This window comes from Hemiscyllium ocellatum, chromosome 13, assembly GCF_020745735.1.
Source record: "Hemiscyllium ocellatum isolate sHemOce1 chromosome 13, sHemOce1.pat.X.cur, whole genome shotgun sequence".
In the NCBI taxonomy this organism is placed as follows: Eukaryota; Metazoa; Chordata; class Chondrichthyes; order Orectolobiformes; family Hemiscylliidae; genus Hemiscyllium; species Hemiscyllium ocellatum.
Window position 1 is genome coordinate 5691773 of NC_083413.1, and position 121896 is coordinate 5813668.

Here is a 121896-nt window from a genome sequence, read left to right on the forward strand (position 1 = left end):
TACTGTAAGCGTTCTGTGATTTGTCCTGCTCCTTCACTATTCACACCCATCCTGATCTATGCCAATAGACTCTTTATTAAACACAGAGATAGGGGTGGTTAGTTATCCACAGGACACTTACCAAACGCACAAATATCTAATTTATTCACATTAATTTTTAACAGTATTTCAAGTCTTAACTATTATGAATCTATCTCTCTGGCACTAAAATTGTGATTTATAAATGTGGAGTGAAATCCTTCTTAATTTAATTATAGTTGGAAATTTTTTGAAAAGAAAACCATTTTAACCTGACATTTCTGTCTCTTTTAGTCCTAATATTTTCCTCATTTTATTTTTTGTGCACATTCCTTGGGGGGGGGGGGAGGGGGGGGATGGTGGTGGTGGTTAGACGCTGCAGGGAGAATTCCCTGGTACCACAGAGATGGAGCTGGTCACAGGAAACGCTGATTGGTTGATGTAACATGCTGTCACTCTCCCCGTTTCCACAAGCCCCAGGTCCTTGCAAATGATTCCACACCAAACTTATTCTTTATTCATTAATGGGATGTGGGCATCCCTGGCCAAGATTTATTACCCTTCCCTAATTGCCCTTGAGAAGGTATTGATGAACTGGTTTCTTGAACCACTGCAATTCATGTGGTCTGGTACCCCCTCAGTGCTGTTAATGAGGGATATCAGGATTTTGACCCAGTGACAGTGAAGGAACAGTGACATAGATGACTTGTAATTTGGTGAGGAACTTTCAAATGATGGTGTCTCCAGGCACCATTGAACCTCTTCCATTTAAGAGGTTGTAGGTTTGGACAATGGTACCAAAGAAACTTTTGCTGAGCCACGGCAGTGCCCCTTGGATACAGTACACCCTGCTGTTCCTGTGCATCATTAGATAGAGTAACAGTAAAAGGTGGTGGAAAGACATCCAGTGAGATATTCCACTGGATGATGTTGAGCATTTTGGGTATTGTTGGATCAACACTGATCCAGGCAAGTGGACAGAATTTCATCACTTTGTTAATGTGGTTGAACACATTAAGTTTCTTGGAGATATCCCTCCAGTTTCCCCTGGTTTCAATTTTGCTCGAGTTGCTTGTTGCCACACTCTGTCAAACATTGCTTTGATGCCAGCAGTGTTCACTGTCACCTTTTTGTCCATACTGGGGCCAAGGCTGTAATGTGGTACAGAGCTGAGTGGCCCTGGCAGAGATTAACCTGAATATCAGTGAGCAGGTATTGCTGATTAACTGCCCCATGGTAACATGCTGAGTGACAGTTTCCCTCATTTTTCTGATGGGTCAGTAATTAGTTAGATTGGATTTGCCTTGCTCTTTCCTGCAGTTTCAGTTGGATGTGTGATGGACCAGGCCAGACCCCCTCAAAACATTTCAAGAAAGTAGCCCAGACTCTAACTTTGATAGTTGTTTTAAGCAGGTGTAAAGTGGATACTCTCGGAGTGATGCAGTTGGTCCAACCACGTTGTGTTAAACAAAACAGAATTTATTTACAAGTTTACCGAATGAAACACAACAAAACAGAACAGAATAAGAATAACTTAACTATCCAAAAATCCAACAGATTACCCCAGCTTAATGATGTTATTCCAAATACTACAACAATCCCCATAAACACACCTTCTCAAAAGAAGTAAAATCAAACCCAGGTTCTTACAGGGGAGAAGTCAGCGAGGGGGAGGGTCAGCATGAACCTGCTTCTTTGCATCCAACAGCTTCACAACTGATTGCTCACTAAAATCAAACCAAACCAGAAAAAAACTGAGCTGGGAGAACTGGCCACTCCCCTTTCATTGTAAAAGTGTTTGTTTTAAACTTGAAAGCTTTTTGCCTGAGGCAGTATCTGTTAGCTATAATCAAACTGGCCCTAAAACCCATCCAAGCCAGACCTTTCGGAATCGCTGCTTTTACAACCTTCTTGAACAAAAAAAAGCATCCAAGGACAGCAAAACCTTAAGATTCAATTAGATTAGATTACCTACAGTGTGAAAACAGGCCATTTGGCCCAACAAGTCTGCACTGACCCTCCAAAGAGTAACCCACCCAGATCCATTCCCCTACCCTATTACTCTACATTTACTCCTGACTAATGCCCCTAGCTTACACATCCCTGAACACTATGGGCACGGACAATCTGCCTAACCTAACCATCGTTGGATTGTGGGAGGAAACAGGACCATCCGGAGGAAACCCACGCAGACACAGGGAGAATGTGCAAACTCCACACAGACAGTCGCTCAAGGTGGGAATCGAACCCGGGTCCCTGGTGCTGTGAGGCAGCAGTGCTAACCACTGAACCACTGTTAAAGGAGCAGCACAAATGCCAGTGGTACTGTAACAATCTGTCCAAGGCATGTGTAGTTCAAGATAACAAACACATAGTACTCTTTCTGGGGTGTTGTCACGAGTCATAACCTTTGAGGGCCTGTGCTTTCAACTGTGCCCTGGGATCACATGCAGTAAATCAAATTCAATGAAAGATGGTTTGCTATGGACCCTCAGAGGAGGCTGAGATGGATGGTCCACTCCACATTACTGGCTAAAGATAATAAGTATTGGTCACCTTGGTCCCAGTCTCTCATGAGAGAGTGACAACTGGTGGTGAGTTTAACCTGAGGGTCACCATGCCTCAGGTGAAGAGCAAGATCAAGAAGATGGGCTTTTCATGGTGACCTCAGCCAGTCAGGAAGTGCATCCACCCTGTTGGCAATACTCTATATCGCAAACCAGCCATCCAGCCAACTGAGCTAACTGACCTCCAGGCTAGTGACAGTACCAAATGCATATTGGTTCAGTAGGTTAGTACCTAATTTTTAGTTAGGCTTGGTGCTCTGGGTTTCTCTTTTTGAATCCCCTGGTTTGATGATAGTTGTAGATTGAGGGATGTGCCAGCTCATTGAGTTTGGGATTGAGTATAGCTTTACTGGAACGATATGTTGTATCGGCCCACAACACATCATGGATGCTGCTAGATCTATCTTATTCAGCATGGTGACATGATGGATCTTATACCTAGTATGAAGATTTATTTATCTTGTTTATTTATTCATTTTGTGGGATGTGGGTGTCATTGGCTGGGCCCAGCATTGATTGCCTGACCCTAGTTGCCCCTTGAGAAAGTGGGGGTGAGCTGCCTTCTTGAACCGCTGCAGTCCATCTGCTATGGGTTGACCCATAATGCCATTAGGGAGGAACTTTGTCTCCACTAGGAGAGTGCTATGTGGTCTGACCAAGTCTGATCAATACGATCTTCGACGGCTGTAATGTGTAGGAGCTGATGTTGGACTGAGTTGGGCGAAGTTAAAAATCACACAACACCAGGTTAGAGTCCAACAGGTTTATTTGGAAGCACTACCATTTGAAGCACTGCTCTTTCATCCACCTGATGAAGGAGCGTTGCTCTGAAAGCTAGTGCTTCCAAATAAACCTGTTGGACTCTAACCCGGTGTTGTGTGATTTTTAACTTTGACAGGTGTGTCTGCAGTTGGTAAATGAAGTGCAAAATCAAGCAAGTTCCCCTCATTTCATTGGTTCTCATGCCACCTGAATGGCAGATATGACCTTCAGAGCTTGGCCAGCTTGGTCAATAATGGTGCCAGTCTTTGTGCCCTTGTTATCCTCAGTTTGTCTTCAGGGAGTCGTGATTCATCAGCTGAGAGTGGCTAGTAGTTTATAATCAGAAGGTTTCCTTACCCATGTTTAATATGATGCCACAAGACATTATGGAGTTTGGTGAGATACTGAGGACTTCTTGGACATTCCCTGCTAACCATGTATAATCGTGCTACCGCCTCTGTGATTGGAACCCGGGAATGGTGATGGAGGCTGTTGGGACATTGCCTGTACAATAATGACTCACTGATTATGGTAACGTCAAGGCTGTTGCTTTTTTTTTTAAAGATATTTTTATTAGAAATTTAATATTTTGACAGATTTACAAAAATAAACAGAACTTTCAAGCACAAACATTAATATAAAAATAGATCTTAAATATATAATCATCAAAATTCAAAGGAATGATACTAAAGAAGAAAGAAAAACAATGAAACTCAGTTAACTACTAATCTAATCCACAATTATCCAGAGTGTATAGTTGAGTCACTTACATCCTTCAAACAAGAGAAAATGTTCTCTAATACACTCATAACAGTATAATAAAAAGGAAACTATTTCCAAACAATAAGAACAAAAAAAAACATGTTTGAATGGAGATCCTCCCCCTTGTTCTCAGGGGGCCTTACTTCCTTTCTAAAGGTCCACCATATCCTCTCCCAAACAGTGTCCCACCCTTGACCCGGGCGCTCCTTAATAGGATTTAGATATAATACCGAGCGAGAGTTGACAGTGAGCGCCCCACCCCCACCCCTCCCCACCCATACCTGAGTATATCTGCTAGCATCAATGCCACGTACAAACACACATAACTATAAAATTACAACTCCAACAAATTACAGTTAAGTATAATAATATAAAATAGCAAGAGAAGACAACCCTGCTCCCAGAAGCAAAAGTAAAGTAGAGTAAAGTATCCATTTCTCCCCACGGAGTGTGGAAGAGGCAAGCCAACATAAATTGTCTCTTACGATTTATTTAAACGAGTCTAAAAGTTCCTTAGCCTCTTCTGGTGATCTAAAATTATACTCGGATCCTTCGTGGGTAAAGCATAACGTCGCTGGGTAGCGTAAGGTGTATTGAATATTTAAGTTCCTTAGACATTTCTTCACCTCATCAAACGCCTTCCTCCTTCGTGCCAGAGCCGGGGAGAAGTCCTGAAATAACATAATCTTGGATCCTTCATGGATCATAGCTTTAGGATCCTTTCCAAGATTTCTGGAGGCATCCAGGAGTATCTGCCTCTCCCTATAACTCTGCAGCCGGAACAGGACCGGGCGTGGGCGCTGGTTTGGGCCAGATCCGCGTACTGCGACCCGGTAGGCCCACTCCACCCTTACCCGGTCAGTTTCAGCCCCCAGGTTTAAAAGCTGGGGCAGCCATCGCTCCAGAAATACTGCTAACTGTCCCTTCTCTTCTTGTTCAGGGAGGCCCAGGAGACGGATATTCTTTCTCCGATTTCTATTATCCAGGTCATCCGTGTAGATTTCAAAGGCCCGGACTCTCTGCTCCAGAGCTCGCACCTGTTCTGCAGCTGTTTGTGCTGCAGCCTCGGAGGTCGTGGCCTTTAGCTCCGCCCCCTCCACTCGGCCCTGTAATTCCTGGAGAGCCTGGCTGTACTTTTGTAACTTTTCTTCGAATGCATTCCATCTCTGTCTGGATTCTGCGATGAAATTGACGAGTGTCGTTTCCAGCCTGGCAATCATCTCTTCAAGGCCTGTTTTTACATCAGCTGCAGCCGGAGGAGAGGAGGGTGGGGGAGGGGTCTTTGTTTTCTGAGAGCTGCGGGATCCCTTTGGTTTACTCATTATCCACTTAATATTAAACTGCTTAAATATAATAGTAAACAGCTAATTAAGGTTAGAAAATTTTTTTGGGTGGTTTGGTAAGTGTGGTGGAGGTGAGTAACTCACTTTACCCAGGTTTTGGGAAGAGCACTGTAAACTCAGACTTGCTGAGTCGCCGCCATCTTGGATCTCCCAAGGCTGTTGCTTAATGAGCTGGAGTATAAGCTGTCGCAGTTTTGGCTTTACAGGACTTTACAGGGTCACTGGACAGGTTGTACCTTGGTCATGTCTGGTCTCTGAATGGACTGTCTGGTTTTATCCTTCAACTTTACTGTTCTTGGTTTGGTACCAGCTAACTGTAGCTAATTGCTTCCATGGGGCATTTCTGAGTCAACCACATGGCTGTGGGCCTGGAGTCACATGCAGGTCGGATTAGACAAAGTCAGCAGATAATGTTCCCCCAAGGACATTAGTGAAACTGGCTGAAAGTTTTTTATAACAATCCAATAGTTTTGTGGTCAAAAATCACAAGACACTGGGTTATAGTCCAGCAGGTTTATTGAAATTGCACATTTTTCAAGCGTAGCCCCTTCGCCAGGTTTACACCCAGGAGCAGTGCTCCAAAACCTGTCGGACTATAACCCGATATCATGGAATTTGTGACTTTGTCCGCCCCAATCCAAGATCGACACCTCCACATAGTAGTTTCATGGTCATTGTTACTGAGATTCCAGATGAATAGAATAGAAAAGTAGCAGAGAATATCCATTATTGTCATGCGTACTCGATTGTAGAAGTAAGAACGAAAATCTTTTACAATGTCTGCCTCTTATGGCACCATCTTAGGTACAAGTAGCCAGGTACAAATCTTGGATACAAAAGAGGAATAAAAGGTAATCACATTACTTTACAAAGTTAAAAAAAAAAGTTAGAAATAAGACTTTGTTAAATGGTTGACAATAGTCAGGTAAAGAAATTTCAAATAAACATTACATTGTAGCAGCTAAGTGCAGGATATTTTTTAGGAATAGCTGTTGTTATAACCCAGTGCAGGATGAGGTTCCCAAATTGTTATAATTCCGACAGAATACCCCAAATTATTAACCTCCATGTAAGGAGATGGGAACTGACCCCCTTCAGTTATTCACCCACTCCCTTAGAAATAATTCCTTCCCTTATAGATAACTTTCCACCAGACCTAAATGAATTTATGTCTTAACAGGAACCAATATAACTAGACTTTCTAACATTAACAACAATTGCTAGTTTATTAATTGCTCAGTACAAGAACAAATAGCAATGAAACATATACATAAAGAGTATAAATAAGAAATGTGCCTGAAAAGAAAAAAAAAACAAAGACAGAAATGGATTGGTCTCTGAATTGTTTGTGGAAATCAGAGAAGGTGATGTTGCAGCTGTTTTCAGATGGCAGTAGTGTTGATATTGAGAGTTAATCAGTCCCAATATTGATATTTTAGCTTTGCAGATTGGCAGAAATTCTGTTCTGATTCCCTTCAAGCATTTCAAGTGAAAGATCTGTGTTTTGTTTTACCTACAGTGCAGAGGTATTTAAAATATGGTTCTAAAGGAGATTCATTTTTGGACACAAAATGTTAACTCTGGCTCAGTGGTTAACACTGCTGCCTCACAGCACCAATAACCCGGGTTCGATTCCAGCCTTAGGTGACTGTGTGGAATTTGCACATTCTCCCAGTATCCGCATGGGTTTCCACCAGGTGCTTCGGTTTCCTCCCACAGTCTAACAATGTACAGGTTAAGTGGATTGGCCAGGCTAAATTGTCCATGGATGTACAGATTAGGTGGGTTAGCCGTGGGAAATGCAGGGTAACAGGGATGGGGTGGGTCTGGGTAGGACGTGCTTTGGATGATCAGTATGGACTTGATGGTCCAAATGGCCTGCTTCTACGCTGCAGGGTTTCTATGGGTGCTCCCCCCATAGACCTGCTGGGTTTCTCCAGCATTCTCTGTTTATTTCGGATTTCCAGCATATGCGGTATTTTGCTTCACTGTTTAAAATGGCTGTTCCCAAAATCGGTGGACCCCACAGCACTCAGAATGCCTGGCCAATAATAAACACAGATCAGTGCAACAATTAGTTTTTAACCACTTCTTTTTTGTGTCTTCCTGGAAAGTAAAGCAAGAATACCTGCAAGGAATACCTTCCTGCTGAGAGAGGGAATAATCAACCCTCCCTGTTATCTTTTCTCTGTCTAAGTTTCTGTCTATTTGGAAATTCTCTGATCCATTCTAGGGGTAATATTCCAAGGGCTTCACACAGGACTTTGCCTGACTGTCTCTGCATTTCTATTTGGAGGTTTTTTTTTCCACTGTAGCAATCCTCTTTTTTAAAAAAATACACATTTTGAAATTAAAAGTTAAAAAAAGTCTGTAAAAGCATTGGAGTTCCGATCTATTATTGTAATATTGTGAAGAATGTTATAAGTACAGTCATTAGTACTCAGCAAATAACGTGGTCGATTCACTGCCATTCATGATACTTTAATTTCAAGATGGAAAATTACTGAAATTAGTTTAACTATTTTTGGAAAACAGCATTGATTTGATTCAATTTACCTCAGAAAATTCTCTTAATTCAATTTCAGCTTCTACATTTGTGCGTATGTAAATATCTCCGTTTCAACTACAAAACTGTAAACTTAAAATAATTGAAACATCCCTCATTAATAGCCGTTTAACATTAACAATCTGCAATGCTAATTTGTAGCTCATGTAAAATCTAAGAAATTTATAAAATGGTCTCTTAATTTAAAAGCTGGGAAATATAACACCGTAGTTATGTGGAAGTGTTTAAAACGAAAGGTGGTAATGGCTTCATAAATCCAAAAGTGAAGTTTAAGTGGTCTGTGCAATGATGGAACTACAGACATTGCAGTGCAGGAAGTAACTGTGATAAATGCAGCCTGGGTTGGTCTTCCAGAAAGCTATCCTCATTTTTTTTAGTAATTAGTAATATAGGGAGACCACAGAAATGCTATCTGCTGATCTCTGCAGTTAGGAATGACAATTGCATGGCTCATCCAATGTTGAGGGAAAGTAGGGGAGAGGAATAAAGATGTTGTATCATTATAGTTTGACCAAACTTGGAATATTGCATACTCTTCTGGTCTCTGCACTACCAGAAGGATATGGATGCTTTGGAGAAGGTACAGAAAAGGTTTACCAGCATGTTGCCTGGTATGGGGGATTTTAGCTGTGAAGAAAGCTGGATAGATTGGGTTTGTTTTCACTGGAACACAGGAATCTGAGGCATGACCTAATTGAGGTTTATAAGATTGTGAATGGCATGGGTAGAGTGGGACGGATGAAGCTAAATCCCAGGTTGGAGAGGTCAATTACCAGAGGACTCAGGTTCAAGGTGTGGGGAGGAAATGTTTAAAAGACTTGTGCAAGGCACGTTTTTCACACAAAGGGTGGTGAGTGCCTGGAACCTGTTACCAGAGGAGGTGGTGGATGCAGACACAGAATTACCTGGAGGAATACAGGAATACGAAGGGAATAGAGGAGTACTTATCCTGTAAGTGAAGACAGTTTTAGTGTGGAAGGGCAAAATGTGTTGGTGCTGGCTTGGACGGGCCGAAGGGGCTTTTCCTGTGCTGTATTATTCATGGTTCTAATAATGGCCATCATAACTGCTTTTTGTCCATGCTGGCAAGGCAAGATGATGAAGAATGATCAAATCATTGTAATGACAATAAAACCAGGAGGAATGACGCAGAGACATGAAAATAAAACAGCAAAAGAATACACACTAATGAAGCAAGTAGCCAGTGAGAACAGAGAAACATAGAAAAATGTTGTCATCTCCTACAGTGCCTCAGTGAGAGTATGTTCTTTTATTTCTGGCCTGTAGGCTTTGCTGGTGCAACTATTACTGTGAAGGAATTGTCTAGTAATGGTGAAAAATATTCAGCAAGGGTTTACACGCTGTTTCCATATGACAGCGCAATTGTAATCATGTCAGGAGAGAATGGGGCTAGGATAGCCCACATGGTTAAATAACTCACGAGTCACACAACATTTATGGGCGGCACGGTGGCACAGTGGTTAGCACTGCTACCTCACAGCGCCTGTAGACCCGGGTTCAATTCCCGACTCAGGCGACTGACTGTGTGGAGTTTGCACGTTCTCCCCGTGTCTGCGTGGGTTTGCTCCGGTTTCCTCCCACAGTCCAAAGATGTGCGGGTCAGGTGAATTGGCCAAGCTAAATTGCCCGTAGTGTTAGGTAAGGGGTAAATGTAGGGGTATGGGTGGGTTGCGCTTCGGCGGGTCGGTGTGGACTTGTTGGGCCGAAGGGCCTGTTTCCACACTGTAAGTCTAATCTAATCAGGTTAGGGTCCAAAAAGTTTATTTGAAATCACAAGCTTTCGAAGCACTGCCCCTTCATCAGGTGACGAAGGAGAAATGCTCCAAAGGCTTATGATTTCAAATAAACCTGTTGGACTATAACCTGGTGTCATGTGACTTTTGACTTTGTCCACCCCAGTTACAACACCGACACCTCCACACCATAAATAACTCATGACCACTGAATCTCAGAATTCATGCCAGAATGGTCGTTCAGACTGGGCCAGACAGATTACAGCCTGAAACTACCGTCTGGTGCAACTCAGAAGAGAGGGATAATGGCAGAAATCTACAGTAAAGTTGCAGAAAGAAAAACAGAGTTGAAAAAAAACAAACAAGATAGGAGAGAAAAGAGCAAAGTGCATAGAATAGTCTGAAGTTAAATATCACGAGTGAAAGAGAAATAAAGGAAACATTTATTGGAATCTGAATAAATACTGAGCATTGCAAAGGAAGTGTCAATACAATTTAATGTCTGCCCATTTTATTCTCGCAGTTTGTAATTATCTTGTGGGATGTGGGTGTCACTGATTGGGCCAGCATTTCTTGTCTGTCCCTAATTGCCCCTTGTGAAGGTGGTGTTGAGCTGTCTTCTTGAACCGCTGTAAATAGAAACTAGGCTAACCTTTGCTGCATCCAGCACTGATGATTTACGTTTACTCCTTCTATTGTAAATTGTATTCTGATTACAAAGTTTTGCTTTTAAGCCTAAATGCGAATTTTAAACAGATTCAGTTTCAGTTCTAAAAAGCATGATGCAGTCCCAATGCTATTACACTACTGTAGGGTAATCACAGCCTGAAAATGATTGGGCATTAGTGCAGGTCTTTCCAGGCACAATATTGATGCACTCTCACTGCACCTACATAATAAAGATTACATCTTGTATAAGACCATAAGACATAGGAGTGGAAGTAAGGCCATTCGGCCCATCGAGTCCACTCCCCCATTCAATCATGGCTGATGGGCATTTCAACTCCACTTACCCGCATTCTCCCTGTAGCCCTTAATTCCTTGTGACATCAAGAATTTATCAATCTCTGCCTTGAAGACATTTAGCATCCCAGCCTCCACTGCCCTCTGCGGCAATGAATTCCACAGGCCCACCACTCTCTGGCTGAAGAAATGTCTCCCCATTTCTGTTCTGAATTGACCCCCTCTAATTCTCAGGCTGTGTCCACGGGTCCTAGTCTCCTCACCTAATGGAAACAATTTCCTAGTGTCCACCCTTTCCAAGCCATGACACGGGCTTACCAAGTTGTCGTTAGACAAGCCACGCATTGAGTATAGGAGTTGGGAGGTCATGTTGCAGCCGTACGGAACATTGGTTAGGCCACTTTTAGAAACCTGCATTCAATTTTGGTCTCCCTGCTATAGGAAAGATGTTGCTAAACTGGAAAGGATTCAGAAAAAATTTGCAAGGATGTTGCCAGGGTTGGAGGGTTTGAGCTATAGGGAGAGGCAGAACAGGCTGGGGCTGTTTTCCCTGGAGTATCAGAGGCTGAGGGATGACCGCATAAAGCTTTATAAAATCATGAGGGACATGGTTAGGGTGAATAACCAAGGTCTGTTTCCCAGTGTAGAGAGTCCAAATCTAGAGGGCATAGGTTTAAGATGAGAGACGGAAGATTTAAAAGGGACCAAAGAGGCAACTTTTCACACAAAGAGTGGTACGTGTATGGAATGAGCTGCCAGAGGAAGTGGTGGAGGCTGGTACAATTACAGCGTTTAAAAGGCATCTGGATGGGTATATGAATAGGAAGGGTTTAGAGGATATGGGCCAAGTGTTGGCAAATGGAACTAAATTAATTTAGGATATCTGGTCAGTATGGACGAGTTGAACCGTGCTGTACATCTCTATGACTCTATGTTATTGGGAATGTGCAACAATTTCTTATCGATTTAATGGTCTAATTAAGCTTCGGCATTTCGCCATTAGGTTCTAAATGGACTTTACATTTCATGTTGTAGGCTGGAACTAATGGTTATATGGCTCCAGAGATACTGAAAGAGGAGAGCTACAAATACCCTGTGGATTGGTTCGCTTTGGGATGTAGCATTTACGAAATGATTGCTGGCCGAACACCTTTCAAGGATTATAAAGAAAAGGTCAGTAAAGACGAAGTAAAAAGAAGAACACTGGAAGATGAAGTGAACTATGAAAACCCCAAATTCACAGAGGAGGCGAGGGACATTTGCAGACTGTTTTTGGCAAAGGACTCAGAAGAACGTTTAGGCTGCAGGTAATTATTACATCAATAATTACTGTGTTACTACTAACAGCAAGGCACACATTTATTAACTGCTGCTAGGTAAGCAACAGTACTTTTTATTTGTTTATTCATGGAATGTTGATGTCATTGGCCATTTATTACCCATCCCTAATTGCTCAGAGGGCAGTTAGGAGTCAACCACGTTGCTGCAGGGCTGGAGTCACATGTAAAAAATGAGGTCTGCAGATGCTGGAGATCACAGCTGCAAATGTGTTGCTGGTCAAAGCACAGCAGGCCAGGCAGCATCTCAGGAATAGAGAATTCGACGTTTCGAGCATAAGCCCTTATGCTCGAAACGTCGAATTCTCTATTCCTGAGATGCTGCCTGGCCTGCTGTGCTTTGACCAGCAACACATTTGCAGCTGGAGTCACATGTAGGCCAGACCAGGTAAGGATGGCAGATTTCCTTCCTTAGACGCTTTAGTGGACCATATATGTGTCTTTTTTGACTATCAACAACAGTTTCAGGCCGTCATTAGTCTCTTAATTCCAGATTTTTATTGAATTCAAATTCTACCATCTGCCGTGGGAGGATTCGAACCCATTCATACTATGAAATTGTTGATACTTTTTAAAACAAATGTTAATTGTTTACTATTATAATATTGTTAGGGAGGTCAGAGAAAATGAACTGACATTGTTAAATTCAAATTTGATGTAAGATTCCTTTCCCCAAAGGGCATTCATGTACCCGATAGGTCTTTTTTAAAACAAATTATTGACATTGGGCTAGTTTTTATTAAATTCAAAGTTCAGAACCTAACATGGCAAGATCTGAACCGATGGTCCCAGAATACTAACCTAAAGTTATTGGATAACTAATCTAGGCATGTTACCATGACAGCACCACATCTCTGTTGCAGCTGGCTATAAAATTAGATAATGTTAATCCATTCAGTTAAAATACACCTTTGTGTTTCCAGAGTCACTTACATTTTGAAATAAAAACAAAAATCTCTGGAAATGGTCAGCAGGTCTGGCAGCATTTGGAAAGAGAATATCGGAGTTACCATTTCAGGTTTATGAGGGTGAAATAGTGACAGGTTGAGAGCAAGTGACAGGAGGGAAGGAGTGAGGCTGAACCAAAAGGGGGAAGGCCTGTCATCAGCGTGGAAGACAGAGACAATTAAATTATTTTTAAAAAGTTTCATGGTACGAGGCAGGAGGCATTAGTAACAAGATGAGTAAAGAAACAAATGATTAGAGGAACTATGAATGGTGGGATTGTGAACAGCTGCCATTCAAAAGAAGAAGATAAGAGTCAATAAAATAAGAAAAAGGAATCAAACCAACAAGGAAAATTAAATAAAATGGGGAGAAGAGGTTAAATTCGAAATTTGTCAAACACAATATTGTTGTATCTGAAAGTTGACCAGTTAAAGGAGGTCTCGGATCAGCACATTCATTCTGGAAGCAGATTCCAGGTATGATCTCTCTCTCTTTCTCTCCCCCTGTCTTCTTGTGCTCAACAAGATATTGCTGTTTCACACTCTCCTGGATGACCCTCCAGTCAATCACCCTTCATCCTCAAAAGATTGCTGTCAAACCCCCAGTCCTTTTGCACCCAGGGCATTCATAGAATCATTGAATCTCTGCAGTGTGAAAGCAGGCCATTCAGCCCATTGAGGAGAAATTAAGACTGTAGATGCAGGAGATCAGAGTTGAGAGTGTGGTGCTGGTCAGGCTGCTGTGCTTTTCCAGCATTCAGCCCATTGAGTTCACATCAAACCTCCAAAGATCATTGCACCAAGACCCACCTCTCTCCCCTATCCCTGGAACCCCGCATTTCCCATGGCCAATCCAGCTAACCAGCACATCCCTGGGCCTGGACACTATGGACAATACCCCATGGCCCATCCAGCTAACCTGCACATCCTTGGGCCTGGACACCATGGACAATACCCCATGGTCCATCCAGCTAACCTGCACATCCTTGGGCCTGGACACCATGGACAATACCCCATGGCCCATCCAGATAACCTGCACATCCTTGGGCCTGGACACCATGGACAATACCCCATGGCCCATCCAGATAACGTGCACATCCCTGGGCCTGGACACTATGGACAATACCCCATGGCCCATCCAGCTAACCTGCACATTCCTGGGCCTGGACACCATGGACAATACCCCATGGCCAATCCAGCTAACCTGCACATCCCTGGGCCTGGACACTATGGACAATACCCCATGGCCCATCCAGCTAACCTGCACATCCTTGGGCCTGGACACCATGGACAATACCCCATGGTCCATCCAGCTAACCTGCACATCCTTGGGCCTGGACACCATGGACAATACCCCATGGCCCATCCAGATAACCTGCACATCCTTGGGCCTGGACACCATGGACAATACCCCATGGCCCATCCAGCTAACCTGCACATCCCTGGGCCAGGACACCATGGACAATACCCCATGGTCCATCCAGTTAACCTGCACATTCCTGTGCCTGGATACCATGGACAATATCCCATGGCCCACCCAGATAACCTGCACATCCTTGGGCCTGGACACCATGGACAATACCCCATGGCCCATCCAGCTAACCTGCACATTCCTGGGCCTGGACACCATGGACAATATCCCATGGCCCATCCAGCTAACCTGCACATTCCTGGACCTGGACACCATGGACAAAACCCATGGCCCATCCAGCTAACCTGCACATCCCTGGGCCTGGACACTGTGGACAATATCCCATGGTCCATCCAGCTAACCTGCACATCCCTGGGCCTGGACACTATGGACAATATCCCATGGCCCATCCAGCTAACCTGCACATTCCTGGGCCTGGACACCATGGACAATATCCCATGGCCCATCCAGCTAACCTGCACATTCCTGGACCTGGACACCATGGACAAAACCCATGGCCCATCCAGCTAACCTGCACATCCCTGGGCCTGGACACCATGGACAATACCCCATGGCCCATCCAGCTAACCTGCACATCTTTCCCCTCCTTTGTTTGATACACTGTGACATGACACACCATTCCTGGGTGATATCACTGTTGTGATCTACCATCTCAAAACCTCAGTTTTCGGAGGCCTTTCATCTGTTCCACTGTGATGCTGGTGGAAGTGTGGGCAGAATTGTATCTTCATTCTGCATCAGTGTGGGGGTTTCACGAAGGTGTAACTTGTCGGGGTTTGGAGGGGTTAGCCCTTGTCTCTCAGCGGCCAGCCCTGTACCACCTGAGGACCTCAGTAGACTGCAGGAACCTGTGAACTCTCTTGAATATTTAAATCTGGCGAACACCTCGGATCTCTAGAGCACATCACCAGAATCTGGCGTCGGTGGCACAGCCAAAGGTTGGACATTGAAGGAGCAGGAGCCTTCTTGTGGTGATGAACTCGACTGGTTGGTGATAGGACACTGTCAAAGCAGTGTGGGTGCAGTTGATAGTGCTCTGCACCTGGGGGATGCCAGCGATGGTGGAGAACCCCAGTGCCAGCTGAGGAATTGGAGATATCACACAGGGTCTCACTTGCTTCTTGAAACAAACTATCAGCGTAATCGTTTGTGGGAGCTGTTACCATGATGGTCAACCAGTCGTTCAGAATGCACATCCAGCTCCAGCAGTTGCTGCTGTTCAGTGCTACCAGCCTGGGACATGCATAGCAAGCACTCACTGTGTGCATCTGAGAGCTGTGGAAAACAACAGCTGGTGAGGGCCTAGTGTCCTCCGTGTCCTTAGCGGGATGTCAACCTCTTGCTTTTCCTTCTGAAGGCTCTACAGCAGCTGTAGAGTTGTTGATGAAATAGTAATTTGCTACCTCCTTCCACGCTGTCTTCACCCGAAGCCTCAAAGACTCCAGCAACAACAACAATGTCTAACAGTAACCGTCACATCAATCCCGTCACATCAGTCCTAACAAAGTGCAGCATGGAGGCTTCACAAGGAGGTGGATGTTATATCTCAGTTAGGAGATCTAAGGACTATATCCTTCTCCAAATAGATTGCAGTGCCAGAGTGTTTATGCTACATCGCAGGGAGTGAAACTCTGGCCGTAAGCTACTGTGATAGGCTCCTCCCCCCCCGATCTAAAAGGTGTCACCCTCCAACATCACATTCTTGCCTACGTTTAGTTCAGTGTGTGAATGTGACAGCTCTGAAGCATCATCCATTCTGTTTGCCCTGAAATATAATTCAGAAATAGAGTCATAGAGCTGTACTTGTCCATGCCAACTTGTCCATGCCAACTAGACATTCTAAATTAATCTAGTCCCATTTGCCAGCATTTGGCCCATTACCCTTTAAACCCTTCCTATTCATGTAACCATCCAGATGCCTTTCAAATTGTACCAGCCTCCACCACTTCCTCCAGTAGCTCGTTCCATACACGTACCACCCTCTGCATGAAAAAGTTACCTTCTAGGTCCCTTCTAAATCCTTCCCCTCTCACCTTAAAGCCATGCCCTCGAGTCATAGCATAGAAACAGAATCTTCGGTCCAACTTGTCCATGCCAACCAGATATCCTAAATTAACCTAGTCCCATTTTCCAGCAGTTGGCCCATATCTCTCTAAACCCTTCCTATTAATATACTGATTCAGATGCCTTTTTAAATGTTGTAATTGTACCAGCCTCAACCACTTCCTCTGGCAGCTCATTCCATGCACACACCAACCTTTGCGTGAAAAAAAATTCCCCTTAGGTCTCTTTTATATCTTTCCCCTAAACCTATGCCCTCTAGTTTGAACTCCCCGACCCCAGGGAAAAGACTTTGTCTATTTATCGTATTCATGCTTCTCATGATTTTATAAACCGCAGCCTCCGACGCTTCAGGGAAAACAGCCCCAGCCTGGTCAGCCTCTCCCTATAGCTCAAATCCTCCAACCCTGGTGACATCCTTGTAAATCTTTTCTGAACCCTTTCAAGTTTCACAACATCCTTCCAATAAGAAGGAGACCAGAACTGTACACAGTGAAAGGCCATGTGACACTTGTTAGTGTTGATCATATTTGGTTTATTGACATGACAAGGAGACACTTAATGCAAAATATCTTAATGCTCACAATTTCTTGAAGTGATTATTTGGAAAATTCTGGGAAAAATGCTGATAAAATGCAATTTCACGCCCCAAGGGTCGTGTTAGTCAATCAGTGAATGCAAGGCTCTAAAGCAGGGTCACTGGACTCAAAACATTAACTCTGCTGTCTCTCCACAGATGCTGTCAGAGTTTCAGATTTCTCCAACAATTTCTGCTTTTGTTTGGACAATATACTTTCTTTAAGATTCTTTCTGCCAAATTGGATAATTTCACGCTTTTCCACATGTGCTCCATTTGCCAGATCTTTGCTCAATCACCGAACCTATCTCTAACCCTTTAGGAATACGAAACCCAGCAAAAGCCTGGATGAACCTTGACTCAGGAAAGTACAGTGTACTACATACAACTATCCTCTCCAAATCACTCCCTGTGTGTAAACTTGGTCCACTATTTATCGTCATTTATGTAAATGATTTGGATGTGAGCATAAGAGGTACAGTTAGCAAGTTTGCAGATGACACCAAAATTGGAGGTGTAGTGGACAGTGAAGAGGGTTACCTCAGATTACAACAGGATTTTGATCAGATAGGCCATAGGGCTGAGAAGTGGCAGATGGAGTTTAATTCAGATAAATGCGGGGTGCTGCATTTTGGGAAAGCAAATCTTAGCAGGACTTATACACTTAATAGTAAGGTCCTAGGGAGTGTTGCTGAACAAAGAGACCTTGGAGTGCAGGTTCATAGCTCCTTGAAAGTGGAGTCACAGGTAGATAGGATAGTGAAGAAGGCGTTTGGTATGCTTTCCCTTATTGGTCAGAGTATTGAGTACAGGAGTTGGGAGGTCATTTTGCAGCTGTACAGGACATTGGTTAGGCCACTGTTGGAATATTGCGTGCAATTCTGGTCTCCTTCCTATTGGAAAGATGTGAAACTTAAAATGGTTCAGAAAAGATTTATAAGGATGTAGCCAGGGTTGGAGGATTTGAGCTATAGGGAGAGGCTGAACAGGCTGGGGCTGTTTTCCCTGGAGCATCGGAGGCTGAGGGGTGACCTTATAGAGGCTTACAAAATTATGAGGGGCATGGATAGGGTAAATAAACAAAGTCTTTTCCCTGGGGTCAGGGAGTCCAGAACTAGAGGGCATAGGTTTAGAGTGAGAGGGAAAAGATATAAAAGAGACCTAAGGGGCAATTTTTTCACGCAGACAGTGGTATGTGTGTGGAATGAGCTGCCAGAGAAAGTGGTGGAGGCTGGTACAATTGCAACATTTAAAAGACATTTGGGTGGGTGTATGAATAGGAAGGGTTTGGAGGGATGTGGGCCAGGTGCTGGCAGGTGGGACTAGATTGGGTTGGGATATCTGGTCGGCGTGGATGGGTTGGACCGAAGGGTCTGTTTCCGTGCTGTACATCTCTATGACTCTATGACTGTGTTGTGTTAAAGTTAATCTTGTGGGGCTAAGTTCACCATACACATTTACAATATGATAGTTTTGCAAAAAATTACCATGGCCTTTATGCACTTTTTGGAATTCTGTCTTGGCGTATCTCATCAGAACAAAGGTAGGGCATTTAACTACTCAAGCCTGGTCAGCTATTCAATGAGAAAATGTCTAATCTGGGACCTAACTTAAAGAATCATAGAATCCCTACAATGTGGAAGCAAGCCACTGAGTCCACACCGTCCCTCCATAGGGCATCCTACCCAGACCCACTCCCATCCCTGTAACCATGCATTTCCCTCAGCCAACCCATCTAACCCATCTACAGGGCAGTTTAGCATGGCCAATCCACCCTAACCTGCACATCTTTTTGCTATGGGAGGAAACTGGCGCAGTCAGAGGAAACCCAGGCAGACACGGGGAGAATGTGCAAAACTCCACGCATACAGTTGCCCGAGGGTGGAATTGAACCTGGGTCTCTGGCGCTGTGAGGCAGCAGTGCTAACCACTGAGCCACCATGAACAAGAAGCAGGAGTAGGCCATTCAGCCCCTCAAGCCTATTCCACCATTCAATAAAATAATAAGACTGCCATAGTCCCACTCTCTCATTAGAGAGGGTTAGGTGTTGGTTTAAGCTGAGGGTCACCACACCTCAGGAGAGGGGAGAGGGGAGAAGGAGACTCTTTCATTGTAACCTCAGCTGGTGTGGAGATTGAATCCATGTCAGTGGTATTACTATTAATGTTTCAGGTCAAATGACCCTTCAAACATTAACTCTGATTTCTCTCCACAGACCTGCTGAGCTTTTCCAGCAATTTCTGTTTTTGTTTCTGATTTCCAGTATCTGCAATTCTTTGTTTTTTAACTTGTCTTACTTTCCAGCCAACTGAGCTACTTTAATTCTTACTTTAATTCAACAATTTAAATTATAGCTTTGTCAAATCATGGATTTAACCTCCATCTTTGATGATCACCCAGAATAAATCCGTTCCACAGCGCACGTGCATTTCTTGTCAATCGAAAATGAGATGCCAGTTTGCTATCAGTTACTTTGCACTGTCATGAAAGACTACTTTTAACATCTCGGATGTTGTTGCAATGTCTCTGTACATGGGCTGCATTAATTGAGCTTGGCCATTATGAAGTACAGGTTACTAGATGGTTCTTGTTCACATTCTCATAACGTAGATCATTATATTCCCATTTTCAACCAAGTCTAACGAATCCAATCACCTTCAAATAAGACTCAGCCTCTGGCAAATTACAAGGAAAGGTACCAATTCAATTTTTTTCTCAATGTGGGAGTCTTGGATAATTGGAAAAATTGCTTTATTTTTCTTAGAACATCTCTGCAATGAAGTAGCAAGTTTGACTGGAAGATTGCAGAGCTGCTCTCTAACTAATCTGTTCAGATGTGCTGTTACATGGCACAGCAGGAGGTGGGATTTGAACCGAGACCATCTGGTCTGAAAAGTTAGGCTACTGCAATGGCACCACAACAGCTCTTAGAAAGGAATCTTGGATCAGGGACCTTTGAATATTGGATATCATGACAGACACCACCAGTAATCAATGATGCTAAAAAAAAGGCACTATTTTTCATGTTTTTCCCAGATTTTCTTTTACAATCAAGCGATTGCCCTGTTGCTCAGTTAGCTCTTCACAATCATTCCTAACAGAGGTTAAAGAAATGCAACAGCTCTTGATCAATGAGACCATGAAAGGGGATCAGGCATAAGGACCACTCATCATTTCTTTTTCCTGAAAATGAACAAATGATGATTGAAAAATATATTATTTCATTAGAGGCAGATTGTAGAAGGTTCACTCGGGATGATCCCTGGTGTGGGGGGATTGTCTTATGAGGAGGCACTAAACAGGTTGGGCCTCTACTCACTGGAGCTTAAAAAAATGAGAGATCTCAATGAAACATTTTGGATTCTGAAGGGGTTGACAGGGTCAATGCTGAAAGGGTGTTTCCCCTCATGGGAGAGTCTGGGACCAGAGAGGATAGAGCTGAAAATGTGTTGCTGGAAAAGCACAGCAGGTCAGGCAGCATCCAAGGAGCAGGAGAATCAATGTATCAAGCACGTGCCCTTCTTCAGGAGAGGATAGTCTCCGAATAAAGGGGCACCAATTAAAGACTGAGATGAGGAGGAATTTCTTCTTTCAGAGGGTTGTGAGTCTTTGGAACTTCTTGTTACAGAGAGAGCTGTGGGGGCAGAGTCCTTGTGTATATTTAAGGCTGAGGTAGAGCGATTCTTGATCAGTCGGAAAATCAAGGGTTACAGGGAAAGGGCAGGAAATGGACATAAGGAATCCTGATCCTATTGCATGGCAAAACAGACTCAGGGGCTGAATGGCCCGCTCCTGTTCCTATTTCTTTCGATCTTAAGAAATAAACACAATGAATGCAGGAGGAACTCAGTGGATCTGGCAGCATCTGTAGAGAGAAAAACAGAGTTAATGCTCTGAGTCCAGTGAGTCGTTACCAGAACATCAAATGAGGTTTCACTTGCATAAGATCTATAAAACAGCAATTACAATAAAAACTGAAAATGTAGGTGATATGTAAAAATGTTCCACTGTGTTCTTATTTTAGGGGTGAAAACGATGACCCTAGAAATCACCCTTTCTTCAAGTCGATCAACTTTCAACGTTTAGAAGCTGGACTTACTGAGCCTCCTTATGTGCCAGACCCCTCCACGGTGTATTGTAAGGACATCGGAGATATTGCTGACTTCTCTGAGATCAAAGGTGTTGAAATCACTGACCAGGATAAGCAGTTCTACAAGAAGTTTTCTACAGGTGCTGTCACCATCCCGTGGCAGGAAGAAATTATTGAAAGTGGTGTATTTGATGATCTTAATGACCCTTCCAGGCAGGAGGCTGGTGACATAGCCAATGGCTCTGGAGAGGCAAAATCAGGTGTTTGTATGATTCTGTGAAATGTTTAACCAAACCTTTCCTTACTTTGTCTACTTGATGCTCTTCTGACCAAGAAGTTGAGATGAGAATTTATCTCAGTCCCTGATTATATACAAATAAAGACATCAGTTCCAAACAACAGCACCAGTGAAGACATGCAATCATTAAACACCTTGCTGGACGTTTAGAGAAGGTGGATCCTATACAACTGGTAATACTGTTGCACAGGGAGAGAGATTAATTTTTGAAATGATTTTTCTAAAAATGGACATCCATTATTGCTGTTGTCAAACTACAGGGTGTAAAGACAAAAGAAAACACCCACTGAAGGTGGAAATGAGCAGAAATATTGCTGTCAATTTCTGTGATGCATAAACAAATATGAAAAAAAATTGGGGCAAATTTCGTCTTCTGAGTGATATTTTAAAAGGGCTTACCTTTGATCTTACGGACATCGATGCTTGGTTCAGTTCCCATTTCTGCATTGAGTAATGGTGCTTTGTACAGGAAATAACAGAAATCTATTGAATAACCATACCTGTCTCTGATGGATTACATGATATCAATTGAGAAAGTGAGTAATAGGGATGATCACAGCTAGAATTCAACTTTGAGCTTTCCAAATGAACATCTTGTACTGCATCGAGTGTTGTACAATGCATTAGCCACTAGTGACAATGTAGTAAACTGAGAATACAGGAGAGATGAATTGCATTCCTGGGTTGCATTTCTTTAAAAAAAAGTAATAGGCATAATCTAATAGAGATGTGTATTTTAATATTGCTTGCACATGTGTTAAAGGAAATGCTAAGACAAAAAGTAAAGGGCACTAATGTTTCTCGAGTGCTTTACTTCCTTTGTTAATGAATGGTGCTCAATGTTTGATAATGAAGTAGACACAGGTATCAATACTGTGTGCATATATAAGACATGAACTATTACAAACGAAGGTACATGATTCCCTGTAGCTGTGTTTCTTTCACGATATCTAGTGGATAATGCTATAATATTGGAGCAACAACAGTAGTACAAAATCATTTTTTAAATAAGCAATGTTATGTAATGATGTGTCCATACTTTGAAAAGGTACAAAGTGAAGTTTCCTTCATTCACATGATATATCAAGGAGCTTTGATGTCAGGAGCCAGGATTGCACCTTGTGGATCTCTGCCATAATGCCCATCGTGTGTGTTGTGGGTTGAGTGGGAGAAGGTGAGCAGGATCTTAATTTTCATGGATAAAGCTATTTCAATTCTAACATCAGAAATTCACTCAGAATCATTGACGTTCAATAGAATGGGTGTCCATTTGTGCTTGCTGTCTTGAAAGCAATAAAAATTTAAGCCAAAATAGACAAAATTCAATTGTTACTCAAGGAATGTGATGTTATTGTTATTGAAACTTGTAGGTTTTTTTTTGTAATGTTTGTGCCATGCATTGTGGCCCAACCATCTCCAGCCATATCAAAGACCTTCCCTCCCTCATGGGGTCAGAAGGAGGGATGTTTACTGATGATTGCACAATGTTCAGCACCATTTGCAACTCCTCAGATACTGAAGCAGATATATTCAAATGCAGCAAGACCTGGACAACATTCGGGTCGAAAATTAGCAAGTAACCGCACAACTGTCAGGCAATGGCCATCTCCAATAGGAGATAATCTCACCATCTCCCCTTCACATCCAATGGCATCACCATCACTGAATGTTCCATTACTAATGTCCTGCTGGTTACCAGTGACCAGAAACTGAAGTGAACTCACCACATAATCACAGTGATACGGGTCAGAGGCTGGGAATCTTGCAGAAAATAACTCACCTCCTGACTCCCCAAAGTCTGCCCACCATCTATATGACACGAGGCAGGAGTGTGATGGAATACTTCCCACTTGCCTGGATGGGTGCAGCCTCAACAACACTCAAGAAGCTTGACACCATCCAGGACAAAGCAGCCCACTTGATTGGCACCACATCCACAAACATCCACTCCCTCCACCACTGTCTATCATCATTAGCAGTGTGTACTAAGTACAAGATGCTGGGTGTGTGTAGAAAGACTACAGGTAGGTGAAATTGCATCAGAAGGGATATCTACACCTGTGTCCATCCAGAATCCGCATGGTTTTGATACAGCTCCATTGATCAGCTCAAAAGACCAGAGTTCATCAGTGGCACTATGGGAAGTGTTGGGGGGGTATGGTGGCTGTGTTATTGCAGTGACTGCCAGGGTATGGGTGCTTGGGGTGACAGGTCTGTGTGTCCCTCACACCAAGGTCAAATACAGATTTCTGATTCTTTAGATTTATATTTAGATTTTATTGTCATGTGTACTGAAGAACAAGAGTACAGTGAAAGGTTCACATCCATTAAGATGGCGGAGGTGGAGTAGGCAACGTTCTACAATTTTAAAGTTTTTTGTATTATAAGAAAACTTACCTTAGAGCAGCTGAGAGCTGGAATAGAGCGGGCTGGAGTGAGTGAGCTGGAGCAGGGTGGGCTGGAGGCCTGGAGTGAGTGAGCTGGAGCAGGGTGGGCTGGAGGCCTGGAGTGAGTGAGCTGGAGCAGGGTGGGCTGGAGGCCTGGAGTGAGTGAGCTGGAGCAGGGTGGGCTGGAGACCTGGAGTGGAGCGGGGCCAATTGTTGGACTGAACAGACTGGGGTCCGGCCGGGACAATCAGTGGCTTATGAGGCCAGTCAGACGACATGTGGAGACCACTGCACTGAGCTCCTCAATGTAATTTTTTAATGTAATCTGTTTATCCAACTGTAATGTTTGCAATTCGGAATGGATACAAAGCAACTAAATCGAGACCTTTACATATGAAATGTTCCTAATCAGTAGCTAAACATCTTAGATCATGTATAATCCCTCCATGACCTCAAGTCTTCTCTATCTGTGTAACATATCGTCTTACGCCCCTCCTATTCCACAGTGGATCAGTGGTTAGCACTGCTGCTCACAGTGCCAGGGACCCGGGTTTGATTCCAGCCTCGGGTGACTGTCTGTGTGGAGTTTGCACATTCTCCCAGTGTCTGCGTGGGTTTCCTCTGGGTGCTCTGGCTTCCGCCCACAATCCAAAGATGTGCAGGTTAGGTGAATTGGCGATGCTAAATTGTCCGTAGTGTTAGGTGCATCAGTCAGGGGTAAATGTAGGGGTATGGGTCTGGGTGGGTTACTCTTCAGAGGGTCAGTGTGGACTTGTTGGGCCAAAGAGCCTGTTTCCACACTGTAGGGAATCTAATCATTCCAGTGTTCTTTCAATTCTGACCTCTTGTAGATCACTGACTTTAATCTGACTGCAATGGAAAGCCAGGTTTTCAGCTTCCAACCCTCTAACCCCTGGTGTTCGCTCTTTAAGATTCCCTACTTTACCCTTTGTCTTTTACAATACTCCTTAAAACACGTCTCTCTGATCAAATCCCAACCCTAACATCACCTCATGTGGCTGGGTGTCAAATTTTGTCTGAAATACAAAGACACTGACAATATAGAAACGGAGCCAATGTCTATGTGTTTGTATGATAAACATCACTGTGGTGTGGTTAATCACTGGGCAGGGTGTGTTTGCAAGTGGATTTTGGATGAAAATAAACGAGGAATAGAGACTGGGATCATTCTGTTTGTGTGTCAGTTCAGCCAAAGCTTTTTTTTCCCAGGTGGAGTAGTCCAGTACCAGACAAAAGCTCCAACCTTTAGAGATTAGCTAAAGCACTAATGAAATTAATAGATTAACCATCAATCTCTATAGGTTTATGATTCAAAGTAAAAGGCAACTCATGAGTTTTATACTAAATTTCTTGATTGTAAGGTCTCTTGATCTACAGACTGTAGGGTCAGTATTATTACTGTGACATTCCAATCATCAAAACAGACGCTAACCTGATCTCAGGACTCTTCAGTACTGGCACCCTCCTGTTGCTACACACCCCGGTCAAGCATCACTTTGCAACTCTATTTTTGATTTCTGTATAAATACCAACAGCAAACAACAGTACACCTGGCTCCAGCTGTTGTAGGCGCACTGCATTCACTTCATCTGTGTCTTATTTTAAGCATTGATGTGGTTTCATTCACCATTTCAATTTTTATGGAAGATTTCACCTAATTTTTGGTAAGAGGAGTTTATGTCCAAGATAAACAATCATTTGTGAAAATAACAATTATGCAAACTACAGAAGATTTGACAGTTAATGATTTGTAGTTTAGCTTCCAACGGCAGGGAACCTCAGACCCGTGGCATGTGCCTCTTGCCTGATGTGGGAGCTCAGGGACATTTCTGATCTTACACTTGCAAGAAGTGTGTCCAACTGCAGCTCTTGTTTTACCACATCACGGGTGTGGAGCTGCGGATGGACTCACTGTGGAGCAGCCGCGATGCTGAGGAGGTCGTGGATAGCACGTTTAGTGAACTGGTCACACCGCAGGTTAGAATTGCTGAGGGAGACAGTGAATGGGTGACCAAAAGACAGAAAAAGAGCAGGAAGGCAGTGCAGGTGTCCCCTACGGTCATCTCCCTCCAAAACAGGTATACTGTTTTGGATACTGTTGGGGAAGATGGCTCACCAGGGGAGGGCAGCAGTTGCCAGGATCATGGCACCGTGGGGGGCACTGCTGTTCAGAAGGACAGGAAAAGGACTCGTAGGGCCATAGTCATAGGGGATTCTATTGTGAGGGGGGTAGATAGGTGGTTCTGTGGCTGAAAACGGGACTCCCAGGTGATATGTTGCCTCCCAGGTGCTCGGGCCAGGGATGTCACTGATCAGCTGCAGAGCATTCCAAAAGGGGAGGGTGAACAGCCAGTTGTCTTGGTGCATATAGGCACCAACGATATAAGTGAAAAACAAGATGAGGTCCTGAAAGAAGAATTCAGGGAGCTAGGAGAGGAGTTAAAGGGGAGGACCTCAAAGGTAGTGATCTCGGGATTACTACCAGTGCCACGTGCTAGCCAGCGTAGAAATGAAAAAAAAGGCAAGATGAACACGTGGCTTGAGAGATGGTGTAGGAGGGAGGGGTTCAGATTTGTTGGACATTGGGACCGGTTCTGGGGAAGGTGGGACTATTACAAAATGCACGGTCTACACCTGAACCAGACTGGAACCAATGTGCTTGGAGGAGTTTTTGCTACTGCTGTTGGGGAGGTTTTAAACTAATGTGGCAGGGGTCTGGGAACCAGAAGAGAAAACATGTAGGCAGTGAGGTGGAGACTGGAGACTGTAAGGATCATGGAGATAGCATTAATAAAGGGAAGAGTAGGCAGAGAGCAGATGAACGCAAAGAATTGGTGGCCTGAAGTGCATCTGCTTTAATGCAAGGAGTATAGTGTGTAAGGCAGATGAACTTAGGGCTTGGATTGGTGCCTGGGAGTATGACATCATTGCCATCACAGAGACTCGGTTGAAGGAAGGGCATGATTGGCAACTAAATATTCCAGGATATAGACACTTCAGACAGGACAGGGAGGGAAGTAAAAGGGGAGGGGTGGGTGGGTGGAGTTGCATTGCTGGTCAGGCATGATATCACGGCTGTGCTAAAGAAGGACACTATGGAGGGCTTGAGTAGTGAGGCATTATGGGTGGAGCTGAGAAATAAGAAGGGTGCAGTTACATTGTTGGGGCTGTATTACAGACCTCCCAACAGTAAGTATAGGGTAGAAGAACAAATAGGTAAACAGATCATGGACAGATGTAGAGACAATAGGGTAGTGGTGATGGGAAATTTTAATTTTCCCAACATTGACTGGGATACACTTAGTGTCTGAGGTCTGGATGGGGCAGAATTTGTAAGAAGCATCCAGGAGAGTTTTCTAGAGCAGTATGTCAATAGTTCAACAAGGGAAGGGGCCATATTGGACCTGGTACTGGGGAACAAGCCAGGACAGGTGGTAGGAGTTGCAGTGGGGGATTTCTTTGGGAACAGTGACCACAATTCTGAAAGTTTTAGAATACTCATAGACAAAGAAGAGAGGTCCAAAGGGAAGAGTACTAAACTGGGCCAAAGCCAATTACATCAATATTAGGCAGGAGCTGGGAAATGTGGATTTCCTTCAAACAGCTATTTGAAGGAAAGTCCACATTTGAGATGTGGGAGGCTTTCAAAAATAGGTTAAAGATAGAGCAGGATAGGCATGTCCCATTGAAAGCAAAGGATAGGAAAGGCCAGATTCGTGAACCGTAAATGACAGGAGAACTAGCCAAGAGGAAAAGGGAAGTGTACGTAAGGTCCAGGCAGCTAAGAATAGAACAGACCCAGGAGGAATATCAGAAGAGTAGGACCAGTCTTAAACGAGGAATCAAGCGGGCTAAAAGGGGTCATGAAATAACTTTAGTGAGCAGAATTAAGGTGTATCCCAAAGTATTTTATTCTTATATAAGAAGCAAGCAGGTAACTAGAGAAAGGATTGGTCCACTAAAAGATAATGAAGGAAGGCTGTGTGTTGAACCTGAGAGAATGGGTGAGATTCTGAATGATTACTTTGCATCAGTGTTCACTGAGGAGAGGAACATGATGAATGTTGAGATTAGAGATAGAAGTTTGATTAGTCTGGATCACGTTGGCATAAGTAGGGAAGATGTGTTGGGTAGGCTAGAGGTTATTAAGGTGGACAAATCCCCAGGACTGGATGGGATCTATCCCAGGTTGCTGAGGGAGGCGAGAGAGGAAATAGCTGGGCCCTGACAGATATCTTTGTGGCATCCTTAAATACAGGTGAGGTGCTGGAGGACTGGAAGGTTGCTCATGTTGTCCTCTGTACAAGAAGGGTAGTAGGGATATTCTGGGTAACTACAGACCAGTGAGCCTGACATCGGTGGTGGGGAAGTTGCTGGAGAAGGTACTGAGGAATAAAACCTATTTATATTTAGAAAAGACTGGGCTTATCAGTGATAGGCAACATGGTTTTGTGCGGGGGAGACCGTGCCTTATCAACTTAATAGAGTTCTTTGAGGAAGTGAGCAAGTTTATAGATGAAGGAAGGGCTGTAGATGTTATATACATGGACTTTAGTAAGGCGTTTGATAAGGTTCCCCTAATAGAGAAAGTGCAGTCACATGGTGTGCAGGGTATTCTAGCTAGGTGGATCAAGAACTGGTTGAGCAACAGGAAACAGTAGTAGTTGAAGGGAGTTTCTTGAAATGGAGAAAGGTGACCAGTGATGTTCCACAGGGGTCAGTGCTGGGGCCACTGTTATTTGTGATATACATAAATGATCTGGAAGAGGGCACTGTTGGTCTGATCAGAAAGTTTGCAGATGACACGAAGATTGGTGGAGTAGCAGAAAGCCTAGGGGACTGTCAAAGAATACAGGAGGATATAGATAGACTGGAGAGTTGGGCGGAAAAGTGGCAGAGGGAGTTAAATGCAGACAAATGTGAGGTGATGCATTTAAGCAAGACTAATTCTAGAGTGAATTATACAAGAACGGAAGAGCCTTGGGAAAAGTTGATGGGCAGAGAGATCTGGGAGTGCAGGTCCATTGTACCCTGAAGGTTGCTGCACAGGTGGATTGAGTGGTCAAGAAGGCATATCGTATGCTTGCCTTCATCGGACGGGGTATTGAGTATAAGAGCTGGCAGGTCATGTTAACATTGTACAAGACATTGGTTCAGCCGCATTTAGAATACTGTGTACAGTTCTGGTCGCCACATTACCGAAAGGAGGTGGACGCTTTGGAGAGGGTGCAGAGAAGATTTACGAGGATATTGCCTGGTATGGAAGGTGCCAGCTATGAAGAGAGGTTGAGTAGGTTAGGATTGTTTTCATTAGAAAAAAGGAGATTGAGGGGGGACCTGATTGAAGTTTACAAAAGCATGAAGGGTATGGACAGGGTGGATAGAGACAAGCTTTTTCCCAGGGTGAAGGATTCAATAACGAGAGGTCACGCTTTCAAGGTGAGAGGTGAAAAAGTTAAGGGGGATACACACGGCAAGTACTTTACACAGAGGGTGGTGGGTGTCTGGAACGTGTTGCCAGCAGAGATGGTAGAGGCAGGCACGGTAGATTCATTTAAGATGCGTCTGGACAGATGCATGAGTAGGTGGGGAGCAGAGGGATACGGATGCTTAGGAATTGACCAACAGGTTTAGACAGTAGATTTGGATTGGCTCAGGCTTGGAGGGCCGAAGGGCCTGTTCCTGGGCTGTAAATTTTCTTTGTTCTTGTATTTAGTTAATGTACTTCAATAAATGGTATTTTTCAAATATTTGTTTGTATATTAATTGACTTTATATTATTGATCATGATGATTAAATCTCTGGCAGGAACCTGGTCAGGGTCTGAGCAATGTGGACGATGTTGTGATTTGTGACAGAATCTGATGGAGGGTCCAATGAGGTCCAACTTGATAGTGAGACAAGGTTCTCACTAGACAGCAGTGAGTTGTCAATTGAGGGTTATTAATGATTGTTAAAATCTTTATTAACCTAGCATTTCACGCCATTAATCTTTAGCTTTCTATCTTACCAAATAGGCTCAATGTCGAGGGGACTCAAAGTGGAAATCAGAAACCTGGTGACTTTAGCTCATCGCTCAGTCTGATGGACCTCCATATTGGACAGTGAGCATGGAGGGACATTGGTGTTGGAGGTTGGGGTGGGAGAGAGGGAAGAATTTACAGATGATAGTGAGAGTGGTAGAGCATGAACCTTGGGAGGTAGGTGCAGGAGCAGAAATAGAGTGAGGGTGATATGTTAGAGAGATGATGGTGGCACTGACCCTGGTGAAGTGGAGAAGGACATTGACCTTCTTCCTACAGTACCGGGCAATCCTCCAGGTGGCTGAGACTGTACTGTCCTGGGGGCAAACTCAAACCAGGCTTGGCCATTGCCTGGTGTCACAGCCTCTCTTGCTGGTCCTGGGGTAAGAGGAAATCCCTCCCTCACAGGTCCTGGGGGAACAGGAAGTCCCACCCCATTCAGTAGGGGCTCCAGCTTCCTGCCCGTTGAACAGTCCCCGATTACCCCTGACTGCTACTTCTGGGGCAAATATGAGGAACCGTGCAGGGCAGCTCCAGGCTGGTAGTGATTGTCTGGTGCACATGGCCTTCTATAGTCAGTGCAGTGCAAGGGATGCTGGTACATTCCAGGAGATCTGCTGAAAGGTGTGTTGTTCTGGAGACAGTGGACATTAAGATGAGGCTAGAACCAGACGTCAGGAATGTCACAGAGAGAATGTGAGCAGTTAATGAGGACAGGTTGGTCAGGTACAGTGAGAAAGCCCGCTCAGCGGAAATCCTTCCAAAAATCCCAACACAACTCACTTCGCCAAAAAGCTGTAAGAATCAGCCCAATGTTATTTTTGCATATGCTACAATGTACAACTAGGAGATTCAATAAATCAGAAATCACTTGTCAACTGTATTGGCTATTTAAATATAAAATACTGAAATAGGTTGTCATCATCGTTATCAATTATCTTTTTCCAACATGCGATAAATTCTCCCATTTCTGAATAAGATATTTCTATTTGTATTTACATTTTATACGAGCAATATAATGTGATGTTTCATGTTGCATTTATTTGATACTGATTTTACCATCAATTTATAAGCTCTATTTTATCAAAAAATGCAACTATTATAATAACTTCAACAGGGGAAAAGTTGAATGATGTGGAAGAGCAGCGGGAGAGACAACAGGCTCCAGATATAGAATCCCTACAGTGTGGAAAAAGGCCATTTGGCCCATCAAGTCTGCACCAACCCTCTGAAGAGCATTCCATCCTCACACTCCCATCCTTTCTCAGTAACTCAGCATTTCCCATGGCTAACCCACCTAACCTATACATCCCTGGACACTATGGGCAATTTCGCATGGCCTATTCATTTTAACCTACATATCTTTGGACTGTGGGAGGAAACCAGAGCACTCGGAGGAAACTCACACAGACACGGGGAGAATGTGCAAACTCCACACACAGTCACCCACTCAAGGCTGAAGGTGAACCCGGGTCCCTGGCACTGTGAGGCAGCAGTGCTAACCACTGAGCCACCTGGCAACCTACATAAGGTGCAGCTCAAGTAGAAAATGTGGCTAAATCGATTGGTTTAGTTCAGTTGGCTAGATAGCTAGTTTGTGATACAGAGTGACACTATCGGCATGAGTTCAATTCCTGCATCCAGCTAGGATCCAATGAAGGACTCCTCTCCTCAACCTCTCCCCTCACCTAAGACCATGCTGATTTTATCTTCCCATTGCTGGGCCTGAGCACAACAGGGAGAAAGTGAGCACTGCAGATGTTGGAGATCAGAGTCGAAGAGGGTGGTTTTGGAAAAGCACAGCAGATCAGGCAGCTTCCTGATGAAAAGCTCATGCCCGAAACGTCGACTCTCCTGCTCCTCGGAAGCTGCCTGACCAGCTGTGTTTTTCCAGCGCCACACTCTTTGACCCTGAACATAACGGGTAAAGAATATGAAAGTCCATACATCATGATGAATTAGCACTAATAGAGTTGGGATTTCTCTGCAGTTTTGAGCTCTGTGTTGTAGGTAGAACTTGAAGGCTAACAAAGGAATACAATGCAGATTTATTAGGAGTCCACTTAGCATCTGTGTGAAAATATACAAATCTAGAGAAAGTTGGAAGTTAAACTTAGTTCCCTTTGAACTGAAGAGATTAAGAGGTGATTTGACGGAGGTGTTTAAGTTGTTTAGGCATAGGATACAGGAGGTGAAAGACTGCTACTAGAGATTGCTGACATAGATCAAAGATTAAATGTGAGATGTTTATGATAACCAGTTGATTGTGAGCCTGCACTGTCAGAATCAGTGGTTAAAGCAGGGACCATGCTAACGGCTATGAGAGGAGACAAGTGGCTGAGGTAAAGGAAATAAAGGGATCGGAATGCAGGGCAGACACCCTGGAATTAGAACTGTCTGTCTCAGGGGTGAATACAAATTGGCTGTGTCCTCATTTATCTGCTATTCTATGTCACAAAATTAAATACTGTTCTTCACAGTTTTATCCCTAACTAAATTAACGAAAATGTGAAGAAAAACTTATGAAAGGAAGAATTTGCATTCCTCACGTGTCTTTCATGATCTCAGTCCGTTCCGAAATAGTGCCTTTTGGAGCTGTTCACCCAGAACAAACAATTGGTGTAAAGCAAGATTTCAGAAATAGCAATTAAGTAAATGACAAGGTGGTATATTTTAGAATAAAAAACAGAAATTGCAGGAAAGGCTCAACAGGTCTGGCAGTACCTGTGGAGAGAAATCAGAGTTAACATTCCGGGTTGACTGACCCTTCCTCAGAACCTTTACAGCATCTGTAGTTTTTCAGCTTCTATTTTGCATATTTTAGGTGCTGGTTGAGGGATAAATGTTGACAGCAGGCTAACAGTCTTGGTGTAGTGTGTACAATGCCTTCTTCAGGGTAGTGTTGGGTGGGGTTAAGTATGGCACTGTGCTAGCTCACTGAGGTGAGAGACAACTCCATACTGTTTCAGTCTTCTGCGAGATTTAATTGGAAGATGCTGAATGATGTAATCCCTCACCAGAATCCGCTAGACAAGCTGGTGGGTGGTGTGAAGAGCTGATATTATTCTTTATGTAGTAATAGATTGCGCAGGGTTCAATGAGTCAGTGAGGATTCACTGCAGCTATTGTACTGTTTGACAGTCTCTGTGCGATAATCTCTAACACAGTCATTCTGTTGCAACACAGTAGGTGTTTTGGAGACATAGGGCTGCATTTTACAGCACCATTTTAATGCTGGTTTGTTGGCAGGGGCAGGCAAATATCGTACCGTGGACAGATGCCCACCACGCTCACCAGCAGTCCTGACCACAGTTTAACCACCGGCTGGGAAGAGGTGGTGGTGTCGGGTGACCTGGTTGCCCTTCGACTAATTGTGGGCCTTAAGTGGCCACTTTGTGCTTCGTTAATGGTCCCATTTTGTAGAAGCCTATGCTGAGCATCCAGGCAGTAGCTTTCACTGTGTGGGCTGGGGGGTGGATTGTTCCTTCTTAGCAAGGAGGAATGTTCAAAGTGCCCCCTTAATACACAGGATGAACCACCACCCCAGCACCATCACCCCCTGCCCCCATTCCGAAAATGCTTTTCTTATTCCCAACTCCCTATCTTCTATTCGTTCAACAATCCTCTATCCATGCTAATTACTACCTCTAACGCAAGGCATTTTTTTTCTTATTAAATACCCATATGCCTTATGGAAATCCAAATATATTACATCTATTGTTTCCCCTTTATCTATCCAGTTTGTCATTCCCCCAAAAAGTCATAATAAATTTTGTCAGGTATGATTTTCCCTTCTTGAAGTTGTGCTGACTCCCTTATCACATTACCGATTTCCAAATGCTCCATTATTCCATCCTTTATAATAGACTCGAACATTTTGCCAATGGCAGGTGTTAAACTAATTGCTCTATAGTTACCTGTTTATTTTCTCCTTCCCTTTAAAAATAAGTGTGACACATTGGCAGTCTTCCAATCCTCTGGATTTTTTCTCCCCCTGAATCTAAGGGATTCTGGAAGAGTATTATCAGTGCATTCACTATTTCTGGAGCCGCTCCCTTTAATATCTGAGAATTATACCATTGGGTCCAGGGGATTTATCAGACTTCAGCCTCATTAGTTTCTTGCCCTTACTTTCTAGTGATCGTTATTGTACATATTATCTATCCCCTTTTTGCCCTTGATTGTTTCATATGTTTGGAATGTTATTAGTGTTTCCTACCTGTGCAGACTGATGCAAAGTATGTATTCAGCTCTTGTGCTCTTTCCTAGCTCCTCATTGTTATTTCCCTCACCTTATTTTCTAAAGGGCTGATGTTCATTTTAGCTTCTCTCTTGCTATTTGTATATTTGAAGGAGCTCTTGCTGAATATCTTTCTATTACTGTCAAAGCTTATTTTCTCTTTCAATTTTTTGAGGTGTTTTTTGTTAATTTTTTAAACTTCCCCAATCCTCTCACTTACCACTACAGAGGAACCTCGATTATCTGAACAAGATGGGCGGGCACTATTTCATTCGGATAATTGATTATTTGGTTAATTGATTCAATGCCTGTTCTCTGGGGCTCGGAGTTTTCTGGTTTGCTTCCCCCCCCCCCCACCCCCACGCCACCACCATTCCTCTGCCTGCCTTGCTCCCTCCCCCTGTCTCAGAGTTTGTTTCTGAGCAGATGTACACGTGACCCTCAGCATTGCTAAAGCTTCCAATTAGTTCAATGGGATTGACATAGTGAGCTCTTGCTAAGTCAGGAGACTAGGCAGCTGCACACTGCGTGTGAGCCCCCGACCACCCCCAAACCCATCAAACTCCACTCCTCCACCTGCCTCCCCAAGCCCTTCCATCCCCCGCCTAACCCTGACCCCAATGCCATCCACTCCCGCCCCCCCCAACCCCATCAAACTCCACTCATCCACCTGTCCTGCCACCCCATCCACCCCCTTCCTAACCCTGCCCCCCAATGCCATCCAACTCCCCGTCCCCATTCCCCAGCCCCCGTGAGCCCTCCTTCCGCCTTCCCCCCCCTTCAGGGGCAGCCAGACCGGACACCAACAGTAAGACTGCTGATGCCTTTGTGGGGTAAGTTTCAAAATAGCGCGCACTCACCTTTTACTGCAACTTTTGACAGGTTCCACCTTTGCCCTATACAGGACAATGTTGGAGAGATTATTAGGGAAAGCAGGGTTTAGTATACACCCCTGTGTAGAACTCTAGGGAAAGTGCGGGGGGGTGAGAGAGAGAAGGTGGGCGGTCAGTCATTTGGAGTCAGTGCCTGGGCTCCCATCGATATCCAGGACTGTTCTTGGGGGTATTTCAGTAAGCTGGGTTCATTGTTAATATCCTAAAAACAAAGATGTAATCAGCGTTGAAACATCTCTTTGATGTAATGTTTCTATTGGGACCTCGAGATCTTCATTCGATAATCCAAATTTTGGATAATTGATATTTGAATAATGAGGTTCCTCTATAATCGTTGCCACATTGCATGGTTTATTTCTTTCAATTTGATGCTATCCTTAACATCCCTAGTGGTTGGTTATTCCTTTTTTCCTCTGGGATATAGGAGAAAGTGAGGACTGCAGATGCTGGAGATCAGAGCCGAAAATGTGTTGCTGGAAAAGCGCAGCAGGTCAGGCAGCATCCAAGGCGCAGGAGAACCGACGTTTCGGGCATTCCTGAAGAAGGGCTCATGCCCGAAACGTCGATTCTCCTGCTCCTTGGATGCTGCCTGACCTGCTGTGCTTTTCCAGCAACACATTTTCAGTTCCTCTGGGATATATCTTTGTTGTGAGCCATGAACTATTTTCTTAAACACCTGCCATTGTTCTTCAACCATAGTCGCTGCTGAACTCCTTTCTCAGTGCGAGCCAGCTCGTTCTGCCCTCATTGTTTTGTAATTACCTTTATTTAATTTTAGCACAGTTGCTTCCAACCCAAGTTTCTCCCCTTTAACCTATATATGCTCCTATTATATCCTGATTTATTCTCTGTCCTACCATATAGCTACTGTTAAGGAGGCTACAGACTACTCTGAGTAATGTCCCCTTTCCTGTGCTATCTACATACTCTGAATTTTCCAACCAACACAAAGCAAGCTACCCTCCACCCCTTCCTTTCTGCCTGTCAGACATGATTAGATTACTTACAGTGTGGAAACAGGCCCTTCGGCCCAACAAGTCCACACCGACCCGCCGAAAGGCAACCCACCCATACCCCTATATATACACATACCCCTTACCTAACACTACGGGCAATTTAGCCTGGTCAATTCACCTAACCCGCACATCTTTGTGACTGTGGGAGGCACCCAGAGGAAACCCACGCAGACACGGGGAGAATGTGCAAACTCCACACAGTCAGTTGCCTGAGGCGGGAATTGAACCCAGGTCCCTGGCGCTGTGAGGCAGCAGTGCTAACCACTGTGCCACCGTGCCACCTGTCCTTTTGAAATGTAACATAGACTGAATATTTATTTCCCCAAATTTGATCTCCTTCTAACCGTTGCTCAACAATAGTTAGACTATCATTCCCATTAACCTGATTTGGAGATGCCAGTGTTGGACTGGGGTGTACAAAGTTAAAAATCACACAACACCAAGTTAGAGTCCAACAGGTTTATTTGGAAGCACTAGCTTTCGGAGCGCCACTCCTTCATCACGTGGTTGTGTCCAGACAGAGTATGCCATGCTCTGCACAACAGGCAGAAAGTGAGAACTGCAGATGCTGGAGATCAGAGTCTAAAGGTGTGGCGCTGGAAAAGCACAGCAGGAAAGGCAGCATCTGAGGAGCAGCAGAGTCTATATTTAGGGCATAATCCCTTCATCATAACAACTGGAACAGGGAATATGTTGATGTGCTAGGGGAAGGGGAGTAGTGGCTGGAGGAGGATGAGGCTGCATCTGGAAGGAGCTAATCCAGTTGATCCTGGTCGATAAGGCCTAGGAGCAGCAGACCATCACAGAACATGAACCAGTCGTTAATGATGGCGCCAGGATTTGGAAAGCATTGTGGAGCGAACTGTTTGCTCTTATGTTGTCTACGTTCCAATTTGAGGTTGTAAGTAAAAACTTATGTTTGGAATGGGTCTGATTGCTTGCTTGTCTGCGATGTTGCCTTCCAGAACAATAACAAGCAGGGTGGGGGGGGGTTGTGATGGGCAGTGGGGACTGGATAATCTGGAGAGGGTGTTCAGACAGGAATGTACCTAAAGACAAATGTGTGTCCTTGTTTGATTTGATTTGATTTATTGTCATGTGTATTTTGTTACAAAATACAGTGAAACGTGCACTCCCTTAAAACATAGAGAAATAAACCAAAACACAGAATATAAAGTCAGAAAGTTTTTTAGTAAGTGTCCAACTTTATGGTGTCAAGTGCTTTGTCACAGGCCTGGTGGCCAGGCACGAGTCACTTTGCAGCTAGTGCTGCTACAAACCTAACCCCTCTCCAACCCCAGTTCACCCCCAGTAATGCCCTCTCCACCATGAATGTTCGTTAGACCTTACCAATGCAGACACCACCAAAGCCATCAGCTGTTGCCATGAGTCCACTTTGAACCCACCCCATCACTGCAGCTGCTGGGTCTCACACTGGGCCCAAACTCACCTCTGCCTCCAGTGGACACAGACGCTGCCAGGAACCTTTCCAACGCTGCCATCACGAGTTCACACTGGACCCACTTGAGTCCGTACTGGGCTAGTAAACAGTGACAAGAGCCGAGAGAATGGGGCTGGCCGTGGGAGGGAGACTCAGCCTATGTGATGACAGTGATGTGGCTTTGTGGCAGCTGTACTAGTGAGGGATTGCCAAAGTCTGTCCGAGTTTGCTACAGCCTTTCACAGATGGTGCTACTGCTGCTACGATGCCAGTCTTTCGGTGGATATCTGCCGTGTGGCCAGTTCCTCTGGGAACAGCGTGCTGTAAGATAGAGCTCGAATTGAGCAAGGAGGAATCTTGGGGAGAGGTCCATAGTTAATGAGGTGAGTTTGTGAAGATACAACAAGAGATCGCGCTGGATCTCACAGAGAGGACCCTCCAACAAAACCTCAACAAAACAAAAACTTAAGTCAAAATAGTCAGAATAAGCCCATGATGTTCACAAGCAACTTGTCAACACCATTCCTGATCTTACAGACTTCAATCAAGTCATCTCTCACTCTTCTAAACACCACTGACCCTTTCTCATTCTAGGTAGCAATCTGGTAAACCTCCTGTGAGCCATCTATCCTTCCTCAAAGAAGGATCAATACTTCTCGCAGTATTTGAGATGTTTCACTAATGCCCTGTTTAAATGAAGCATTAGCTCCTTATTTTTATGTTCCATTCCTCTCATAATAAAGGACAACGTTCCATTAGCATTCCTAATTACTTGCTGCACCTGCATATTCAATTTTAACAACTCATGCACGAGAATCCCTTTGCACTATGAAATTCACCAGTCAGTTTCCATCTATGTAATATACTGTTCTTTTATTCTCCTGAACAAAGTAAACAACTTCACAGTTTTCCCACATTACACTCAACCTGCTAGATATTCTGCACACTCGCTCAACCTGTCAGTACCAGTCTGCAACCTCCTTGTGACCTCTTCACGTGTACGTCCTGTTGTGCAATCTGCAAATTTAATCGCCATGCATTTACTCTCCTCTTCAGTCACTGACGCATATCATAAAATGTTGAGGCTCTAGCACAGACTCCTCTGGGGACCCACTCATCACCTCCTGCCTTTCAGACAAAGACTGCTTTACCCATTACCATGGCTAGCTGGCAGAAAACAATCTCCTACCAATGGTCAGATTTTATTTCCTAAAACATTTAGTCTACTTTGCACAAAAACCTTTGATGTGGGACCTTGTCAAATGTCTTCTGGAAATCCAATTGCAAAGAACACCAATACATTGGTCAGAAAACTATGCTGACTCTTCCCAATTATGTTGAGTTTTTTTCTACATTCCCAGCTTTAACCTCCTTGATGATTGATTTTGACAGCTTCCCCATGACACATGTGAAGCTAACTGACTGATTGTTTCTGTTTTCTGCCTCATTCTCTTCTTGAATTGAGGGGCTACATTTGCTTTTTCCAATCTAGAAGAATCTAGCAAATTTTGAAAATTAACACCAATACATCCACTCCATCACTAACCCCTTGTTTAAATACAGTCCAGTCCATCAGGCAAACCTTCCATCCACTGACTCCATGTAAACGCCCCACTGCCTCAGGAAGACAGCCAACATAACCACCTTCCCACCCCAGTTACAATCTCTCCCAACCGCTTCTATTGGGCAGAAGATACAAAAGGTTCAACTCAGGTCCAAATAGATTCAATAACAGCTTCTTTGATTAGATTAGATTAGATTCCCTACAGTGTGGAAACAGGCCCTTCGGCCCAACAAGTCCACACCAACCCTCCAAAGAGTAACTCACCTAGACCATTTCCCTCTGACTAATGCACCTAACACTATGGACAATTTAGCAAGGCCAATTCACCCTAACCTGCACATCTTTGGACTGTGGGAGGAAACCGGAGCACCCAGAGGAAACCCACACAGACACAGGGAGAATGTGCAAACTCCACACAGACTGTTGCCCGAGGTTGGGGAATCAAACCTGGGACCATGGTGCTGTGAGGCAGCAGGGCTAACCATTGAGCCACCGTGCCACCCCTACTGTAACTAGATTTCTGTTTGGATCTGTCCAGTTTCAAATCTCAGGTAGAGCCCACTCTTTACTCAGTTTCTCTGCAGCTGGAATATTGTATTCATTGCTCTGTTCTATTTACTCTACTGCATTTTCTATTAGAGTAAAGACTTTGACTTGCCAGACATCCATTTACCTGTGAATAGTCAATTCCAGTCAACTTGTTTCATACCCTTACAAGGTTTACTTACTCCAATTAAGAATTTTAACCTTATTGGAAGACTTACCCTTTTCCATAATACTATTTAGTTGTAAAATAGTTATGAACCACTAGTTCAAAAGTGTTGCCTTACTAACACTTGCCCTGTTTTATTTCCCAAGAGAAGGTCAGGTTTTGCTACTGATTCATTGATAAAGTAAATTTTCTTGAACACATTGAACAAATTCTTCACTATCCAAACCTTTAACACCATGGTAGTCCCAGTCAATGTGTGGTACACTAAAATCCCCTATTACATCATTATTATTCTTACATATGTTTGAGATCTCTACATATTAATGGGCGGCACGGTGGCACAGTGGTTAGCACTGCTGCCTCACAGCGCCTGAGACCCGGGTTCAGTTCCCGACTCAGGCGACTGACTGTGTGGAGTTTGCACGTTCTCCCCGTGTCTGCGTGGGTTTCCTCCGGGTGCTCCGGTTTCCTCCCACAGTCCAAAGATGTGCGGGTCAGGTGAATTGGCCATGCTAAATTGACCGTAGTGTTAGGTAAAGGGCTAAATGTAGGGATATGGGTGGGTTGCGCTTCGGCGGGTCGGTGTGGACTTGTTGGGCCGAAGGGCCTGTTTCCACACTGTAAATAATCTAATCTAAAAATATTCACTTCTCAGTTTCCCTCTGACTATTGGCAGGAGCTTATAGTACAATTCTAAAGTGACCATGCTTTCTTTTTTCTAATTTTAACCACATATTTTCACTAAACTATTCCTCAGAAACAATTTTTCTTTTTACAGTAGTAATGTTTTCCTTAATCAAAAATGCCACTCTCCCTCCTCTCCTTCCCGTGACATCTAAATCCTGGGACACTGAGGCTGCCAGTCCTGTCCCTCCCTCACAGCGCAGGAGAATCGGGGTTTCGGGCATGAGCCCTTCTTCAGGAATTCTCTTGCTCCTCGGATGCTGCCTGACCTGCTGCGCTTTTCCAGCAACACATTTTTAGCTCTCACCTCCAGCCTCTGCAGTCCTCACTTTCTCCTCTGTCCCTCCCTCAGCCAAGTTTCTGTAGTAGCTATGACATCCCAGTCCCATGTTCTCATACATTCCCTGAGCTCATCTGCCTTCCCAGTAAGACCCCTTGCATTGAAATAATTACAGTTTAATTCCCTAGAGTTACCTCGTTCTCTGGCTTGCTCTTGTCTGTCTTTTCTAAATAAGTTGCTCGTTTCTGATTCAGGACGATCCTCATCTGTCTTTCTATTTTCACTTTTACTTTGGAAACCCTGATCCCTATCTCTAATAGTTTACAGACTCCCAAAATAGAACGAGCAAGTCTCCTCGACAGGTCCCCTTCCAGTTCAGGTGAAACCCACCCTTTTCGAACAGGTCTTCTCCATCCAAGATCTCCCAATGATCAAAGAAACTTAATCCCTGCACATTGCACCCTCTCTTCAGCCACTGAATTTATCTCCTGTGTCCTTTTATTCCTTCCCTCATTAGAATTTGGCCCCAGAATCATAGAATCCCTACAACATGGAAGCAGGCCATTCAGTCCATCGAGTCCACACCAACCCTCCAAAGAACAAACCCATCCCATTCCTGTAACCTTGTATTTCCCACGGCTAATTCACCTAGCCAGGTCACCCCTGGACACTATGGGTAATTTAACATGGCCAATCCACCCTAACCTGCACATCTTCAGACTGTGGGAGGAAACCGGAGCACCTGGAGGAAACCCATGTAGACATGGGGAGAATGTGCAAACTCCACACAGACAGTCCCCTGAGGTTGGAATTTAACCCGGGTCCCCAGCACTGTGAGGAAGCAGTGCTAACCACTGAGCTAGGAGTAAACCAGAGATTACTACTTTTGATGTATTGTTTTGTCTAACCTCTTATATTCACTCTGCACAGCTTTAATCCCTTCCCTAGCTGTGTCATTCCTACCAATGTAAACAACTTCCAGCTCTCATTCTCCTTTTTGACAATATGCTTCAAATATTTTAACATGCCCTTAACACTGGCACTAGGAAAGCAACATGCCGGCCTGGATTTACGTTCACTGCCTGAGAATCTCTTGTCTGTGCCCCTAACAGGACAGTCCCCTGTAACAATTATTCTTTTAAATTTTGACAAACCCTGTTTAATGTAAAATGCAACCTTAGTGCCTGAGGTCTGACTACCACTTCTGTTTTTCCTCGAGACATTATCTCATTTAACAGTACCCAAAATAGAATATCTGTTTGAGAAAGGAATAGCCACAGAAGAATTCTGAACTAATTTCTTACCTTTCCTGACAGTCAACCGTTTGAGTGATCCTGCTGCGTAATCACTTCTACATTAAGCATATAAACAAGCTCTCAATAGTATCTTATATATAACAACAAATTTCCCTGACCAACAGATTTAATACTAAGCATCCAAAAAATAGAAAAAGAAATATGATTATTAAAACAAAAATCAAACACTTAGCTGAACAAATGAGAAACCAACTCCTTAAATAATCCAACACTCAGCTTTCAATCTCCAAATATAACAAAACTCACACATAGGCCTCTCCACAAGCTAGGAGCAAGTGAGAAATGCAGATGCTGGAGATCAGAGATGAGAACCTGCATATCCTTGATTGAGTGGGAGGAGGAGTTAAAGTGTTCAGCCACCGTCCGCCAAGGACATGCAGATCCTGGGTCTCATCCATCGCCAAACCCTAACCACCTGACGCCTGGAGGAAGAACACCCCATCTTCTCTCTTGGGTCCCTCCAACCACACAGGATCAATGTGGATTTCACCAGTTTTCCCATTACCCCTTCCCCCCACCTTATCCCAGTCCCAACCCTCCAACTCATCACTGCCCTCTTGACCTGTCCATCTTCCTTCCCACCTATCCACTCCACCCTCCTTTCTGATCTATCACTTTCACCCTGGATTAGTGGTGCTGGAAGAACACAGCAGTTCAGGCAGCATCCAAGGAGCAGCGAAATCGACATTTTGGATAAAGCAGGACTTTTGCCCGAAACGTCGATTTTGCTGCTCCTCGGATGCTGCCTGAACTGCTGTGCTCTTCCAGCACCTCTAATCCAAAATCTGGTATCCAACATTTACAGTCATTGTTTTTACCTTATCACTTTCACCCCTCCACCTTCATCCACCTATAGCATCTCCAGCTATCTTCACCCCAGCCCCAAGCTTCATTCCTGATGAAGGCCTTATGCCTTAAACATCGATTCTCTGGCTCCTCAGACCTGACTGTGCTTTTCCAGCAACACACCCTTCAACTCACCACTAACCCCCTAAACAAACAATCTCACATTCTTTAGCATTTTTTTTTGTCAGAAGAGTCATAGAGATGGAAACAGACTCTTCGATCCAAACCGTCCAGATATCCCAACCCAATCTAGTCCCACCTGCCAGCACCCGGTCCATATCCCCCAAACCTTTCCTCTGAAGATTGAAACTGGACAGGTACAAACTCTCTGGGGGTGGGTGGGAAGAAGAAATAAATCTCCTTTGCTTTTTAAATTAATTTTCAGACATGCTTTTTGAAAGATGAAAGTTTAAGACAGAGATGGAGAAAAACTTTCTCTACAGATTGATGCTGGGCAGAGACATGGAGGGCCCTCCCACACAGGCTCTGCTGGATAAAAGATGAAATCTCTCACTCGCCGCCGCTGCTGCAGGGCGGGAGGGCGGACGGGGTTCCGCCGTATCTGCGCCGTATCCCCCCGGGGGCGCGCGCGCGCGGCTGGATACTGTATCCAGTCAATTGCTACATTGTCCCAAAAAAGGATACATTCTCGGGCGTGAGCGCGCGATTCTCTCCCCGTCCCCCCTTAACACCCACCAGGTCTCTGCGGTTGGGACGGAGGCGCGCCTGGCTGCCACGCGGGTGCGCGCGCCGGCCCCCCCGGAGGCGCGCGCTGGCCGCTTTGCGCAAAGCGCATGCTCGTCGTTCCTTATAGCCGCGGGGCCGCCGCTGCGGTTTATTCACTGCAGCAGCGGGAGGAGAGGGAGAGAGAGAGAGGGAGGGAGGGAAGGTGGGAAAGGAGGGTAAGGGAAAAGAGAGAGATAGAAGGAAGGAAAGCAAATAGAAAGAGGAGGAAAACAAAAATACAGGAGACAGATAGATACAGAGAGAGAGTGAGGAGAGCATCGCCAGTCACTGCAGCATCTAGAGGGAGATCCTCCTGCTCTCCCCAGCTCCTTCTCCCGGTCTCTCTGTCTCTCTCACCCACCGACAGGCGAACCCCCCCTTCCCCCCCACCCCCTCCGGCCGGTTACTCGGTGAACACCATGGCCGATAAAGACGGCAAGAAGGACTTGGAGGAGGCAGAGGGAGGATGGAAGCAGTTTATCTACAACCCGGGCACTGGGCAGTTCATGGGCAGAACCGCCAGCAGCTGGGGTAAGGAGCTGCGGGAGCGAGTGTGTGTTCACCATCACCATCACCATTATGCTGCATGTTCACCTTCAGACTGATCAGAACATCAACCAGCTGTAGGGAGGGGGTACCCACCCACCCAGGTATATGGAGAATTGTGTGTGTGTGAGGGGGTTAACCCCCACCCAGCTGTAAAGGGGTGGGGGGGTGTGAGGGCTGCATGCGGATCGATTGGAAATGTCGGAGCTGCTTTACTAGCGGGGTGGGGGTGGTGGTGATGGGGTGGGGGTGGTGGAGACAGCTTGTCTCTGGCGAGAGCATTAACATTGCGGATACTCGGTGCTGGACCCAGCCCCCGGTGTCCGGCTCCTTACCCGCCCCCCCCGGTTCTTTCTCTATGTTCCCCACTCCCCCCTGCGGAACCTACCGCCCGTGTCCGGTCCCTTCTCTTTCCCCCCTCACCCCGATACCTGCCCCCTGTCCCTTTCCCCATCACCCCGATACCTGCCCCCTGTCCCTTTCCCCATCACCCCCATACCTGCTCCCTGTCCCTTTCCCCCTCACCCCAATACCTGCCCCCTGTCCCTTCCTCCCCATCACCCCCATACCTGCCCCCTGTCCCTTCCCCCCTCACCCCAATACCTGCCCCCTGTCCCTTTCCCCATCACCCCCATACCTGCCCCCTGTCCCTTTCCCCCCTCACCCCAATACCTGTCCCTTTCCCCATCACCCCCATACCTGCCCCCCGTCCCTCTCCCCCCTCACCCCCATACCTGCCCCTGTCCCTCTCCCCCTCACCCCCATACCTGCCCCCTGTCCCTTTCCCCCAACCCCATACCTGCCCCTGTCCCTTCCCCCCTCAACCCCAATACCTGCCCCTGTCCCTTTCCCCCATCACCCAATACCTGTCCCAGTTCCTGCCCCCTGTGCTCCCCCCCCCTCCCCACCCCTGACTCGATCGCTGCAGTGCTCCCCATTCCCCCCACCCCCCTCGGCCCTCGCTGCTAACCCAGTACCCGGGAGCCACTGTATTGCTTTGCCCGCAGTGACTGGAGCCCGGGCTGAGCGAGGGGAGAGGGTCTCTCTGTCTCTCCCAGTCACCTCCCCCCACCCCCGGGCCAGAGGTGGGTCCAGGGGGGACGGGAGGGTAAAATGGAATTAAATGATGAATTGAAGCCGAGGTGTCAGAAAGCGGCTTGGAGGTTTTGGATTGAAACCTGAGTTATTATATGCAAAGCCTGGGAATCATGATGCTGCCGAGGTGTTAACGTGAGCAAACTCCTAACGTTGGAGTAAAGTTGGGCTGCTGCATTTCCTCCAGCCTCCCCCACCCCGCCCCCACTTTGTTTTTTCATGACTGAGCAATGTTTTAATATTCCCTTAGATCTGGGCGAAGCGCTGACTAATTGCACTTGATCTTTTGATTTTTCTTAAAAAGTGATAGAACTGGATGCAAAATAGTGTCTTTATTTGATGATTGAGAAATAGCGCAGGGGATTGACATCTGATTTTATACGGGAGATTCATCCATTCAAAAGTATCACTGCATCATTTCTCTCTCTTTTTAGTTGATGGTCTTGATTTAAATGTTATTAGATCTTTGGAATCCAGGAAGTGATTTTTTTTTCAAAGGGAGCTGTATTTCTTGGTATTGGTGCAAAGTAAATAAATCCCAATGGATGAAAAAAGCTGCATGAACAGCCAGTGTTTAAGACAGTCTGTCTTTAATTCCAAGTTGCTTCATTAAATTTTAATTGATTTTATCTGTAAATTTCCTCCTTTTTATTACTTGCATAATTTAAATAAGTTAATAATTCAAAGAAATTCTGCACAAAATCAATAAGGCTCCAGCAATAAATTTTATAATTGTTTTGTTTCAATGTTCCATTAATTTGATTTTTTCATGGGCTTCACAGAAACTCACTGACCTTTTGAAACTTTGACTTTAATGCATCATTTCGAGAGAGGAGGTGAAATCTTATTTGAGAACATTTTACTAGAAGAGTATTAAGGATTTCTGTTTTGGGTTAAGCTAATATTGTTTATAGAGCTGAGGGCCGATTCCCGACACTGTAGCAAAAAAGGAGTGACTTGGAGCAACCCCGTACTCATGTAAAATATAGTTTGCTTTTTGCCTGACTATGACATTTTTTTAGGATCAATGTGAAATAATCATGACCCTTGCCTGTTTTCTTCGATGTTTTAGCAATTATTGCCCGAAGAATGCGTGAAGGAGGGGAATATTCAAAAAAATATATAGCCTTGCTGTTTAAAAATAAATGTTTTCATTTATGGGGCTCCTTTGTAAATTATGTGTCCTTAGTCTACATTTAATCTCTGACTCAAGAGCCAGGAAATTTTGCTTTGTCAAGAACATTGGGGTGGCACGGTGGCACAGTGGTTAGCACTGCTGCCTCACAGCGCCAGGGACCTGGGTTCGATTCCTGCCTCAGGCGACTGACTGTGTGGAGTTTGCACGTTCTCCCCGTGTCTGCGTGGGTTTCCTCCGGGTGCTCCGGTTTCCTCCCACAGTCCAAAGATGTGCGGGTCAGGTGAATTGGCCATGCTAAATTGCCCGTAGTGTTAGGTAAGGGGTAAATGTAGGGGTATGGGTGGGTTGCGCTTCGGCGGGTCGGTGTGGACTTGTTGGGCTGAAGGGCCTGTTTCCACACTGTAAGTAATCTAATCTAAAAAAAAACATTCACTTATCATATGTTAGTGTGATCTTACTTTGCCCCGTCTTGAGATATGACCCTTTTTTATGATTGATTTCAGGCCCCAAAACAAATTAATTTGTTCTGATGAATGACAGAGGTGGGGGACGGTGGGGGTTAGTGATAAATACAATTTCTGAAACTAGCTGAGCATCACCTGATTAAATCATGAGGGACGTGGATAGGGTGAATCGTCACAGTCTTTTCCCCAGAGTACGGGAGTCCAAAACTAGAGGGCATACATGTAGGGGGTTTGGGGAAAGATTTAAAAGGGCCCTAAGGGGCAACTTTTTCATGCAGAGGGTGGTGCATGTATGGGTGAGCTGCCAGAGGACGTGGCAAAGGCTGGTACAATTACAGCATTGAAAAGGCCATTTGAATAGGAACGGTTTAGAGGGGTATGGGTCAAGTGCTGGCAAATAGGGCTAGATTAATTTAGGGTATCTGGTAGGCATGGATGAGTTGGACCGAAGGGTCTGTTTCCATGCTGTACATCTCTATGACTCTAATTACAGTGAGTGCCCCATCAGCATATGAGAAGTTAGAATTGCTGTTTAGATCATGAAGGAGACTCCTTTAGGGGTATCCCTATACACGATACAGTCCCTGAAAGAGCCTGAGTCACACAGTCCACTCTGCCAAAAATAGGAACTATTTTGGGTGGGGTGGGGTAGAGCCAGCAACAATGTCGCTCTTAGAATGTTGTGCCTTCCTTTAAAATGAACTTTCTAACACCTCTCCAAGCCCTGACACCCTTTCCCATTGTCCTGCTTTAAAATATTCCAATGCAGACTTGCCCAGGTCTGAACAGGCAGGTGAACTAGAGACACCCGAGCACTGAATGAGACTGTGAATACTGAAACTCTTAATTTTAAATAGTATACTCCAAACAGCACCCGGTATGAAGGAGAACTGAGGAGCAGGAAGTGCGGGAGCTTTAAAAGTGAAGTTGAACTACACTCAGGTGAACCATATCTATGGTAAGGAATCTGACCTCTCAGTGATTAATGAAATCAATACCTGGGACGCCCTGAGGATAATTCCTTAATCACAATATTTTCCTTTCCGGTTAATCTGTTCAGAATTTATTGCCCTTTTGGCTATTTCATTTGAAATGAAATATTGTCATTGGATAGCCTTTATCAATGGTTACACTATGTGTGATGTGTGAAGCTAAGGTGGGGGTTTATCATTTTGTATTGTCTGTTGGACTGTATGTGGCACATAATGTTCTAAATGTCATTAAATTTTCAGGACGTGGGCAAAACTAGCATTTATTGCTCATTCTTTGTTGCTCATCATCATTGGCAGTCCCTTTATTGCAAGGAGGAGACTTGCCAGAGAATACAGCCTGGAGCCAGAGCTTGTCTCTGGAATCTTATAACAGAGAGATGGTGCTGCACTGCACCAACCACATGCTTCTGGCTGATTGCCTGTCTTTAGGGTTTTGGAAAGATTGGCAGGTTAACAATCAACCAGTTTGGTTGTATCATTTTGACTCCTGTGGCCTTGGAGGATTTGATGAATTTGTTAAATCTTTGTAATACATTATGGATTAACTGCTATTCCCTGAATCTGTGGTTCAGAGGCAGTGATACAACTTTCCAACTAGCCCCTTTGAGATGGTGGTGGTGGTGGAGTAACTTGAATCGCTATTGTTCTTGGGTGAAAAAAAAAGTCTGTTCTTCCTATGAATTAGTATCATAACCCTGGTCAGGACCACTTTGATAAGAGTGCGTTTTAAACAATGCAGTATGAGAAGTTAGCATTGGTGTTTAGATCATAAAGGAGACGTCTTGGGGGGGGTCTGTGCCTGTGCAAGACATAATCGCGGTGCATCTTGGTTCATCCAGTCAGAAAGATTGTACAATTTCCTTCCTCTCCATTGTAAAATGGTGTGATTCCTCACGTTTTACCTCCACAACCTTAGGTAGGAGTCAATTTCATGTATTGTTCAACTCTATGAAGAAAAACATCTTGCTATCAGTTATTTTATAGTTTAAACTTGTTCCCTCTTGTCCTACTCTCAGCTTGTTTTGAAATAGTGTTCCAGGTTTATCTTTTCTCTACTACTTAACTTTTATCTTTATAGCTCTTCAAAGGTCATCTCTTGGTTATCTTCTTTCAAGGCTGAAAGTTTCCTGAGACCCTTTTCCAAACACACTACTCTTTTTCTGGGATTAGTCCCTTAGCGCTTCATGCATACCTTTTGAATTTTCATTACCAGAACTGAACATAGATCTCCAGGGCATCTTTAGATGATTTTATAATGCTACAGATACTTATTTAAATATTTCTTTCTCAGTTGCAAATCTATAGTTAACATTTTAGACAGACTAATATATTGCAAGCGACTGGGTAGCTATCTTGAGTTAGGAGCTTATCAAGACACAATACTTTTTTTGATATTGCTAAATCTTTGTAATACATTATGGATTAACTGCTATTCCCTGCCCTCTTGACCTACTTCCACAAACTGCTGAGTAATCAATTCCCCCTTCTGCCCCCCCCACCCCTAGCCCTTTCCTTTTATAGTAAATCACAGAACGTGAGAGACAGTGGCTGGTCCAGCTATTATTGGTCATTCCTATTTGCCCTTGAGAAGGTGGTGGTGAGTTGATATTGTAAATGGTTCTTTTTGGGGTTCTCAAATCTCTTCTCATTTCTACCCTGCCAAAGATAACCCCAGTTCTGAGCCTCTGGCTTCATAAAATATGATACCATCCCTAATCTTGTTGTCTCTCAAGTCCATGTCCATCTTCCCTGCAGGTCCAGATTGAAAGCTTCCCAATTCAGCTCAGTTCCTGCCAGAGCACTGAACTGCCTCAAAGTTACAAATGTTATCTTCTGCAAGTGTGACATAGTGGACCTCTTCCTCCCTACACTGTCTGTAGCCTTTGGTGCCAGTGACCATCCCACACTCCTCCCAAGCTGCTTATTCACTGTCCAACAAAATGGGACTGCTTGGATTGTTGCCTCTCTGGTTGTTGACTCATGAAGAGTGGCTGCATCAGTTAGGATTATCTTCGCTGGAGTTTCGAAACATTGAATTATAGAATCCTTACACTGCAGAAAGAGGTCATTCAGCCCATCAAGTTAGCACTGACCCTTGAAAGAGCATCCCATCCAGACCTAGCCCCTCACCTAATCCCCGGACCCTCACCTTTCCCACGGCTAATCTACCTAGCCTACACTTCCCTGGACGCTACGGGCAATTTAGCAGACCCATCCACCTAACCTGCACACGGAGGAGACCGGAGCAGCCAGAGGAAACCCACGCAGACACAGGGAGGATGTGCAAGCTCAACACAGTCAGTTCCTGAGGCTGGAATCAAATCTGAGTCCCTTGTGCTGTGAAGCAATGGTGCAAACCACTGTGCCACCCAAGAATAAAGTTGGGGGTGGTGCTTCTCAAAGAAACCTATAAAACTCTAACAGGACTAGGCAGGGTAAACACAGGAAGGATATTCCCAATGACTCGGGAGTCCAGAACCAGGGATTCACAACCTAAGAATAGGGAGTTGGAACATTTTGGACTGAGATGAGGAGAAATTTCTTCACCCAGAGAATGGTGAGTCTGTGGAATTCACTACCACAGACAGTGGTTGAGGGCAAAACATTGAATGTTTTCAAGAAGGAGTTTGATTATAATTCTTAGGGCTAAAGAGATCAAGGGATCTAGGGACAAAGCCTGGAGTAGGGGACTGAGTTGGATGATCAACCGTAATCATATTGATTTGGTCGAACAGGATGGAAGGGCTGAATGGCCTACTGTTGCTCCTATTTGTTGTTATCCAGTAACAACTGGCAGTGATTTTCCAACCTGCCATTGTACCATTATCTCTGGAGTTGCCCAAATACAATGCTTGGGCCCCACTTCCCATTTAGCTCTTAGCAACATAATTCAGACACATTCAGGTTCTATATATATGCTGATGCTAGCCTCCTGTAACTCACCAGCATCTCTCTCAATACCTTTACTTCCTCAGCATTGTTTGAATGCTTTTCCAACTCCTAGTCCAAAATGAGCTGGAAGACATCAGAAACACATATAACATTATCTTTGACCCTTCCTCCCAGGCAACTGATTTCATTTCCTTCACTGACTTGTACATCGAGCTGTAAGATGTAAACTTTGTGCTCTCTTTTATAATGAGCTGAGATTCTGTTTTGTAATGAGGTCAGACAGGTGGACCTATTAGAATAGGAGTTCCCTGATTGGGGCTGTTAATCTGGTCCAATCAGGGAGTGCTGGCTGACCGGACTGTGAGCGGTTCTGTTCATACTAGGAGCTAGCTCTGTGCTGGCTGATCAGTGTCATGTACTGTGCATGTGGAAATAAATGGGGACTTGGTGACAGGGCCTGGCCTTGGTGGAGTTATTTCAGTGGCAACATGAGAAAACACACCCCCGAAGAGATTTGTTCACCACAGTTGTCTTTGAGTTGGGGTAAGCAGTTCTCGCATCATGCCGTCATTTGGGAAACTTGACTTGTTCAATCCTGCCGCTGAAGACTGGGCAGAGAATGTGGAAAGAATGCGTTGTTTTTTCCCAGGCAAATGATATTGGAGCAGACGAAAAGCAACGCATCACTCTCCTGATGGCGTGTGGACCCACGGCTTGATCAGTTAATCAGGAGGAGAAAGTGAGGACTGCAGATGCTGGAGATCAGAGCTGAAAATGTGTTGCTGGAAAAGCGCAGCAGGTCAGGCAGCATCCAAGGAGCAGGAGAATCGACGTTTCGGGCATTTTGGTTCCAGTCTCTCATGAGAAGCAGCTGGTTTAGTTAGCACTAACTGGAGTAAAAGGCTTGGGCCCAAGCTTGATGGGGAGAAATTGGCTGAGAAAGAATCAACTTGTTTGGCTGAACATTTTTCAATTAGAAAATGGCTGCCTGAGTGAAGTCCTCATTACATCCTGGAAGTTTTTCAGGAATATTAAAGGGGCCAAGGCCACCTTGAGTGCTGACCAAGAAACAACTCCATGATTCTGCACGACCCACCCAGTGTCATTTGTCTTAACGGGCAAAAATAGAGGCAGACATCAGGAGGCTGGAAAGTGAAGGAATCATCAAACCAGTTTAATCTGCAGATTGGGTGGCACCAGTCGTTCCAATTTGTGAAGCCTGACGAGTCCGTTGTCTTTGTGGAGATTTCAAACAAGTGATAAACCCTTTCTCATAGCTGGCGAATATCCAGTCCCTTGTTTAAAGGACTTGTACAAAACTGGGATCTGTCCTTCAGGAAGCCAGACGTAAGTCTTGTGTACCTGCAGTTGCGGTGAGATGAGGATTCCCAGAAGTATGCTACAAATAATACCCAGAAGGGTTTGCTCCAATGTACGAGTCTGCCATTTGGGGTGTCATCAGCCTGTGCCATTTTTTCAGGGTACAATGGAGAACATTTTACCAGGTCTACCCCAGATCACCATTTACCTGGACAACGTGCTAATAACTGAGGCGACCAATAAAGAGCATTTAGAAAACTTGGACATCATGTTTTAAATGCTTCTCCAAGGCAGTTTGGGCCTTTAGGAGAGAAAAATGTGTGCTTCAGGAACCCCAAGTGACCTACGTGGCCTACAGAGTCGACAAGACTGGGTTACACCCTTTTGGAGGGTAGAGTGAGGGTGATCAAAAGTACCTTGGCTCCAATGTCTATACTGGAGCTTAGATCTTTCATTGGGTTGGTGAATTTTTACATAACCTGGCACCTTTTGACCTGCTATTGAACAAAAGTCAGCCTCGGAAATGGTCTCGTAGCCCAGTCGTAGCCTTTAGGGAAGTGAAGAAACAGCTGCCATTGTCTAAGGCCCACTATGTGGTCCCATCAAGGCACCAATACCTTGATACCAAATGGGGAGGCAATGTTAGCTCACAGATGGCCCAGTAGAGAGGAATGCCCGATAGCGTATGCTTCTCAGATACTGGCTGGAGTGGAACAAAGTTATGCCCAGATAGAGAAGGAAAGTTTGGAGGTCATCTTGGGTGTGAGAAAGTTCTTCTAATATGGTTTATGGATGTAAATTTATAAGAGTGACAGACCACGAATCCCTGCTAGGTCTCTCTCTCTCACACACACACACACACACACACACACACACACACACACACACACACACACACACACACACACACTGGTGGGCTCTCATTCTAAGTTGTTACAATTACTAGTTGGAACACCATTCAAGTGGCTAATGCAGATTCCTTGAGTTGCCTCCCACTGGCAGGTTCACCACCGGTGATGGCTGCCACTGGAAAATTTCGTTCTGCTCTTAAACTTTCTGGATACCCTTCCGATCACTGCTGGAAGTTTCTGACTCTGAATGCAAAAAGATCCAGTCCTGGCAAAACTAAAACGGCTGGGAGTGATGGGGGAAGCAAAAGTGGCCATCACAAACCAGACTTAAAACCTTTCGGGACCCAGCGAGACCAGATCGAAGGAGAGGGTGGTGTGTTATTATGGGGAGCAAGAGTGATTGTCCCAAGCAAAGGTCATTGCCAGATACTGGCTGAATCCCACCAGGGTCATCGAGGGCGTTTCAAAAATGAAGATGTTGGCGAGAAATTGTCTGGTGGCCAGGGTTGGATGCCAGCATTGCTGCTGTGGCCAACGAGGTCCATAATTGCCACCAGTAGCTCCCCCACACTTGGGGGAATGGCCGCGTAAATGCTGGACTGGACTACACTGATCCTTTCATGGGCTCAATGTTTCTAGTCCATTGTGGATGGACTGTCAGAGTGCACAGAGTTCATTCATCAAACACGAGGGTGATGATTGGAAAGTTGTGAGCGTGGTTTGCAACACATGGACCCTTGGAGGTGTTGGTCACAGGCAATGGGCCATCGTTTACCAGCATGGAATTTGTCACCCAACCTGCACATCTTTGGACTGTGGGAGGAAGCGGAGCACGTGGAGGAAACCCATACAGACACGGGGAGAATGTGCACACTCCACATAGACACTCTCCTGAGGCTGGAATCGAACCTGGGACCCTGGTGCTGTGAGGCAGCAGTGCTAACCACTGAGCCACCATGTCCCCCTGGACTATGTGAGAGCTGCAAGTTTGCAAACACAGCAGGAGCAAAATGTGTCCAGCCCCTCAGAACACCCATGGGTTCTCCCCCCCCCCTCCACTAGTAAAGAGGTCAGCCAGGTGGACCTCATACAATATGAGTTCCCTGATTTGGGGCTGTTAACCTGGTCCAATCAGGGAGCCCTGACTGACAGATATAAACAGGAGTGTCAGAGGGAGCTGAATCAGTGTCTTCTCTACACATGTAAATAAAGGGTGACTTCCTGATTGCACACCAGCCTTTGTGGATTTATTTAATGTACTGTATGTTTTGCATCATTAAAACTGCTTACTTCTACACCTGGATAATCGTTGGTCTCTGCTCAACTCATCTGTACTTTCTGTTGTGTCTTGACTTGACTAATTGTGTGTTCTCCTGACTAAATCCAATTCTCTATACACCTGAACTCCCCAAAATCCTGCTGCCTCCTTCTTAACTTCCACCAAATTCCATTCACCTGGCAGCCTCTTTGAACTAAAATGATTCCTTTCACCAGGAATTTTTATTTTAGAAAAACCCATCCTGTTGTCTAAATCTCTCTGTACCTCACCCTTCCCTAAATTTGTAAAGTCCCAGGGCTCTCCAGGAACAGAATCACATGAGTGTTACCGTGCAAAGGAGGCCATTCAGCCCATTGTGTCTCTCATGTATCCCTCTAGTTCATTCAACAGCTGCATTGTTAGCCACCTGGACCTCAAAATCTAAAATTATTTTCTCCTTTTAAGATACTTTTTAAAAGCTTACACTTCGGCCAAAAAGGAAGTCCCCTGTTCTAACATGTCCTCTTTTGGATTGGAAGCAATTTTTTAACATTCCTGTGAAGAGTCTTGGGACATTTTACTGCATTGAAGACATTGAAACCAAGTGTTCTAATGAAGATGATCCTGTGATGACCATCCAATGATATATCTAATATTAACATTTAACTGTTATGCGGATGTTGGTGAGTCGAGACAATGTGGATTTACATTGAACTGGACCTGTCCCTAAATACCACAAATTAATGAAAAACTTTCCCTAGCACTTCACACTTCACTTTAGTTGTCTTAACAATTCATGAGTATTATAGCTATCATCCATTTTTAAATTTTAACCTGTGGTTATCGTAACAAAACAAACAAGAAACACCTAAAGAGACCATAGGAGTAGGCCATTCGGCCCCTCGAGCCTGCTCCTTCATTCAATAGGAGCGTGGCTGATCCAACATTCTCCACGTCCACTTTCCTGCCCTTTCTCTGTAACCCTCGATTTCCTCGATTGATCAACAATTTATCTCAGCCTTAAATATACACAAGACCCCTTCCCCCACGGCTCTCTGTGGCAGGGAGTTCCAAAGACTCTCAACCCTCTGAGAGAAAAAAATTCCTCTTCTTCTCAGTATTAAATTGGTGCCCCTTTATTCTGAGACTTTGGTCCTAGACTCTCTTATGAGGGGAACCATCCTCTCAGCATTTATCCTGTCAATTGTTGGTAATGCAACATCACAGTACAATTTTACAGCTTAATCCTGGTGCGTGATCAATAAATCTAGGTGCCTCATTGTTATTTACTTCTAACAATCCACAGACAAGACCTAAAAAAAATGAAATTGTCATAGAGATGTACAGCACAGAAACAGACCCTTTGGTCCAACTCATCCATGCCGACCAGATATCCCAACCTAATCTTGCCCATTTGCCAACACTTGGCCCATACCGAGCATATTAATTCACGTTTTTTCGAATACTTTTAAAAATTTTTCATGCATTTAAAGTTCCAGCTCAATACCATATCTGTCTTTAATAGCTTTGCTTCCTGCCACATTGTTTGCATTTTTACATTAACATTTTCCATTTTCAATGCAGAGTACCATACTTGTCATGAATGCTGCTTATAAAAGCTGCAGTTATACGTTCAGAACTGGTGGTGGCACTGTAGTGCCTTGGTTTTATATCTCACGGGTCCTGAGGGTCTCCTACAAGGAACCACCAATACTCCAACCACCTCACTGTCTGTACACCATGAATTAGTGTTCATTTTGCTATGTACCCATAATATTAAATTTGTTAAAAATAAAGGCCTTTTATCACCTTGAAACAGGGACTGAGATGTGCACTGGTTGCTTCAACTATCCATTTCCTCTAACTCCCTGTATGTAATACCACAAGAAGTTGATAAAAGGTGCAGCTGGAAATGAACACAGCAAGATCATTCAACCGGTTCCTGCCTGAAACATCACCATCCTGCTCTTGTGATGTTGCTCGACCTGCTGCGCTTTTTCCAGCTCCACATTTTATCAACTCTGACTTTTCAGCATCTGCAGTCCTCACTATCTCCATACCACAAGAAGTTAACTGTAAATGTATCCTTACAGACAAATTAGCTGCTACAATTAAGTGACTGTAGTGTATAAGCTAATTTGAAGAATTTAATGTAAATTATTTAATGGAAAATAAACTTCATGTTTTCAAAAGTAGACATCAGTGTTAATTAATTTAGTAGCTTAATATTAAATTATGACCTAACATTTTAACAGAAGGTGCCTTGAAAAGGAATTTTATTGTCCTGCTTTTATTTACCTTTGGGTCCTTTTTGAATCCTGTGAGTAAATCTTTGCTGTGACCTAAGGAGTATGCTTATTATTATTCTCCAAAATTCTGTGGATCCTGTGTTGGTTTTGTGTGGTGATACTAGTCATTACATTCACATCTTTAATGTTACTTGCAAATGATCAAATTGGGAGCTGGAATTCAGCTCCTTGAATTGCTCCATCATGTGATAAGAATACATTTAAACAGTGAGTTGCAGTAAGCCCATGATTTTCTAAACTTATAGTTTTATCAGTTTTAGGTTTCTGTTTCTGCAGAAACAATCCCTGTGTTTCTTTGTATCACTTACCCTTTCTTTTACTTGCTCTGAATTAATATTTATCAGATGGTGAGATTGTTCTTTGCAGTTAAATTATCTGAGCTACAGGTCGTCTTTTTCTGGATATTTTCTTAATTGCTCGTAGTTTTGTCCATATGAAGATCACAAGCTGACACATGCTCTAATTCCAACAGATAGATGCTTTATAAAGAAGTTTAATTTATTATATTTCAATGGTGTTCAAAAATTGCAAGTGTTTTTACTATATACCTATACTTCATAATAGAATGTGAGCACAATTATCCATGTAAGCATTCATTGTCAGGGTACTGTTTAGAAATTAGCTAGTAGTGGTTTTTGACAGAACCCCCCCCCCCCTCCAAATTTGGTGAGTGAACATTTCAAAGTTAAATGTATAAAATATTAATACCTTCAGTGTTAAGCATTTCCTTGAATTATTACAGTATTAGTTCCTTTCAGCTGTATGTTGTAGTGGAACTTAGTAAAAATGCAAATACAATGAGAGGAAAGCAAGTTTTTTTGTGTTGGACTGTAGGTTTCTGAGCTACAGCCATTTCTTTATTGCATCTGGGAGAGAATCTTTACTGTGGATTCAATTGAGATTTCTGGTAAAAAGAACAATTAAAGATAATCAGAGGGTTATCTAGGGTGGACAGTGAGAGCCTTTTTCCTCAGATGGTGAAGGCTAACACAAGGGGGTATTAAATCGAGGGGTGATAGATTTAGGACAGATATTAGGGGTAGTTTCTTTACAACAGAGAGTAGGAGGGGCAAGTAATGTCCTGCCTGCTACAGTAGCAAGTTTAGATCTCACGGAATACAGAGAGAACTAGCCATTTGGATACAGAACTGGCTCAAAGGTAGAAAACAGGGTGGTGGTGGAGGGTTGTTTTTCAGACTGGAGGCCTGTGACCAGTGGAGTGCCACAAGGATCGGTGCTGGGCCCTCTACTTTTTGTCATTTACATAAATGATTTGGATGTGAGCATAAGAGATACAGTTAATAAGTTTGCAGATGACACCAAAATTGGAGGTGTAGTGGACAGCGAAGGGAGTTACCTCAGATTACAACAGGATCTGGACCAGATGGGCCAATGGGCTGAGAAGTGACAGATGGAGTTTAATTCAGATAAATCCAAGGTGCTGCATTTTGGGAAAGCAAATCTTAGCAGGACTTATACACTTAATGGTAAGATCCTAGGGAGTGTTGCTGAACAAAGAGTGGCACGGTGGCACAGTGGTTAGCACTGCTGCTTCACAGCGCCAGAGACCCGGGTTCAATTCCCGACTCAGGCGACTGACTGTGTGGAGTTTGCACGTTCTCCCCGTGTCTGCGTGGGTTTCCTCCGGGTGCTCCGGTTTCCTCCCACAGTCACAAAGATGTGCGGGTCAGGTGAATTGGCCAAGCTAAATTGCCCATAGTGTTAGGTAGGGGGTAAAATGTAGGGGTATGGGTGGGTTGCGCTTCGGCGGGTCGGTGTGGACTTGTTGGGCCGAAGGGCCTGTTTCCACACTGTAAGTCTAATCTAAAGAGACCTTTGAGCGTAGGTTCATAGCTCCTTGAAAGTGGAGTCGCAGGTAGATAGGATAGTGAAGAAGGCGTTTGGTATGCTTTCCTTTACTGGTCAGAGTATTGAGTATAGGAGTTGGGAGGTCATGTTGTGGCTGTACAGGACATTGGTTAGGCCACTGTTGGAATATTGAGTGCAATTCTGGTCTCCTTCCTATCGGAAAGATGTGGAACTAGAGGGCATAGATTTAGAGTGAGAGGGGAAAGACATAAAAGAGACCTAAGGGGCAACCTTTTCTCACAGAGGGTGGTACGTGTATGGAATGAGCTGCCAGAGGATGTGGTGTAGGCTCGTACAATAGCAGCATTTAAAAGGCATTTGGATGGGTATATGAATAGGAAGGGTTTGGAGGGATATGGGCCGGGTGATGGCAGGTGGGACTAGATTGGGTTGGGATATCTGGTTGGCATGGACAGGTTGGACTGAAGAGTCTGTTTCCATGCTGTACATTTCTATGACTCTCTGATTCTAGTAGACACGGTGGCAAGGTGGTTAGCACTGCTGCCTTGCAGCACCAGAGACCGGGGTTCAATTCCCGCCTCAGGCGACTCTCTGTGTGGAGTTTGCACATTCTCCCTGTGTCTGTGTGGGTTTGCTCTGGTTTCCTCCCACAATCCAAAAATGTGCAGGTTAGGTGAATTGCCCATGCTAATTTGTCTGTAGTGTTTGGTGAAGGAGTAAATGTAGGGGAATGGGTCTGGGTGGGTTGTGCTTCGGTGCGTCAGTGTGGACTTGTTGAGCCGAAGGGCCTGTTTTCATGCTGTAAGTTATCTAGACTCGCTGACATTAAGGGCATTGGACATACATATGGATAATAATGGAATGGTGTACGTTAGAGGGGCATGTGATTATTTTCACAGGTCGGCGCAGCATCGAGGGCCGAAGGGCCTGTACTGCGCTGTAACATTCTATTAGTTTTTATGCCATAGAAGTAAATACTGTCTTAGATTATCAAGAGCTTATTGTCTGCGTCTTAATATCCCTCCCACCAAGGGAGCACTGGACAAAATGTCTGTGTTAGTCAAGAAATAGTTACACTTGATAACTGAAGCTGATCTTAAACTTCCTTTATCTGTAATAAATTAGAACAAATATCTAAAATCAATGTACCAGTCTTCTGTAGATGGAAGTATGAGAGCCATAAGATGTCTAAAGGATCTGGACTTGTTAAACTTTCTGAAATTGCTGTCACTTGTGTCAAATGTTCTGTAATCTTGTAATGGTTGCCCAAAACAATCACACTCCTGCTTCTACATTATTAATTCCACGGAGTTAATTCACTTTCTTAATTCACTGGAGTTGAGAAGAATGAAGGGGGCTCCCATAGAAACCTATAAAATTCCAACCGGCCTAGACTGGAGACACTGGGGAAGGTTGTTCCTGATTACTGTGGAGTCCAGAACCAGTCAAAGGAGACAAGGTTAGAACACTTGGGACTGACTAGAGGAAAAATGTCTCCACCCAGAGAGTGGGGAGCCTGTGTCATTCTCTGCCACAGAAAGTGGTTGAGGACAAAACATTGAATGTTCTCTAGAAAGGGTTAGATGTGTATCTCTTAGAGCTAAAGGGATCAATGGGTATGAGGGGAAAGTGGGAACAGGGGACTGCGTTGGATGGTCAGCCATGGTCGTATTGAGTGGTGGAGCAGGATCAAAGGGCCGAATGGCCTACTCCTCTCCCTATTTTCAGTTTCTACGTTTCCACCAGTGTTCACCAGGGCTGGTATTTGGATCAACTTCTTTACATTTTAATTCTCCTTGATTTAGTCCTGATGTGGAGGTGCCCAGTATTGTACTGGGGTGTACAAAGTTAAAAATCGCACAACACCAGGTTATAGTCCAAAAGGTTTATCTGGAAGCACTAGCGTCACAACAACCTGATGAAGGAGCGTCGCTCCGAAAGCTAGTGCTTCCAAATAAAACCTGTTGAAGTATAACCTGGTGTTGTGTAATTTTTAACTTTGACTTAGTCAATTCAGCAGGGTCTTTGAGGAACCTGCCATTCTGTTGTAAAACAAATATGATCCGGTTTTAAAACATAAAGCCTATAACTTTCATAAATATATGTATTTATTTGGGTGATTTAATTGGGTGTATTTATTTGCAGAGCAGAGGAGCAGACAATATTTAATGTGGGTTTGTGGAAAGCCCTACATTTTGGGAGGGAAATGCAAAGAATCATAGAACATAGAAAAATACACCACAGGACAGGCCCTTTGGCCCATGATGTTGTGCCGAGGTTTAATCCTAATGTGAAATATAGTAACTTAACCTACGCACCCCTCAACTCACTGCATGTGCATGTCCAGCAGTCTCTTAAATGTCCCCAATGACTGCTTCCACCACCACCGCTGGCAATACATTCCATGCATTCACATCTCTCTGCAGAAAGAACCTATCTCTGACGTCTCCACGTCGTGGGAGGCACGGTGGCACCGTGGTTAGCACTGCTGCCTCACAGCGCCTGAGAGCCGGGTTCAGTTCCCGCCTCAGGCGACTGTGTGGAGTTTGCACGTTCTCCCCGTGTCTGCGTGGGTTTCCTCCGGGTGCTCCGGTTTCCTCCCACAGTCCAAAGATGTGCGGGTCAGGTGAATTGGCCATGCTAAGTTGCCTGTAGTGTTAGGTAAGGGGTAAATGTAGGGGTATGGGTGGGTTGCGCTTTGGTGGGTCGGTGTGGACTTGTTGGGCCGAAGAGCCTGTTTCCACACAGTAAGTAATCTAATCTATACCTTTCTCCTAATACCTTCAAACTATGACCTCTCGTACCAGTCAATCCTGACCTGGGGAAATAGACTCTATCTATTGTATACCTTGATTGGGTCTCCTCTCTTCCTCCTGCATTTCTCAGCCCAGCTCTGCGTCCTGTCTATGACGCGCTGCAGCCTGCAGTAGCACACTATACCATCGACGACACCTCCAATCTTAGTGTCATCTGCAAATTTACTAACCCACCCCTCAACCTCCTCATCCAAGTCAGTTATAAAAACTGTAAAGAGCAGAGGCCCATGATCAGAGCCCTGTGGGACCTCACTCAACACTGACCTCCAGGCAGAATACTTTCCATCTACAACCACTCTCTGACTTCTGTCAGCCAACCAATTCCGAACCAAGATAGCCAAATCTCCCTGTAGCCCATACCTCCTGACTTTATGAATGAGTCTACCCTGAGGAACCTTATCAAATGCCTTGCTGAAGTCCATATACACCATATCCACTGCTCGACCTTTGTCAACCAGTCTCATCACATCCTCAAAGATGTCAATAAGATTTGTGAGGCATGACCTGCCCCTCACAAAGCCATGCTGACTGCCTTTAATCACACTATGCTTTGCCAAATAGTCATAAATCCTATCCCTCAGAATTCTTTCCAAAACCTTGCTGATCACAGGTGTAAGACTGACTGGTCTGTAATTGTCAGGGATTTCCCTATTACCCTTCTTGAAAAGAGGAACAACATTCGCCTCCTTCCAATCCTCCGGTACGACTCCTGTGGAGAGTGAGGAGGCAAATATCCTCGCCAGCGGCTTAGCAACCTCCTTTCTCACTTCCTGGAGCAGCCTAGGATAAATCTGGTCTGGCCCTGGGGACTTAGCGATCTTAATATTTTCCAAAATTTCAAGCACATCAACTTCATCAATCTTGATCTGATCAAGACTGTATCCCAGCTTCTCAAAGTTCTCATTCACAACAAGTTCCCTTTCCTTGGTGAAAACTGAAGCAAAAAAACTCCTTTCTGGCTTCCCCTATCTGCTCAGACTCCACGCACAAGTTCCCTCCACTATCTCTGATCGGCCCTACCTTCTCCCTGATCATTCTCTTATTCCTCACATATGAGTAAAATGCCTTTGGATTTTCCATCATCCTTCCTGCCAAGCCTTTCTCGTGCCCCCTCCTGGCTCTCCTCAGGCCATTTCTGAGCTCCTTTCTCGCAAGCCTGTAATCCTCCAAAGCTGTGCTCAATCCTTGCTTCCCCCACCTTCCTGTTGACAAGAAGTTCCTCTGTTCTCGTCATCCAAAGTTCCTTAATCTTACCCCTTGTTACCTGTATCAGAGGAAATAATTTGTGCATCACTTGAAACAACTGCTCCTTAAATAGTCTCCACATGTCTGCTATGCCCTTTCTGTGGAACAATTGCTCCCAGTCTGTACTTCCCAACTCCTGTCTGATAGCATCATAATTTCCTTTTTCCCAATTAAATATCTTCCCTTGGTAACTGCTCCTTTAACTCTCCAAGGCTATGGTAAATGTGAGGCAGTTGTGATCACTGTCAACAAAGTGCTCTCCCACCACGAGATCTGACACTGTCCTGACAAATCTAAAATGGCCTCTCAGATCAAACATTCCAGAGAGAATCCAATGGTATACATTAGGATTCACACACTTAATTCCTTGAAAATGCGGGTATGGATAGATCAACTCATATGACATAGGAGCAGAGTTAGGCCATTTGGCCCATCAGTTAATGATTCTCTTAAGGCTAACATGCAGGTTCAGTTGGCAGTTAGGAAGGCAAATGCAATGTTAGCATCCTTTTTGATAGGGCTAGAATACAAGAGCAGAGGTGTTTGCTGAGGCTGTATAAGGCTCTGGTCACTGGGGGTCCAGAGGAGGTTAACAAGGATGATCCCAGGGATGAAGGGCTTGCCATATGAGGAGAAGTTGAGGACTCTGGGTCTGTATTTGGTTGAGATAAGAAGGATGGGGGGTGGGGGGGTGGGGTCTATTAGATTGTCCAGGCCTCTCAGTACTCTGTAAGTTTAGGAGTGGGCGTGGAGAAGGTGTTTCCACCAGTAGGAGAGATGAGGCTCTGCTCCTCAGATACTGCCTGACCTGCTGCGCTTTTCCAGCACCACTCTAATCTAGACTCTAAGGGCACAGCCTCAGAGTGAAGAGACAACCTGTTAGAACTGAGGTGACAAGGAATTTCAACATCTGGAAGGTGGTGACTCTGTGGAACTCATCGATAGTCTTAAAGACAGAGACAGATAGGTTCTTGATCAGCAAAGGATCAAGGTTACAGGGAGAAGGCAGGAGAATGGGGTTGAGAAATGTATCAGCCATGATTAAATGGTAGAGCAGACTGTCAACAGCATATTTGGTTTTATAAAAAGGATGTAGAATCACTTTATTGCAGTTTTGGAATGCTGGTACCATTCCTACTGGAACAAAGGATGTTTCAAAAATACTTTTAAATATTATTAATTGTATTAATAGGCCAAGTAAGGATTTTGACTCTGACTTCCCAGCAGTTGCAGTCTTCGCCTTCTCCTATAGACTGTACAGTGTCAATGAAAATTGAAAGATCCTCACTGGGTGAACAATGACACAAAGGACATTTCTTTTACTGCTGAGGGTTGTTGGGGCAGGCAATATATTTCCCGGACTGCCTCATTGTAGGGAATTTCAGGAAAGGATTTGGAACGGTGGAAGGTACCGTGTCAGCCTTTTGGGAGCAAGAAGGAGAATGAGAGTGGCGTGAGAGGTTCAGCGCAGATATGAAGAGTTGTGTAAGAGTTCTATAAATTTCCTTCCTTTCCTTTATTTCCCTTTCTTCCCTTTGCTTTCTTTCTATTTTTTTCTTCTTTCTCTCCCTCCCTTCCCTTTTTTTTTCCCCTCCTCCATTCCTTCTTTCCTTTCCCCTTCAACATTTCAGGACTGGCTGCTGCAGGGTTGTATTGTGGAAATGGCCAATGGCTGGTTTATTTGGTAAGTTAGAAATTGCTGAGCCAGTTTCTCACCATTCATCTACTCCAACACGTGTGTTAACATACAAAGTCTGAACGATAAAATTACTATAGGAGGAATGAAATGCATTTGGATATAAATGCTAACTTTTTTTCCCTTCTTCCTTTTTGTACAGCTTTGATTTTTCTGTTCTATCTGGTCTTTTACGGCTTCCTAGCTGGTCTGTTCAGTTTCACCATGTGGGTGATGCTTCAGATGCTGGATGACTATACACCCAAATATCGTGACAGAGTTTCTAGTCCAGGTAACAATTTCATGTTGGTATTACTTCCAATAAAATGCTTATCCATAATCAATAGATTGTGTTTTGTTTAACATTACAATGGCATTTGTTTGGATTAATGGGACTGCATTTGCGTCTGAGAAGATTTCACAGGTTGTAGGTTAAAGTCAATTCTAAGATTTAAATACATAATTTAAGCTAACGCATATACATTTCTGAGACAGCGTTGTATTAGAGTCATACAGTCCATGCTGAGCATAATCCCAAACTAAACTAGTCCCCAGCTGCCTGCTCCTGGCCCATATCCCTCCAAACCTTTCCCACTCACGTATCCATCCAAAAGTCTTTTAAACATTGTAATTGTACCCGCATCCACCACTTTCTCAGGAAGTTCATTCTACACGAGGACTGTCCTGTGTAAAAGATTTGCTCCACGTCTTTTTTAAATCTCTGTCTCCTCCCACCATAAAAATGTGTCCCTTACTCTTGAAATCCCACATCCCAGGGAAAAGACAATTACCATTAACCCCATCAAAATACACCACTGTTCTGCCATTCTCACATTCCAATCACTTAACCTGAACGATCAACATCCTTTCTCCCCTAGCACTCCCTCCCCCACACACTTCACTTCAGCTCTGATGAAGAGTCATCTAGACTCGAAACGTTAGCTTGCTCTCTCTCCATGGATGCTGCCTGACCCGTGTGATCTCCAGCATTTTTTTGTTTCTCGGGTCATTCATCTCATTGGTTGTTTGTGGGGCCTCTCAGTGAGCAGACTGTCTCCCTATTGTAGCTTTTCCATTATCGGTATTAGTGAGGGCAGCATTTATAGTTTAGTATGTAAGTTAACAATTAATTCAAAACTAAACAAAAAAAAGCGTTGGCTAAAGTCAATTAATTAGTTGTGAAAGACGGAAAGTGTGCTGCTGGAAACGCACAGCAGGTCAGGCAGCGTCTGAGGAGCAGGAGAGTTGATGGTTCAGGCATAAGCCCTGCAGCCATCACTTTCTCTACAGTCAATTCATTGTCAAACAGTTATCAAGACCCTGAGAACATGATCAATAATTACATGAAGCAAATATAGATACTCTGACTCCTTTTAATTCTCTAAGCATTTTTGACTGCGTGTTTATGTGTTTTACATTTATATTTAATGAGGGTGGCACAAGTGGTTAGCACTGCTGCCTCACAGCGCCAGGGATCCGGGTTCGATTCCACCCTTGGGCGACTGTCTGTGTGGAGTTTGCACATTTTCCCCACGTCTGTGTGGGTTTCCTCTCTCAGTCCAAAGATGTGCAAATTAGGTGAATTGGCCAGGCTAAACTGCTCATAGTGTTCGGGGGGGGGGACTGTAGAGTAAATAAGGTTAGGCAATAGATCTGGGTGGGATAATCTTCGAAGGGTCAGTGTGAACACGTTGGGCAGAATGGCCTGTATCCATACTATAGGGATTCTATTTTCTCTTATTCCTTTACGCATGTGACCAATGAGGCCAACATTTATTACCCTTGAGAAGAAAGGAGTGAACTACTGCAGACCACATGAGTTGGTTCGGGATCCCTTGGCAGTGAAGGATCGGTGATTTTGTGATTTATTTCCAAGTCAGGATGGTGTGAGGTGCCCATGCATCTATACCCTTTGATCTTCAAGGTGGAAGAGATTCTGGGTTTGTGGGGGTGCAATTAGAGGATCATGGGTGATTAACTGCATTGTATCTTCTGGATGGTACAGACTACTGCCATTGTACATTGGTTACGGATGAAGTGAATGTTGAAGGTCATGGCTAGGGTGTCATCGTGGACTGCTTTGTCCTGGATAGTGTCAGGTTTGGTGGATGTTGTTGGAACTGTTCTCAAACAGCCCTGTGAGGGATATCCAATCACAGTCCTGATTTGTGCCTTGTGGATGGTGGTCAGTCAGTGGGGACTCAGGTGGTGAGTTACTCACTACAGATGTCTCAGCCTACCCTTGTAGCCACAGCACTTATCTGGCTGGAAGAGAAGCAGAAATTGCTGGAGAAACTCAGCTGGACTGGCAGCATCAGTTGAGAGAAAGCAGAGTTAATGTTTCAGGTCCATTTACTCTTCTTCAGAATTGTGAAGAAGGGTCACTGGAATGAGGGAGACATCTCACAGAAACCAGTAAAATTCTAGCAGAACTAGGCAGAGTAAATACAGGAATCGTGTTCCCAATGACCAGGCCGTCCAGAACGAAGGGTCACAGCCCAAGGATCTGGGTTAGAACATTTCAGACTGATATGAGGAAGAATTTCTTCACCCAAAGAGTGGGGAGCCTGTGGAATTCACCACCACAGAGAGTGATGGAGATGAAAACATGGAATGTTTTCAGGAAGGAATTAGATATTGTTCTTGGGGCTAAAACGATCAAAGGGTATGGGCACAAAGCAGGAACAGGGGACTGAGTTGGATGAACAGCCACGGTCGTATTGAATAACAGAGTAAGCTCAAAGGGCTGAATGGCCTACTCCTGCTCTTATTTTCTGTATTTTGGTAAAATTCAGCCCAAAGTGTTGAAATGATGGAGTCACAGAGAATGATTACAGCACAGAAGGAGACCATTTGTACTGGAGCTGGCTAATGTTAATTCCTTGTATCCATCCCTTCACAATAAAGGTCAGCAGACTGCAAGGCACCAATGTGCTTGTTGTTTTTCTTGTTTAATGTTCTATCATGGATCTGATTGGATTTATCTATGAATTAGTCTTAATATCATTCCATATAATACATCAGCCATTACTTGATTTGAAACTTTGGGTTTTTCCCTGACCTCTTTCTCCTATATGCGGTTGGCTTTTAGGGACAGACAGTAAGTGTTGGCCTAGGCTGTGACACTTCCATTTATTGAATGAATAAATAAAAAAAACCTTATTCATTCTCCCAAAATATCACATTGCGTTGTTTTGCTTTCCCCACTTATCTAATCTTTTAACCAATTCTTAAAAACTGATTTTTGTGCTCTCTAGATCCAAGTCATAGTAAAACAATAAAGATAGCAATAGTCTCATCAATGACTCTTCGGGTACTATCATGGGCTGTCAAACAGACATTGGCAATGATGCCATCATTTGGTTTGCATTGTGGGAGTGAACTGCAGCCTCCACTGTTTTGTGTTTCCTCTTACTGGCCATCACTAAAAACTCATGTTTGGAATTGTTGAGGTTGCCTCTTTCTATGTGATGTTACCCTAATGGACAGCAGATGATGTTGGTGTCCAGTGAGCACTGGGGACAAAGTAACTGTGACTTGGAAAAGGTGCTTAAGCAGAAAGTCTCTGTTTAACCAGCACACCACATGGTTTACCTGTCCTGAGAGACTAAGGTAGGAAAATGGGATTGTATGTGTGAGGATGTGCCAGCCATGTTTGCTCTGTGCCATGGACTGTGTGCTATTGTATTGCTGGTGAGGGACAACACTAGATTGCCAACACTTGTCTGGGTGCACACCAGCCATCAAAGATGGTGACAGTGCCAGAAATGCCAGTCTTTTGGTGGATATCTATTGAGTGGGAGAGCTCTGGGATTGATATGTAGTAATACAGGGATTGAGTAGAATCTGAGGACCACCATCGAACAGTGTAGCAGTCAATGACATGCGCTTGATAAGGTATATCAAGAAATCCTGCTATGCCTCACAGTGAGAATCCTTCCAAAAACACTTAATCTAATTAGCCAAAAAAATGTAAGATTCAGTGCTTACCTTCTATACATCTGTCGAATCCCACAGATATTTAATTGTTTTTTTCCTTTTAATGGAATGTATTTTTGTTTCACACCAAATAAGGGGTGTGGGTGTCACTGGCTAGACCAGCATCTATTGCTCAGAGGGCAGTTAAGAGTCAACCCCATTGCGGTGGGTCTGGAGTCACATGTAGGCCGGACCAGGTAAGGATGGCAGTTTCCTTCCCGAAATGACATGAGTGAACCAGCTGGGGTTTTTCTGACAATCGACAATAGATTCAGGGTGATCATTAGATTCTTGATTCCAGATTTTTTAAAAAATTGAATTCAAATTCTACCATGGTGGGCTTTGAACCCAGATGAAGGGCTCTGGCCCGAAACGTCGAATTTCCTGTTCCTTGGATGCTGCCTAACCTGCTGTGCTTTAACCAGCAACACATTTTCAGCTTTGAACCCAGATTCCCAGAACATTATCTGGATCTATGGATTAACAGTCTAGTGATAATATCACTAAGCCATTGCCTCCCCCATTCTAAATATTTCCCATTGTTATTCTCCATGGTCAATGTAGCTGCCCTGTTTTATTTTGTAAATTTCCGCTTTCAGTCATTGAAAATTTCCTTTCACTTGTTTTTCCGATTTATGTCCTTCTCTCTGTCATCATCTTAAAGTCTATTGTAGAATTATTAGAGGTACTTAGATATTACCCTATCTCTGTTTCTCTTGTCTGCCCTGCTTAGTTCCCCGTTACTAGGTCCAAGAATGAATCTTCCCCTGTTACCTCAGAAAGGATTCCTGTACACGTTGTAGTAAAGCCGGGCAGTAGCTTCCTGTTTTCAGACGAGGTGGAAGAGATTAGCGGGGAGGAACCCAGCTAGGATTAGGCTTTGAAAGCCAGTTAAACCTTCCAGCAACCAGGATGCCGGGGGCTGAGGCTAATGCCCTAACCTGGGCCCAGCTGTGGAGGATAGACTAGGACAAGATGTTGGTGGGAAAAAGTGAATAATGGGCTACATTCAGAGAGGAGATGGTTCATTTTCAGCTGTGATATAGTCCCTGAAAAAGTGAGGACAAAACAGATCCAGCGCTCGCTGGAATGCAATGGAGTTAGAAATTATAATAAAGAAGTAGTAGTTTGATTATGACAGGTAGAAAATATATTTGAGAACCAAAAAGAATGCTGAAGTCTGGGCAGAGGGTGGGGGAGTAAATAAGAGAAGCAAAGATGAATTGAGAGAACCCTGATTAGGCCACTGTCGGAATATTGCGTGAAACTTGAAAGGGTTCAGAAAAGATTTACAAGGATGTTGCCAGAGTTGGATGATTTGTGCTATAGGGAAAGACTATAGGCTGTTTTCCCTGGAGCATCGGAGGCTGAGGGCTGACCTTATAAAGGTCTATAAAATCATGAGGGTAAATAGACAAAGTCTTTTCCCTGGGGTGGGGGAGTCCAGAACGAGAGGGCATAGGTTTAGGGTGAGAGGGGAAAGATATAAACGAGACCTAAGGGGCAACATTTTCACTCAGAGGGTGGTACGTGTATGGAATGAGCTGCCAGAGGAAGTGGTGGAGGCTGGTACAATTGCAACATTTAAAAGATATTTGGATGGGTATATGAATAGAAAGGGTTTGGAGGGATATGGGCCGGGTGCTGGCAGGTGGGACTAGATTGTGTTGGGATTTCTGGTCAGCATGGACGGGTTGGACTGAAGGGTCTGTTTCTGTGCTGTACCTCTCTGTGACTCTAAGACACTGGCAGGAGAAAGTGAGGACTGCAGATGCTGGAGACCAGAGTTGAAAAATGTGGTGCTGGAAAAACACATGTTCCAGCATCACATTTTTCAACTCTAAGACACTGGCAGCCAAGTTAAAGGGGTGTCCCAAAGTCTTCCAGATGCTTTTAAATAGTAAACATGTGATTAAAACTGGAGCAGTGTTGATTAGACAACAACAAAAAGAAGATTTACACCATAGAGGCAGTGGACATGGCAGAGGAGTTAAATGATACTATGCATCTGTCATTCCTGAAGACCACTAGCCAACCTCACCAGTCTTGTCATTAGTAGGATCCAAAATTGATATGGAAGAAATCTTGGATAGACTGTTGGCACTAAGAGTTAACAAGGCACCTGGATTGGATAAGGTGCATCCAAGGAATTTGAAGGATGTATGATTTGATTTAGTTTGAGTTATTAGATTAGATTACTCCCAGTGTGGAAACAGGCCCTTCGACCCAACAAGTCCACACCGACCCGCCGAAGCGCAACCCACCCATTCCCCTACATTTACCCCTTATCTAACAGGCAATTTAGCATGGCCAATTCATCTGACCCGCACATCTTTGGACTGTGGGAGGAAACCGGAGCACCCAGAGGAAACCCACGCAGACACGGGGAGAACGTGCAAACTCCACACAGACAGTCGCCTGAGGCGGGAATTCAACCCAGGTCTCTGGCGCTGTGAGGCAGCAGTGCTAACCACTGTGCCACTGTGCCGTCCACTTATTGCCATCTGTACCTAAGTACAGTGAAAAGCTTTGTCTGCAAGCAGTACAGGCAGACCATAGTGAGTAAGGACCTGCAGATCGTAGGGTGAAAAGAAAACGCGGACAGAGGCGTTCCAGTTAAAGTCATACGTGTGGGTAGAAACTGCAGGGGCACTGATTACAATATTTCATTCATTCCTGGACTCTGTGGAAGTGCCAGAAGACTGGAAAATTGCAAGCATCAAGGCCTTGTTCAAGAAAGATTGTAAGGATAATCCCAGCAATTGTGGACCAGTCAGTTTAACTCCAGAGATGGGGAAACTTCTAGATACAGTTATTCAGGATAAAATTAGGAGTCATTAAGAAAAAGGTGCATTGGTTAGAAAGAGTTGGCATAGATTTCTGAAGCAGAATTTATGCTTGACTAACACTGGAGTTTTTTTGAGGAGATGACAGATGGAATGGGAGTAACACCATGGTGAGGTAAATGTGGATTTGCAGAAGTTGTTTGATACAATGTCACATGACAGATGTGAGAAAAGTTATAGGTCATGGTAGAAAGGGACTAAAGCAACGTGGATCCAAGACTGGCTGAGTGATAGCAAATAGCAATGATCAATGGACACATTTCAGGTGGATGGAGTGTTTGTCATGGAGTTTCCCAGGGGTCAGTATTTGGACCCTTGCTTTTCCTGACTATAGATTAATGATCTGGATCTTTGTGTGCAGGAGACAATCTCAAAGTTTGCAGATGACACAAAACTTGGAAGAATTATGACCTGTGAGGAGGGCAGTGTGGAGCTCCAGAAGGACATTGTCGAGTTAGTGGAGTGAGTGGATAGGTGGCTGATGGGGTTCAACACAGAAAAGTGTGAAGAGGTGCACTCGGAAGAATGTTAGAAGACAATATAAAACATGGCATATGGGTCTACTGGAGAAAATCTAAAAACTTCTTCTCATAAGGAAGTGGTTCGCATATGGAGTTCCCCGTCTGAAAGTGTGGCAGAGGCAGATTCAGTTGAGACATTCAAGAGGGAAGTGGATATTATTTGGATAGAAATGGTGAGTTATGGTATGGGAGATAGATAGGCATAACAGGAGTGGTTGCTTCACTCCAAACAATGTGACTTTGATTTGGGAAGCAGCCGTTCACCTTGGCGTAAGTTTCATTTAATGGTTTAATTTTGAGTTTTGTTGCTGTGTCCCATCAGGATGTGTTTACCCTGATCTCAGGTTTGTTTAAAAGAGCAGATAGGTCAGGCAGTAGAATCAGAGTTAAGATTAGAGTGGTGCTGGAAAAGCATAGCAGGTCAGGCAGCATCTGAGGAGCAGGAACATCGACGTTTCAGGCAAAAGCCCTTCATCAGGAATAAGGCAGGGAACCTCCAGGGTGGAGAGATAAATGGGAGGGGGGTGGGGCGGGGGAGAAGGTAGCAAAGAGTACAATAGGTGGATGGAGGTGGGGATGGAGGTGATCGGTCAGAGAGGAGGGTGGAGCAGAGAGGTGTGAAGGAGATAGGCAGGTGGGACAGTTTTTAAAAATGTGTTGCTGGAAAAGCGCAGCAGGTCAGGCAGCATCAAAGGAGAAGGAGAATCGACATTTCGGGCATAAGCCCTTCTCCCCAACCTCACCCCCCTCCTATTTATCTCTCCACCCCAGAGGCTCCCTGCCTCAGTCCTGATGAAAGGCTTTCGCCCATAATGTCAATTTTCCTGATCCTCGGATGCTGCCTGACCTGCTGTGCTTTTCCAGCACCACTCTAATCTTGGCTCTGATCCCCAGCATCTGCAGTCCTCACTTTCACCTAGGCAGTAGAATCACTCTGGCCCAGAAATAAGAAATAATTAGGGGCAGGAAACACTGGTGGAGATGTTGACTGCCCCAAATTTTAATTCTTTTGTAATTAATTGTAATTGTATTTAATTTTAATTGTATTTAACATGTTCATTAAGAAATGAGGAGAATTTGTAAAATTGCAATCTGGGGTGGAGCTGGGAGGTGGGATAGGGTATTTTAATCTTCATGCAGGCTGCTGGACAATATTAAAGTTGCAAATTTTGTCTTAAGGCCCAGTAAATTGGATGCATTCGAGACAGTTTCCTAGAACAATACACAGTGGAACCAAACAGGGAAGAGGCTATTTTAGCTGAAAATGTGTTGCTGGTTAAAGCACAGCAGGTTAGGCAGCATCCAAGGAATAGGAAATTCGACGTTTCGGGCATAAGCCCTTCATCTGCCCGAAACGTCGAATTTCCTGTTCCTTGGATGCTGCCTAACCTGCTGTGCTTTAACCAGCAACACATTTTCAGCTGTGATCTCCAGCATCTGCAGACCTCATTTTTTACCCGAAGAGGCTATTTTAGGTAATATCATTTGAATTAAGATGGGGTTAATTAGTAATCTCACAGTAAGAGATTCCCAGGGTAAGAATGATATGTTAGAATTTCCCATTGGGTTTATGATGGGATGAACATAAATCCAAAACTGGAGTATTATACTTAAATAAAGCTAATTATGTAAGTAGGAGGATTGAGGAGACCAAAGTTGATTGGTGAATTAGTTTAAAAGACTTGGTCATAGATAAAGATGGCAAATGTTAGGAAACATGTTTCTCAGTATTTCTAAATCATTCTTAGTATTTTCAAGTTGGCAGGGTGTGCCTGTTGAATTGCCATGAGAATTAATGCTTGTCCTTTTTATTATTCTTTCACAAGATGTGAGCAGTTCAATTTCTGGTCAGTGATAACCCCAGGGTGTTGGCGCTCGTGAATTCACCAGTTATAATGTCATTGAATGTCAAGAGCCTCAGCTATTTTGAATCTCCGTTAGTGACAATGGATGGGAGCACAGACAGACTGTATAGAAATATAAACAGAATAAGAGACCGAAGGGTGCAGATGCATAACTCCTTGAAAGTGGAGTCACAGTTAGACAGGATTTCTTACACTTCCCTTCATTGATAAATGCATCGAGTACAGGAGTTGGGACATCATGTTGTGTCTGTACAGGACATTGGCTCGGCCACTTTTGGAATATTGTGCGCAATTCTCGTCTCCCTGCTACAGGAAAGATATTGTGAAACTTGAAAGGATTCTGAAAAATTTTACAAGTGTTGCCAGTGTTGGAAAGTTTGATCTATAGGGAGATGCTGAACAGGCTGGGGCTGTTTTCCCTGGAGCATCGGAGGCTGAGGGGTGACCTTATAGAGGTTTACAAAATTATGAGGGACATGGCTAGGGTGAATAGCCAAGGTCTTTTTCCTTGAGTAGAGGAGCCCAACACTAGAGGGCATAGGTTTAAGGTCAGAAGGGAAAGATTTAAAGGGGATCTGGGGGGCAACATTTTCTCACAGAGGGTTGTGCATGTATGCGATGTGTGGCCAGAGGAAGTGGTGGAGGCTGGTACAATTACAACATTTAAAAGGTATCTGGATGGGTATATGAATAGAAAGGGTTTGGAGGGATATGCTGGTCAATGGGACTAGATCCGTTTAGTATGTCTAGTCGGCATGGTTGGACCCGAAGGGTCTCCTTCCGTGTTGTACATCTCTGACTCTGTGTGAGTGAGCATCAAGATGGCAGATGGTATATAATGTAGGGATGTGTCAGATTTTTCACTTTGGTCATAATATAAAAATGAAATTTTTTTAAAGATCGGAAATTAATACATGTTGATATTCAGAGCCTGTGCAGGGAACATAGAAGGTTAGCACAAGCTAGCATCTGGCTTGAATTAGTGGTGGGGATATCCAGTGTCTAAGTTTTATTTGAGCCCAAGGCCATTTCTGTTTTGTAATCTTGGTTTTTAATCCTGGTGTATGCCCAGTACGGAGCGGGACAAACCTGCCAACAACCTGCTGCTAAAATCCTAGGCAGCTTATCCAGACCCTCAATCCCCTTCCCCATTAGTCTTGTCCTTCTGTCTGTTAGGTTTGTTTTTTGCCAGGATTTGGTCATCCTGGTGCAGGAGGTAATCAGGGAAACAAATGGCAAGTTGGGTTATGTTGCAAGGGACCCGGAGCACAGGATTAAAGAAACCTTGTTACAATTGTACAGGGTTTTGATGAGATTATATCAGGAAACTTGCAGTTTTGGTCTCCATGTGTAAAGAAGATATATTTGTATTTGGGTCAGAACAGTGAAGATTTACTAGTTTGGTTATTAATATTATACATGAGAACTTGGTGAGACCTTTATTTCAGTTAATCATATTCCATAAAACATCCTCTCCACTTCCTCGTGATTTATTCATACCCAATTAACCCTTGATTAATACAGCATTACTTATCTCTCATTTCATTAGATCCCAAGACATCCTTTCAGAACATGTTCGATGATAATTCTTTATAAATAAATAAATCAGTACACAATTAAAAAAAAATGCAAGACAATCAAAATTACTGTTATTATGTATTCTCTTTCTTTTCACATTAAAATTTCAAGCAATTGGGGTGTGGCATGGTGGCTCAGTGGTTAACACTGCTGCCTGACAGTATCAAGGGCGTGGGTTCGATTCCAGCCTTGGGCCACTGTCTGTGTGGAGTTTGCACATTCTGTCTGGGTGCTCTGGTTTCCTCTCACAGTCCAAAGATGTGCGAGTCAGGTGAATTGGCCATGCTAAATTGCCCGTAGTGATAGGTGCATTAGTCAGGGTAAATGTATGGGAATGGGTATGGGTAGAATACTCTTCGGAGGGTCAGTGTGAACTTGTTGGGCCAAATGGCCTGTTTCCACAGCGTAGGGAATCTAATCTAATCTGTATCAGTAAGTCCATCAGCTTCTTAGACCTTGCTTCATTCTGTGTGAAACAGGTAGCTGACTCCTACTATCCACCCTTACCAACTTGGAGAGTTCTTCATTCGCCATTATCTGTTTTAAAGCTTCCCCTTTTCATAAAATACAAAAGGTAATTGCATGCTGTCATATTTGTTACAAATTACCCACTGTGTGTGGTCATCAAAGAAAATTGTCATTCATGAAGAAAACTTTGTGAATTCTGCTGTGACCTGTTTACAACAGTCTGTCACGTGTAAGACTCATATAATTTTTTAAATTGTGCAGGTCTTCTAATGCTATGTATGCAAGTTGTTGTCTGTTTCTCTGGCATCACTAGAGCACTGTTCCTTTACCAGGGAATGTTGTTGCTGTGCTAACTTATTGCTGATCTATTGCTCTCACTTGGAAACAGTGGGACTCTGGGACTGATGGTTGTTCTGTACAGTATCCAGGTAAAAAATGAGGTCTGCAGATGCTGGAGATCACAGCTGAAAATGTGTTGCTGGTTAAAGCACAGCAGGTTAGGCAGCATCCAAGGAACAGGAAATTCCACGTTTTGGGCATAAGCCCTTCATCAGGAATGAGGAGAGTGTGCCAAGCAGGCTAAGATAAAAGGTAGGGAGGAGGGACTTGGGGGAGTGGCGATGGAGATGTGATAGGTGGAAGGAGGTCTGAAGAGTTTCTGTGCAGAGGAGATGACCTGGGGGGTGCAGTGAGAGAGAGACTCACTGAAATCCTTGTAGAGGGAGGAAGAGAGCTTCTTCAAGGAAGGCATCCTTGCAAGAGGATTCACAGTAGGTTAAAATCTTCGGGTAAAAAATGAGGTCTGCAGATGCTGGAGATCACAGCTGAAAATGTGTTGCTGGTTAAAGCACAGCAGGTTAGGCAGCATCCAAGGAATCTACAAGGATTTCAGTGAAGCTCTCTTCCTCCCTCTACAAGGATTTCAGTGAGTCTCTCTCTCACTGCACCCCCCAGGTCATCTCCTCTGCACAGAAACTCTTCAGACCTCCTTCCACCTATCACATCTCCATCGCCCCTCCCCCAAGTCCCTCCTCCCTACCTTTTATCTTAGCCTGCCTGGCACCCTCTCCTCATTCCTGATGAAGGGCTTATGCCTGAAACGTCGAATTTCCTGTTCCTTGGATGCTGCCTGACCTGCTGTGCTTTAACCAGCAACACATTTTCAGCTGTACAATATCCAGTTTGTTTCATAACACCTTCCTCATCAGCTGTCTGCAGTAAGGTGCACTTTCTCCAGTTGTATGTATGTATCTGCCAATTGTTCAGATTATCATATCAGATCATATGATCGAGGTGACAACACGTTGAGGATCAAACTGATCAGCCATGATCTCATTGAATTGTGGGAAAGACATGATGGGTTCATGACCTATAATCATCTTCTACGTCATATGGTCCTATAACTGCTCAACACAGGTCCAAGGTCTGTACCTTCCTTGCTGCTGCTTACTGTAGCTGGCTGTCTTCCAACTCTCAACATCCATGCACTTTTACCAATTCACCCCTGACCCCCAGGTTTCTGTGTGTTTAATAGCTACTGTCTAAGCTGGCCTTATGAGTGGCAAATCCAGGTATGCAACGTACAAATCCAGTTATCCATATAACCTTTAAAACTGCAACATTGAGTTGTTATTAATGTGTGTAGAATGAGCTAACCTAATTCATTGGACAATATTCCGATTTAGAGCAAGGACAGGACTTTAGCAGCTGGTTTGCAATGACTCATGTTCACAATTAGTTTTGTTCTGACCTTTCTAAGGAAATTGGTGTAAAGGTTTGTCTATTCTTGAAGTTGCAGTGTTAAGAGTAGATGTTCTCATTGATCTTACTGAGGGTATTAACATGCTAACAAGATTGACATTTTCCTGTTTTATTTCCATTATGTTTCCAACAAATTTCTATTGTTCATCCACATCTTGTGTACATTTGAATTAAGTTTCCTGATTCAATATTGGATTGCAAGTGAATGATAATTGCACATAGTAGTTGCTTGCCAGTTTTTTTTGGGGTACATACCATGTATACGAAGCTCTATTCTGGCAAACCAACATGCCCTTTTTTTTTCTGTCACATGCAATCCTTTAAACTATTCTGCAGCTGAACACGTACAGCAACGTAAAGTGTTCTGTGCAGCACAACAAGAGGTTTTGGATGGCTGTGTGGTTGCACAGTTTAGAAATAACAATGATTGAAATGCTGGAGGAACTGGCAGCATGTGTGAAGAGAGAAACCGAGTTAAGGTTTCAAGGCTGATTTGGCTGTTCTTTACAACCGCAAATGTGTTGCTGGTCAAAGCACAGCAGGTTAGGCAGCATCTCAGGAATAGAGAATTCGACGTTTCGAGCATAAGCCGTTCCTGATGAAGGGCTTATGCTCGAAACGTCGAATTCTCTATTCCTGAGATGCTGCCTAACCTGCTGTGCTTTGACCAGCAACACATTTGCAGCTGTGATCTCCAGCATCTGCAGACCTCATTTTTTACTCTGTTCTTTACAACCTCCTGCCTTGAAACATAACCTCTGATTCTCTCTTATGGATTGCATCGGTTTGTGAAGGTGGCTTAAGGGCAATTAGGAACGGGCAATAAATGCAGTTCAGGCCGGTGATGGCAATTCCAGTGGCAGAATAAGAAAAGATGTACTGAGTCAAGGGGTTACTGTCACTTTCACAAATGCAGTGATGGCAGATGCTGACAATTTGGCTGTCATTGCTGCCCCAAGATCCCTTGGAGGGGGTGGTGTGTGTTTGTGATGCCGTGGTAATGTCCCTGCCTCTGGACCAGGCAGCTTAGGTTCAAGTCCTGCCCACTCTGGAGCGAGCAAACGTTTTATTAACCAGCACCTGAGGGACAGGCGTGTGCTCATTGATCGAATATTCTGGATAGTCATGTGATACAGTGAACCCTCACCAAGTGAAGCATCAAAATATCGAGATCCTTCAAACAAATCTACATAAAAACATCAAAGCTCCTCCTAAAATCAATGTAAAGCCACACAATAAATATAGAAAAAACTGCAAGGGTTATACACATCACTGTTATACTTCGCTTACAACATAAATACTTGGACATTGTGGTATTTGAGGGATATAAATTTTACATGTTTATTAAGAGCCGGTGATTAAGATGCCAGTTAAAACAAAGTCTATTGGAATAACATCTCTGAACAAGTTATTGTGGAAAACGACATGGAAGGCCTAGAATGTAGGGAAATAGATGGTGACATCTTGAAAAATGGCCATATTTCAGAGGAGGAAGTGCTGGATGTCTTGCAACGCATAGAGGTGGATAAATCAGCAGGACCTTATCAGGTCATAGTCATAGAGATGTGCAGCATGGAAACAGACCTCTCATATTAACCTGTCCATGCCAACCAGATATCCCAACCCAATCTAGTCCCACCTGCCAGCACCTGGCCCATATCCCTCCAAACCCTTCCTATTCATATACTCATTCAAGTGCCTTTTAAATGTTGCAATTGTACCAGCCTCCACCACATCCTCTGGCAGCTTATTCCATACACGTACCACCCTCTGTGTGAAAAAGTTGCCCCTTAGGTCTCTTTTATATCTTTCCCCTCTCACCCTAAACCTATGCCCTCTAGTTCTGGACTCCCTGACCCCAGGGAAAAGACTTTGTCTATTTATCCTATCCATGCCCCTCATAATTTTGTAAACCTCTATAAGGTCACCCCTCAGCTTCCAACACTCCAGACAAAACAGCCCCAGCCTGTTCAGCCTCTCCCTATAGTTCAAATCCTCCAACCCTGGCAACATCCTTGTAAATCTTTTCTGAATCCTTTCAAGTTTCACAACATTTTTCAGATAGGAAGGAGACCAGAATTGCACACAATATTCCAAAAGTGGCCTAACTAATTCCTGTACAGCCGCAACATGACCTCCCAACTCCTGTACTCAATACTCTGACCAATAAAGGAAAGCATACCAAACGCCGCCTTCGCTATCCTATCTACCTGTGACTCCACTTTCAAGGAGCTATGAACCTGCACTCCAACGTCTCTTTGTTCAGCAACACTCCCTAGGACCTTACCATTAAGTGTATAAAGTCCTGCTAAGATTTGCTTTCCCAAAATGCAGCACCTCGCATTTATCTGAATTAAACTCCATCTGCCACTTCTCAGCCCATTGGCCCATCTGGTCCAGATCCTGTTGTAATCTGAGGTAACCCTCTTCGCTGTCCACTACACCTCCAATTTTGGTGTCATCTGCAAACTTATTAACTGTACCTCTTATGCTCACATCCAAAACATTTACGTAAATGACAAAAAGTAGAGGACCCAGCACCAATCCTTGTGGCACTCCACTGGTCACAGGCCTCCAGCCTGAAAAACAACCCTCCACCACCACCCTCTGTCTTCTACCTTTGAGCTAGTTTCCCTGTATTCCATGAGATCTAAGCTTGCTAATCAGTCTCCCACGGGGAACTTTGTCGAACGCCTTACTGAAGTCCATATGGATCACATCTACTGCTCTGCCCTCATCAATCTTCTTTGTTACCTTTTCAAAAAATTCAATCAAGTTTGTGAGACATGATTTCCCACACAGAAGCCATGTTGACTATCCCTAATCAGTCCTTGCCTTTCCAAATACATGTACATCCTGTCCCTCAGGATTCCCTCTAACAACTTGCCCACCACTGAGGTCAGGCTCACTGGTTTATAGTGAACTCTAGAACTCTGTGAGAAGCTGGGGATGTGATTGCTGGGCCTCTTGCTGAGATATTTGTATCATCGATAGTCACAGGTGAGGGACCGGAAGACTGGAGGTTGGCTAATGTGGTGCCACTGTTTAAGAAGGGTGGTAAGGATAAGCCAGGGAACTATAGACCAGTGAGCCTGATGTCAGTGGTGGGCAAGTTGTTGGAGGGAATCCTAAGGAACAGGATGTACATGTATTTGGAAAGGCAAGGACTGATTAGGGATAGTCAACATGGCTTTGTGCGTCAGAAATCATGTCTCACAAACTTGATTAAGTTATTTGAAGAAGTAACAAAGAGGATTGATGAGGACAGATCTATATGGACTTCAGTAAGGCGTTTGACAAGGTTCCCCATGGGAGACTGGTTAGCAAGGTTAGATCTTATGGAATACAGAGAAAACTAGCCATTTGGATACAGAAGTGGCTCAAAGGTAGAAGATTGAGGGTGGTGGTGGAGGGTTGTTTTTCAGACTGGAGGCCTGTGACCAGTGGAGTGCCACAAGGATTGGTGCTGGGTCCACTACTTTTCATCATTTATATAAATGATTGGATGTGAACATAGGAGATATAGTTAATAAGTTTGCAGATGACCAAATTGGAGGTGTAGTGGACAGCGAAGAAGGTTACCTCAGATTACAACAGGATCTTGATCAGATGGGTCAACGGGCTGAGAAGTAGCAGATGAAGTTTAATTTAGATAAGTGTGAGGTGCTGCATTTTGGGAAAGCAAATCTTAGCAGGACTTATACACTTAACAGTAAGGTCCTAGGGAGTGTTGCTGAACAAAGAGACCTTGGAGTGCAGGTTCATAGCTCCTTGAAAGTGGAGTCACAGGTAGATAGGATAGTGAAGAAGGCGTTTGGTATGCTTTCCTTTATTGGTCAGAGGAATATTAAGTACAAGAGTTGAGAGGTCATGTTGCGGCTGTGCAAGACATTTGTTAGGCCACTTTTGGAATATTGCGTGCAATTCTAGTCTCCTTCCTATTGGAAGGATGTTGTGAAACTTGAAAGGATTCAGAAAAGATTTACAAGGATGTTGCCAGAGTTGGAGGTTTTGAGATACAGGGAGAGGTTGAATAGGCTGGGGCTGTTTTCCCTGGAGCGTCAGAGGCTGAGGGGTGACCTTATAGATGTCTATAAAATCGTGAGGGGCATATAGGGTAAATAGACAAAGTCCTTTCCCTGGGGTGGGACAGTCCAGAACTACAGGGCATAGGTTTAGGGTGAGATTGGAAAGACATAAAAGAGATCTAAGGGGAATCTTTTTCATGCAGAGGGTGGTATGTGTATGGAATGAGCTGCCAGGGGAAGTGGTGGAGGCTGGTACAGTTGCAACACTTAAGAGGCATTTGGATGGTTATATGAATAGGAAGGGTTTGGAGTGATATGGGCCGGGTGCTGGCAGATGGAACTAGATTTGATTGGGATATATGATTGGCATGGGCGAGTTGGACGAAAGGGTCTGTTTCCTGCTGTACATCTCCATGACTCTTAAGTTCACTGGAAAATACCACAAAATCTGGGCCAGCTTATCTTCCTTTTTAGCCAAACCTTATATATTGTTTGAAATACAGCGAAAACACAGAAGGTCACCTAGATCTGAAAATAAAGGGTATGTGGCTGGATATTTAAAACATTTTTGATATATTCTTTAATGTACAATTTGACAAACTAATTGCAGTTTGTTTTCTTTATTTGTAGGTCTTGTGATTAGACCAAAAGTGGGATCTTCCCTGGAAATTGTATTTAACAAATCTGATTATAAATCTTATGAAAAATATATCAATGCTCTTGACGGATTTCTAAAACGTAAGTACTGATTGAATTGAACATTTTCAATGTTCCTCTTTGACTGAACTCATTCTTGTTTCAATGCTTCTTCTTTAATAGCTTATGATGATTTGATACAAGCACAAAAAAATATTCTCTGTCACCCCGGCAAGTACCTCATACAGCCAGATATTATAGCAGAGAAAAAGGCATGTCAGTTTAACCGGACAACACTTGGTGACTGCTCTGGTAATAACAATAACACGTTTGGCTATAACGAAGGGAAGCCGTGTGTCCTTGTTAAAATGAATAGAGTAAGTATTCCTTAAGAAATACCTTGTTTGAAAATATTCTTACGGAGCTGCTTTTGAAACTAAATCTTCCAATTTTATTTCTAGATAATTGGTTTACAGGCAGGTGGAGGAAGTAATCCTGTAGTAAACTGTACATCCAAGGTTAGTAAAAATCTATTTTTCCGTGTTGCGTTCTACTTTTGTCATGTTTTTAGTTGCCAGTGATTCTGTTTAGAACCTGGTTAATCATGGCAATAAACATTCCATTGGGTTGAGAAGGCAAGATACTGCGGACGCTAGAAATCCGAAACAAACACAGAATGCTGGAGAAACTCAGCAAATCTGACAGTCCATGTTTCAAAAACAATATGCAGGTTAGGTGGATTGGCCCCCATGCAAAGTTGCCCCATAGTGTCCAAGGATGTGCAATCAAAGAGGGTTAGCCATGGGAAATGCAGGAGTACAGGGGTAGGGTAGGGAATGGGTCTGGGTGGGATGACATTCAGAGAGGTGGTGTGACTCAATGGGCCAAATGGCCTGCTTCCACACTATGGGGATTCTATGATTCTCTGACTTTTGTCAGAACTAAAAAAGATTGGAAAATGGGTTTTCTGTACTTTTGACAGAGTGGAGGCCCAGTGAAAAAGACAGAGGGGTTGTATGTGGTGAAGAAAGAGAAGAAGAAATGTAAGATGGTGTGAACTAAGGTGTCAAAGAGAGAGAATGAGAGTGTGTGTGTGTGTGTGTGTGTGTGTGTGTGTGTGTGTGTGTGTGTGTGTGTGTGTGTGTGTGTGTGTGTGTGTATGTATGGGAGTGTTTGTGTGAAGAGAGAATGACAGAACAGACATGGTGCTGAAGTAATTGAATTGAATGTTGAAAGCTGGAGATAAACCTGCTCTGTCTATAGGAATCCCCTGTCCTCTTGATTGTTTGCCATCACAATGAAGCACCCTTCTCCCACAGTGACATCACAATGAAGCACCCTCCTCCCACGGTGACATCACAATGAAGCACCCTGCTCCAATGGTGACGTCACAATGAAGCACCCTGCTCCCATGGTGACCTCACAATGAAGCACCCTTCTCCCATGGTGATGTCACAATGAAGCACCGTGCTCCCATGGTGACCTCACAATGAAGCACCCTTCTCCCATGGTGATGTCGCAATGAAGCATCCTGCTCCCATGGTGACCTCACAATGAAGCACCCTGCTCCCACAGTGACATCATAATGAAGTACCCTGTTCCCATGGTGATGTCACAATGAAGCACCATGCTCCCACGGTGACGTCACAATGAAACACCCTCCTCCCATAGTGACCTCACAATAAAGCACCCTCCTCCCATGGTGACGTCACAATGAAGCACCCTGCTCCCACGGTAACGTTTCCGTCTTGATCCTGTTGCATTGTTCCAAAGAATCAGAATGCTAGCTTCAGCAACAAAAGCTTGTTTTCTACCTCAGAACTGCTCCCTCTCCCTCCCTTCCCTCCTCTCTCGTCCTCTCTTTATCTCTCGCTTTCACGCTCTCTCTCACGCTGTCTCATATGTGCTCCGCCTCTCCGCTTTCCAAAAACATCATCGTTGATGGTCCCTCACAAATGAGAATGACTCCCTTCCACTCTCAGGGTGAGTCTGTAGGCGATAGTACAGACTGATACAGGTACCACAAGCTGTTACACTTGGGGTAGGTGGTCCTCATGGGAATTGGGTGGATGGGGCATTGGTGTAGCAGTGTGCTCCTCATGCTGTTTTCACCTGGCCTTTGCGTTCTCCTGACGGCAAGTTTCGAGATACTGGACACCTTCCCAAATGCTGCTCCTCCACTTTGGATGGTCTCGGGCCAGTGATTCCTAGGTGTATATGGGAATGCTGCACTGCACCAGTGAGGCGCTGAGGGGATCCCTGAGGGACTTCCTCTGTCTCATATACACGTACACAGACACACACGGTCGCACACACACACGGTCGCACACACACACGGTCGCGCACACACACACACACACACACACCCCATTCTATCCCTTTCACAACCGAATTCACATCTATGTTACATCTATTTTTCTCTTTTCTTTCACCACCATTAACAATCCCTTTGTCACTTACATTGGGCCTCTGCTTCTTTCAAAAGTATAAGACATTTTCCAACACCTTTCCGTTCTGAAGAGGAGTTGTATCAGACTCGAAACATAACCTTTGCCAGTCCTGCTGAGTTTCTGCAGCTCTGTGTATGTGTGTGTGTGTGTGTGTGTGTGTGTCTATAGAACATAGAAAAATACAGGGCAGTACAGGTCCTTCGGCCCTCGATGTTGCGCCGATCCAAGCCCACCTAACCTACACTAGACCACTTTCCTCCATATGCCTATCCAATGCCCATTTAAATGCCATATATATATAAAAAAATATATATATGTATAAAACAAACACATGTAGGGATATGTTTGTTCTTTCACCTATCTAGCACCCTACTCTGCCCCCATTATTCTGGATAAAATATCTTCATCTTTTATGGGGAAATTTATGAAAGGAACTCCCAGATCTTGAAGTTCAAAGCTTCAGAGTAGCAATACCACAATCCAAATACTCTAAAATAATACAAAGAACTGTGGATGCTGGAGATCTGAAACAAACAAAGAAACTCAGCAGGTCTGGCAGCTTCTGTGGGGAGAGAAGCAGAGTCATTTTTTCGAATTCAGTGATCCTTCTTCGGAATCAAATAATGTTGAGGTGGAGTTGAGAGGAATTTTTACCTAGTTGCTGAAAATATATCACAAGCCTTTCCCGTCTCCTATACATTTTGGAGAACATTTTGTTCTTTTAATCACGCTTCCCATTGCCTATTTCAAAGCTCGTTCCCCAGTTTTTAACTTGCACCTTTTAAAATTTATGATTGATCTTTCCAATTTCCTCCATACTAAACTTCCATTTCCCTTCTGACATTTAAGTGAAATAAAGACTTCTTGTTGCACTGGCCATGAGCAGAGACAGCCTCTGTGAGTCTGGTTCCTGGAGTTTGCATTTCTGATATTACATATTGGTTATGTATACATTGATTGGCATTCTAATCTATTGCTAATTTATATAAGGTTTTAAAATGCTTTTATTAATCGAGTGTTTGGATAATCGAGTGTTGGATAATCAAATGCCAGATAACAGAGTTTAGCCAAATGTCAGGACCTCGCGATCTTGCCCAGATTATTGAGATTCCTCTGTATAATTAAAACATTGAAAGTTTAGTTTTCCAATTGTACTTGGGATATAATTTTGTACTTGGGTGTTTATCTAATGGAATAACATACTTATTCAGTACTTATATGTAAGGATTTTCTTTTCTCTAGTTATGAATTATATCCTGCAGATCTGCTTTATTCTGTTCCTATTTGACCATAAAAGTAATGTTGCTTATATGGTTATCAGTCCCTGTACTCCTGGTCAAACTTTTGCTCTGTAGTTGAGACCCAGCTTCCCACTTCCCTGTAGAGCCCAAGCTTGCTCCCTAAGTGCCAGGCTCCCATCCTTCATCCTTAACCCGCCGACTCAGCGAACACATGACATGCCTCAGGTTCCAACAAGATCCTTGCAGGAGTTCCGAGTCTGCCTCCAGCTGTCTTTGACAGGTGAGAGTAAAAGAAAAGTGGGAGAAGCACAGAAACAAGCAATGCATCATGGGGAGGTGATGGCCCAATGGTATTATAGATTATTAATCCAGAAACTCAGGTAATGTTCTGGGGACTGCGTTCGAATCCTGTTATGGCAAATGGCGCAATTATGAAATAACCGTGAAACCATTGTTGATACTCAGGAAAGGTTCGCTATCACCCTTACTTAGTCTGACCTACATGTGACTCCTTACCCAAAGCAATGTGATTTACCTCCTGGGAAGTTAGAGAGGGACTCTAGTTACTGCCCTAGCCAACGATATCCACATTCTGTGAATGAATTTTAAAAAATACTAAGAAGACTTCTATAATGAAAGACACCATATGAGAGACAATTGGTCAGAGAGATATGTGGAATGGGAGAGAGAGGATCAGAGAGTGACTTGTGTAAAGAGTAAGACACATGTAGTGTTGGAGATGACTAGTTAATGAGGCATCAAAAAATGAAGATCAATGAAAGCTAAGAATTAAAGTTGAAACTCAAACCGCCCTCTTTCCCCCTGCAACCAACCAAACCCATCAGCACAATCAGCCTTGTCAACTTGGAAAATTCTGCCTCACTGTTTAAATGAAATAGTGTCTAATCTTCCAATAAAATTGTATTTGCATTCCTACATGGATAGACCATTCACCATCTATTTTCCTTTCTCAGCTCTTACCCCAACAAAAGTGACACTGACCCATTATTCCTGGGATTGAGTTCTTGTTGATGAAGACAGCAACCAACACTGTCTTTTCAACCAGCTCTCCCACTAGCCGGGGAAGGAGTCGAGAAAGTGTTGGAAATGCTCAGTACGTCTGACAGCTTCCATGGAATGACAGTTTTACTGGGCGGTATTTACTGGGACTGTGTTACTGGGCGGTATTTACTGGGACTGTGTTACTGGGCGGTATTTACTGGGATGGTGTTACTGGGCGGTATTTACTGGGAACTGTGTTACTGGGCAGTATTTACTGGGATAGTGATACTGGGCAGTATTTACTGGGACTGTATTACTGGGCAGTATTTACTGGGATGGTGTAACTGGACGGTATTTACTGGGACTGTGTTACTGGGCGGTATTTACTGGGACTGTGTTACTGGGCAGTATTTACTGGGACTGTGTTACTGGGCAGTATTTACTGGGATGGTGATACTGGGCAGTATTTACTGGGATGGTGTAACTGGGCGGTATTTACTGGGACTGTATTACTGGGCAGTATTTACTTGGACGGTGTAACTGGGCGGTATTTACTGGGACTGTGTTACTGGGCGGTATTTACTGGGACTGTGTTACTGGGCGGTATTTACTGGGATGGTGTTACTGGGCAGTATTTACTGGGATGCTGTTACTGGGCGGTATTTACTGGGACTGTGTTACTGGGTGGTATTTACTGTGTTACTGGGCGGTATTTACTGGGGTGGTGTTACTTGGCGGTATTTACTGGGACTGTGTTACTGGGCGGTATTTACTGGGGCGGTGTTACTGGGCGGTACTTACTGGGGCAGTGTTACTGGGCGATATTTACTGGGATGGTGTTACTGGGTGATATTTACTGGGGCGGTGTTACTAGGCGGTATTTACTGGGGCGGTGTTACTGGACGATATTGACTGGGACGGTGTTACTGGGCGATATTGACTGGGATGGTGTTACTGGGTGGTATTTACTGGGATGGTGTTACTGGATGGCATTTACTGGGGTGGTGTTACTGGGCAATATTTACTGGGGCAAAGTTACTGTGCGGTATTTACTGGGACGGTGTTACTGGGCGATATTTACTGGGGCAATGTTACTGGGTGGTATTTACTGGGACGGTGTTAATGGGGCGGTGTTACTGGGCGGTATTTACTGGGACCGTGTTACTGGGGCAGCATTTACTGGGCGATATTTACTGGGACGGTGTTACTGGGCGATATTTACTGGGGCAGTGTTACTGGGCGGCATTTACTGGGATGGTGTTACTGGGCAGTATTTACTGGGGCGCTGTTACTGGGCGGTATTGACTGGGGCAGTGTTACTGGGCTGTATTTTCTGGGATGGTGTTACTGGGTGGTATTTACTGGGCGGCATTTACTGGGGCCATGTCACTGGGCAGTATTTACTGGGGCGGTGTTACTGGACGGCATTTACTGTGGTGGTCTTACAGGGCGGTATTTACTGGGGTAGTGATACTAGGCGGCATTTACTGGGGCAGTGTTACTTGGCGGTATTTACTGGGACTGTGTTACTGGGTGGTATTTACTGGGGCAGTGTTACTAGGCGGTATTTACTGGGGTAGTGATACTAGGCGGCATTTACTGGGGCGGTGTTACTTGGCGGTATTTACTGGGACTGTGTTACTGGACGGTATATACTGGGACGGTGTTACTGGGCGATATTTACCGGGACGGTGTTACTGGGCGGCATTTATTGGGGCAGAGTTACTGGACGGTATTTACTGGGACGGGGTTACTGGGCGGTATTTACTGGGGCGCTGTTACTGGGCGATATTTACCGGGACGGTGTTATTGGGCGGTATTTACTGGGGCGCTGTTACTGGGCGTTATTTACTGGGGTGCTGTTACTGGGCGGTATTTACTGGGGCGCTGTTACTGGGCGGTATTGACTGGAGCAGTGTTACTGGGCTGTATTTTCTGGAATGGTGTTACTGGGTGGTATTTACTGGGCGGCATTTACTGGGGCCATGTCACTGGGCGGTATTTACTGAGGCGCTGTTACTGGACGGCATTTACTGTGGTGGTCTTACAGGGCGGTATTTACTGCTGTAGCGATACTAGGCGGCATTTACTGGGGCGGTGTTACTTGGTGGTATTTACTGGGACTGTGTTACTGGGTGGTATTTACTGGGACGGTGTTACTGGGTGGTATTTACTGGGGTAGTGATACTAGGCGGCATTTACTGGGGCGGTGTTACTTGGCGGTATTTACTGGGACGGTGTTACTGGGCGGTATTTACTGGGACGGTGTTACTGGGTGGTATTTACTGGGGTAGTGATACTAGGCGGCATTTACTGGGGCGGTGTTACTTGGCGGTATTTACTGGGACGGTGTTACTGGGCGGTATTTACTGGGGCAGTGTTACTAGGCGGTATTTACTGGGGTGGTGTTACTGTGCGGTATTTACTGGCGTGGTGTTACTGGGCGGTATTTACTGGCGTGGTGTTACTGGGCGGTATTTACTGGGACGGTGTTACTTGGCGGTATTTACTGGGACGGTGTTACTGGACGGTATTTACTGGGGCAATGTTACTGGGATGGTGTTACTGGGGGTAATTACTGGGGCGGTGTTACTAGGCGGTATTTACTGGGGTGGTGTTACTGGGGCAGCATTTACTGGGGCAGCATTTACTGGGGCGGTGTTACTAGGCGGCATTTACTGGGGCAATGTTACTGGGCGATATTTACTGGGCGGTGTAACTGGGTGGTATTTACTGGGACGGTGTTAATGGGCGGTATTTACTGAGGCAGTGTTACTCGGCGATACTTACTGGGGCAGTGTTACTGGGGCGGTATTCACTGGGATGGTGTTACTGGACGGTATTTACTGGGGCGATGTTACTGGGCGGTATTTATTGGGGCAGTTTACAGGGCGGTATGTACTGGGGAGGTGTTACTGGGCGCTATTTACTGGGGCGATGTTATTGGGCAGTATTTATTGGGACAGTGTTACTGGGCGGTATTTACTGGGGCGGTGTTACTGGGCGGTATTTACTGGGACGGTGTTACTGGGCGATATTTACAGGGACGGTGTTACTGGGCGGCATTTATTGGGGCAGAGTTACTGGACGGTATTTACTGGGACGGTGTTACTGGGTGGTATTTACTGGGGTGGTGTTACTGGGCGGTATTTACTGGGGCGCTGTTACTGGGCAGTATTTCCTGGGGCACTGTTACTGGGCTGTATTTTCTGGGATGGTGTTACTGGGTGGTATTACTGGGATGCATTTACTGGGGCCATGTCACTGGGCAGTATTTACTGGGGCGGTGTTACTGGACGGCATTTACTGTGGTGGTCTTACAGGGCGGTATTTACTGGGGTAGTGATACTAGGCGGCATTTACTGGGGCGGTGTTACTTGGCGGTATTTACTGGGACTGTGTTACTGGGTGGTATTTACTGGGGCGGTGTTACTGGGTGGTATTTACTGGGGTAGTGATACTAGGCGGCATTTATTGGGACGGTGTTACTTGACGGTATTTACTGGGGCAATGTTACTGGGACGGTGTTACTGGGGGTATTTACTGGGGTGGTGTTACTAGGCGGTATTTACTAGCGTGGTGTTACTGGGCGGTATTTACTGGGATGCATTTACTGGGGCCATGTCACTGGGCAGTATTTACTGGGGCGGTGTTACTGGATGGCATTTACTGTGGTGGTCTTACAGGGCAGTATTTACTGGGGTAGTGATACTAGGCGGCATTTACTGGGGCGGTGTTACTTGGCGGTATTTACTGGGACTGTGTTACTGGGTGGTATTTACTGGGACGGTGTTACTGGGTGGTATTTACTGGGGTAGTGATACTAGGCGGCATTTACTGGGACGGTATTACTTGGCGGTATTTACTGGGACGGTGTTACTGGGCGGTATTTACTGGGGCAATGTTACTGGGACGGTGTTACTGGGGGTATTTACTGGGGCGGTGTTACTAGGCGGTATTTACTGCGGTGGTGTTACTGGGCGGTATTTACTGGGGTGGTGTTACTGGGCGGTATTTACTGGGACGGTGTTACTGGGCGGTATTTACTGGGACGGTGTTACTGGGCGGCATTTATTGGGGCAGAGTTACTGGATGGTATTTACTGGGACGGTGTTACTGGGCGATATTTACAGGGACGGTGTTACTGGGCGGTATTTACTGGGGCAATGTTACTGGGACGGTGTTACTGGGGGTATTTACTGGGGCGGTGTTACTAGGCGGTATTTACTGGGGTGGTGTTACTGGGCGGTATTTACTGGGACGGTGTTACTGGGCGGTATTTACTGGGACGGTGTTACTGGGCGGCATTTATTGGGGCAGAGTTACTGGATGGTATTTACTGGGACGGTGTTACTGGGCGATATTTACAGGGACGGTGTTACTGGGCGGTATTTACTGGGACAGTGTTACTGGGTCAGTGTAACTAGGCGGCATTTACTGGGGCAGTGTTACTGGGCGGTATTTACTGGGGCGCTGTTACTGGGCAGTATTTACTGGGGCGCTGTTACTGGGCGATATTTACCGGGACAGTGTTACTGGGCGGTATTTATTGGGACGGTGTTACTGGGCGGTATTTACTGGGACGGTGTTACTGGGTGGTATTTACTGGGGCAGTTTACAGGGTGGTATGTACTGGGGAGGTGTTACTGGGCGGTATTTACTGGGGCGATGTTACTAGGCGGCATTTATTGGGATGGTGTTACTGGGCGGTATTTACTGGGGCGCTGTTACTGGGCGGTATTTACTGGGGCGCTGTTACTGGGCGATATTTACCGGGACAGTGTTACTGGGCGGTATTTACTGGGACGCTGTTACTGGGCGGTATTGACTGGGGCAGTGTTACTGGGCTGTATTTTCTGGGATGGTGTTACTGGGCGGCATTTACTGGGGCGGTGTTACTTGGCGGTATTTACTGGGACTGTGTAACTGGGTGGTATTTACTGGGACGGTGTTACTGGGTGGTATTTACTGGGGCGCTGTTACTGGGCGTTATTTACTGGGGCGCTGTTACTGGGCGGTATTTACTGGGGCGCTGTTACTGGGCGATATTTACCGGGACGGTGTTACTGGGCGGTATTTACTGGGACGCTGTTACTGGGTGGTATTTACTGGGGCGCTGTTACTGGGTGGTATTGACTGGGGCAGTGTTACTGGGCTGTATTTTCTGGGATGGTGTTACTGGGCGGTATTTACTGGGCGGCATTTACTGGGGCCATGTCACTGGGCAGTATTTACTGGGGCGGTGTTACTGGACGGCATTTACTGTGATGGTCTTACAGGGCGGTATTTACTGGGGTAGTGATACTAGGCGGCATTTACTGGGGCGGTGTTACTTGGCGGTATTTACTGGGACTGTGTTACTGGGTGGTATTTACTGGGACGGTGTTACTGGGTGGTATTTACTGGGGTAGTGATACTAGGCGGCATTTACTGGGGCGGTGTTACTTGGCGGTATTTACTGGGACGGTGTTACTGGGACGGTGTTACTGGGGGTATTTACTGGGGCGGTGTTACTAGGCGGTATTTACTGGGGTGGTGTTACTGGGTGGTATTTACTGGGGTAGTGATACTAGGCGGCATTTACTGGGGCGGTGTTACTTGGCGGTATTTACTGGGGCAATGTTACTGGGACGGTGTTACTGGGGGTATTTACTGGGGCGGTGTTACTAGGCGGTATTTACTGGGGTGGTGTTACTGGGTGGTATTTACTGGGGTGGTGTTACTGGGCGGTATTTACTGGGGCGGTGTTACTAGGCGGCATTTACTGGGGCGGTGTTACTAGGCGGCATTTACTGGGGCGGTGTTACTTGGCGGAATTTACTGGGGCGGTGTTACTGGGCGGTATTTACTGGGACGGTGTTACTGGGCGGTATTTACTGGCATGGTGTTACTGGGGTGGTGTTACTGGGCGTTATTTACTGGGACGGTGTTACTGGGCGGTATTTACTGGGGCAATGTTACTGGACGGTATTTACTGGGGTGGTGTTACTGGGCGGTATTTACTGGCATGGTGTTACTGGGGTGGTGTTACTGGGCGGTATTTACTGGGACGGTGTTACTATGCGGTATTTACTGGGGCGGTGTTACTGGGCGGTATTTATTGAGACGGTGTTACTGGAGCAGCATTTACAGAGGCGGTGTTACTAGACAGCATTTACTGGGGCAGTGTTACTGGGCGGTATCTACTGGGACGGTGTTACTGGTCGGTATTTATAGGGACGGTGTTACTGGGGCAGCATTTGCTGGGGCGGTGTTACTGGGCGGTACTAACAGGGATGGTTTTACTGGGGCGCTGTTACTGGGCGGTATTTACTGGGACGGTGTTACTGGGGCAGCATTTACTGGGGCGGTGTTAGTGGGGCAGCATTTACTGGGGCGGTGTTAGTGGGGCAGCATTTACTGGGGCGGTGTTACTGGCCTGAATTTACTGTTCCTGATGTGGTCCATGTCAAATGGTTGGGGGAGCAATGGGGTAGCATTGGGGTAGCAATAGGGTGAAGCATTATTTAATCAAGTGCTTCCTGAGTACAGTTTGTGACATTTGTTCTGGATGTAAGTTTCCTTGATGAGCTGGAAGGTTCGTTTTCAGATGTTTCATCACCATACTAGGTAACATCTTGAGTCAGCCTCTGGATGATGCACCGGTGGTGTACTATTTATATGTTTGAGTTTCCTTGGGTTGGTGATTTCATTTCCTGTGGTAACCTCATTTCCTATTATGATGTAATTTCCTGTTCTTTTTCTCAGGGGATGGTAAATGGGATCTAAGTCAATGTGTTTGTTGATAGTTTGGTTGGAATGCCATGCTTCTAGGAACCCTCGTGTGTCCCTCTGCTTGGCTTGTCCTAGGATAGATGTGTTGTCCCAGTCCCAAGTGGTGTCCTTCCTCATGAGGATACTGGTTAGAGTGGGTCATGTTGTTTTGTGGTTACTTGACGATCATGAGGTAGTTTTCTGCTGTTTGTCCAATGTAGTGTTTGTTACTGTCCTTGCAAGGTATTTTGCAAATGACATTAGTTTTGCTCATTGTCTGTAAAGGGTCTTCCAAGTTCATTAGCTGCTGTTTTAGTGTGTTGGTGGGTTTGTGGGCTACCATGATGCCAAGGGGTCTGAGCAGTCCGGCAGTCATTTCCGAGATGTCTTTGATGTAGGAGAGAGTGGCTCGGGTTTCTGGACGTGTTTCATCTGCTTGTTTGGGTTTGTTGCTGAGAAATCGGCGGACTGTGGGTTCATTGGGTACTCATTCTATTTGAATACAGGGTATAGGTGATTTTCCTCTGCTCTGCGTAGCTCCTCTGTGCTGCAGTGTGTGTTGGCTCGTTGAAATAATGTTCTGGTGCAGCTTCGTTTGTGGGTGTTGGGATGATTGCTTCTGTAGTTCAATATTTGGCCTGTATGTGTTGTTTTTCTGTAGATGCTGGTTTGAAGTTCCCCATTGGCTGTTCGCTTTACTGTAACATCTAGGAATGGCAGTTTGTTGTTGTTTTCCCCCTCTTATAGTGAATTTTATGCCAGTAAGGGTATTATTGATGGTCTTGAAGGTTTCCTCTAATTTGTTTCATTTAGTGATAACAAAGGTGTAATCCATGTAGCAGACCCAGAGTTTGGGTTGGATGGTTGACAGAGTTGTTTGTTCAGGTCTCTGCATTACTGCCTCTGCTAAGAACCCTGATATCGGAGATCCCATGGGTGTTCCATTGGTTTGTCTTTAGGTTTTGTTGTTGAAGCTGGAGTGGGTGGTAAGACATAGGTCCACTAGCTTGACGATATTCTCCTTTATGAAGTTAGTGGTGTTTGATGTTTGTGTCTTTGGGTCTTCTAATAGTGTAGTCAGTGTTTCCTTGGCCAGGTTAATGTTGATTGATGTAAACAGGGCTGTTACATCAAAGGAGACCATTACTTCATCCTCTTCTATCTTAGTGTCTTTGATGGTCTTCAGGAATTCTTGGGTGGAGTGGATGGAGTGGTGTGACCCTTCTACTAAGCGTTTTAGTCTTTGGTGTAGCTCTTTGGCCAGTCTGTAAGTTGGTGTTCCAGGTGGCGAGACTATGGGTCTGAGGAGACTTCTGGTTTGTGAATTTTGGGTAATCCATAGAAGTGTGGTGTGTTGGATCCATCTTGTTTCATTTTTTTGGAAGTTGGTTCTCCAGATTTCTGAAGTTTTTTGAGTAGGGCTGTGATTCGGTTCTCTAGTGACCCACTCCCATTAGTATCCTTCAATTGAGAAAATTTGGCATGACGGCGAATACTTTTGCCAACTTTTATAGGTGTGTCATCGAGAGCATTGTGTCTGGATGTATCACTACCTGGTATGGCAACTGTACCATTCAAGATCGGAGACAGTTACAGAGAGTGGTGAACTCAGCCCGGACAATCACAAAGGACAACCTCGCCATCTACAGAATCCATCTACCAGGCCCGCTGTCAAGGAAAGGCCGCCAGCATTCTCAAAGATCCATTCCACCCTGGCAATGTTTTTCTACAACCTCTACCATCGGGGAGAAGGTACAGAAGCCTGAACACACGCACCAGCCGGTTTTGTAACAGTTTCTACCCTACTGTTGTTAGAATACTGAATGGACTCACAAACTCTTAACATTCGCATGTACCTGTGTTTTTGTTTTTGCTGCTGTTTACCTATTATTTACTATCTATGCGACTTAACTCTGTGATCTGCCTGTATTGCTCGCAAGGCAAGGCTTTTCACTATACCTCGGTACACGGGACAATAAATTCAATTCGATCCTTACATACAGATGAGGAAGGACACCACTTCTACTGGGACAACACATCCATCCTAGGACAAGCCAAACAGAGACATGCACGAGAATTCCTAGAAGCATGGCATTCCAACCGGAACTCTATCAACAAACACATTGATTTGGATCCCAGTTACCACTCCCTGAGAAAAAGAACAGGAAATAACATTACCATAGGAAATGATGTCACCACAGGAAATGACATGACCAACCCAAGGAAATTCAAACATATAAATAGAAAGCGGGCTACACCACCAGTGTTTCATTCAGAGGCTCACTGAAGATGTTACCTAGTATGGTGACGAAATGTCTGAAAATGAACCTTCCAGCTCAGTGAGCAAACCTACTTCCAGAACCTCAACCTGAGCGACAAATCTTCTCAAAAGTTGTTATGACATTGGTGTCCGTAAATCCTGCTCGCAGAGCATCTGGCCACTGGCAAGCTGGGAGTTCCAAAAGCATCATTGGGAATGACAGCTACTTCAAAGGATTTCACTAGAGATCGTCCCTGGATCACTGGACTCAGAGAAGTGACAGCTGTCACAGTAACTCTGTCCCAGTAAATACTGCCCATTACTGTGGTGTGGGGGAGGGGGTAAGGAGAGGTTTGCAAGAGTTTGTGGGCCAGGGAGGAAGGTGGTGGCCTAGACGACAAGGTGGTTAAACCCCCCTTTTTCATCTGCCTGCTTCGTTCTATCACTGGGGATAATGTACTGGCCATAACTTGTAAAATGCTTTGTTCCAGAAATGTCACTCAGGAATGTCTATGTATACTGTATATACAGGTACTGTTTGATACATCTCTTCAGAAGAAGTATGTGAACCGAATAGTTTCTGTGCTCGGTGTGGCAGTGCCTTTACTTTTTTTTGGAAATATTTAGTTTTGTTTGTGAAGTATGAGCATTAGTGGCTGGTCCATTCCCAATGACATAGAGAAATTGGGAGTGGGCAGTTTTGTTGATGCCCTGCAGACCATGCCAGCTGACAGTGCACCATCACCGTGTTGCAGATGGCGTTCCTGGGTTGTGTTACACTGACAGGGATCCAGGTCAGGATGAGAGTTGCCTTGGAGAGGAACCTGCAAGTGATGGAGCTCCCAAGTAGGGGCTGTCTCTGTCCTGTTAGAGGCAACTAGTTTGGATGCTACAGTCAAAGGAGTTTTGTGACATTGCACACTTACACCTTACTGTCTCTGTGTACTGGTGATGGAGGGAGTGGATGGTTAAGATGATGCATGGCAACGTTATCTTGGTGTCATGTTTCCTGACTGTCACAGCTGCTGTCCCCCCGATATCTCCCTTGTGACTGCTGGCCTGTAGGTGATGGACAGAGGGTGGCAGGTGAGGTAACTCTCAATATGATTCCCAGATTCTGACCTGCTCTTGTAGCCAAGGCAGACATGTAGCTGGTCTGGTTGCCAGTAACCTATCTGACATTTACAGTGGGAGGCTCAACAATGAAATGTGTTGTGGAGAAATGGTTTGATTCTCTTTGCTGGAGATGGTCGTTGCTAGACAATTGTGAAACACGAATGGGACTTGGTCCACACCAGCACAAATGTGAATCCTCTTCATGTTGTTTCTGTGTGGGCGTGGAGTGCTTCAGTAATCTGAGGAGTCCTAAATTGTACTGAACATTGTGCAGTCTTCAACTGACATCCCCTCTGACTTTTGTGATGGAGGAAAGGTTGATTGAAGATGACTGGGCTGAGGGCACCACCCTGAGGAACTCTCGCAGAGATGCTCTGTTAATTGATCTCGAGGAATGCAACATCCTTCCATTCTGCTCGATATGAGTCTAACCAGCTGCAGCGTTTTCCCACATACCCACTGACACCAACATTGACAGGGGTCCTTGATGCTACAGTTGATCATGTGCAATGTGGAAGTCCCCGCACCCACCCACCGTCCCTCAGCCTGTGGGATCCTGCCCTTTAGGGAAAAGCTGTAGTGAATTCTGGAGCAAGGTGCCTCTGGTGGAAACTAAACTGAACATCAGGGAGCAGGTCATTTCTTCTTGAGTGTTGCGTGACTGCACCGTCCATCCATTTACTGATAACTCAGAGTCAGTTGGTAAGACAATGATTTGCTGGATTGAATTTGTTCAGTTTGTTGCACACATCGGAGCTGCATTTCATGTTGTTGGGTGTATTCAGTTGAAACCAGGGATGTGTCTGGTACTCCATCTGGGATAAGGCTCAGAACTGTTTCTGTCATCCAGCACCAAGAACCATTCTGTGGTATCACACGAAGTGTATTGAATTCACTGGAAATCACCATCTGTGGTTCGGGAAACGTCACCAGAAGATTCCAGTTGATCATCCAGTTGCAGTTCTGGCTGATATTGGTTTCGATGCTTCTGCCTGGTCTTGTTTTTCACTCGGATGCATTGACTGTCTGAGGATTGAGGTATCTGCGCAGCCACCTCCTCTGTTCAGATGTTTAAATATCTCCAAATGCCATAATGCAGTCTGAACTTGTGTGACTGGGACCATTCATCTGCACAGCTGGATTACTAGCCCACTGACATTACCATCGTGTTCCTGTCCCTCCAGAAAAGGTTACATTTTCTGACCAAATGTTGACGAAAATGTTGGGTCACCTTCTCAAATTTGTTCCCTGATTTCCCCTGAGAGTTTTTTTTGGATCTCAGTGATGGAACGTTATGGAAGCTGCTGTTTTGGAGTTAGCAGTATGAGCTGGATTGATCATTGCAGTGGGTCCTCTGTTTACTACCGTGGAGCCAAGCTGCCTGGATCAAACTGGGAGCTATCGAAGCAGCTGGGTTCCAAAATAGGCAAACGTTTTGATGCAAAAAAGGATCAGGATACTTTCCAGATGATATGAAGTTAAATACAGTGGATGTCCAAACAGACTTGAGGGTTCAGGTGCACAGTCCTATAAAATGTCACAAACAGGTGCAGAAAGTAATCAAGAAAGCTAATGGAATGTTGGTCGTTATATCTAAAGGATTCGTGTATATAAGGATGTAGAAGTTATGCTGCAGTTATACAAAACCCTGGTCTTGGGGTCCAGACAGTGACTGGAGACTTTGTAGGACACTTGGGATGGCAAGGTGGCTTAGTGGTTAGCCCTGCTGCCTCACAGCACCAGGGTCCCAGGTTCGATTCCAGCCTCGGGTGACTGTCTGTGTGGAGTTTGCACATTCTCCCCGTGTCTATGTGGGATTCCTCCGGGTGCTCCAGTTTCCTCCCACAGTCCAAAGCTGTGCAGGTCAGGTGAATTGGCCATGGTAAACTGCCCATAGTGTTAGGTGCATTAGTCAGAGGGAAAGGGGTCTGGGTGGTTTACGCTTCGGAGGGTCACTGCAGACTGGTTGGGCCGAAGGGCCTGTTTCCACACTGTAGGGAATCTAATCTAATGTGTAATGCTGAGTGTAGGTTGATAGCATATATAGAGAGAGGATCACCCTGCAGACATGACAGCCTAGAAGAAGGAAAGGGATGGGTGTCCAAACTATCAAAAGAGAAACAGTCAGGGATTACAGGAATAGTCTGATGTCTCTCTCTCAATTCTGACGTCCAGTTTGGAAGCTGATGAAGGTGCGGACTGCTCAGGGGAGTGCAGTCAGAGGCATGTCTGTGGCACCACAAGCAGCCTGACCGTACAGGAGGGGAGGGAGAAGGAGGGAGGTGCAGTAGTCACAGGGGATTCAGATCCCACTTGGAGCGAGTATCTGGGCATCATAAGGTTGGATTGACCTTGCGGGGGGTACAGTGTAAGTTTACAAGAATGATACCTGGACTTCAGGGGTTAAGAAACAAGACAAGATTATACAAATTAGGCCTGCGTTCTCTAGAATTTCGAAGGTTAAGGAGTGATCTGACAGAAATCCTCAAGACATTGACAGGAAAAGACAGGGTAGATAAAGATAAGCTATTTGTGGACTGTAGAATTAGGGGAATAGACCCTAACAATTAGGGCCAGACAGTCTGAAGAGGTAGGTGAAAGTGAGGACTGCAGATGCTGGAGATTAGAGTCAAGGTTAGAGTGGTGCTGGAAATGCGCAGCAGGTCAGGCAGCATCCGAGGAGCAGGAGAATCGACGTTTCAGGTTCAGGCCTCATTCTGAAGAGGTGTTAGGAAGCAATTCTACATACAAAGGGTCATACAAAATTTCCAGCAATAATGCTGGATCAATTGTTAGTTTTAAGTCTGAGAGAGGTAAACTTTTTGTGAAGCAGAGATATTAAGGGATAGAAGAGAAAATCAGTTTGAGTTAGACCACAGATCCACCGCGATTTTATTAAATGGTGGAACAAGTTTGAGGGACTGAACGGCCTTCTCCTATTCCTACACACTCCTAATTATACCAGTGGCCATTGAAGTGCTATTTCCAGAGTTCTTCTGGTTAGACTGATCTCCTGGTCCCCAACAGGTGGAGCTTCTCGATTACCCTGGCAGCCATCTTGTCACTAACGTTGTGGGAATGGGTGAGGAACAAAAGGAAAATGTTTTACCGTGAAGGAGCAGATTCCCGTTTGATTCTGTGTCATTTTGTTGCTCTATTTGTTTAAGACCGAGTTAAGGCAGCACAATGAAAGCAAATCGCTCTCAATATGCTCACGCCCTTCCTACTGAGGAGTTAGCATAATGTAGATGGCTAGTGTAAAATTGTAAAGAACAGAAACTAACTGTTTTCACAGTTTCATTGGTCCATGCTAACGTTCAGATGGACCTGAGGATCAATAAGACTGAGCTACGTTTCTGATAGGTTGTTGATACAGACTCCCTGTACCAGGGAGGTACCAGGATCCATCTGCCTGCCTTTACAAGTGGGGACCCTCTGAGTGGTCGAGGGTCGAGAGTAACACAGGGAATCACAGCAGCACTCCTGGCTTCATACAGACATGTTCTTATCGAGAAGAAAGTTCCAGAACTCAACTGTGGCTTTGGTCCAAGAATGTTATGGGTTTGTTTGCGATACTGTTACAGGTGTTTGGTCCATAATTTACATATTCAGGAAGTTGATCTCAATTTTTTAAGCATTCGCCTGAGACGTTTACAAAATGGGTTCCACAACTTTGTAGGTGGTGTGGAGGCGCCGGTGTTGGACTGGGAGCAGGGCACATGGAGACTGGATACAGATTGTCTGACTGTTAAATTGGAATGCTTTCTCCCCCATCCACCCCAGTGGACCAGATTTTATGTACAATATACTGTGCAAACTAAGCTATTCCTAGCAATGATCATATTGAATAGTGGATCAGACTAAGGGCAGAATGTCCTACTCCTGGCCCTAATTCATAGCAGCCTGCTTTAGTTGGCTTTGACTTTCTACTGAATTAGATAATGGTTTCCATGGATAGCCCAGATCTTTGGAGATGAGGCAGTAGCAAGTCTTGCCATTATAGCTCTCAGCTGTATTGGAGAAGACATGATTTTATGATGGGGCGTTATGGATGATAGATCTTCAAAGGCGGATTTTTCATGTCTTCCCACATTTAGTGTAGATGGTTTTCTCTGTATTTATAGTTGGCAAGGGGCCCTGATTCAAAATACAAAGTTGAACTCTCTCTCCATTTCTGTCCCAGCATCATTAATCCATTAAGAGTCAGCTTGTTCTCCTAGTCTCACACCTTCTTTGTGGAACATGTAAGTGTACTGAGGAGGTTCTTCCAACTTGTGGCCTACATCCTGATGAGTAGGTGCAGTTGCTGATATTTGATGAGTGGAATTTGATTAATAGTTTAATTTATATTTACTCAATATGTTGTAACTTATTGGCAGTAGGCCACATCTGGGCTTCAGTCTATGAAATAATTAGGGGTATAGATAAGGTTAATGCTGGCTGTCTTTTCCCGAGGATGGAGGATTTCAACGCCAGGGGACACATTTTTAAGGTGAGATGAGAGAGATTTAAAAAAGACGTGAGTGTCAAATGTTTTACACAGAGTGGTTGTGTGTGGAATAAACTTGCTGAAGACGTGATGGCTGTGGGCACAATTGCAATATATAATAAAAGACATTTGGATAGGTCCATCGATAGGAAAGGTTTGGGTTTGCATCCCACCCTAGTTAATGGTGAAATCTGAATTCCAAGATATTCTAAAATTAAGAGTCTAATGGTGTCCATTGTCAGGAAAAACCCATTGGGTCACTAACATCCTTTAGGGAAGGAAACTGCCATCCTTATCTGGTTTGGCCTACATGTGACTCCAGACCCACAGCAATGTCTTGACTCTTAACTGCCCTCTGGGCAATTAGGGATGGGTAATGAATGGGCCTTATCTAGTGATACCTACATCCCATGAACCATTTTAAAAAACATGCCTACAATGTGAGTATTGCAAGCTGGGTCAGTGTTTGTTTATCACTAATTACCTTTGAGAAGGTGGGGGTGAGCTGCCCTCTTGAACTGCTGCAGTCCATGTGCTGTGGGTTGACCCACAATGCCATTAGAGAGGGAACTTCAGGATCCTGACCCAGCGACAGTGAAGGAACAGTGATATATTTCTAAGTCAGGATGGTGAGGTGCTTGAAGGGGAAGTTGCAGGGGCTGGTGTTCCCATGTATCTGCCAGAGACACCCACATCCCTAATGAGCGAGATTTTAACCATTTTGTGAGCCCATCAGCTTGGTAAAAGCAGACCAGCAATGTGGAGCTCTCCTTTGGCAGATGCCACTGGCTGGAGGCTGTTAGTTGAGACCTAATCATCTGGAAATGCATTGGTGAGAAGGTAAATGATTTCTTGTGAAGTGGGGTTGCTGGAAGAGGAGTCAGAGACAATGCCACTAACTGCCCACGGATTGGTGGCAAACAAAACCCACCACTACATTGGGTAGCACGGTAGCTCAGTGGTTAGCACAGCTGCCTCACAGCTCCAAGGGCCCGGGTTCGATTCCAGCCTCAGGCGACTGTCTATATGGAGTTCGTACATTCTCCCCGTGTCTGCGTGGGTTTCCTCCAAGTATTCCGGTTTTCCATGACGTGCAGGTCAGATGAAATAGCCATGCTAAATTGCCCATAGTGTTAGGTGCCTGAATCAGGTTTAAATATAGGGTAGGGGAATGGGTCTGGGTGGGTTACTCTTCGGAGATTCAGTGTGGCTTTGTTAGGCCAAAGGGCCTATTTCCACATTGTAGGGAATCTAATCTAATCTACTAATAGTGACATCTTGAAATATGCCCTGTTACAGAGGAGGAGGCGTTGGATGGCTTAAAATGCGTAAAGATGGATAAGTCCCCAGAACCTATTTGAGTGTACCCGAGAACTCTGTGGGAAGCTAGGGGGGTGATTGTTGTTCCCCTTTCTGAGATATTTGTATCATCGATAGTCACGGGTGAGGTACCGGAAGATTGGAGGTTAGTAAATGTGGTGCCACTGTTTAAGAAAGGTGGTAAGGACGAGCCAGGGAACTATAGACCAGTGAGCCTGACCTCAGTGGTGGGCAAGTTGTTGGAAGGAATGCTGAGGGACAGGATGTACATGTATTTGGAAAGGCAGGGACTGAATAGGGATAGTCAACATGGCTTTGTGCGTGGGAAATGATGTCTCACAAACTTGATTGAGTTCTTTGAAGTAACAAAAAGGATTGATAAGGGTAGTTCAGTGGACGTGATCGATTTGGACTTCAGTAAGGCATTCGACAAGGTTCCCCATGGGAGACTGATTAGCAAGGTTAGATCTCATAAAATACAGGGAGAACTAGGCATTTGGATACAGAACAGGCTCAAATGTAGAAGACAGAGGGTGGTGGTGGAGGGTTGTTTTTCACATTGGAGGCCTGTGACCAGTGGAGTGCCACAAGGATCGGTGCTGGGTCTGCTGCCATATAAATGATTTGGATGTGAACATAGGAGGTACAGTTAGTACGTTTGCAGATGACACCAAAATTGGAGGTGTAATGGACAACGAAGAAGGTTACCTCAGAGTACAACGGGATCTTGATCAGATGGGCCAAGATGTGGCAGATGGTGTTTTATTTGGACAAATGAGAGGTGCTGCATTTTGGGAAAGCAAATCAGGATAGGACCCATGCAGTTAATGGTAAGGTCCTTAGTGCAGTTCATTGTTCTTTCAAAGTGGAATGACAGGCACAAAGGATGGTGAAGGAAGTGTTTGATTGCTTTCTTTTGTTGGTCAGAGTATTGAGTATAGGTGTTTCGGAATATTGTATTCTATTCTGGTCCTCCTGCTAAAGGAAGGGTGTTGTGAAACTTGAAAGGGTTCAGAAAAGATTTACAAGTATGTTGCCAAGGTTGGAGGGTTTGAGCTATAGGGAGAGGCTGAATAGGCTAGAGCTGTTTTCCCTGGAGCATTGGAGGCTGAGGGATGAGGTTTATAAAATCATGAAAGTCATGGATAGGGTAAATAGACAAGGTCTTTTCCCTGGGGAGAGTCCAAAACCAGAGGGCATAGGTTTAAGGTGAGAGGGAAAAGATTTAAAAGGGATCTGAGGGACAACATTTTCATGTAGAGGGTGGTGCGTGTATGGAATGAGCTGCTGCCAGAGGATGTGGTAGAGGCTGGTACAATTACAACATTTAAAAGGCATCTGGATGGGTATATGAATAGGAAGGGTTTAGAGGGATATGGGCCGGGTCTAGATTTATTTAGGATATCTGCTCGGCATGGACGAATTGGACAAAAGGGGCTGTTTGACTCTATGGTCAATAGGACACCCTGGTTTCCAGAGACTAGTTCCAGTTTTCCAGATGGGAAACTGGCAATTTTTCCCACCTGCTTGGCAGGTAGTGGTTTGAGGCCTTTGTGTGGCCACTAATTGACCAATTAAAGCCTTAAATACTGGCAAATCAAGTAAGTCTCCATCGGACTCCAGCACTTCATTGGTGAGGGAGTTTGCGTCTTGCCAGGGTACATTATTTCTCTTGCCATCCCTTTCACAAATTCTAGGAAGGGGAGACCTCTAATTTTAGTTTTGATGGTCATGTCATTTTACTTCCATTCTGCAAACTTGCAGTGGGGTAGTATTATTTGATAAAATGAATAACTTCAGGGGGTCTAAACTTCAGTGACCATGTAAGCTGCACAAAGGCAAATCAAGTATTAGATTAGATTAGACTTACAGTGTGGAAACAGGCCCTTCGGCCCAACAAGTCCACACTGACCCGCCGAAGCGCAACCCACCCATACCCCCACATTTACCCCTTACCTAACACTATGGGCAATTTTAGCTTGGCCAATTCACCTGACCCGCACATCTTTGTGACTGTGGGAGGAAACCGGAGCACCTGGAGGAAACCCACGCAGACACGGGGAGAACGTGCAAACTCCACACAGTCGCCTGAGTCGGGAATTGAACCCGGGTCTACAGGTGCTGTGAGGCAGTAGTGCTGACCACTGTGCCACCGTGCTGCCCCAAATTCTGTGTACCCAACTTACAGAGCAGTGTCCTTTAACAAGTTTTGATTTTCTTTATTCATGTTGTTCAAGTACAAATGTTCCATTTCGAGATTACGCTTAGATTACAAATGTACGTGATGAGGCAGGAAGGGAGAGGGAGGGTTGGTGACAATGTCACTGGGGAACTAATCCAACCCAAGGCTAAAGCTCAGGGCACTGCATCCCACCATCTCGTGAAATTTAACTTCAGTTAAGAAATCTGAAATGTATACTCGTCTCCGTATCAATGACCTTGAAAACTATTACCATTTAACACTGTAAGCTGCAAGAGCAGGATTAGAACATCCAGCCCATGCACTATTTAATGAGATCACGGCTGGTGTAATAACCCTCAACTCCACTTTCCTGCCTTTACCCTGTAGTCCTTGGTTCCCTTCCTGATTAGAAAACAGCCTCGAATGACCCAGCCTTGATAGCTGTCTGCAGTAAAGAATTCCACAGATTCACTCCCCACCCTCCCCCAGAGATAAGACATTCCTTCTCATTTCTGTCTTAAATGTGCAGCCCCTTATTCTGAGAAGATGCTCTCTGGTCCTTGACTCTCCCACAAGGGGTAACAACCTTTCCGCATCTACCCTGTCGACTCCCCTTGGAAGCGTGAATGTTTCAATGAGGTCACCTCTCAATCTTTTAAATTCCAGTGAGTACAGGCCAGCTCCATACCTGGGATCGGCTGAGTGAACCTTCTCTGGACTGCCTCCAATGCCTACACTTCGTTCCTTAGATAAGGGGCACAAAACTGTTCACTGTGTTCCAGGCATATTCTGACTCATGCCTTGTATAGTTTAACAAAACAATCTCAAAACTGTACAACACTTCATCTTCTGAATCGTAGCTCCTGGTTCCTTGTACTTGCTTGGACATGTCTGGAAAGGGTTAATAGGGGTGTGGGTGTGCATGGAAAAGTTAGCAAAACACAAAGGGATTGAGGGGGTGTTTGAAGCAGGGATGAGGTAACATTATAGTGGCTGGGAATATGGTAATTGTTGACGGTGGAATAGTGGAAATTATAAATTGTGTAAATAGAGATTTGGTAATACAGAACTTGAGTATTACTGAGAGAAAAAAGACATGCTTGTCAATGTTTTATACATCACATACATCAGGGCAATTTGCAAGAATATCAATTAAAGGGAAATACTAACATTATGTACAATATAATGGCCAGCAACATACTGTATACAGTACAAATACTGGTCTGTTTAGCCTGACCTTTGTTGTTAAGTCCATTATTAAGGATGACATTGCAGAGTACTTGGACCAGAGTAAAATGGCGCTGAGTCAGCATGGCTTTATCAAGGAGAGGTCATGTCTAACAAATCTTTGAGGAGATAATGATTGAGTTAGACAATGGGAAGACAGTGAATGCGATCCATTTGGATTTCCAGAAGGCCTTTGACCAGGTGCTGTGCAGGAGGATGCTATAGAAGGGTCCATGGTGTGTTAAAGTGGCAAGGTACTGCCATGGATAGAGGATTGGCTGACGAGCAGAAGTCAGAGAGTGGGGATAAAGGGGTCATTTTCCTTCTGCAGCTGTCAATGTTGGGACCACAACTATTCACGTTATACATTAATGATCTGGACGAAGGAACTGAGGGCGTTGTTGCTGAGTTTGCAGATGGCACAAAGAAAGATGAAGAGGCAGGTGATGAGGTTGCAGGAGGACTTGGATAGGCTGGGAAGTGGGCAAAGACGTGGCAGGTGGAATACAATGTGGAAACGTTGGGATTAGACACTTTGGTAGGAAGAATAGAGTCCGCCTATTTTCTAAGGCTTCAGAAATTTGAAACTAAAATAGTTTAGTTCAGGATTCTCTTTAGGTTAACATTAGCAGTTATGAAGGCAAATGCAATGTTAACATTCATTTCAAGAGGACCAGAGTACAAGAGCAGAGATGTACCGCTGAGGCTGTATAAGGCTCTGGTCAGACCACATTTGGAACATTGTGAGCAGTTTTGGGCCAGTATCTAAGGAAGGATGTGCTGGCCTTGGAGGAGATCCACAGGAGGTTCACAAGAATGATTCTCGAGTTAAAGAGCTTGCCATATGAGGAGAGGTTGAGGACTCTGGGTCTGTACTCAGTGGAGGTTAGATAAGTAAGGGGGATCTAATTGAAGCTTATAGAATATTGAGAGGCCTGGATAGAGTGGACATGGAGAAGATGTTTCCACCAGTAGGAGAGACTACGACTTGAAGGGATGACCCTTTAGAACAGAAGTGAGGAGGAATGCCTTTAGCCAGACTATGGGAACTCTGTGGAACTCATTGCTGCAGAGAGGGCTTTGGAGACCGAGACATTGAGTGTATTTAAGACAGAGATAGGTTCTTGATTAGTCAAAGGATCAAGGATTATGGAGAGAAAGCAAGGGAAACATATGAGCCACGATCGAATGTGTAATAGACTTGATGGGCCAAATGGCCTAATTCTGCTCCTATAAATTATGCTCTTCCCAGTGAGCTCCAAACAAAAAGCTTTGACAATAGGTGTCTTTTGTCAGCAGCACAGGAACAGGGCTGTAGTCACGGGTGGAAAGTGATGAGTGTACATTGAGGCTGAAGGAGCTTATTCAATTTATTGGGGCATTTGGAGCTTCTAAAACCTGGCAAGGGATTTGGGTGAGAATGAATGAATGGATCAGCTGCTGTTTTGAAGAGAAGGAGTTTGTGGGACTGATTGTTGTGAGGCACAGGACATCTCATTATTATTTAGAGAGCTGATTAAAATAAAATCTTTGGCATGTGTGCATCCAGCTGGTGAGAGTTTTGGTTCTTTCAGGTCGTGTAGAGAGTGTGAAGCCAGTGGACTGGATAGATTGTTACTGCCTTACGGGTTTCCAGATACTGTCAAAAGTGACATTGCAAGGAGTTATTATGTAAAGTAAGATACAGCAGAGGTACACAGTGAAAAGCCATTTGAGGTATTGCTTAAACCAGGAGCAAATTGTGGTGTAGAATGTGGAGGATGATGGACTGTTTACCAGTGCATAGAGTCATTGAGATGTACAGCATGGAAACAGACCCTTCGGTCCAACCCGTCCATGCTGACCAGATATCCCAACCCAATCTAGTCCCACCTGCCAGCGCCCGGCCCATATCCCTCCAAACCCTTCCTATTCATATACCCATCCAAATGCCTCTTAAATGTTGCAATTGTACCAGCCTCCACCACTTCCTCTGGCAGCTCATTCCATACACGTACCACCCTCTGTGTGAAAAAGTTGCCCCCTTAGATCTCTTTTGTATCTTTCGCCTCTCACCCGAAACCTATGCCCTCTAGTTCTAGACTCCCCGACCCCAGGGAAAAGACTTTGTCTATTTATCCTATCCATGGCCCTCATAATTTTGTAAACCTCTACAGGGTCACCCCTCAGCCTCTGACGCTCCAGGGAAAACAGCCCCAGCATGTTCAGCCTCTCCCTGTAGCTCAGATCCTCCAACCCTGGCAACATCCTTGTTAATCTTTTCTGAACCCTTTCAAGTTTCACAACATCTTTCCGATAGGAAGGAGACCAGAATTGCACGCAATATTCCAACAGTGGCCTCACCAACGTCTTTCAGGCAACATTCACCATCACATTGAGGCAGTGCCAGAACCTCGTGTCAGTTTTATTTACTTGCTCTGCTTGATGGTTTCCTGCAATGTGAGTCTTCCCCTCTCTGCTAAAGTTTCTCAAAACTGAAATGCTTAATCAACCAATCTGCCTGTGGAGCCTAAAGGCACTGAAACAGTCAGCTATTCCCCCTTTTAGTTTCAGAGACGACATTGAGAAGTGTTCAGATTGGACGGAGGGGTGGGATTGGGATGGGGAGGTGGGGGGGTGTTGTGGTGAGGGGGCAGGTTGCATATGTACTATGGAGGTTTCCTGGGACACCTTTAAGTTCATGCAGTCAAGAGAGATGCCTGAGAATTACCCAGCATTCAGCATGACTCAGTTCAAGAGTTAACGATTGAGCTAGAAGTTTAACAATTGGGGAAAGAGTACTGCTGCATTCCATCAGGAAAATGTTGGGAGTGGGTCAGTGACTGAGCTTATGCCCTGTCCTCCACCCACTGTTTTATTGTATAACGTGCCACTTGACTCGTCTGTAGATCTGGACACACTCCCAAGCTGCAGAGGGTTCAGAAGCGATTGACCAGGATGTTGGTGGCTGCGGAAGGTTTGAGTTGTAAAGGAAAGCTGGGACTACTTTCACTGGAGTGTAGGAGGCTGAGGGCTGACCTGATAGAAGGTTATAAAGAAATGAGGTGTATAGATAGAGTTAAGGGTAGGTGTCTTTTCCCTAGAATGGGGGATTTCAAGATAAGGGGGCACATTTTTAAGGTGAGAGGAGAGAAATGTATAAAGTGAGGGACAAATGTTTTACACAGAAGATGGTTTCCTGAGGAAGTGGTGGATGTGGGTACAATCACAACATTTAAAAGACACTTGGATGGGAATAGGAAAGGTTTGGAGGGATATGAGCCAGGAGCAGGCAGATGAGACTAGCTTAGTTTGGCATATACTGGTTAGTCTGTGCTGTATGACTCTCAGACTTTAAACAGGAACATTTGGCCCCTCAAGCCTGCTCCACCGTTCAGTAGGATCATGGCTGATCAAACACACCTCATGTCCTCTTCCCTTTCCTTTCTCTGTAATCCTTGATTCCCCAACTGATCAAGAATCTATCTCAGCCTTAAATATGCACAAGGGCTCTGATCCCACATCTCTCTGCGGCAAGGAGTTCTCACAACCTTGCCAGAAAAGACATTCCTCCTCATCTTAGTCTTAAATCGCTACCCCTTTAGGGAAAGTGCACAGGCCACTTTCAACACGAATAAAATTGGTTCTTACCTCATGGTTCAATGAAACAATATTCTGTAGAACATGAGCTACATGTTTTTGAGAGTGAAACAGTGATGGTTTTGAGACTCCACAGCGTTGTCAGAGGGAAGTATGAATTTACTGACAGGAACTGTCGGTGTCAGTCCTGACCGATGGATCTATCGGAGCTATTTAGGGAAAAGAGAACTACCATCAACTCTGTCTATACCTCATTATTTTATGAACCTCTATCAGGCTGTAGTTATGGCCATGTTGGAGTTCATTGACTAAAACCAGCATGCGATTTCAGCTTTCAGAGATCCTCCCTCAGGCATTAAGAGAGTCTTGACAAACAGTGTGATAGATTTCCTGGGGGAGCCAGGAACGTGGAGCTGTGGTTACAATCAGCCATGACCTTCCTGAAGGGAGGGGCAGGCTTGGAGAGGTTATGTTTAACTCCTCATTCAGAAATATGAACTCGGGCTGCTGGTTCTGTGAGTTATTGCAATATACTGCATTCTGAAGGAGAGTGATAAAACGCCCAATGAGTAAACAAGTTTTGGTTTATTTTAATCCGTTAATTTGGTTCAGGTTATGTATTAATCAACATGAAATCTCTTCTACCGATCTGCTAACTTCCGTGCAGATATTTTCACATGATCAAATGGTGTGTGAGTATTTAAACAAGTAAAGTCACTATTATCTAACGAGACCATAGGCTACTCAGAGAGAGAGAGAGAGAGAGACACAGCTGGTGGTGGTTTAACTTGGAGGGTCATCCCACCTCAGTCGGCGGGAGAGATTGAGAAGGAGAGTCCTTCATAGTAACCTGAGATGGTGAGAGAATTGAACCCACAGTTGGCATCACTATTATAAACCAGCCATCCATCCAATTGAACTAACTGACCCCCAGTATTTAAACACGATGTACTTAATCATGCTGAATGCAAACATGATTTGTATATATCCAGAAATAGGTTTTATGCTGGATTCAATTTTGGATGTATTAAAACTTTGAAAGAGATTGATGCAGTAATTATATCAATTAAATACATAATTAGAAGCAAAATTAACAGATTAAAATAAACCAAAACTGGTTAACTCATTGGGCGTTTTATCACTTTCCTTCAGAATGCAGTATATTGCAACAACTCACAGAACCACCAGCCAGAGTCTGTCTTCAATTCACAAGGTTCATATTTCTGAACGTAGGAATGAGGAGTTAAACATAACCTGTCCAAGCCTGCCCCTCCCTTCAGGAAGGTCTTGGCTGATTTGGTCTGATTGTAACCACAGCTCCATGTTCCTGGCTCTCCCAGCAAATCTATCACTCTGTGCTCATCAATACTCTCTGCTCCCACTCCCTTTTGAGGAAGAGAGTTTGAAGAACTCGTGACTCTGAGAGAAAACATGTCTTCACATCTTTTGACATTGAATATAGAACAGTACAACACAGGAACAGGGCTTCCCACCATGTCTGTGCCAACCATGATGCCATTCTGAACTAGTCCCATCTGTCTGCACATGGTCTGTATTGCTATACCTCCTGCCTGTTCATGGGTCTGTTTAAATGTTGCTGTCATATCTGCTTCTGCCACCTCCTCTGACAGTGTGTTTCAAGCACCTACCACCCTCTGTGTAAAAAAAAACCTTACCTCACACATCTCCTTTAAACATTCCCCCTCTCACCTTAACCTTATGTCCCCTAGTATTTGACATTGCCACCCTGGGAGCGAGGTTCTGAACATTCACCCTATCTCATCAGTTTATAATGTGTGACCCTTTAATTTTAAACCGTTCTAGATTTTCCCACAAGATGGAACTTCCTTTCCACATTCATCCTGCCAGGATCCCCAAGGATCTTGTATGTTTCATTTCACTCATCTGTTACACTTCTAAATTCTGGTCAACACAAGTCATGTTTATCCACCCTTCCCTCAGAAGATAATCTACCTATTCCAAGAATTAGTCTAGTAAACCTTTCCCCAAACTAGTTCCAGTGCACTTACATCTTTCTGTAAATTCAGGAACACTGTGCTCCAGATGTGGTCTCACCAATACCCTGTATAACTGAAGCATAACCTCCCTTCATTCCCCTCACAATAAATAAGATCACACCTTTAACGTTCCTCATTTACTCACTTACCTGCATTTGCAATTTATGCTCTAGGACACCTGCAACAGATCTGTCTGTGTTTCAGAGCTCTACAATCTCTCTCTCTCGTACCATTGAAATAAAATCATCATTTTTCTTCTTCCTGTCAAAACAGATAATTTCACAAATGGGGAGGGGAGATGATAGTGTATTAGGAATGTGATTAGATTAGATTAGATTACTTACAGTGTGGAATCAGGCCCTTCGGCCCAACAAGTCCACACCGACCCTCCGAAGAGCAACCCACCCAGACCCATTCCCCTACATTTACCCCTTCACCTAACACTTCGGGCAATTTAGCATGGCCAGTTCACCTGACCTGCACATCTTTGGACTGTGGAAGGAAACCAGAGCACCCAGAGGAAACCCACGCAGACATGGGGAGAATGTGCAAACATCACACAGTAAGTTGCTGAATATCACTGGATTCATAGTTCAGAAAGCGAGGCTAAAGGATTGTGTTCACCAGGGCAGGTGATGGAATTTAAAACTCAATCAACTTGGAATTAAATGTTGGTTCATTACTATCTCCGTTATAGGAGGGATGTGATAGCACTAGGAGAGGGGGCAGAGGAGATTTACCAGGATGTGGTCTGAGCTGGAGAGTTGCAGTGATGAAGAGAGATTGGACAGGCTGGGGGTGATTTCCTCAGAGCAGAGGAATCTGAGAGGGGACATGATTGAGATGGGGAAAACCATGAGGGGCATCGATAGGGGAGGTAGGAAGAACCTCCTCCCCTTGATAGAGAGATTGATGACCAGGGTGCATAAGTTTAAGATAAGGGGCAGGAGGGTTAGAGGAGAAGCAAGGAAAAGATTTTTCACCCAGAGGATGCTAATGGTGGTACAGGCAGAAACCATCATCATATCTGAGAAATACTTGGATTGCCAAGACATAGTGCTGAGAAATGGGATTGGAATGGTCAGGTGGTTGCTTTGGACTAGAATACACACGATGGGCTGAAGGGCTTTTTACTATGCTGTAGCTCAATGACTCTGACTCGATGACAGTGTTCTCACATTATACTCCGTATCTGTATTGCTCTTCCAAACCCATTTGATTTATGGACAGAATGAGTTACAGAAGAAAGCTAAAGCAGAGCAGAGATTGGACATTTAAAGAAAAAGGATAGTAGCAGATGAGTTTCTACAGAGATAATGTCTTTTATGCAACATTGCAAGAGAAATATGAAATTGATTATTTCTTATTGGGATGTCCTTTACCGATCTGTAAAGGTGGGTAAAAGTGAGGACTGCAGATGCTGGGATTAGAGCTTAAAAATATGATGCTGGAAAAGCGCAGCAGGTCAGGCAGCATCCAAGGATCAGGAGAATCGATGTTTTGGGCATAAGCCCTTCTTCCGGACATTCCTGAAGAAGGGCTCATGCCCGAAACGTCGATTCTCCTCCTCCTTTGATGCTGCCTGACCTGCTGCGCTTTTCCAGCAACATATTTTTAAGCTGTGAAGGTGGGTGTCTCACTCAGTCTCACCCATGAATAAAATGTCACCTGTAGATTAGAATTCAGATTCACTTTTGCATAAATGAAGTTTTAGAATTTAGATGATTTACTTTTTAATATCCTATTGGTGCTGTTCTGGTTTAAATTTTAGGAGCCTGATGTTTACATGATTCTGCGCTTTGGCACTCATTTTGAATAAGTGCTGGTGCTGTGTTAGCAAGACAGAAATTTCACATCAAACTGAATGTGTGCACGTGAAGGAAAACATTCCAAATTGAAAGTTGAGAAATTAATTACTTTTGATGAGATGTGTGTATTCGTGTTATAAATATCGAATCAAAGAATCTAAACTTTAGGATTTTATAAATTCGAGAGCTTGGATGGTTAGCACTGAGTCGCTCGACTGTTAATTTCCTTCTCCTTCTCTGATTGCACCTCCCCAGAGATACACTGAGAGATAATCTCACAATGTTGGTTGGATTTAGTACAGTGTACAGGACATTTGGGAAAGGTAGAGGGGTGACTCCACTGATACATTGGATTCTCACAGTAAAGAAGGATGTCCTAAGTCTGGGAAAGTAATACTGGAAAGTAAGGAGGTAGCAGACACGTTGGACTGATTTTTTGCATCAATCTTCACAATGGAGGAGACAAGAAGCATCCCCGATCAGCTGTAAATCAGGAAATGGCAGGGAGGGAGGAACTCACGAAAATCATGATCACTTGGGAAATGGTACAAAGTAAACTGTCGGAGTTATGGGCTAGTTATTGCTGGTACCGTTCCATCTAAACCACTCCGAGATTCTGGGCACAGTGATCTTCCATTCTGGAAATCGCTGCTGAGTACAGACTTCAAAGGCTGGAATGAAAATGAGAGGGAACACTATTTGGGTCCTGATGGAATTCATCCTAGGATCTTAAAAGGATTGGCTGGTGTGATTATTGCTGAACTGGCTTTAATTTTTCAACAGTTCTTTAAAGGTTTCATTAGAATGGTAAATCGTTCATCCAAGGAAACCCAAACAGATAAATAGAAAGCAGGAAACACAAACAGACCTTCATCCAGAGGCTCACTGAAGATGTTACCAAGAATGGTGACGAAACGTCTGAAAATGAACTTTCCAGCTCAGTGAGCAAACCTACATCCAGAAAGCAGGAAACTAGAGCTTCGTTAACTTAAAACATTTTACCTATAATACATGCTTTAAGTTATGATTAAAGATGTTAGAGTGGTGTACTTAGAAAAATTCACAGTTATCAGGCAGCATCAACATGGTTTTGTTAAACGGAAATCCTGTTTAATCAATCTATTGGTGTTCTTTCAGGAAGCAATGTGTTGTGGATAAAGAGTGGTGCAATTTCCAGAAAGCATTTGATGAGGTGTCATATCAAAGATCATTGCAGAAAAGGAAACCTCATGTTGCAAAGGAGGAGCACATCGGCATGGATAGAGGATCAGTTAGCAAACAGAAAACAGAGAGGATACATTAGTGGGTCATTTTCTGTCTGGCACGATGTCAACATGGAAATGAACTGCCAAGCAGAGAGGTAATGCTTAGGGGCATTGGGGAGACCACATTGAGATTCCTTTGCTGAGGTTTAGTCTCCTTATTTAAAGAAGAATGGAAATGCTTTGGAAGCATATCAGGGAACATTTATCACCTGGAATGGATGGGTTCCTTTATGAGGAAAGGGTAGTCAGGCTTGGCTTTTATCAGCTGAAGTTTGATGAGTAAGATGTGACTTTATTGAGATATGTATAATTCTCGGGGATTGTGACAGGGTGGCTGTGGGAAGGATATGTATTTTGGGTGATTTGTTTAAAGGGTTGCCCAGTTAAGACAAAGATGAGAATTAGTTTCCTGTGAGCAGGTGGAGAGGCTTTGCGGGCTGTCCTCCTCAGAGAGTAACAGATTCCTGATAAGCAAGGGAGGGAGTTACTGAGGGCAGCGTTCCCTCTATCAGTAACTTCTAATTCTGGACTGGGGGGTTAAGCAATCAGAGACGGTGGATATCAACTCATCAAGTGACTTTTGCTCTCAATTTGTACGTTGTAATTATCTCCTGAAGCGAGTTTGTGGCTTTTTGATTTATAAGTGACCACCAAGGAATGATAAATATCATTTAATATTCCTTTCCCTCCCTTAGCCTGACTAAACAGACATAACTGGTCATCACTTGGGATTCATTCTGTTTGGGTTTAGAGTAGAATGGTGCTGGAAAAGCACAGCAGGTCAGGCAGCATCCGAGGAGTAGATTAGGTTCGATTCCCTACAGTGTGGAAACAAGCCCTTCGGCCCAACCAGTCCCACACCGACCCGCCGAAGAGTAACCCACCCAGATTCATTTCCCTCTGACTAATGCACCTAACACTATGAGCAATTTAGCATGGCCAATTCACCTGGCCTGCACATCTTTGGACTGTGGGAGGAAACCGGAGCACCTGGAGGAAATCGACGCAGACACAGAGAGAATGTGCAAACTTCACACAGACCGCTGCCCAAGGCTGGAATCAAACCTGGGACCATGGTTCTGTGAGGCAGCAGTGCTAACCACCGTGCCACCCCAAGGTAGGAAAAATCGACACTGGGGCAAAAGCCCTTCATCTGGAATGGAGCCCTTTATTCTGCTTGGGTCCAGCAGACTGCCTGAACTCACTTAACTGGCACGTTCAATATCGGCTGTGTTGCTAAATGTATAGTTTGTTTATTTTAAATTATCATATATTTCTTAGGCCATTCAGAACATCTGACCAGTTGAGTGATAGTATCGAAGTAAAGAATTGTCACTTCTTGCTTCTCTTTTACAGAAAGAGCCACAAGTGGATATAAAGTATTTTGGATCATTTGATAAAATGTACTATCCATATTACGGCAAAAAAGCCCACGTAAGTTTGTTTGAATTTCAATGCTACATTTTTGTGCTCATGTGTTTAACACTTATTATGTTCATGCCAGATAATGTGAAATTTCTGAGAAGACTATTAATAGATTTTTGTTAGTTAAAGGTTTCGAGGAATGTGGAGAAAGTCATAAACGGATCAGAGGTACAGCAATACTCCAAACCAAAGGCTAATCCCCATTCCTGACTGTGCACGTGAACAGGACACAATGGTCTAGTGGCATTATTGTTAGCCTGTTAATCCAGAGACCCAGATAATGTTCTGGGGACCTGTGTACAAATCCCACCACTGCAGGTGGCAAAATTTAAATTCAATAAAAATTTGGGATAAAGAGTCTAATGATGACCACAAATCCATCGCGGATTATTGGGGGGAGGGTGGAAAAAACCCATCTGGCTTCCTTTAGGGAAGGAAAGTTCCATCCTTACCCAGTCTGCCCTACATGTCACTCCAGACCCACAGCAATGTGATTACTCTTAACTGCTCTCTGGGTAATTAGGGATAGGTAAGAAATGCTGGGCTGGCCAGTGACAATAAATAAAAAGTGTTGCTGATTTTCCAAAGTTTCCGTATCAGTTTGTAAGTTAGTGAGGAGAAACGGAGGGCTGGAGATCTGAGTCGAGAGTAGGATTCTCTTGCTCCTCGGATGCTGCCTGACCTGCTGTGCTTTTCCAGCACCACAGACTCGACTGTGAAATTAGTGAGTGAAAGTTCTTCCCGAGCCAGTCAGGTTTTGGCTGGTTCCCTTTCTGAAGTTAGGAAATTATCTGCCCGACTCCAATAGAGGCAAAGACGCTCAGAACAGTTGATACTAAAAGTTACTATCACTTGATTCTTTTTTTTCTGTCATTCCTTGCAGGTAAACTACTCTCAGCCTCTGGTTGCCGTAAAACTAATGCTGGGTACCAACGATACCAACAAGGATTTAATGATTGAGTGTAAAATCACCGGAACCAACCTGAAAAACGATGATGATCGGGACCGATTCTTGGGTCGAGTATCCTTCAGAGTTCACGTGACCGAATAGCATGAGCAGGAGAGCTTGCACGATGACTACTTTGTTGTCTTGTTTTGTTATAATGCGCTGGACCTGCCATTGTAGATGTGTGACCACTTTGAAGGGGGGATGAGCTAGATGGCATTTTATGGTAGCATCATGTTGTGCTTCCAGATATCAAGTGTTAAAACAAATCCTAAATATATAGCTGCCTGCCTTGCCCCAGCCCAACCCCCTGTTGGATCAGTTTACGCACATTTTAAGACATCATGCCATAATAAGGGACCTGTAAATAGCTCTAATTATAACTTGGAATAATGGCGGTCTTTGTCCTTCTTGTGCTGTGATTTTTGCCCCAAGTGTATGTCTGAAGCTTGATGTGCTGTTGCTGTGTACATATTTAATGGACTTAACACAGGTTAACTTTCACATAGACAAATGGAACATTTAGGAAGCAAGATCAAATGATATCCCAGGCTGGCCGTAAATGATTTTATAACCTTTGCAGAATTATGTCTTTCATGCAGATGCCTTAAAACCTGTATGAAGAAGAGAAAAATAAAACTGATTTTAAACTTTTTTTGGGAAGATGGACTGGTGTTTTTACGTTTTGCTTTACCTCTTGAGCAGAAGGCTTTAACGCAGTAATAAACAGTTTCTCTCGGACAGACAACACTCAGGACACCGTCCTGGACAAAGCAGCCCTCGCTCGATTGGCACCACATCCACGAACATCCACTCACTCCACCAACAAGGCTCAATCGCAGCAGTGTGTACTACCTACAAGAAATTCACCAAAGATCCTCAGACAGCACCTTCCAAACCCACCACCACTTCCCTCTAGAGGGACAAGGAGAGCAGATACACAGGAATGCTGCTGAAAATGTGTTGCTGGTTAAAGCACAGCAGGTCAGGCAGCATCCAAGGAATAGGAAATTCCACGTTTCGGGCATAAGCCCTTCATCAGGAATTCCTGATGAAGGGCTTATGCCCGAAACGTCGAATTTCCTATTCCTTGGATGCTGCCTGACCTGCTGTGCTTTAACCAGCAACACATTTTCAGCTGTGATCTCCAGCATCTGCAGACCTCATTTTTTTCCCGCAGATACACAGGAATACTCACCACCTTCAGGTTCCCCTCGCCATTCTGACTCGGAAATATATCGGTGCTCCTTCACGGTCACTGGGTCCCAATCCTGGAACTCCCTCCCTAAGGGCATAGCAGAAGGACTGCAGCTCCACCCCACCTTCTCAAGGGGCAACTAGGGACAGGCGATAATTGCTGGCTCAGCAAGGTTCCCACAAAATGCATTAAAAAAATAAACCATAGGTGTGGTTACAGTGACACCATTCCAGCTGTATACATTCATTTTAATTAAAAATGCCGTCATGTAAGCATTTAACACACTTCAAAAAAAGTAAAACATTCACTGATCAAAACATTTACCTTTTGGTAAGATATATCAAAACACTTAATTTAGGGATATCTGGTCAGCAGGGCAAGTTGGACTAAAGGGTCTGTTTCCGTGCTGTACACCTCTGTGACACACACAGTGAGAAAAATGAATACAGGCTGTGACTGGTTCCATCCTCGGGTCTGATTGCAAGTCAATTTAATCGCAAGTGGGAGCTCAACGCAGGACAATGTAAAGAAGCAGTTTGTAAGTGTTTGTATGTCACATCTTTATACTGCATTCCCAGATGATTTGTAAGTCAGACATACCTAAATCAGGACCCTTCCAGCGTGCGGACCGGACCAATCTGAAATATAGTCATCCCTGGCAGGATTCTTAATTCACTATTAGCTTTTGGCCAATCCTGACCTTTAAAACTGGTGACAGGTATTTCTAATCAACCTGATCAGTGACAAAGCAAATGGGGGCTAGAACCAAAGCCTCCTGATGCAGACACTACCACAGCACCGGCAAATGTCAGCAGCTCAGTGAACAAGAGCATCCAGAGGCTCAGACACAGTTACTTATCAACCAAGCTGTTCAGAGATGTTATTATATACCCCTGGAGAAGGTGAGACTTGAACCTGGACCTTCTGACACGGAGGTAGGGACACTACCACTGTGCCGCAAACCTCTTGGAGAAACCTTGAAATAGAGTTTTTGTTTAAAGGTCTAAGTGGTTCCTGACCACTGCTTTATTTTGCATCGTTTGAACATTATTCTCTCATCTGACTAGTTCCACAGCTGTGCAATTTCAACTTTAAAGACAAATGACTAGATCTGTCTCTTTTGGTGGAACAGTGATTCAAATTACTGCACATTTATATTTTTAAAACTATTGTACAGTACGGTGGCTCAGTGGTTAGTACTGCTGCCTCACAGCACCAGGAATCTGGGTTCAATTCCACCCTTGGGTGGCGGTCTGTGTGGAGTTTGCACATTCTTCACATGTCTGCTTGGGTTTCCTCCAACTGCTCCAGTTTTCTCCCACAGTCCAAAGACATGCAGATTAGGTGGATTAGCCATGCTAAATTGCCACATAGTGTGGAGAGATGAGATGTGAAGGCTAAGTGGATTAGCCAAAGGAAATGCAAGGTTACAGGGATGGTGGGGTGAGATGCTCTTTGGAAGTTCAGTGTGGACTCAATGGGCTGAATGGCTTGTTCTCACATTGTAGGGATTGTCTGAACATTGCAAGGTTTGTAGCTCAGGTTGAGGTTTAGGGTGTAGGTTTGCTCACTGAGCTGTAGGTTTGATATCCAGACGTTTCATTACCTGGCTAGGTAACATCATCAGTGGTGACCGCCAAGTGAAGTGAAGCTGTTGTCTCCTGCTTTCTATTTGTATCTTTCTCCTGGATGGGGTTCCTGGGGTTTGTGGTGATGTCATTTCATGTTCATTTTCTGAAGGGTTGATAGATGGCATCTAGATCTAGGTGTTTGTTTATGGCGTCGTGTTTGGAGTGCCAGGCTTCTAGGAATTCTCTGGCATGTCTTTCCTTAGCCTGTCCCAGGAGAGATGTGTTGTCCCAGTCAAAATGGTGTTTTTTTTTCAACTGGGACAACACATCTCTCCTGGGACAGGCTAAGGAAAGACATGCCAGAGAATTCCTAGAGGCCTGGCACTCCAACCACAACGCCATAAACAAACACCTAGATCTAGATGCCATCTATCAACCCCTCAGAAAATGAACAGGAAATGACATCACCACAAACCCCAGGAACCCCATCCAGGACAAACATATAAATAGAAAGCAGGAGACAACAGCTTCGCTTCACTTGGAGGTCCCCACTGATGATGTTACCTAGCCAGGTAATGAAACATCTGGATATCAAACCTACAGCTCAGTGAGCAAACCTACACCCTAAATTGTATGAACATCTCGACATGTGGGTTTGTTCTTTCCTAGTATTAATCCATTTCATGCTTAGTTACCATTTTTCCCCTGAGTAATTCTTGATCTTTGAAAACAACTTCCTTTAACATAGCTCCTTGAAAGCAGAGTCGCAGATAGATAGGATAGTGAAGGTGGCGTTTGGTATGCTTTCCTTTGTTGGTCAGAGTATTGAGTACAGGAGTTGGGAGGTCATGTTGCAGCTGTACAGGACATTGGTTAGGCCACTTTTGGAATATTGTTTGCAATTCTGGTCTCCTTCCTATCGGAAAGATGTTGTGAAACTTGAAAGGGTTCAGAAAAGATGTACAAGGATGTTGCCAGGTTTGGAGGGTTTGAGCTATAGGGAGAGGCTGAATAAGCTGGGGCTGTTTTCCCTGGAGTGTCGGAGGCTGAGGGGTGACCTTATAGAGGTTTACAAAATCATAGATAGGATAAATAGACCAGGTCTTTTCCCTGGAGTGGGGGAATACAGAATTAGAGTATTGGTTTAAGTTGAGAGGGGAAATATTTAATAGGGACCTAAGGGGCAACATTTTCAAGAAGAGGGTGATACAGCATTTAAAAGGCATCTGGATGGATATCTGTACAGCAAGAGTTTAGAGGGACATGGGCCAAGTGCTGGCACACAGAAGTAGATTAGGTTCGGATATCGGATTGGCATGGACGAGTTGGACTGAAAGGTCTGCTTCCATGCTGTTCATCTCTATGGCTCTTGTGACTCTAGAAAAATATCTTTGTAACTCCAACTGTCCTTGTGAAACTTGTTGAGTTTAATTTTGTTATTTGTCTAAATCCTTTTTGGTTCTCAAGCCTCACTCAGTGGCCTTTGAATGACCAATGAACCCAATGGTATTATCCCATGATTTTCCTTTCCCTGGTCCAGATGTTAACTATCATCTGTCCTTGAATGGGTTTCAAGGTCTCACAGATGGTGACCTCAAACCTGTGTTCTCTGAAACTTAGAACCCTTTCAGAATTTTTTTAGCTTCTCAGTCAACACTATTTCAGTTTTTAACAGATGATTTTTGAGCCAACGCCACAGGATTTCTAAATCCCTATGTTCTTTGTGCTCCTTTGAAATGAAGTCTTTATAGGTCCAGGCTATATAACATCCACCATTAGGTTATTTTTAAATCTATTGGGTAGCTTAAATTACTTAATTCTGTGACACCCCATCTCACTATCAAAATTACATGAAGACTTGGTTAAAGCATAATCTCTACAACTAGTTCAGAAAAGACTTACAAGGACATTGCCAGGGTTGGAGGATCTGAGCTACAGGGAGAGGCTGAATAGGCTGGGGCAATTTTCCCTGGAGTGTCGGAGGCTGAGAGGTGACCTTATAGAGGTTTATAAAATCATGAGGGGCATGGATAGGGTAAATAGACAAGGTCTTTTCCCCGAGCTGGGGGAACGAGAGGGCATAGGTTTTAGGGTGAGAGGGGAAAGATTTAAAAGGGACCGATGGGGCAACTTTTTCATGCAGATGGTGATGTATGTATAGAATGAGCTAGTGAGTTTTGAGAAGATTTGTAGTTTAGGTTGAGGTTCTGGATGTAGGTTTGTTCGCTGAGCTGGAAGGTTCATTTTCAGTCATTTTGTCACCGTACTCGGTAACATCTTCAGTGAACCTCTGGACGAAGCACTGCT

General features: G+C 44.5%; 2 protein-coding genes across 3 annotated transcripts in view; both read left to right on the plus strand.

Moving 5' to 3' along the window:
• The window catches only part of LOC132821414 (rhodopsin kinase grk7-a-like), a 40904-nt gene extending 19444 nt beyond the window's left edge, over window positions 1-21460 (plus strand). Inside the window, exons 3-4 of the mRNA XM_060833997.1 lie at window positions 11771-12042; window positions 21115-21460. Coding sequence (XP_060689980.1) covers window positions 11771-12042; window positions 21115-21460 — 618 coding nt within the window. The remainder of the gene's footprint in view (window positions 1-11770; window positions 12043-21114) is intronic.
• Window positions 21461-43785: 22325 nt separating this feature from the next.
• atp1b3a (ATPase Na+/K+ transporting subunit beta 3a) lies at window positions 43786-117439 on the plus strand. 2 transcript variants are annotated; one of them, XM_060833998.1, is made up of 8 exons: window positions 43786-44158; window positions 64222-64350; window positions 81734-81841; window positions 81923-82116; window positions 82201-82257; window positions 115806-115883; window positions 116758-116895; window positions 117330-117439. In XM_060833998.1, exons 1-8 carry the CDS (start codon window positions 44047-44049, stop codon window positions 117384-117386), a joined length of 873 nt encoding a protein of 290 aa, XP_060689981.1. In that variant the 5' UTR covers window positions 43786-44046; the 3' UTR covers window positions 117387-117439. The 2 variants fall into 2 exon arrangements, with proteins under 2 accessions (XP_060689981.1, XP_060689982.1); XM_060833999.1 differs by having other exon boundaries at window positions 116758-117412.
• The last annotated feature ends 4457 nt before the right edge of the window (window positions 117440-121896 follow it).

What these genes read in the sequence shown, in the direction of transcription:
- atp1b3a (XM_060833998.1), top strand. Translation starts at nt 44,047, where the DNA reads ATGGCCGATAAAGACGGCAAGAAGGACTTGGAGGAGGCAGAGGGAGGA. An exon ending in TGACAGAGTTTCTAGTCCAG is followed by an intron (nt 64,351 to 81,733) that starts GTAACAATTTCA and finishes CTTTATTTGTAG; the next exon opens with GTCTTGTGATTAGACCAAAA. An exon ending in TCCTTGTTAAAATGAATAGA is followed by an intron (nt 82,117 to 82,200) that starts GTAAGTATTCCT and finishes TTTTATTTCTAG; the next exon opens with ATAATTGGTTTACAGGCAGG.